The sequence below is a fragment of the Paralichthys olivaceus genome, chromosome 14, assembly GCF_024713975.1.
Source record: "Paralichthys olivaceus isolate ysfri-2021 chromosome 14, ASM2471397v2, whole genome shotgun sequence".
In the NCBI taxonomy this organism is placed as follows: domain Eukaryota; kingdom Metazoa; phylum Chordata; class Actinopteri; order Pleuronectiformes; family Paralichthyidae; genus Paralichthys; species Paralichthys olivaceus.
Genome location: NC_091106.1, coordinates 18,570,929 through 18,672,912, shown reverse-complemented (window position 1 = coordinate 18,672,912; position 101,984 = coordinate 18,570,929). Strand labels below are relative to the sequence as shown.

The 101,984-nt window shown below is 40.7% G+C and overlaps 7 protein-coding genes across 13 annotated transcripts in view; 5 read left to right on the top strand and 2 right to left on the bottom strand.

Annotated features, from left to right (window-relative positions):
* Positions 1–2,793: 2,793 nt before the first annotated feature.
* On the bottom strand, positions 2,794–20,329 carry adss2 (adenylosuccinate synthase 2). The gene is made up of 13 exons (XM_020091011.2): positions 19,306–20,329; positions 12,980–13,082; positions 11,023–11,091; positions 10,890–10,940; positions 10,685–10,751; positions 9,008–9,115; positions 8,482–8,563; positions 8,275–8,401; positions 5,284–5,438; positions 4,565–4,689; positions 4,211–4,308; positions 3,683–3,832; positions 2,794–3,491 (listed from the first exon to the last, which is right to left on the bottom strand). Exons 1-13 carry the CDS (start codon positions 19,486–19,488, stop codon positions 3,439–3,441), a joined length of 1,371 nt encoding a protein of 456 aa, XP_019946570.1. The 5' UTR covers positions 19,489–20,329; the 3' UTR covers positions 2,794–3,438.
* Positions 20,330–22,840: 2,511 nt separating this feature from the next.
* Positions 22,841–26,480, top strand: LOC109631944 (zinc finger protein 37 homolog). 2 transcript variants are annotated; one of them, XM_020091032.2, is made up of 3 exons: positions 22,841–23,108; positions 24,686–24,813; positions 24,890–26,480. In XM_020091032.2, exons 1-3 carry the CDS (start codon positions 22,934–22,936, stop codon positions 24,932–24,934), a joined length of 348 nt encoding a protein of 115 aa, XP_019946591.1. In that variant the 5' UTR covers positions 22,841–22,933; the 3' UTR covers positions 24,935–26,480. The 2 variants fall into 2 exon arrangements, with proteins under 2 accessions (XP_019946591.1, XP_019946582.1); XM_020091023.2 differs by having other exon boundaries at positions 24,686–26,480.
* Positions 26,481–29,960: 3,480 nt separating this feature from the next.
* Positions 29,961–56,775, top strand: LOC109632870 (equilibrative nucleoside transporter 1). 5 transcript variants are annotated; one of them, XM_069538367.1, is made up of 13 exons: positions 29,961–30,082; positions 46,743–46,833; positions 47,038–47,119; positions 47,873–48,054; positions 49,223–49,362; positions 50,341–50,475; positions 50,876–50,973; positions 51,164–51,245; positions 51,378–51,463; positions 51,699–51,807; positions 52,562–52,647; positions 54,715–54,914; positions 55,288–56,775. In XM_069538367.1, the coding sequence occupies exons 2-13, from the start codon at positions 46,805–46,807 to the stop codon at positions 55,397–55,399; spliced, it is 1,341 nt and encodes a 446-aa protein (XP_069394468.1). In that variant the 5' UTR covers positions 29,961–30,082; positions 46,743–46,804; the 3' UTR covers positions 55,400–56,775. The 5 variants fall into 5 exon arrangements, with proteins under 5 accessions (XP_069394468.1, XP_019947951.2, XP_019947975.2 ...); XM_020092392.2 differs by lacking the exon at positions 29,961–30,082 and adding an exon at positions 40,791–40,930; XM_020092416.2 differs by lacking the exon at positions 29,961–30,082 and adding an exon at positions 41,094–41,440.
* A 1,202-nt stretch (positions 56,776–57,977) lies between these two features.
* atl2 (atlastin GTPase 2) lies at positions 57,978–72,726 on the bottom strand. 2 transcript variants are annotated; one of them, XM_020092379.2, is made up of 14 exons: positions 72,568–72,726; positions 68,032–68,195; positions 67,224–67,436; positions 65,167–65,298; positions 64,893–64,997; positions 64,739–64,789; positions 64,579–64,635; positions 64,038–64,130; positions 63,612–63,750; positions 63,199–63,326; positions 62,675–62,731; positions 62,257–62,328; positions 61,660–62,091; positions 57,978–60,030 (listed from the first exon to the last, which is right to left on the bottom strand). In XM_020092379.2, the coding sequence occupies exons 1-14, from the start codon at positions 72,638–72,640 to the stop codon at positions 59,911–59,913; spliced, it is 1,836 nt and encodes a 611-aa protein (XP_019947938.1). In that variant the 5' UTR covers positions 72,641–72,726; the 3' UTR covers positions 57,978–59,910. The 2 variants fall into 2 exon arrangements, with proteins under 2 accessions (XP_019947938.1, XP_069394467.1); XM_069538366.1 differs by lacking the exon at positions 57,978–60,030 and adding an exon at positions 60,313–60,623.
* Positions 72,727–92,272: 19,546 nt separating this feature from the next.
* Positions 92,273–95,469, top strand: LOC109629849 (amine sulfotransferase-like). The gene is made up of 7 exons (XM_069539037.1): positions 92,273–92,479; positions 93,388–93,546; positions 93,708–93,916; positions 94,072–94,198; positions 94,554–94,648; positions 94,868–95,042; positions 95,142–95,469. The coding sequence occupies exons 1-7, from the start codon at positions 92,467–92,469 to the stop codon at positions 95,258–95,260; spliced, it is 897 nt and encodes a 298-aa protein (XP_069395138.1). The 5' UTR covers positions 92,273–92,466; the 3' UTR covers positions 95,261–95,469.
* A 721-nt stretch (positions 95,470–96,190) lies between these two features.
* LOC138413677 (amine sulfotransferase-like) lies at positions 96,191–99,165 on the top strand. Its single transcript, XM_069539038.1, has 6 exons — positions 96,191–96,401; positions 97,084–97,242; positions 97,404–97,894; positions 98,250–98,344; positions 98,564–98,738; positions 98,838–99,165. The coding sequence occupies exons 1-3, from the start codon at positions 96,389–96,391 to the stop codon at positions 97,646–97,648; spliced, it is 417 nt and encodes a 138-aa protein (XP_069395139.1). The 5' UTR covers positions 96,191–96,388; the 3' UTR covers positions 97,649–97,894; positions 98,250–98,344; positions 98,564–98,738; positions 98,838–99,165.
* A 718-nt stretch (positions 99,166–99,883) lies between these two features.
* Positions 99,884–101,984, top strand: part of LOC109629857 (amine sulfotransferase-like) — a 4,002-nt gene continuing 1,901 nt past the window's right edge. The window contains exons 1-4 of the mRNA XM_069539036.1: positions 99,884–100,096; positions 100,779–100,937; positions 101,099–101,307; positions 101,463–101,589. Of these exons, the coding sequence (XP_069395137.1) occupies positions 100,084–100,096; positions 100,779–100,937; positions 101,099–101,307; positions 101,463–101,589 (508 nt within the window). The 5' untranslated portion in view covers positions 99,884–100,083. The remainder of the gene's footprint in view (positions 100,097–100,778; positions 100,938–101,098; positions 101,308–101,462; positions 101,590–101,984) is intronic.

Below are 101,984 nucleotides of genomic sequence, written 5' to 3'. Positions count from 1 at the left end.
AGCTGGGTGACGGCAGGGAAATGAGCTGCAGGTGAGGCTGTGGTCAGAGGGTGTTGATAGTAAACACTGGCAGAGAGGAGGGAGGAGAACAGCCCCTGGTTTCAGATGCTTTGTTCTGTTTTCAGTCAACTAACCTATAAAACCTTTATTTAATCTCCCCGGTGACTTCATGATACTTCCCATAGAAGATCCCCCCCCCCCCCCCCCCCCATGTTCTCAGCTCATTAACGAGTGTGCAGCACAGTCATTTGTAGTCGCATGTCTCCCTCTAGTGCTCATTAACAACAGAGTAAATGATCTGTATTCACACACACATTCATACAAGCATCAACAAAACACAACTGTGTATATAATACTATAATATATAGAACACATGAAACATCCAACAAAATAGTTCATTATGAATATAATAAATATTAACAAGGTAATAATCGATAATACCTGATTATCCAGAGATGTTTCTATGTTTCTCTAATTAATTTGTACGTATATTTTTGGTATTTGTGGGAAAGCAATTTTTTTGTCCTTTATGCATTTTCTTTAAAGTTTTCAAGATTAAAGTCTTTTAAAGTTGTGCAGTGTTTTTGTGTCCTGCACTGTGGATGTGAGCTGGACTCATTTACTCATTAGTGTCTAATTGTGTGATATTTGTAAGCAGCAGTACCTCAAACACAGCAGTACCCTCCTTCAATACCATTGTACAGCTTGTGTTTTATCTGTCCTTAAAATGTATTAATAGGTTCCTGAGTATACGTTTATTCTCTGGGTAAATAAATACATTTCTTCTCCTGTGGCCATTAAACCTGAATTGTCTTGTGAAAAAGATCAAGTGGTCAAAACATGTTTTTTCTGCCTCTTTTGACTGAATTTTTGGTCCAGTCGTGTGTGTTTATGTGTGTGTCCTCTGTTGCTCATTTTCTGATACTGAATTTGGATTTTGTGTTTTGTTGTACGTCTTTAAAAAAACGTACCGATGTCACAAACTCAAACTTTGTTCAAACCCATAGAACTTTTTTTATTGAGATCCCAGAGACACCAACATATAACATCAGGATGAATTGTTTGGAAATAAAACTGCACATAAGAGGGATGAATATAGAACAGAAGAATTATTTGTTGAGTGTTTGCCGACACAGTCTTAAACAGTCAATGAGCTTCGGTGAAAGTTGGCAGTGTGCACAGGTAAAGTAAGAACCTCAGTGTGACCTCACAGGAGATGCAGGGTCACTGTTTTCATCCCTCTTCACCACCAGGGGGCAGACCTGAGCTTCAGCGTATCAATGAACTCACTAAGTCTGTGAATGATTTTCTTTTGTGTCATCAATGGGAGGTTTGTTGTGTCTTCACCTCCACGAGCAGGTTGTGTTTTCACCCCTTATGTCATTTTCTATGTTTGTTTGTAAGATTACACAAAAGCTACAGGACAGATTTCCACTAAACTTGGCAGAAGAATTCAGTTTGGTTCAGGAAAGAATCATTTTCATGTTGGTGCAGATCCAATATCCAGGAATGGTTTTATCACTTTCTTTAACATTTTAAGATTTTACGTTTTTTAGAGTAATTCATGGATCCTGATGAAAAACTTCAGACACATTTAAGGAACTGATGTATGAAATGAACGGGACTGCTGATTATTATTAATGTAGTTTATACTTAATTGTGTATTTGTAAAATTCCTGAACTGTTTTATTGAAGCTCCTGATTTTAAAACAAAACTAAAATCACATCTAGAGAGAATTAATTAAAAAGCCAAAATTGGGAAAATAAATGTTGTGAAACTTTGTCTATGAAATGAGTTGAGAACAGTTATATCTCTACTGCGACTGTTCCAAAGCCACATTCATGTCATGTCAATGTTCATGTCATCTTTTGAAACTTAGAGTCTCTTCTACCGCTGCATCAAACCAAACATGCACAACTCACGTCACGTCCACTGGCAACATCGTGAAAACATGCAATGACTATAGTGTGGTATTATCAATTCATAGTATTTTTTAAAAACTCTCATTAAGAATTCTGCAACCACCATCTTAATTTATATATTTTTTAAATCTTTCCCACCTCTACTGTCCATTTAAATATAGCATGATGAAGGAGCGCATTGTGTTGCATTTTGGGAAATGTAGAAGTTTGACCCACACTGTTATATTCTGCTGCCTGAGTTATGATGATTAAAACAAAAGATCAGTGCTGCACCACTGGAGCATCCCTTCATCACAACAATCCAAACATAAATATACTTTATCAGTCAAACTGTAATGCCGCCTACACATCATTTAGTTAAGACTGTAATTAAGAGGGAGTGAGTCAGAAAGACAGCCGGCTGGTTGAAAGTCGGAGAGATCGAGAAGCTCTGACAGCGTCTTACTTTTCTCACTCTGTGAAAAGAACTTCACAATAGCTGCGAAGATATCAGCCCAAATTTAGATTATTTAACAGACAGGGGAACAATGTGTGATCAACAACGTGATCATCATCATCTTTCTGGTTTTATAACGACGGCTGAAGTACAATCTGTCCAATTTGCACTTTTCTTCTTTCTGTGTAAAAGTTGTCTTCCTCATTCCTTTTAATAAACATTGTCCTGAAAAGTACAAATTATTAAATTCCTGTTATAAGATAAGATAAAGTGATGGTAAATCTGTCCTGCTCGATGGAAACATGAGTCCATGAGTCCTTCCACAGCACTGGGCGACGTTTCAGTTACAAGCTACAGGAAATTTAAAGGCTAACTGTCTTTTTGGTTGAACGACAAGGCAATCGAAGTGTTTGACAAACACCAACACACACATGTAAAATATTAAAGGATCCCTTTATCAAGTCAGGATGTGTCGTACACCTGGCAAAGTCAAACATGAAGCGGATAAAGTCCAAAGCATCTGAAGAGTTAAGAAGTTGAAACCCAATGAAAGTTAGTAACTGATTCACACCGGATATGGCGCAGCGCATTTAAACCACAGCATAGATCAAAAGAAATACACTTCGACTCGACCGAACAAACGTACGTGTGGTCAGGCCCTGCGGGCAGTGATCCCTGTCTGTGAGTGTCCCTCACGTCTCCTCTCTCAGACCTGAGGGCAGCTGGTGTTGCTGAGTGTGAATGTCTTAAAATAAATGGCTGTGACATAAATAGCAACAAATTACAGAGGGGGCCCGACAGTGGAACTGATGTCCTTAAGTTTACAGCGGTTAAAAACACAGATGGAGACGGGGGGAACCACTTTTACAGGGAGGGGAGTCTGATCCAGAGAGGTCCGGTCTGTAACGTGGGACAGTCCGATGATACGCAGGCGTATAGCGTTAAGGACAGACGTGGTGGTCGTTTCTCTGTCGCAGAGTTGAGACAGGTAGGTAGGCTGTGTGTGGGTGTTAGGGCAAGAAGGGAACAGTTGATTCGCTGCAGCGCGTCCTCTTCGCTCGTGTTTGGCCTCCCTCCGTCTAGAACAGCTGGATCATGGACTCCCGAGACTTGCCCACTCCGATCCATTTCACTGAAGGAAACAGAGGAGCAGAGGAAAGTGTTAAAAACCTTATAAGATCATTTGTAAAACGTATTCACTCTGTTCTGTGGTGAAAACCATGGAAGTGTGGATCAAAACTTTAAGTTTGGAAAGGCCGTTATAGCAACAGAGGGTAATAAAGGAACTATAGTATGATTTAAAATCAAATCAAAATACTCTACCAGGCACTCCCACATGCTCCTCAACAAAGTGGACATATTTCTGGGCGTTCTCAGGCAGCTCCTCGAAGCTTCTGGCAGCAGAGGTGTCGCTGTTCCAGCCGGGCAGCGTCTCATACTGGACCTCCACACGCTGCAGTACCTCCTGATTGGCTGGCACAGGATCAGTGAGAAGGTCAGGTTATCAATACGTCTCAACCTTAAAACTGAGCGTTCTGTACGTTATCATAGAGACCAGAGGAAGAGCAAAGGTTGGATGTCGGGGAAACAGAGGTGAGAAAAACTCCACTGACAGTAGAGAAGCACCAGTCGAGACTTGATTTCCAAACTAAATGAGCGGATCCACTGAGAAGGTGGATGATGAATGAAAACAACTTTGAGTCAATCCCATGATTAGACTGAGTGTGTGGGTGGAAGAAAAAATCTGAATCTTCAGCACAAAAACCAGAGCAGAGGAAAACGATTTTTTTAAGCCTCTCAATTTGTCTCTTAGACAAGAAGGAGCTTTCAGACACACACCAGGAAACTCACCTGGGAAGTGAGGTATAGGTTGGTTGTCGACTTTGTACGCTACGCCCACTTTGATCTCGGAGAACACGTCGAGTATGTCGAGCTTGGTGAGCGCTATACTGAAAGAGAAGAGGGACGGCTTTCAACAACACAGAACACTCACACGCAACTATAAATACAGTAAATCATTTGTAATTTTAAAAAATCAATTATCGTTTTTTTAAATTGGATTTCATTGACAGTAGTTATATTCAAATCTCTTTTAATCTTGTTTTTCTTTTTTATCGCACTTTATTTTAAAGTATATATTTTTTTAAATAATAATTATTGAGAAGTACGATTTTACAACAAACTATTTATCCGCTTCATACTCACGCTGTGAAGCCATTAATCATGTGCGCATATTTGATGAGCACCACATCCAGCCAACCACATCGTCTCTTCCTGCCCGTGGTCACGCCCACCTCCTTCCCTCGAGTCTGAAGCAGCTCTCCGACCTCCTGCGGACGAGTGCAGAGAGTCTCAGGTCTCGTTACAGTCTGAAGAACTTTCTGTTTATTCCACATGACTTAAATGACTCAGACACGTCATTAGACATCAGCCTCGCTGCTCAGGCTTCAGTGTGAGTGCTGAGCAGGTGTCACAGGCAGATACATGGAGGTTTACTGAAGCTGAACCTCCTCTGGGTGGTGCTGTCTGAAAACAAAACTCCTCCAGTGAGCAGGAAGCCGAGGTGAAAATCACATGATTGTGTTGAAGTGATGAGGTGAGGAAGAAAAACAAGTTTTCTTTTCCAACACTTCTCTTTTTCATCTTTTTAAACTCGAGCTGCAACAATTAGTCGACAACATGTTTAGGTTTGTTAAGTTTGCAGCTTCTGAACTGTGAGGACTGTAAACTTTTCTGCATGACGCAGATTCTAGACTAAACATGTGAAGATCTTCCCTCGGAGTGTAAGAAATAATCAAAGCCATTCGACCATATCCTTGACATTGTATAGACGAAACGTTCATGTTTGTATCCTGATGGGAGGTGGAAGTCTGTGTGTGTGTGTGTGTGTGTGTGTGTGTGTGTGTGTGGGTGTGTGTCCTTACGTTGCTCTGCTCTGAGGGGAACGCTCCGATGCCCACTCTGGTGGTGTACGCCTTGACCACACCATAAACCTCCCCGACATTCTGAGGTGGCATCCCGAGACCTGTGCACACCCCGCCCACTGTGCAGTTGGACGACGTCACAAATGGGTACGTCCCTGTAAAGACACAAGAAGAAGACGACTGATGAAATGTTCCTTTAAATCGAGGATCTGTAGACGTTGGATGAATAAACATGCATCTGAAAGACAATTGTGTAAAGGTTTGTCCGGAGCACAGGTTTTCAAAGCTTCACTCAAAACATGAAGACGACTGTGGTGCTAAATAAGCGCCCCCTCGAATCAACTGGTTCCAGGACAACTGGTCGCTCACGTCTGTGCTTCAAGGATTTCTGTAGCAGGACATGAAGCAGGCAGACGTCAAGCCCAACAGCTGGGAGCCAGTGTTTGGAGACAGACTGTTGCAGAAGGAAGCCGAAGAAACAGAACAGGAAACTATGTGAAGATGAGCAGCAGCCTTATCAGTAGCAGGATCTTCTTCACTCCTCTGTCCCAGCTGAAAAAGAGGCTGCCGCTCCAGAATGAGGCTTCATGACCCCGACCCCGCTGCAACCGAAGACTGACAGCAGGTCAGACACAATCAATCATCAGGCCTGACGGTGAGTAACCGAACCACCATTTTGACAGATTTATTTGTAACTTGGGGAATTAATGTGCAGTTTCAGTTTGCAACATACCGACGACTGTACAGACAAATGTCACTTTTTATTTAGATACTAAAGAAATCCTGATCCGCAGGTTATGGAGTTATACAAAGGTTTTTCAGGGAGTTTCTCCTTATTTGATTTAAGGATCTGTAAAACCTCCTGAGGTGTGTATGTGATATTTCACTCTTTAGATTACACTATAAATGAAACAGTTTGGAGCAGGAGCAGAGAAAATTGGTGCTATTCTAACTCTGTATAAAAGCCACTTTATCTGCCTCCATGAGCCTCTGCTCACACTGACCTCGTTGGTGAGCAGTCAAATCAGCAGCCAAACCACAATAACTAACTTTCCATTGTTTCTAGAGATACCTGCCTCATGCAGCATCTTTGCCTCACGGCTCTCTCATGCGCCATCACAGTTGGAAATCCCCTGGTCGAGAGGCTGGACGCACATTATCCTCCCAACTAATTGATTTTTTAAATTGAACTGTTTTTTTCCCCCCACCTTTATTGGTGTAGGCTTGGGAAGGTGCGGGCAGTGAAGTGTCTCCAAACAAAGTACGACTTTGACATGGCAGAAATGTTCGTTTTTGTGATGGTCATGATATAGTTGAGCTACTCATCCTGCATGGATTGAGATCTCTGACCTAATTCTTCTATCTGTGACTGGACAGCACTGAGTCTACCAACGGAATGAGTGACAATCTAAAACTTGACACGTCTAGAAAGGCTCTCAGTCGAGCGCAAACTTTCTACCAAGGCCCGACAGTCTCCTTAAATTCAATCACGCCTTTGAGCTGGGCCAATAAAACAATGCAGACCGTAAAATTCTAATCTTCAGTGTGGCTGAATGATGAGTTTTATTCATCATGTGCCATGAAAAAATTCTTGTATCCGACCCTTTGTCCGTATCCTCTATTCAGTGAGTTCTTTCTTGGACCATCTTTCCGATAAGTCTCTATTTACATAATCCTGCTGATAAACAAACCATCCAACCGACCCAACCAGTGAAATACCTCGACTCGAGGAACTGGCCTCTCCATAATTGGGAATCCTTCAAAACAAAGATCCTTGTCCATCTGACAGAGCGAAACACTCAGTTAACTTGGAACCCTTTTGTCTAGTGATACCCAAGGACATGCCTGAGGTGATTCTAATTTTCTAAGACATCCATTGTGCTTTGGAAAATGTATAAATGAGTTTCATTACACCTCGATACTGGAAGGAGAACAGGCTTTAGTCTGCAGCAGCCAGTTTGTCCATCAGCAGCCATGTCTCCTGTCAGAGTGCTCTTCAGTTTCACGTTGATGACCGACGTGCAAGTCTTGATACGAGTGCAGATAAATTTAAGACCCGGTGCTGCTACAATGTTTGATTTCTAATCAAGTTACAGATTGTTTAGTCATCAGTGAGCAGAACATCGTAATAAAAATCAACTGTAGTTTAAAGCAACACCACGTAACTTTTACTGCAACAGCGCCCTCTGTAGCAATCTGTTAACTGAACTGGAACACAATTGAAACTTGGATCCTACCCATGATCCCCAGCTTCCTGAACCAGAAAAGCTGCCGCTGTAATACATTCAATAAACTCTGTTGAAAATTCTTCATATTTTAAAAGTTTCCTGGGTATTTTTAACTGATCAACAATTACTTTTGAACTTGTTGTGCTTGACAGCTGTTACGATGAATCAGTTCCATACTTCTCACAGGAGATCGTACCCACTCACCAGAGTTACATAGACAACAACAGACATTCAGGGTGAGGAGTGGGAATGAGAGAGGAAACATTCTCCCTGCTCCAAGTCAGAGAAACATCAAACTCATTTAGAAGCTGATATTAAAAGGAAAAATACTGTCGTGTTTTCAAACATCAACCTTTTCGTGAACGTTTCTGGATTTAATGTTTACTCTGTCATTCTGACGGACTGCTGATACAGGGTGCCCTCGTGCTCATGCACAGACAGGTGGTGTCGAGTGGTCGTAACTTGTGAGCGTGCACATCAAGCCTGGATGCCATGAGCACGTGAGTAGCCGTTAGAAGACTTACCGTCATTCCTAGTCTGAGCTCCAAGCAGCTTTTTGTAAAGAGCATCACAAAGCTTAAATGTTTCTGGGTAACATCACTGGGTCAGTGTAGATGCACTGAACGGTGCTAATGCAATTAGAAATGACATTTATTGTCAGGTTAGCACAAGGAAGGTGTCTGAGCATCACAAGGATCATTGAAAATTATAAGAAACCAAAGAAGTCAAGAGTAAAAGTGCTAAAGCTCAAACATGTACTGACCAAAGTCTATGTCCAGCAGCGCTGCGTTGGCTCCTTCCACCAGGATCTTCTTGGGTGGACCATGAAGAGCCTCGTACATGTAGTGCACTCCATCTCTCACCATGGGCTTGATCTCCTCCACGTAATCCTAAATAAACACACAAATGTTACTTCACAAAGGAAAATTTCACATTTCCAGAACTATTTTATAAGCTTCATTTATATTACCTTTAATTTGACCAGCTCTCCTTCTATGTCAATCTCCAGAGTGGGGTACATAGACTTGTACTGCCGGGCCAATACTTTATACCTGGAACAGGCATCATTGATCAGTTTAATAACTTCCTCTGACAGCCATTAACCCCATGAGACTCAAACACAGGAGCCACAAAACATATTAGTGTACATGTAGCTTAACAGTGATATTTGGTCTTTGATTTCAAAGTTTAAGGACTGACTAGCCAATGTATTGAGATAGCAAGGGTTTTGTTTGTGCAGCTCTCTCCTTCACCAAATGCTGCGTTGTTTTATTGTCGGGCTGAAAGTAGAGTTGTTCTCATCGATATGTAGCCAAGGAAATGTTTCATCGAGGGTAAGGGTCATAGTAAGTCATGGAATAATCAATTACATCAGATTTAATAAGTGATAAATTAATGAGTGATCTTAACACATTGCCCGAAGGTCTTTGGAGAACCTTCCCACACACACACTTGAATTCACTTAAACCCAGAGATCCTGTAGAATTGACACAGACCTTTCAGAGAACTGAGTGAAGTCAGCCAGCAGGTCACATATCCTGAGACCACTGCGTGCAGCCTTGGCCGAGTAGACTGGACCAATCCCCTTCTTTGTTGTCCCGAGACTGGGCGGGGCCAAGAGAGGAGGAAGGGGAAGAATAGAAATACAAGTAGTGTTAGCGAGTGATCTCAATCTACAACATGCTTCTTTTTTACAGTTTCAAGGTTCATTACGTCTTTTACAGAATTACTGTAAAACACTAAAAATGAGCAGTGGTTTTAATATGTAGGAAAATTACGGGAGGTCATGTTACGACTTTGGAGCTGAGATTTGACTTTAAGATAAAATGCAAAGTGGATATCAGGCTTCAGGCAGACACTAAATATCTTCACACTGATTTATTACTTGAAATTAGACTTTTTTCCACCATTTATGCATGACAGGGTGAAAGATAAGGACATAACCCGTTAAAGCAGTTAACCATTTACATATGACACACTCAACACATCCCTTTTATAACTTGACCTATTCAGAGGAAAAGTCTTGGCACAGCAGAATCTGCACACACCACACGCAAACTACAGAATGGAAAACGGCCAAAGATCCTCTGGGGTTTATTCGGTTTCATCATTAGAAGCAGCAGTGTCCAATCAGCAGTTCATGGTGTGACTGAAGAGTCAACACAGTTTTGACCCAATGCACAAAACACACATGTTTGGAAGTCAGTTAATCCTAACAGCTGTTGACAAACACACAATGAATAGGTGCAAACTGTTTACAAAACTAAGATCACTGCTACAAAAATATACTTTCAAACACATCTCCTTTGACTGATAGAAATCCTGAATGTTCTCTGCACTGAGTTCACCAGCCTCTCCAGCAATAATATGACGATTATAATGACTGTTCCATTAAGACAGACGCACACACACAAACACACACGCACACACACTGGAGCTGGCTGTGTGTTTGGGGCTTTGAACAGAAATACACTCGGGTTCTGTTTAGTTTAATATTCTAAACACTCGTCAGGTTCAGCTTAGAATTCTGCACATGAATTACTGCCTGGGCTCACAACTTATTCAAACTAAATAGTTTTAAACTAGTGTAGATTGAAACATACAACTGACTCCCTGGAATAATTAAGTGAAATGTCTTGGTGTAGTGTGTATGTGACCCCGACAAGGAAACATACTGGTTTATTCAGTCTCTCGGAGACAAAACAGTGCTCGTCTATCTGTCTGTTCGTAACCTCCACCTGCTCGAGGGCTGATACTCTCAGTCTGAGGAGTCTTCAGGCAGAGCAGTGTTTGGATCATAGGTGTGTGTGTGTGTGTGTGTGTGTGTGTGTGTGTGTGTGTGTGTGTGTGTGTGTGTGTGTGTGTGAGTGTGTGTGTGTGTGTGTGTGTGTGTGAGTCACAGTAAACTCATCCACATACAGGAGATGAAGATAAATGTGAGTGCGAATTAATAATGGATGACTTGGATTTATTTTTCCATTATTCATTTAAGATTATCTGTAAAACACATATATACGGTGTGTTATGTATGTATAAAGCAAAACTTGCTGGAATAGATGAAGAATTTAACCATAAAGTGTAAAAAGTGTTTAATCACACTCCGATTATAAGTCCGACGTGTGTGTGTGTGTGTGTGTGTGTTGCGCCCATTTTCAAAGCAACTGGTTTCTTACTTCTTGCCTGCTTGCTCTTGTCTCTGCTGTTCCTGAACACCATCAACCGCTTGGTGGAAGTCAAACACTGCGGAGGAGGGAGAGAGGGGACACACACTCTCACACACCTCAAGAAAAAGCAGGGCTCGCACACACACTTTGTTTGCATGCACACATTCAATCATTCACACAAAGTTAAAAAAAAACAGCGGGGAGGTGGACTCACCAATGTGTGCTCTGTCTGAGATGATCAACCTTTTCTCCCAGCCTTTTAGACCTACACACACAAACACACAGCACTGTCAGGGTGTTCCTGTTGTTATGTTTGAATGTGTGTGTTTAAACAACTGTTCACTCACTTTTCCCTTTGCGTTCGTTCTTTTCTGCCTCTTCAAACAGACCTGGAAGGTGGATCACAACACCATTGCCTAAAAAAAAAACAAAGAAATGGTTTTAAAGTCAGTTTGTCATGATTTGCATAACTTCTTTAGTTGGTTACCCCTCAAAAAACAAACATTGACTTGTGACCTCTCCTTAAGGTTGATTTAAATATATCCATGAGTTGTGAGTGATTTGAAATGATGACGGAGTCTTTTCATTATTCTGAAGCAAAAGTATCAATAACAGTGAGAGTAAGTTTACAAAGATTATGAGGAATATGTATTTTAAAGATAAATATTTCAAGCACATGCATATATATATATAAAGAGTTCATATTTCATTACTTGTCATGGCAGATGCATAAATGCTCTTTACCCCTCAGTCTCTATCTAATCACTACATTTTAGAAACATATCATATGTTTGTGTTCTGATGAGGATGTCCTGTGTCTCTGGAATAACTCCAGTTATTAATACGTTTTTCATCAGTTAGTATTATTTGTCAAACGCTGAAGACAACTCCTGTTCGGCAGGACATGGCCTCTCAGCTGAACATGCATGACAGATACAAATAAACCGCTATCTGCTGCTAGGTTGTGGCAGTGGCAGCAGGCGGTCCACACATTCCTCTCCACAGCAGCCTGCCATATTTTATTAGAATTAAAGTAGCCAGCTGGACTTCATTGAGTAGTTGGAGGGAGCTCTGCCGGTCAATCCCCATTAGTCTTTTATGTGAAAAACTCAAAGGCAGCTAAGAACAAACATTGTGTAGCTACACACCCTCAGCCTATGTGACTGCTAGGGCCTCTCTGCACAACGCTCTGTGTCGTGTCTGGTGCAGGCTCTGCTCACTCAGCTCCGCTCCAGACATGACACAACAGAGGAGTCCAGCAGGAATGTGAAGGAACAGGATATGTAAAGTGGCTCTCAGCAGGATGACCCCTCTCTGGAATCTGACTGCAGGAAATCCATCATAGCAACAGAACACTATAATACCTGTATTTCACTTTGTTGTCTTTGTCTTTAGTGTGTGCCATAACCAGCACCTATTCTTTGACTCTTTGATTATTATTATTATTTATTTACCATAGTCACCATCTCAGTTTGGCACATTAGTAGATTAGCACAACACAAAAAGAATATTTTTTTCAGGAATCTGGTTAATTACCAAAGTACTGGACAGACAGATTTTAATCTGATGATGGAGCGAGATGAAAAGCAAAGGGACTGTGAAACAGTCCTCAGGGGGTCATTAGTGTCTACCTCAAATTTCAAGGCAATCCGTCAGTGGTCACTGAAAACCACAAATATGGCCTCCCCAGAGGAAAATACAGGAAGATACAGAATTTAAAATGTCCAGTTCTGTCTCCAGTGATAGAACAGCTGAGTGCCCCATCTTCCAGCGCAAAACAAACGGTAATAGTTGCATTCTAATGGGAACAGCTCAGAAAATGCTAATTGTAATAAAGAGGAAAAGAACAAATAAGTTACTGATAATTCAGTTCATTAATGTAAGCAAACAAGAAACTTTTTTTCACATTAAAATATGCATGTCATATTTTACACGGAGTGTGTGAGCCTGCAGAGGAACATTAATGTGTAGAAATGGGATTAAGAATCGACAGATCACGCATCTATACATGTTGATATGTGGAGGCTCAGGAGACAGAAAGAAAGAGCAAGACGCCATTAGCTAATGAAGTTACTGCAGATGAGTGGATGTGGCGAAGCCTGCAGTCTGGCTCCGAGTCAAGACCATCACACTCCCTGTAGCAGTCGTCAAAATGGAGTCACCGACAGTTCATCGAGAAAATAGAAAGGAAAGATGGCCTTGGAACTGTGTGTGATTGTGTGAGAGTAAAGGTGTGTGTGAGTGAGTGTGTGTGTGAGTGAGTTTAATTGTTTCTGCGTGCTTGCATCGGTGCACGTTACACACCAATGAAGGCAGTGACCTTGGGGTTGATGATGCCGCTGGGGAGGAGGTGAAAGTCGTACTCCACTGAGCCAACCACCACCGTGTGTCCTGCGTTGTTACCGCCCTGCGAAGGAGAGACAAGCAGAAACACAGAGAGGAATGAGATCAATGGAGGCGCTGCGACTTATGCTCGATGGCACTGGGAGGCAGAGGACGAATAGTTTGGCGAGCAGCAACAAGTAAATATACAAACGGCTGGCCAACTGTCAGTGCTCTGTCTGCTGCTGCTTAGAGAGTCCTGCTCACTGTGCACTCACATCTCAAGGCCTCGCTCTAGTGTAAACTGACACATGTGTCATCAGAGGAGAGGTAAAAGGGAGTTAGTGCTGTGGATTGAACAAGAGGGTGAACAATCCTCTAACCAAGGACATGTCTCATCAAGAATTGCTGCTCCTTCCTCCACATTGAGAATAAACAAAATAATCTAGGACCGTTCTTCATCATTGCCAGTAAACTTTAGCCTCAACGCAGCCAGCGCTCAACAAAAGATATGAAGAAATCATGTGAGGGCTGGGTGATAGGTCAGAAATCATATTCAAATTATAAGTTATCTATATTACTATTGTTATATGTCTTGAGATAGCAACAACAATAGATATATAGTTTAATTGTCCTGCTCTATAGTGTGAAACCACTTGGCTGGAAAAACGAGCAGCTTGCTAGCTAGAATTGGAAGGTCAGTGGTTTGATCCCTGGATCCTCGAGTTTGCAAGTGCCGAGACACTAAAACTCAAACTGTCCTGAACGGCTGCGTCGCGTGTGAATGGGATGATGGAGAACGATTTATATATAGAAGCACTATAAGAATGTGTGCGTGAACTGTGACTCGTGGATTTAATCCCTGTGCAAGATCATTAACTAGAGAACATAATATAAATTCTGTCCTTTTTCTGAAGCGTTGATCATAATCAGACATCTGAAGACGACACATTGAGCAACGTGTGAACTTTGGATTATGAAAGTTAGTTGCATACCAAATCATGCAGTACATCAATTTATTTCAGTGTTTGTCAGAAAAGACTCACATATTCATGCTTGTTAAAGAGTTGGTAAGTTGTCTTAAACACTTTACATCATATATCCTCACGGCCCAATGGCCATCAACAAATTAAATTTGGATGAATAAAGTTGTCTGAGATGACCATGTCCACTGCTCACTGGGAGTTTTTGAACAGGCAAAGACACTGACATGTGTTGGCGGGTGCTGTAATGTGGATGTTTTTCTTCTCTATGACGATAACACAGCTGCAGGTCCATTCATGCCTCTGCAGCTTGCAGCTCAATACCTGTGGTGCAGATTCAACTCAGTCCGTCCTGTGACCAGGATGTGTTCTCAGCCCTGTGGATATAAATGAAGCTCAGCATGTGCTTCGACCACATGGAGTTATTCCTGGCCCCGGCAGTACCCTGAAGGTGGAGAGGGGGAACAGATGGGGAGGGGCACATGCCTCTCCTTTTTAGCTACATTTACGATCTAACCCATCCCCCACAGAACCCAACTCCACTTCTCATCCAGTCCCATGATCTGCTTCTTATCACGAGAAGCACAACTTCTCAGTGGCTTGCTCTTGTGCTGTGGTGTGTTTCACTTGAGGGCCTGATATGAATTCTGAATGACGGACACATGGATGTTTATCTAACACCTCTTTCAGAATAAAGCTATAGAGTTCACTGTTGGCATCGATGGATCAAGACCCGATCTGAGAACGGATCGACTGTCGGATGTGTTTACAGCTCGTTTCCTGAGTTGCACAACAACTGTTCCCAAACGTTTGCTGGTACTCCAGTAAACACCTTTGTGTTTATTGATTGACAGCCAGATTGAATGTCTCTCCGTTGTCCTGTATCAAACGTGTGTATGACACCGTGTCTCCGAGCAGTAGCGTCACCAGGTGAAAACATAAACCGCCTCCTGAATAGGTTCAAGGTCTCAAGTTCAAGCCCTGGTGTTGGCAACACCTTGAATATTGTTTAAAAGAGGAGCTCCAGTTGGTTCATCTGAATGCCTTAACTGAACCTGATACATAATGAGTGACTGACTGATAAAAACGTCGAGACGGTTTTATCAGAACAGTGCAGATATCTGTGTTAACAACAGAACCTGCATGAGCTATAAAAAGCTCCTGTATCAGTCGCCCTCTATATCAGACTATGTTAATGAACCCTGTTCATTAAAATGTCTAATCGACAAAACCAAGGTTTATTTTGCTGACTTATACTTACGTTTTCAAAATGTTGAAAGCTGTTCAAACTCTGACATCTCATTTGGCTCTGCTAGAACTTCAGGGGCAAATGACGTATGACGAAGGAAAACACTGCGTAATGGATCACAATTTTTCATTTATGTTTGCTGTGTACTCTGATACCAAATCTTCCCAAGTTAAGCATAAATGCAAACAAGGCGACAAAATCTTCATGCATACAAACTCTATTTACCATAAGTGTCTCCTGGCGGACAAACACAAAATACTGGCTTAGCTCGTAATGTCAACACAACAGGACTTCTCAGAAAATATCTCCGACAGGCAGCAAATAACTCGATGAGCTTGTTTCACACCTTTTTAGTCGTTATATGCTGAGACTGTTTAATATCATTCTGGATTTAACTTGAGTCACAGAATTGTTTTGAATGTTTTCATTTTGACTTGAATGCTGTTTTATTTTTCTTCATGCTGGTGTCATGTTGTTTTGTTACAGTGCGATTTTCCCCAAAACACATTTAAAAGCAAGTCTGAAGTTTATGCAACTTTATAAAAGTGATATTAACTCCGTAATGAAATCAATGTTTAATTACTTTCAGGTATCCTCTTGATGCTCTAATTTCAGGAGCGTGAACTTTACCTCCCTCTTGTCATTCAGCTCTGAGTAATACCTCAGTAAAAAATAATTCGGTCTTATCAAAGTTTCTGGCTGATTATTCGATTTCACCTGCTGTTGCTTATTTTCTAGATTGATTCATTCATTGTTTTGCCTCTAAAATGTCAGAGGATGTGAAAAAAGAATCCATAATAACTTCCCAGATCCCAACCAACACATTCAAACAGCTTGCTTAGTTTGACCAAGACTCCAACGTATTCAATCTACTGACATATGGCAAAGAAAGGCAGCATTTTTGCATTTTTACCAAAAGATAGGAATATGCACTTTCTCCACTCTGTGAAAAAACATTAGTTATTTTATTTGTGGTGAAGCATATGTATATATATATATATATATGATCCTGCCACCAGTCTCCTGAGACGTGTTTAGCAGCTACACACTGTAACCCCAACTCTAACTTCTAGGAAAATAGACATCTGGGCTGTAAGTAACACCAAGCAAGAATGCTGGCAAAGCCTATTTTATAAAAAGATCAATGCTATCAGCTGCAGCACCTCAGCACACACTCACACATCAACAAGCCCCCAACAAACACACACACACACACTATAACCTAAGGAGATGTGTGGATATTTTTTACATGAGGAAATAAAGAGGTTCAGGAGGAGAATGTTTGTTATGCCAACTTGTTGACACAACTATCAGGCAGAGTTGATTAAATATCGATATCACCTCAAATGTGAACCTATTGGGGGTCACTCAGTTGCGGTCAGTAAATTAACAGGAACAAAAGGTTGTAAATGATACGACTCTGAATGAGTTAACTCAACGAATCGATTAAACTATGATGGAGCACATTTCCAAAGGAGGTTCAAATCCCGTTCCTGCGAATGCTAAATATGAGAGTTCATCTCAAAGGATCAGAATCCAAACTTCAAAGTTGTGGAAATGCTTTAAAACAGAGATTTAATAACTTGGTCACTAAAGTTGGGCGATCTTCTCCAACGTACTCACATCTCTCTGAGAGTCGGGGAGGCTCATAGAAACAGCTGTTTGTGGCTTGCAGTGCTGTCCCTCTATCGCTCACTTGTTGACTGTCCATTCACTTAAAATTATTGCAGAAAGTTTGAATAACACTGAGAACAACCTACTCAACATCAGTAGGTTTAACATAGTTCCTATATTCACTGATTTCATGTTTAGATTTGTCACCGATTTCATATTGTGAGTCTCAGCAAGAGGCAAAGCAGAAAAAAATGCAAAAATTGATCACAAAAAGAATTGGTTGACCCCAATTTAACTGTTTAGGTCACACGTTGTTTCTGAACGCAGCATGTACCAAACAAGATGCACACATTTAGAGACCAGTGAACATTGTGTCACATTTAGCAGCCAGATTCTTCCTTCAGGAGTTGGTAGAGACCGAAATAGAGCAAAAGAGGAGAGAGAGCATGAAGCTTAGATTCAACAGGTGGCAAGAAAAAAAGCTAAACTGCAAATGAACAATAATGTTGCTCTGTGACGGCTGGATGCATAAATAACCAAGCAGCAGTTTTTGAACTAGGTGCACATGAAGGTTGATGCAATATCTGTGTTTTGCTCACAGCTTATATCCGCAGCCCCCCCCCCCCCCTCCCTAAACAAATGAGTTATTTCAGGTTTGAATTTGAATTTCACTCCATGCTGAAATGAAGGGAACCAGTGCTTTCCTACTGACGCAAACTGTTTTGTGAACGCAGTAACACTGAGTATACACAGACGATGCCGTCGTGGGATTTGTTTTAGCTCAGATGAGTCAGGAGAGAATTTCTCTAAAGAACATGTACAGACCCTGCAGCAACAAAAACAGGATGAACTGCATGTTGCTGTCAGCCAAAGTTAACTCAGCTGAGTGGTTCACAAATGTTTTGTTGCCCAGACATGAAGTGATGCCAAAACATAAGGAGGTTTGACCAAACAAAGTTTTACACCACAGACTTCAGATTCTTTAGAGAAGATGTGCTTGGAGCATCGGGAGCATTTCATCAGACGCTCTGTGTCCAAGATGTTTGTGATCCCTTAAAGATGAAGTGTCAATGTGCCAAGGCCTTAAAACTAGTTGTTCCACTTGTTTTTAGCAAGAAGCCTCAGGTCTGTACGTTCTGAGTTTTGTGTTATCAACATATGCACTGTTCTCACTTATCTTGTTTTGCACCACGTCCCCGCCTGGCCTGTTGTACTGCATGAGCGGGCAGAGCAGGACAGTGTGTGTGTGTGGTGCACATATCTACAGTGTATGTGTGTGTGAGGGCAGCTTGCACGATCAGGACCAAACAGTTTTACAGGAAAATAAAAACATCTGAGTATGAAACCTTCGGTGCTTATTAACACACAGTCACGTTATCATTACCAAAATACTTGATTTCAACAGGGCACTTCTGCTTCTGTGTCCATCACTAAACCATTAATATGAGTAATGTTTGGGTTGCCAGGTTGTGGAAAACCCTGCTCCAGCACGACACTTTACTCATCGTGCAAATAGAAAAATAATCTATATTTTCCTCAAGACAATAAAACAACAAACCAACAATAGTTTTTTTCCCCTGTCCTGTCTGTGATATTCATCCAGAATTCTTGACTATTACAAGCTTTTATTTGTATTATCAATCAAATTACTGATTTTATTCATCACAGCTCCTCCTCTCGTTTAAAAGGCTTGAAACTGAAAATCTCTTTCCCATTTTCTCTAGAAGTATTTTGTGGGATTATGCACTGATTAATGTATAATTGTTGGCAGACCAATGAATACATTGCAGGTCCACTTATGACTGATCTAAAAAGCTGTATTAAATGATTTATTACCCATTAATCAACCCTTTTCTTCCAGTTTATAAACCTGTGTATAACTGTGTGATGGAGCTAATGCAGAGTCAGGAAGCTGCAATTACCATCAGCCCGGCTAATGGAGGATATCATCCACTATCATTAATTAAATGTATCACGCAGTGAATGGTTCAGTCAGAATTAATTCAAGCTCAAACTGTTTGCGGGTCCAGAACCAGTTCGCTAGCGAGGTTTCCTGCTGTATCGCCGGGGGAGGGGGGGGCAGTGACCGGACTGGAGCCGCTGTGTGAAGCCGCGGTGTGAGGTGATGCTCTCGGTCACTTCAGTTAGAAACAGCCGCTCTCGGCTTCCTCGTCATGTGCACACGACAGGAGACGATTCCCCGGCAGCGTTGAAGGTGCGAGGCGCTAAAAGCAGCTAGCAGCAATTCAAGGTGACATTAGCAAAACACGGCGGGAGCAGCACACAGACCGGGGGTGGGGGGGGGCTCTGCAGTTTAGCTAGCCGGCTCCTCGTTAGCTGCTCCCCGGGTCTGACACCCCAAACTTGGTGCCCCGGTGCTCCGGGCTGGACGGTTGGGGGGTGGGGGGGTTCCCGGTAACTAGCTTAACAAGTGAAGGCGGCACGGAGGAGCTAACACCAACCTGACATCTGCACACCATGTCCGCGTCCTGTGCCAGCAGATCCACAACTTTCCCCTTCCCCTCGTCGCCCCACTGCGCCCCGAGCACCACGGTCACTTTGTTGCCGACGGACGGTCGAGGTGGCCGCGTCGTCCCGCCGCCGTTCGGGGCCCCGGTGTCTTCCTGGCTCCCGCTTTCCGACATCTCAGCTGGGTCCCTGGCTCGGTGCTTCAGTGGATCGCTGGTTCACTCGTGCGCCTATTTCACCGCGCTGCCGCACCGACGAGAGGAGGGAGCTCGGGCTGAAGTTAGTCTGTGGTTCGACTGTTCACATGTTGACTCAGGTGGTTTTTTATGATTCACTTGTTTCTGGGTCTGAATGAAAACACGTTTTTATTCATGAAGTTACATCAGTGACATTGTTTCCACCGTCAGACCTGAACAACAGGTCTGAAACCACGTTAGACTTGTCAAACCTGGACCAGATTCAAATAATAAACTCTTACACCTAAATGAATACACTGTAATAACAATACACAGCTTTTAAAACACAGCTTTAGATGTGTGGGACCTTTATTTTATACATGATGACACTGTTTTTACCATCCAGACCTGAACAACAGGTAATACCACATGTTAGACTTGTCAAACCTGGAATAGATTAAAATGATAAACACTTATATATATATATTTATTACCAATGCAATTCTGTTTACATCAATGCATCACTGTCTGTCTATATTCTCTTCTGTCTATACTATTCCACCAGTGCAATATTTACCACTACCAGTGCCATTTTTGCAATTTCTTGTAAATACCAGTGCCAATTCTGTTCATTCTTACTTTTACTATTTACTTTTACTATCTTAATACTTATTTTTATACTTGTTTGTTGGTTTTTGTTTCTTTAACTCTAAATGAGTCAAGCACCTTTTAATTTCGTTGTAACTTTTACAGTGACAATGACAATAAAGTCTTATCTTATCTTATCTTACTTGCTTATAAATTAATACATTATAGTTACAATAAATATTTTTTTTAATCTTTCAAATCTTCAGATGTGTGAGACCTTTATTATATATGTGATGAAACTGTTGTTATAATACTGTCTCAGATGACTGAAACTTTTATTTCATTTGTGAAAAACACAACAAGGAGTCATTTCACAGCTTTCACAGAGTCAAACTGTGTTTAACCCAGAGAACCTGGACACTGTTTAAAACAGTCTCAGATGAGTGAAACCTTTATATCGATTGTGGAAACACAACAGTGGATGATTTCACAGGTCTAAAATTAAAAAACATTATGGTGAGACTAGTCTTACCTGGACCAGATTAACCAAAAGAAGCTCGACACAGTTTAAAGCACAGGGTCAAATTTGTGACAAAGTGTATTTTATGTGTTTAAACATTAAAAAATTCAAATATTTACAAGTCTGGATCAAAAACCACGAGTTGTCTTGCCTGGACTAGATTAAACCATACTGTTTAAGACACAGATCAAGATTATTGAGTCTGTTATGTTTTATTTTTTTACTGAGACTTAGAATAGACTCAGTATAACTCAGAGTATTTGAACATTGATTTAAACACAGAGTCACATTTGTAAGAACTTTGTTTTATTATCAATCGAATTACTGATTTTATTCATCACAGCTCAACCGTCTAATGGTAAACTAACTTCAGAGAGGAGCTCACTCCACGGCAACGTTAGACGCGAGGAAGTAACACACCTCGCGCATGCGCACAAGTGTCCGATAACAAAACGCTGCTAAACTCAAATGTGAAAAGGAAATAAAAAATAAAGTGAAAGACACGAGCAGCGGCAGGTTTATATTCCATCGACCAGGAGATCAAACGAGCAATAGACCACATTTATAACGCTGTACTTGGAATTAAGTAGGAGGAGAATCATCTTGATGCTTTTACAATCTTTGAACTCACTCCCACTTTACTGGAGGTGCGTTAAAGTCAAAACTCAAAGAAAAGAAACCAGTGAAACATCCAGTGAAACATCCAGTGAAACATCCAGAGAAACATCCAGTGAAATATTCCAGACAAACATGATTTAATAGCCATTAGATATTAAAGGCTTTTTAACTTACCAGCTTCTTGAGAGCCTTCAACTTTTCTAAACATAAAAAACACAGATAACGATCAGTACAGTAAGAAGTAACCATTACTCAAGTATTTGAAGTTGTCATTTCCAAACACTTGCATGTACAGAACATAAAGCACCTTTACATCAGTGACAATACAATAGATTCAGATCTCAACACTTCTCTGGCTTCCTTCATTGTGCAGCAGTTATTTGATTAAAAACATTTACTGGAGCTAAACACTGGAAATTACATGTGTTGCTTCTTGAATGATTTGGCTCCCTCTGATGGTGATCAATGATACATTCACGTGTCCCTTTGCTCATGTTATGGAGCATTATGCAGAAAATGTTCTGCACCTGAACCTGATATGTTACACTCATTAGGTACCTGCTGCATGAGGAGATAAAGCAACAATAATAGCGTAACCCTTCAGGATACAAACTGTTCACTGTCAAAGCAACAGAAAATCATTATCAGTCATTTTTTGCAGACTTGTTGTTTTTTGTCTTTGCATACCTACTGCAGATGGAGGAGCACAGTGCCAGGTACACCTCACATCACGACTGTCCTCTCCTGTCCTCTGAGCTCAGCGTGGGACAGATGGTCATGTGGGTGTGGACGAGGGTGAGAGCAGGGAGCAGTGGGCCCAGGTCACGACTCAGTCTCCTCCTAACAGAAGCTTTTGTTAATAACAAACTGATGCCACTCACTATCTTCAGCACTTAGAAGAAGAGCTGGGTGTTTGTTCGCTTCTCATCTGGTTGTCACAGAAAGGGAAAAAAAGGAAATTTGAGTATCGGAATCTAATGTTTGCTTTTGCATCATTGTTTTATTAGCTGCCTCTGTCACTCATGAGTCCTTGTAGTTTCCTCAGGTATTTCAGGAGCCACAAGCAGACACAGGCCAGAGGAAGGTCGGAGCAGGGAGCTGATCTGTGTCCCTTTTCTTATGGTTGAACTATAAACTCATATTATCTATCAACAACATGTGATTTTCTTTCTCTTCATAAGAAAACGTACATTTTATTATTGGGAAAAGTTTGTACCATTCACACATACAAATGGACGAACTCCAAATCAAAATTTGAGAATAACTGCATCAATTCTGCAACATGTTTAGACGACTCAAGAATAAGAAGGAAATTAAAACTTTGTGTTTAACAAGTACTTTAATTTTATTTTATTTCCTTTTTTTTTAATTCCCGTGGCACGGACAGTTTTTGTGTTTATAAGTATATAAATTGTTGATATAAAATGAATTACTCGAGTAAACTTTTACATGGGGTACCAATTTATTATTATAATTGTATCACTATCATTATCATTATTATTATTTTATATCTATATATGTGTTTGAATCATTTGTTTTCTCTATAAACAAAGTTATTCCCTATAGTCTATAGTTATTCCACCGCCGCTGTGTTCCTGCAGGGGGCGACAGATCTCTGACATGCGCACTGCGGTTTGTTTATCGCTACTTCCGTAGCCTGTCAGCTAACAGCCCAGAGAAGTGACCCCGTTTCGGAAGTTTCTGTCCGGGGAGATTAAAATGTCCGCCCCGCTGCTCCTCAGGGTTTTCGTGAAGGAAAGACTAACAGCTGCTGCCGAGGAGATTCTGCAGGTGTTTGAACGAACCATCGAGAAATACGAAGTAGAAGCTTCCAGGTCCAAACAGGAGAACGATCGTCTGAGAGATTTGCTGCAGGAGTTCTCCCACCGAAGAGGTCTGTTCATCATCACTATCATTAGAGATTATCTGAGATATTATGAGTACAGGCTGCTCATCTACACCTCGCATTGCTTTTCCCTAACGTCACTTCATGATTGTGTATATTTGTATGTTTTCCACTGTCCTGAATCAGCTGACTGAATCTTCCTGATAGTAATAATTGACGTATTATTGGTTTTATTACGGAGCTCGTCTGGTGACATGCGTGGAATGACTCCATGTCTAACCACACGTGATTTCAGGATATCATTATAATTCAACCCCAGATAAAAATAAAACGGAATCAGATCAAACTTGTCCATGTTTGCGGCTGAAGCTACTGATGCCGGAAAGTGAACAGTCTCACTGATGAAATGACAAAACATTTCTCGAGGCCACGTCTTATTAATTTGTGGCCACCTAATAATCATCTCGTTCCCACGCATTAAACAAGTCGTGGCCACGGGATATTTATCCACCCATGTCACCAGAAGTATTTTATAAACCTTAAACTCGGTGATTTAAATAAACTAGAGTCAATGAAAGTAAGCTAAAGAACCCCTGAAGTCCTGGAAGGTGACATATTTACTCTTGATGTTTATTTTAAGATGTGTGTGTTTTATTCGTTCAGATAAACATCTGCACCACATCTGCACCACCACATGGAGAAAACTCAGCTGATCACGTTTTTAATTTTCATGTGAATGTCACACAGTGAGATTCTTGTCACTCCTGCACAGAGACACAGGACTGTCAGACATGTTTCAATCAGAATACCTGAGAAATTAACAAACTCTTCAAAGCTTGAAACGCAATTTACTGTTGTCTTCATCAGACAGTCATGTGTTTACTGCTCATAAATTAAATCTGTGTTCACAACTTATTTATCTTATTTTGTTCCCACAAGGTAATAACTTAAAAAGATAATTCTCCTAAGACCCATTTTCAACCATTTCAACTGATGTCTTGTTATTATCATGATGTTAAATCGATTGACTTTCTATGTATAAGATAAAAAAATTAATATAATAATGATAATACATCAATAAACACATTATGGTTACAACTAAATCATTGTACATTGTGCACATTTACATTTATTGAATATACATTTAAAAGGTTTCAAATTTTGTCTATAAGAAAAGTATTAACTTGATTGACTCCCTGATTGATAAGAGAGTGATACAGATCTTCATATGATACTTCGATTAAAACATAGGCAGTGATATATTGGCAGATATTCAGTTTCTTATTTAGTTGTGTCACTTCACATTTTCAATAAGGATCACTCATCAAGCCGTTCTGGTGGGAAAACGATGCATTTAAAATTAATTAATGCAAATTATTCAAAATGTTTTCTTATCAAATGAACTGACATTCTTCATTTTGCTCTCAGATGTTTATTACTTCTAACAAGGTGGAAATTACAGGTGTAGGTGTAACAATCAATTGATACATCAGTAAGTTGTCATTGTTTTGAGTAAAGATGTTGATTTTTCTAACTTCTCAAATGTCCAAACTGACAGAAACTGTGTCTACTGTTTGTTGAGCAAAGAGACACATGAGTTTTAAGTTCTTCACCTTTTTTTCTAGATCTCTCTCAGTCTTCCATCTGTAAAGAGGAAACTCCCCCTGAGCGGCACCACTGTGAGCACGAGCCGAATCTCAGCACCAGTCAGACGGAGCCAGAGCCTAGACGCATTAAAGAGGAAGATCAGGAGGTCTGGGCCTGTCAACAAGATGGAGTACAGGTTCAAGAGTTTAGGGATGCTAATGACTTGTATGTACCTCTTTCAGCTGTGTGGGAGGGACATGAACAGGAGGACACAAAACCGTCCTTGAAAACTCAAAATCAAAACAGTGACACTGAGGAGCAGTTGGAGGAGTTAGAAGAAACCAAAGCTCTACAGTTCATGCCACATTTCGCCCCATTCCCACCTTCACAAACTCAGATCCAAGATGGTAGGGAACACGAAAGACCTGCTGCGAGTTTCATGTCAAACCAAACAAAGACAGACAAAAACCAGGATTCAATTATCACCTCCAGAGAGTCCACTGAGGCATCTCATTTTAATTCACTTGCACCTGGCTATCATTGCTATTTGTGCGATAAATCCTTCGCCTCCAAACACCACTTGATAAATCACGCTTTGCGCATGCATTCAACGGATGCAGGTTTTCACTGTGCTGTGTGCGGAAAGGCCTTAGAGTCCACCGAAAGTCTTAATGTGCATCTTAAATCACACAAGGCCTCCAGATGTTGTCACGTGTGTGGTAAACAGTGCAACAGCAGCACGGCCCTGGCTGAACACATGACCAGCCACACAGGGGTGAAGCTGCACCGCTGCCATGTTTGTGGGAAGGAATGCAGCCGGAAAGGAGATTTAAAGATACACATGAGGATCCACACGGGCGAGAAGCCTTTCTGCTGCTCTTTCTGTTGTAAAAGTTTCACCCACAGCGGACATCTGAAGAAGCACCTGAGGAGCCACACGGGGGAGAGACCACACCGCTGTAACGTCTGTGGCAAAGGATATCTACAGAGCGCACACCTCAAATACCACTTAGGGACTCACACGCAGAAATACTGATTTATCTTCATCTTCCAGGGCCCATATTTTTCAAACCTCTAAGATTTACATTAAGAAATGTTCTGAAGAGCCAATTACTACCCCTACCTTTTAATATTCTTTCAAACGGCCGAAATGTGGACAAAAAGAAAATCATAAAATCATACTGGTAAAGGAAATGAAACATTCATCCATTCGCAACACCACACATCATTCACACACTGATGAAACAGTCGTCAAGCGCAATTTGAAGTTCAGTGTCTTGCCCAAGGACACTTTGGCAGGCAGCCTGGAGGAGCCGGGGATCGAACCCCCCCAACCATGTAATTAGTGGACGACCCACTCAGTCTCCTCAGCCTCAATGTACAAGAACTCAATGAAAGAAGTTGGCTAAAGTTACCTAACTGTGGCACCTGACTTATTGCTTCTCCTCACATTATTGACCATGATCAGTTATATCACTTGTATAATTTAGACAGTGAAGATGTGCTCTCACCTTTTTTCCTCTACTGCTCTAACTTAGGATCGTTTGAGGTCTTTTTAATTTAATGCTACTTTAAAATAACATTTATTAAGTTTAGAAAGTTGGTGTTGCTGGGAAGAATTTTTACTTTTTATTTCTCTGCTTCAGAAACACATTTCTCTGTGAGCGGTTTGATAAATACTGGCCCTGATGTTTACAACATGTTCCTCTTTGCTGTTGATATGAACTTTGTTCTGATAGGAAATCATACACAACAAACAGGGATGTGCTTTGTGCAAGTAAGTGTAATAACAATGTTGTTAAGAAAATAAACATTGTCATTATTCTTTTTTAATATGACATCATGTGAGTGATGTTGATCCTGTGTGTTGTTTTGATGATTGAGCTCTTTTTCTGTGAACAGAACTTAACTGAGAACGAACTGCAACAGGAAGCAAACCATCTTTTTAAACCTTTATTTATTATGTAAAGTTTTATTTAGCAGGTTCACTGTTTGCTTCTGCAGCATTTTGTCTAATGCAAATAAAAGAAAACTTTCAAAGCTGGGCAGGTATTAAGAGAAAAACTTGACTTGTAGAAGCTGAAAAAGGATGAAACAATGTGTGACACCAAATATGGTTTATCAAGTCCTTTAATTTCATTCTTTAACCATCACCTGCAGGACAGGCACTAATCCAGGGAGAAGACGAAACGAAAACGAAGCTGAATTTATCTGCGATTCAGTTTTGTTTTAGTTAGTTTTGCATCGTTCATTGTAGTTTTTATTTAGTTTTCATTTCTTTTGTAATTGTCATTTTTATTTTTACACTTATATCACTACAAATGTGTTTTTCTGTCATTTACTATCATATTAGACTTAGCTACTTAATTACCTCATATTTTCTCTCAACTACAGATTATAGATGTCAAAGCTGCGTGTATTAAATATTGATTTATACAAGCAAACTGAAAATCAACCTTTTTCGTCCAGGTTGAATGTATTTATAAATGATTATTCCTTCATATTCCGTCATAGATTTGGTTTTATTCTTACCTTTTGATCTTTTAATGAACAACTTTTATTTCTTATTTGCATCTATTGTCTCTATAGTCATTGGATTTGTAGTAATGTCAGCTTCTCAGACCTCTCTTTCCGAGGTGCCGCACAAATAAAGTTTGTTTGATTGAAATTCAGTCCTGGTCTGAGAGGAACATGATCCACCAGTAGGTGGCACTGCAGGAGTCTCTATGTATCAAACCATTGAACAAGTCAGTGAGTTTTTCTCAGAGTTCACACAGACGTTTCAAGAGAAATATAACAGAGGGACAAGAAGGGAGGTTTTTGCTGTTTGACTGTTTCACGGAAATCAAGTGATTTCAAGAAATCAAAATGTTATTTCATTAAATTCCACTTGGAAGAAGTTGCTCCAGCTCCATGTTTGGTCCGAAGCTCTCATTCCTGAAGCAGCAGCTTCATTGTTATTCCAAGACTTTATTTCATCTCATTTACTTCTCAGTGTCATAGAAAAGCAGCAGCAAAATGAAATTCACACAGTCACCACGTTTGAGTCATTCCACCCTGACTTTGAAGCCTAAAACGCGGAGCTTGGACCGCTCCCAGGTGGCCCCCACATCTCACACAGAAGCTCATTCAGGAATCTCTGTGTTTGAGAAGCTGCTTCGGGCGATTTAGATTCTAGATGTTAAAGCTAAAGGGCTAATCGGGCCCCAGTGACCTCCAAGCCTAAAACCAACTACCATAATCTGGTTATGCAATCGCCCCTATAGACCCAGGATCGCCTGCAAACTCCCCTGGAACCTTTGGGGACATTTTCCCACATGTCTTGTCCATTGACAAAATCCACTCAGAAGATTTCTTTGCAGCATCATGAGCTTGTATCACGTCGAGAATTCAGAATGAGCTAGCCTGAGCTACAGTTTGTGGTTAGACTGAACTGTACATTCTTCAGCATTTGACCCAGACTAGCAAATTGCCCCATACTTTTCTTAAAGAAAAAAAAGAAACAGGGCAAGAGGTTAATCTTCTGTGGAGTTCAGGGAACTGGATGGATTTTCTTTATGTGAGTCAGACTGGGTGTCACAGATTCAAATGACACGGGTGAACATTGGTAATTTTTCTGTGTGTGGGTGTGAGAGAATGTGACATTTTGCACGTAGAGAGATTCCATCGACCTTCTGTTGCATAACTGGGTCATTGAGTCACCCTGCTGCCCAGTAAAGCTTCTGCGCAGGACCGAGCCGGCTTCAAGAATCTGAGGGGAATCCAAAATATACTATACACCCAGGTGGTGATGGAGTGTAATGCAGAGGAGATGAATGGATGGAGGAGGAGATCTGACAGGATAATCCTCATGGGTTTGATGTGGAGGAGGATAGAGAACATCTGGTTGACATCCATTAAACTGCTGACGAGAAAAATTGAGATAAATGTTTGTACATTCAGTGTTTTACTGTTGTTATGTACTTGTTCTCAATCATTTCAAACATCTGGATGTGGGTGTCTGAGGGAGGAGACATTGTCAGACAGGAAAATCAAAGTGATCATTTTTTTCTTTTTATTGGATAAAGACTTAAACATTGATGTGAAAGTGCAGATTTCTGTTTTATTTTCCAATCATGCTGTTGTGTGTATGTTTCAGCTCCACTGTGTAAACTCAAAGATGTTTATTTTGCGAAAAATCCTGAGGGGGGTTCCAGAGAATACACTTCCCCTATTGTTTATTCTCTATTGCTAATCCCAGTGTATATAAATCACATGCTGGAGCTTTCATACAGCGAATAGCTCGGCTATTAAAAGCAGTGAGAGTGAGTGACGCTGCTGCTGCTACAGTTTTTCATTGGAAGATATCAATCACAGTTGTTTCCTCACATACCCCCGACACAGATCTGATTACTGGCTCAAGTGAAGCCTCACCTGTCATCTGCTACTTTCCACAGTCAGATTCACTAAATGCTGCTTTTTCACCCCGAGATGATTGTTCTGTCGCATGTTAGAAACCTCATCAACACACCCACTTCTTGCGATGAATCCTGCAGAGGGTCTCCTGCTATTTTCTCACATCAGCTCCTTTAGACTTTCTGCTGACTTTACAGTAGGGAATTAGTTTAATTCGTCCACTTGTTGTCTTTTCACTACCAGATTTCACTCAATATGTTTTTCATTGATTCCCAGTTATCACAAGTGCACAGGAGATACTGACATTCATCTCACTCACTGTTATTTACTGAGCCCAAAGTAAGGCTGTGTGAGATATAATCAGAACTTTTTAATGAAAACCCTCTATGGTTGTGTTTATGCACCCAAAGTGCTGGTGAAAAGTCAACAACCTTAAACTGAAACCACAACGTTTCTCAAACTTTACCCAGAGTGCTTTATCTTCAGTATGATGCAGAGTCTGGTCATGTAAAGTGTTGAGCTTTGCGCCTTCACAATCTACACTGACCACTTCCCTGTGACTTTGTTCAGTGAGAAGAAATGCTGCCAGCTCCTGTTAGTAGTAGTATGTGATATAGAGCCAGTCACGGATTTGTTGTCTGAGAAAAGACCTTTTGATTGGAACGACTATGTCTCCACTCTCTGATCCAATATCTGGCTTTGGACTCTGACGCATGTTTGAAAAGGGATTATAGTCTGGTGGTTTATTTGTAAAAACCCAATGTAACCAGCTGGCCTGCTATTTGTCGGAATCTGGGCCAGTCATGGTCCACTCTGCCTCCCCTCTGCCTCCCCCTGCCTCCCATCTGCACCCCTGCAGCCTGTCTCTCCCTCTCCCCTCTTTCTCTCTGTGCCAGCTGCACAAATCCATATACAGCACTGAGTTGAGTTTTGCTGCCCAGCGAGAAACAAAAAACAAGACGAATGCACGAATGAGCGTTGTTGCCTGTGCTCCGACGTGCTGCTCAAATGTGAGGGCATCGCAGGCCGGTTATATGAGGGTAAGTGTGTGATTCTCATGCATCATGCGATAGAAAAAGTAGAAGGCGTTGTGCAGCTTGTGCCAGAAATACTGAGCTGATGTGGGAGGTGGGGGGTGGAGGGTAAGTGCACGTTGTTGTTCTGTGCTCAGCTGGTGGAGGAGTACCAGGAACAACGGTGACAAGGTCAAATGGTCATGAAAGCGCAGTGCGCTGCAGCCTGGGCGTGACCGTAACATCGTTTGAACTGTGCCAGCTGATGTGTGACCGAGGGCATTTGCTGATAGCTTTTCTTGATATGTGATATCAGACAGTGTGAATGCATGAGTGCTGCTGCTTTAATGGTCCAACTGTAAATTTCTGTGTCAGTAATTCAGCAGCGGGCAATGTTATTGGGATTGCTGCGGAGGGAGTTGAAAGCTTACCTGACTCAAGGTTACTATGAGCCACACACACACACACACACACTCACACACACACACACACACACACACACACACACACACACACACACACACACACACACACACACACTTACACAGTCAGCTCAATACAATGCTGGTGGAGAGTGTTTGATAACTTTTGAAACTGCTTGCTCACCAGCCTTCCTGTGGCTTTAAGAAAGCTGCTATTCTCACAGTGATAAGCTGGTCTGTCGATGTCTGTTGTTTTCACCTGCAGTGAACAGCGCTGAGCATGTAAACGGGAGAAAGTTCAAGATGCTCAGCTCAGCTTCAGGAAGCTGGAGTTGTGAGGTTAAAAAAATCTGGTCTATAATCAAATAGCAGATTAATGGATGATGATTTTAACAACTAGTCCATTGTTTTTGAGTAAATATTCATTTTAAAATAGCAAACAATTTAAGGTTATATCATTTACCCTTGTAACTCTGTATCCCTCACATCATCAGAGGTTTTTTCCTCTGACTCAATCATAGACTGTAAATAAAGAGGCACAACACGTGTCCACTTTCTCCTTCAAAAAAGGTCACATGCATGAGGTTAGATGTGTCATGTGTGAATGCATTGGAGTAAGACACTGAACCTTCTGTTGCCTTGTAACATCCATTAGTGCTGCCTTAATCTCAACACGGTTGCATTCTCCCTTTTAGCGTCCCTCTCTCTCAAACACCTGATGTCCTAGCAGGACCTTGTGTCCTGAAACAACCAGATGACTATAATTAGAGAGTTGTATCTGAAGACATGCAGGCAGGGGCAGCAGCAGCGTAATATGATGCAGTGGTGTGAAACCAGGTGACCCAGACTGGATCACTAAAAGCGTCATTGTGTCCATATAGCAGATGCCCTGTGGGACACAAGGGTATGAATACTGATGAAGCAGGGAGATTTCCTGAGGGCACATTAAGAACAGGGAGAAGAGCAGCCTTGTTACCTCTACTGCAGTTTTTTTTTTAGGTGTGCATATCTTCCCCTCCGATTTACCCACATGGCATTCGTCAAGTTTACATTAGCAGGTTCAAATGTTCAATTATCCAGTGAAATTTCTCACCGTCTACTGATTTTTTACAGTTAATAATGGCTTAACTTTCAGTATTACTATATTGTATTCGTTCATTTCCATTTTGACCAGATTAACTGAGGGAAGGAAAAAGGAAGGTATTGGTCAAACTGAAAACTCCCCCATACTCATAAACTTTGAAATACTTAAATCATATTTGTTCAGAAAGTGTCTTTCCTCAGGTCAGTTTAGTTTAGCTTAGTAACTTTCCACAAGAAAATAAGCTTGGGTTTGTTTTTACACCTTGAATAAAGCATCACGCACACGCAGACACAAACACGGATATGAGTTTGTTGAGTTTAAAGGAGGCAAACTGGGGAGGGTTGGGTTTTTATTAGCAAATATTCACACAGATTTATATTCGTCACACTGCTGAAATTAATACTATAGCTCAGAGAATGTGGAATAATGTTTCTGCATAAAGAGTAAGAGGGTAAGAAAGAGATTTTTCATTCGGAGATGAGATTATACAAACTCAAAAAATAGTTCAGGGAAACTGGGAATAATCAGAAAGATATGTTTTCTGTTTTAAATTTTCAAAAAGAAAGTTAAATTCATTAAGTGACAGTTACATTAAGCTCTCTGACTTCCTCCCACAGTCTGAAGACATGCAGACTGAGGACGGGTCAATGGGAAATCCTGAATTGACTGTAGGTGTGAATGTGTGTGTGAATGATAGTTTGGCTCTATATGTTGGCCGTGCGATAAACTGGTGACCTGCCCAGCGTGTCCCCCCGCTGCTCGCTCCCTCTGGCCTAATGTCAGCTGGGATTGGCTTCAGCACCCCTGCCCCCTGGGTTGATGGACGATAAGTGGTGTAAATGGATGGATGTTCTGTCTGGGTCCTGCAGCCCATTTGTCCAGCCAGATACTTATCGACTTTTCCACGGGAATTGCGTCATTTTGATCTAATTACATGTTTTTGGAATCTGCAACAGAAAACAGTGAATTGCTTCTGTTTTGTGAGACAAACAATGAGAACGGAATGTCAAGAAAATACAGTGGTTAAAATGTTTTGGTTTCTGAAGCTGTAGTACAGTTAAGGTTAGACTGGAGACACATTCACTTTGACAAAAGTTCTCACACTTGCTGCTAGGCATGCTAGTATTCCACTAGAGGCCACACCACAGAACTCAGACTGTATAAAACTTCCTGATCAGCACTCTGTAAATAAAAACAAATCTGACTGAACGAGGCCTCTGGTTACTTCTGAGATCGCGACAGAAAAAGTAATCGTGGCTCCATCATGGATGGTTTGTGCCGCCCGCTTAAATCAACAACATTGTGACAATAATTTCTATGTGCAAAAAAAACATTGGTGCACACAGCTGACAGCTAAGACGAGTAATGTCAGGACCAGGACTTTATGCCTTCTTGCTACTATGTGCTAAAAACTAATTCTTGGCTGGAATCATTTTCCAAAAGCTAAACAACGATCAAGTTTACTTTGGATTCTAAGATGGGAAATTTGTGTTGTGTGAGAATGAGCCAAGACCACACACAGAGTTTTGGTTGTGAAACTCGAAGGATTAAAGTCATTCAGGATGATTTAATGGTTGTGATAATATTTTCTGTATATGTCGTTAAAATCTAACATGTGTTCTTTAATGTTGGCAAAAAAAACATCATCTGCAGGTCGATGAAAGTTACATCTAGTCCTCCAGTCTAAAAGACCATATGTGTAATATGTCCTGGCCCTCAGATATGAATCATATAGGAGCAAACCAGTGGCAGGCATGTCAGACCTTCATTGTCATGGAAACAATAATAAACACATGGTTAATGTCGTGGAACGGTCAAGGACTGTTTAAGTACATTGTTACAGCTACTCGAGGTCGTCTAACAATATAAAGAAACTGTTGGGTCAGTGTGTGTTCATCCTGTGAGCTCTCTGATTCAGGTCCAAGATGTAGAAACTGTAGAATGATGTTGCTGCACTGTTTGACGGATGAAGCGCTCACTGACGAAGCTCTTTTAAGGAACACAAACTCACAAACAGACACTCATTCTTCTTGAGGTTTTGTTGGCTCTTACATCAATGTGACTCAACTGCTTTATTTTTCTAGACGACCACAGATGAACTCAGCTAAACTGGTTGTTTTTGTCTGCTTCCTGTTCAGTGTTCATGTAATAAAACAATGCACCTGGAGCCCGACCTGGTTTAAGACCTACAACTCTGAAACAACTCGACCTGGACAGTCTCTGTCAAGTTCTGCCGATAGAATCTGTCCATACGTCTGTCTCTGTAAGCCGCTGTTTTCTACAGCTGTTTGTTTCACACTGTTGATACAAGGTAAATATGTTTCAAGCTGTGTTTTATTAGGAACGTGTTTTCTAAAGCTGCAAAGGGACTTTAACAGGACCCTGTGTTTTCATTGTTAGACCCTCCCCAGCTAGTTTGTAACTCAGAGTTTCTGTTGTCTCCAAGATCAAGCTGAGATGTTTTTCAAACACCCCCTCCAGAGCCACAGAATACATCATAAAACTGAGTGTGGGGTGTTCTCCTTTTAACGATTGAATTAATCTTCCCCTGTCATAAAACATTTGCAAAGCATTATTACCATCATTAAATCCGCCTGTTGTCTTTGCTTTTCCTCTTCTATTCCTCTTGCATTCATTCTTTTCACTGCACATCACCATTCACTGGTCTATTGACACAGTGTGCAGTCGGTTGTATAAGTGTTTCACATCATTCCAATGAATGTGGGCTGCATGTGTCTCTTTGTGCTGGATGAACATGAGAGAAACACTATATGTCTGCTCTCCAGCGCCACTAGCGGTCAGAATCTCCACAGTTTACCTTTAATCTGAGCAGGGGCTGAAATGCAGTCATTTGACTTGAACTCAATTTGAGAACTTGAACGTTAAACATCTTTAATAATGACATTAAAATGTAACTATTGGATCTTGCCTGGTAGAAATGTGGAATTGAACCACTCACTGACCCATTTGTTGACACGCAGTGCTTCTCGTGCATGTGGCAGATGCGTCTCACTTAATCATATGGGTGTCATGCTACCATGTGTCCATATACAGCTGAGGGATCTGGTGACAGCCTGTGAAATTACTTTACCCCAGCCTGTAAAATAAACCACATACATAATAAATATGTAGCTGCTTTGCTGAAAATTGGTGAAAGAGAACCGATATAGATAATGCATGGATGGACATCGATCAAAAGAAATCATCAGCAAAAGGTTTTTCTGCAATGAGTGAGATAATCCAGAAAACATATTGTTAACAGTTTTCATTGGAGGAATAGTCCATTTATATATAGTGTTAAAGTCATCAATAATTTATGATCACCTCCCTCAGACTAATTGATCCCCAACAAGCCTTCAGAGATTTCAACGCTAGAAACCACTTTGTGGAGACCTGTAGACATGATAGATTTTAAAAGAGATGCACTGCTCTTGCCCCTTATTAATTTCAGTTGAATTTCAGTTTTCGTCAACAATACTAACAATGAGAATGTCTTGTGGCTCTAATGGCCTCAGCAGATGGCCTCCAGGTTCCAGATAGTTGAGCAAACAAGTGGAGCAGGATGCATAGGTTCAAGGTTCAATGCGTTGGTATTTGTAGGACTGGAAAGTAGGACTGATGGCGTCTCACGCAGCAATCAAGAGAACAATTGGGTGATGGGTTTCCAATTGGTTAACAAGATGTTTAATGGACATGACCACGCCATAAAAAACATGGGAATGGCAACGCTCCAAAATCCTGAAAAAATAACAACTTGCCCTTCGTTAGTTCTGCTTATTTATTTTCCATGTGAGGATGGGCCAACAGGATGGCTGATAACATGTGATAAGATAAAGGAATGGGTCAGGAAGAAGACTGATAAGATAAAACAGAGTGACAAAGAGACAAAAATCACTGAGAAGATGAGAACATCTATAGGTGGATATAAGATTGTTGAAGACGCAGAAGCATGTCAACAGCTGAGACTGTCAGTGGGGAATTCAGATTTCCTGAATTCATCTAACAGGTGATGTTATGTAAATGGGAACATACTGTACAAAGAAAACATCTGAATCCCTACATTCAAGTTACATTCTGCAGATGGTGAATCTGACATATCTTCATGTGTGCAGGACTGAGCTGACACACAAAAAACACCTGAACACCTCACATACTGGTTCAGACTGTGATGACCACAGCAGCATAGCAACTACTAAACTTTAGTTAATAAAAAACACTACCTAAATCATTAGTAATAGACTAGAATTAATTTAATTTAATTCCTCCATATAGTCAAAGCTTCTGCCAATGTACTTAAAATACACTCCTCTGAGCAAATATATGATCAATGTAAACTTTACAGGGGGGACGGAGATTGTGTCATACAGTCTGCATCAAACAATTCCTAGCAACTTGTCCCAAAAACTGTGGGGAAAGTTTTGACCCATTTGTGTTTTGCAAAAAAGGAGGAAACAACCAGTCAGTAACTAAGAGACAAAGCTGCTTTTATTCTTAGTTAACCATAACCATATGTGAGTCAAGACTCAGTTCCAGCTTGATTCTAAGTAAAAGTCCAAAACCCTTTTTTTATCATTAGCAAACAGATAGATTGTCACTTTGCTCTCATGCTTTCTTCTGCTTAAATTGCATCTCATTTGCCATTTGATTGTGAGCAGGAACTTAAATAAACTGTTGTATTACACTGAATTTTAAAGTAAATTTTTGCTTGTGAGCAAAAGCCTAGACTGAGTAAAGATAGATGATGAGTCTTATACTCAAAAAAACCTTTGACTTTCTAGTTTGTTCCACGTCCCACCAACATGGAGGAAGTGTGGATCTGACCCAACAACTGTTGCTGCACGTTCAATTCACAGGAAACTGAGAGGAACACTCGCTCACACAATTCTCCACCTCATATCAGAATTGGGTCCGTTACCGTTGCATCAGTCTGACATTTTTCCGAGCCCTCATAGGAGGAAGATGAAGAAATCACTGTTGGCCAAAAGGACGGATGTGAACTCCTCTGGGTAAACGTTTCAGCTACATGGTCTTAAATCTGACATACATTTGGCAAAGTTGCTTCATTTTTTAGATAAGCTGTAAAGATCGAAGGAGTGAACGAAATACATTTTTTGTGAGGGTTTGGGGCGATTCCACAGACACAGAGAAGAATTTGAGCCACAACCCATCACAGCTGAAGTCATTTTGGGACTAATGCCAATTGGTGAAGTTGCTCTACTTAAACTAAAGAGCAGAATCCTTTAATGGAGCATCTCAAATGTTGCTCTTGTCCCTAAATGCAGCATTGGATTTTTTGAGGGGAACTCATTGTCCATGCAGATGGTCGCAGCTTTGTGCTTCGACCATCGTGACAGGGATTTCATACCAGTGTGTGACCTCTGCAGACCACTCACACTCTACTGGGAATTCGAAGGGGCTCCAAAGGTAAAGATGAGGAGGCATTTCAGACTCGCAGGCCTCCCTGAGGGGTTTTCTGTTCTTTGTTTGCCTGTCTTCGTCGCTTCTCTCCAAAACCTTAATCCTCTAAAACAGAGCTGGGTCTCCAGAGTTTTTAATCTCAAATGGGATTTACTTCACCCCTTCTGTGTCTCCTGAGCCATGTCGGGGTTGAAGAGGCCATCCATTGGAATTCCTCTTTTCTACCTCTGTCCTCTCAAACCTCAGGGTGTGTTTAGAAAGCCACTTCCAGCCCATTCATGCCATGCCTTCGACCTCTCCCCAAGCTCGACTCATATGCCTTTTGACTTCACAAGATATTCTCGATTTAAACATGTACAATGTTTATTTGCTCATAAGCTTGTGTTCTAAAAATGGGGTTAGAGGGAACGGGTTCAGCAGGAAGCGAAGGAGTTGGATTATATACATAGGATTTTTGTCTGACAATAGAAATGCCTACAAACATGCAAGGAAAAGGAGGCAACTGAATGTTCCTCTGTGTTCCTTCTCAAATGCATGTTACATACCATGGGGAAATGTGGGTTTATCAACAGGTTGCTGCATGTAAAATAATGTTACGTAAAATGTAAAGTCATTGTCGCATATGTGTTGCAGAAATTAGATAAACTGCTTTTAGACGTGCACTGAACTTGGGATATTCTCCTGAAATTGGTGCTGTATGATAGAGTCAGAATCTCCAGACAATCTCTGGAGCTTTTCCTGCTCTGGATAATGTGCGAAAGACCCCATGAAACCTTTTTCAGGTCTGAAAAAGGCTTTAGTGGCCAAACTTCATCCACACAAACACCTGTTGAATTATAGCTGAGACTGTTTTAGTTTTGCAGTTCACGTTTGTTTCCCTCTTTCTCATCTTTCTTTCATTTCCACGCAAATTTCACGTCTGCAAAGAAGTTGAGTGTTTGAATGTCTCTTAAAAACAATCCTCTCACTTTTCTCCTATCGTTGCCTCACTCTTTCCCTCTTCTTTTTCTTTTTTTTCTTTCCTCTACTCTCCGTCTCTCTCTTCTCTGTGGAAATACACCGTCAAGGCTGTGCCCTGACACAAGAGTTAACGCTGACTAACTTTCTGCTTTGGCTACACAAGCCAGTAAACAAGTGTGAGGCTCAGACAAAACCGTGGAGAGAGCAGTCAACATATTCAACTGCATCAAATAAAGAAGCTGATGAAATGAAGTGAGGCTTTGTGTCTTCACACCAGCACAGAGACACAGCTGTCCCTCAGTTCTCCGTGGCTCCAGCCTCTTCTCATTGGGGTTTGGGTTCAAGCGAGGAAGCAGACGTACTAAAGTTCTTTCACAGATGATTTGTGTCCCAAGACCGCAGCATGCTTTTTTTAGACGGGGGAGACAGGGTGCGGATGACTGCGTACCTACCACGACTATATGAGCAAACAGAGGAGACCAACACTTAGTGACCAGACTCAGACACGCTGCAAAAACAACGCCTCGGCATGGCCTCACGTGTTATGGTGAAATTATACTTTGGTGTGAGTTCTCACAGACACTTGAGAGAACAACATGTATTCAAAAAGAAGTAAAAGAAATGATTGCAATGTGTTTACTTACTTACACTTGAGATTTCCTGAGGGGCTCTCATGTCATGTCAAGAATTCAGTATTTGTAATTTCTATTTGTACAGGAAACTCCTCTTTTCTCATCAGTTACTCCCTCAGGCAAACTTTCCTCCTTCATTAGCTCTTTGGTTTGTCCTTGACTAAAGGCTTAAGACTGCAAAACACTGTTGACCTTTTGCATGAAATCACGTGCTGCTTTTGAAGAGACACTGTGATAAGAATGAATAATGCAGACTTTTGTTAAAAACAGCTGCCTCCATGCACAGCTACATTTCTTCATTTCTTTGGAACATACTTCCCTTGTGCTTTCAGGGAAATCTGAAGAAACAGCACATGAGGCTTTCCAAATGAATTATTCTGGCCATTTTGGCTTTGTCTGCTGTTTCAACAAGTGATTCCTGTGGATAGCGTCACATTACACTCAGCTGTCTTTTCCAAGAGCATGACTCAGGAGGTCATTAGACAAAAAAAAAAACAATCATATAAAGATCCAGGCAGGCAAACAGAGAATCAAGGGCCAGACAAGGAAAGAAAATGGCACTCAGTAGAGCACATTCCCAACTACAGCTTCATGGTCCATGAATTATTCCTTGGGAAAAATTTCAAAAAACAAACAAACAAGAAAAACCCAACAACAACCGTGCAATGTTAAAGAAAGTGAACAATTCTTCTAGATCCGCCCCCAGATCTGGATGCAAGTTTTGTGTCATCTTCCTCACAAACAACCCAACAACAAATAAATGAACAGAGATGAAGCTATAACCTTCCTGGGAGAGGTTAAAATAAACAATAAATACAATACACAAAAGTCAAACACATGATGAGGATCAAAACTGTGAAGCTATGGCACAAAGACAATCTGGCAGAGAGCACGAGAAAAATAATATATACGATATGTACATGTTTGAAGATTAAAGCCATTGTTAGCCACTGTTAATTAAAGTTTAAAAACTAAAATAACTTTTTACCATGATTTAGTGTTTTATAGAACTCAACTTGGTCACTGCATGTAGTAATATGCAAACATTAAAACATTGCAAACTAAACAAAATCATAAATTACATTTTATTTTTTAAGCACTTTTCACAAAGATTAGTGCTCTTTAAGAAAAATCCAATATTGACTGATGAGTCATAAATAAGACGAACTAATAGAAAGGCTGATAATGAAATTCAGTAAACCAGATTTTTTTTTAAATCAATAACTATATGAAAAAGATAGAAATAATTAAAAGAAAAATTAAATCACATAACATTCTTAACAGAATGATATTTAAAAACATGGATGCAATTAAGCAAAGTAATGTCTATAAAACAAACTTAATATTCATCTGAGCCTATGAGGACTTTCTTTATACTTTGCACATAGTTTTATATCTATGAACTTAATCTCAGCCATGGAATGTTGATGGAAGAATGTCTCCATAATCAGTTAATGTGGAGAAGCTGCCTCTTTGATATTATAACCACATTATCATTGGATATTTCTGCTCATTTATAGACACACAGAGGTTCTTATTCCTCAAAGCTGGTCAGAAACTTTCTAACAGTTGGCGGAGTGTCCCACATAATGGGCTGCAGATGACATTTCAATGTAATCCCACATCAAAATACTGAGAGAGACTCATCATCTGTAAAATTGTGTATCTCTATCGATGCTCTGTTGCTTTGCACCTTGTAGCTGTTGTTTGAAATGTGTTATACAAAGTTCATCATTATTATTATATAAGACAGTATAGTTCATAATAAACAACATCCTCCAAACTGATCATACAGTTGAATCAACGCTTACCTAAAGAAATATTAATAAATGATGAACATTACAGGCTTATTACAAGCATCTGCTTTGTTTTACTTTTAACCAATGCGTGTTTATTTTCTCCTTTGAACAGAAACTAAAGATAACATGTGCTTAAAAAATAATCAAGTGCATAAAACAGATCCAGTGGCACTTATGGGAAATTAACAGCAATCAAGAGGGATCAACAATCATAACAGAAGTGTGATGACAAGTGCTTTAGCTAAATGTTTAGAGGAGACAAGTACCAACATCTGTAACTTGAGAAGTGTAAAATGGAAGTCCTGCATCTCAGTTTTAGCATGTTTCCTTTTTGTATCACTACAAATGTGATTAATTAGCGGTGAGATTAGCAATAAGACTTTTAGTTGACGGACGCCAAGCGTGTGCGACGTGTGGATTTCTGGAGGAGCGTGAACGCATCAGGAGTCGTGAACGCATCACGCAGCGTGAACGCATCACGCAGCATGTAGCGCGGGTTCAGTGAGTCTCAAATCTCAGACCGGACCAGACGCGAGCTGCTCCACCGACCCGGTCCACAGGTAGGACACCTCGGGGTGTGTTAACCAACTCTCCCCGCTGTTATTTAACCAACCACAACTACCCGCGGGTTCGCATCTGACCAACTTTCATTCAACTTTCATTCAGACTCGACCCCGGAAAGACGAATCAACTCTGTACGTAACGTTATCGGTTCCTAATGTCAGGTTCCCGTCCCCGCACGGGTCACGGGCAGCCTTGGTCCTTGTTACCGGTCCGTGCCTGTGTTTCTAACCCGCTCCAGAGGGGCTGAGAGCGGGGGCGGTGTGCCCGCGGTGCGACGCTGGACGGCGACATTCGCGGTTCTTTTGTTGACGGTTTTTTTTTTTGTTGAGGAATTAAAATTAAGCGCCAACGTGACGCGGGATCAGTCCCCCGCCCCGGACCGGTTAGCTTCCCGCTAGCTTGACCGGTAGCTTCAGTCAGCAGGGGGGCTGAGGTTGATGAGGATCCGCCGGCTCACTAATGGATGACTTCAGAGGCCGAAAACAACTTTTATATTTGCATCAACGGTAAACTGATGCTTATAATGTGTCCCTCTAATATTGCTTTAAAGGAAAAAAATAAATAAAATTCACTTAAATAGATTAAATTCAATCTATTCACCAGTATGTCAATGGAGGAGTGGGTCAAGTGTTTGAGTCCTTTAACCACTTTAAAGAGTTTCAGGGTTAAACACTAAATCAAATACAATTAAAGTAACTGGTGAGCGATTCTTAAGACATATGGAGGCATCTTATGTTATCTTCTGTTTTGTTTTGTTTTTTTTAGTTTGAAGAATCGATCCCCAGTTACTTTAAATGTATTGGATTATTGGGCAATGTTGTTTAGACCTGAAACTCCTAAAGTGTTTTGTGGACTGTGAGATGATTTTTTTGAATTTTTTGATTAGGATGCATGAATCATTCCTGAGCAATTCAGTTGTCAAAGTCTTTTATTGTTCAAGAGAAGGATGACACATCCTTCCACCAAGTTTCTTGTTAATCTCACCAGCAGTACGGTAAACGTGTTATCTTGCTCAGAATCAAACAGGCAGACAGGGGTGAAAGCATAACTTCCTTGGCAGAGGTAATAAATGGATTAAAGCAACAAATCCTCACTTTTGCTCCTAATGAATTGGTTATTGTCGTACGTTCAAAGACGTGATTGCTTACATTCTTTAGTCTCAGTGCAGCATGGAGACTGTCGCTTCCTTCAAGTCGATGTGTGCACCAGAATAGCGGCTTTGTTTTGCTCAGACAGCTGATGGGACAGCAACACCGGCCCACCACTGTGAGCGCACAGGAGCATCTGTTTCAGAGGAGTAGGGGTGTGAGTTGTCCCACCTGTTGAGTTGACCACCGTGTGTGTGTGTGTGTGTGAGTCGATGTATTGGTCATTCTAGGAAGGATGTGCAATCGGAAACTTGATTGCCAGGCACAGATGGAAACAGCATGAATCATTACCGTACAGTTTTACGAGTTGTGTGTTGGAAGTTTTTCTAAATGGTGTGACGTCCACATTATGCTTGATGAAGACTGGGCGTCAGTCTTCAGAGGATACAGGGTTGAATGGAGCTAATTCTGATGCAGATTCCGGGTGGTGTCCCTGTTTGACACCATTTAACCTTCCCCAAATTCCCATGGTATTACCAGCTAATTAAAACCGTTAATGACATAAACAGAAATGCCTCAATGTTACTCATTTACCCTGCTTGGTTCTTGGAATGTCATTGCAGTGTCATACTGTGGAGAGAAAATGTTGAGTTTGATAAGTGTCTGCCTTCTATAAGCACTGGGAAATGACTTTGAGGGAAAGAGTACGCCTTCCTTCCCTTGATCATATGACCAGCATGATCAGTCTGCGAATAAAGGCAACCCTGTTAAAAAAAAGGTATGCCAGTGAGTGAAAAATGGGCTCTTGTCCTTTCCTATTAAGATTACAGCCTCTGTCCAAGATATAGGTCCCACTTTTTTCCATTTGTCTTCCTAATTTGTTGTGTGCACTGTTGTCCTCGTCACTGCTGTCTCGACTAGCCTAGTTACCAGCTACCTCTTTTCACCCCCGCCCCCCCAGCTCTACCCCTTGCTGCACCGCTACCAGCCGAGCGTTGTTGCACTAGTAAGAACAAGAAAGGGGATTTTTTGCTGTCTATGTCACACGTTTCTTTTTCAATATAGAAATCCCCCTAACCCCTCATCTACTATACAAGAAGACTTGCTCGTTGTGCTTAAAACCACTGGATTGTCAAGAAAAGGAAAATAGAACCATAAGTCATTCATTCTTAATGGAGTGATAAGCGGACCCAAAAATTCTGTTGGTTAAGCAGAGGTTTCCTATAAAACATGGCGGGTTGGAGCTCTGTAATTTTCTGACCAACAGCAGATATTTTTGGAAAATCCTCTGCTTTGTGGGAAGAGGTCGTAAACGTTTGGGCACAAATGTGACAACTTTACCAATGAGATGGCAAGAAGACCAGTCTAAACATTTCCTGTTTGGCAAGATTTGATGTTTTTGGAGGAAATAATAAATTGTCTCTTTTTCTATTGGAGTGACGATCGTTGGAGTTAGATGTTACAAAGTAGTCGGGCTGTAAAAGTGTCAGACTGATGCCAAACTGGAGTTTTTTGTACCACTCTGTAGCCTACAAAGTGCCCATGTGTGTGGTGGGCACCATGCCAACACCAGGCACCTCATGCCAGTAGGCTCCTTTGGTTGAGAGAGGGATACCATACAGGAATCTGGGACATGACTAAGCGAGTATATTTAAAGTGTGAGTCCTAGTGGTGTCCACTGGAAGAGAGGAACATAGGAGGCAGAGTGTAAAATACTAATCTGGGTATGACTTTCTCAAAACTTGCAAAAGAGTAAGTCGAATACTGACGGGGGTTAGGTTACGCTAGTTACCATTAATTTAAATGACATGTTGTCTGACTGCTCTGGGAAGTGTCTATATAGTTTACGGCCACACTCGAAGAAGGTGGAGTAAAAAGCCTGGCCTGTTCTAGAGAGATATTGCCAGATATTGTGATAATGGGGCCCATTTTCAGACCACATCTCCTTAAAGACTTCATAATGTTCCACTTGTTTAACACTCAATAGTGACATCGGTGCGGTTTACCAGGTTTTTGAGAGCAATACTGAGCTTAGCTTAGGAAATAGATGGTGAACATCAGCTTCAGGTTTTTTCTGTGACTGTTTATTCTAGTAAAGTTACACTTCCCATTATTTATTTTCATGTGACAAACAAATACAGCATTATTTTGCATGCTTACTTATTTAGCACACCAATGACAGATTCAGTAAAGTCTGCTTAAGATGAACAATGTAAAAACTGAATGTAGTGGACAAGTTAACTTTTCACTGTAACACATTACAACACATCAACACAAATTCTCTGAACTCTGAATAAAGACTTTAAGGAGACGTTATGCTTCTTTAAACAGTTGCTCTTAAAATGTAGATGTGACGTTAAATAATATTCACAAACTCCAGCTCAACCAATTTCACATGAGATCGGTGATGGGCCGCATGTTGACCTTTCTGATTTATCTGTCAGCTTCTAGTTTTCATTTAGTTTGTGCCTGGTCTTGTGGTAGATCTCTGTGTAAACAACCACCTATAGACTTGTTGATTAACATACCGTCTCCTGAATGCTGGACTCATACAGATCGTTCTCATAGACAGTGGTTTCTCAGAGTCAGACTCCAGGCTCAGACAAATTGGTATAGTTTGGGTGCATGTTACTTAATGGCCTTTAGCGTGTGTGGCCTCCTTCATATAGGGCTGTCTCTGTCCTCCCTCAGGGTAAACTCATGACCAGCTACATCAACAATTGACTTCCTCGTGTCTGTCAGCAAAATAAACTTGGACAGTGCGTTTTTTTGAAGTGCTGCCAACAACATTCTATTTTGCATGGAATAATTCAAATCACACATGCCAGGCTCATGTTTAAGAAACATTACTCATGTATTTAGTCCGACTGATTCATTGGTTTGCACATAAAATCAGGCTATATAACTCTTTCAACATTTGTGTGCCGATATGGACTGAAATGAAAACTTTTATTCTATAATAAACAATGCAGAAATATTTTCTTTATTCAAATTCTAGCCTCAATTACACGTCTTTGGCATAAGGGTTTGATAATGACAAAAATTTTTATCTAAGTAAATAAATAAATATTAGTATCAGAACTTTTTTTAACGTCCTAATATAGTTATCGACATCTTAGATATTGGTCAAGCTCCAGTTTGTGTTCGGCTCTTTTCAGTAGTTTAGTCTTCGCCCTCCCTTCTCTGTGAGTAACCATTGGCAGGAAATTGTCACGTTAACCCAACATGTCCTCAAGCAATAGAGCAAATAAAACATCTCTTCATAGCTCTGCTTGTAGTCAAAAGCTTTTGTTAGCTTATTATAAAGAGTGATGATCCATCAGTGTGTTTCCTTGAGAGCTGTTGTATTTAAGAAGTCGCGATCTATGTATTTAATGAGTGAACCTTATCTTTGCTTTGAGTTATTTAGCTTGATTTGATGCCAAATTGGTCTGTATATGTTTTCTTTTCGAAGGAAGTGTGTTGAGGAAAATTTTTTCTGTTTAGAGACAGTGTCACACAGCTATCTGAGCACATGTCTTCCTTCACATCCAAGGGAAAAGATGCTCGGAAGGAGGGGAGCAAGAGCATGAATACAGAGTGGAGATGAGAGCAGAACAACATAGGGAAAAAAAATGGATGGGGAGTGATAGATGAAGGCCAGGGGAGCAACAGACTTGAAAGTAATGAAAAAGGTTTAGAGGAGAAATGGTCGATGCAGCGAGGCGAGAAATTAGCAGACAGAGGAAATGGAGGGAGAAATTAAGAAGACCTGGGAGCGTAGATTGAAAATTGAAATCGTATGTAGAGCAGAACAGATGAGAACGTAAAGGCAAGTTACTCAAGAACCTTGTGGACTAATACAATTTGAAAAACACCCTTCACTTTCTCTGCTCCTTCCAAGCCTCCAAGCCTTTAGTTTCCATTTCACGATTGTTCGACTCTCACAGCATTCTTTTCTAGGAAAGGTCTCACCCCTCTGATCTGTTCAACTTTTTTATTGGAATGTTAATGTGAAAATGTGTAGGGTGAGGTTGGTCTGAGGAGAGAGGGGTGTTTTGAGGTAAAGGGGAGGTGGGATGCACTCTGAGATACAGAGGGGCAGGTCTAATGTGCAGTGGACAGTGGGGAGTCAACCTACAAAACCTCTGGATGGTATAAAACAAAGTGTGTGCAGCTTGTTCAGCCTTTGTTGCATCTGACCAGAGGAAAAAGGAGGTTTCTCTCCCCCAACTGACTGTCGTGAGTAGAATTGTAGAAAGTGACTTTAATGTGAGTAAAAGCTTTCCCACATGTTTGGTACTGGGATGTTTGCCTTGTGAGTTTCATAACTTTAGTACAACTTCACCACAAGCCAGGAAGAATTCTTTGCCTCATGTTGTGTGTTTTAACCCATTGTGGCTACTTTTTTATCACGGTAAAAACTAAAGCACAATTTAGAAAGTTGAGTTGCTATGTTCTGTGTCGTGTTGTAAAGTTTGAGGTTATTTACCACTGCAGCTGGCATGCAGCCACCAAACTGGGGGTATACTGATTCTGATACAGTTTTTGCATGAATTGGTTTACTGTATCTGTTCAAATTACATTATCAAATTTACCATTATTAAATTGCTGTTACGGTCCGTAGATAAAAGTGGTGCTTTAAAATAGAATCTAAATCTAAATGACAGAGGGGAGGGACAGATTGCATCGGCAGTATGTTTTAAATACTGAAAACATGTTGGTTATCTCTGCGTTTCAGACCTGGTGTTACGCTGATCCCACTTGAACTGAACACGGGCCTCCGCCTCACCAACATCAACCATGACGGCCATTAACGCTCCTCGAGACAAGTAAGAGAAACTCTTAAAGGAAGAACATTCCTTTGTCAAATCTTGGATGGACAACTTGATTTGTTTTCATTATCGTGTCATTGTGTACAAAGGGGTTTTGAATGGGACCCAATGACTGCGACGTTCTAAATTGTTGATAAGAAGTTGAATGACTTCATTGATTGTACTTTTCTTCCTGTGAACCTTGTTTTGTCTCTTTCCCAGATACAATGCAGTATGGATCATTTTCTTCATCCTGGGTCTGGGAACCCTGTTACCATGGAATTTCTTCATGACAGCAACAATGGTGAGTTAAACAACATTTTAGGACAGCTTCAACTCCTCTCGAGAATATTTTGAGGAACAACAGACAGATAGGTAAAAGGAGGAACCCTGTTGGTGACCTCGCAGTGACTAGTTAATTAAAAAGTTGGCCTCCATTTAGACAAAGGTCAGCTAACTTAGAGAAAATAAAGTTGTTTGTTTACCTTTCCCCCCAAATCCACCTGGTTTCACTCAGGAAGTCTGACCTGACCCCAACCAGGTGGATTTACATGGAAGCCCCTCTAATCCCCCACCATTGTTTTTGAGCCTTAAAGGGTTAACTTCTCAAAATGTGGAATTTCAGTTTAATTTTCCTGGCAGAATTCATTTGGTTTCACCCTGAGGGGAGGTTTTTGTTGAAGCTCAAATAGCTTGTATCAGTCAAGCCACATAAATACAACTATACTGTGCCAGTAAATATCTATAAATGAAGGTTTCACATCAGTTTCAACAACACATGCACATTTGTAGACTGTGAATTTTTTGTATTGTGTCACTCACACTTTTATTTTGTGCACTATTTAAGATCATGCACTTTCTCATCCAAGCAACCTCCCACTTTTTACATTTACACCCAGTTGGCTGTTTATTAGGTACACCTTGCTGAATCTAATGATAAAACAGTCCTGCAATAGATCATACCTCCATGACGACTCAGTTTAATTTACTGTGTGCTTGGGTTGAATTATGTGACCATGGTTATATAAATGTACATCCTTCTGTCGTTTCTCTCCAGTACTTTACCAGTCGGTTGAAGGACCCACCCGTTGATCTACCTACCAATGTCACGGCTAACAGCACAATGGAGGGCGTAGACACCCGCAATGTGCTGGAGTCCAAGTTCAACAACGTGATGACTCTTTGTGCCATGGTGCCTCTGCTCATCTTCACCTGCCTCAACTCCTTCATACACCAGAGGTATTCACCCTGCTGCATTATTGGCATGTTCACACTAAGGAAAGAAATTGCAACGGATAATTATATAACTTATAAACGGCCTTGTGTCAAATATCTGATTGAAACCAAACATATCGGACAAATGAAAACTTACTAAAATGACAGAAATCATCTTTGGATAAAAAAAGTTTTTAATGTGCACTTATGGGGAGGTTCATGATCTGTACTCCACCTAGCCACCAGGGGGTGATCACGATGATTTGGCTTCATTCTTATACCTTCTGTTTCTCCACTTATTGGGAAAAATGAGTTAAACCTGAAGGCCAAAACATCTGTTCCAACATCAGTAGCATCTCTGTTCTGTCCTGTTGAGACAATTATCCCATTCCACCATCTATGCTTCAGTATTTCAGTTTATAACAGCGACAGATTTAGTCAAACAAGACGTTTTTATAGGAAAACTCTACAACTTTATTTTTCCTGTTCCACCACACTGCTTATCTTTTGCCCCCCTCGACCCACTGTAGGTAACACGATCCTGTTATGTGAATGAAGGTCTTGGTGCCTCCAGTATGTTTGCTTTAATTAACTTGGATTGAGAGAGATCTGGGGTGGACCCCGACCATGGCTGACTCTTCCCCTGCACAAACACACCCAGGAATGCTATTTATGTTCTCAGCTTCACTCCATCATCTTCTTCTTCATCTCCTCCAAACTTTGTCTCCGTTCTTTTTCTCCTGCTGTCCCTCTCTCCATCAATATTCTCACTTCTGCTTACAGTTTTTTTTTTCTCATGACACAGGCCTTTGTAAACAGACACAGCTTCTCTATTTCCCTTTTTCTCACGCTTTCTATCAGAGTGATATCAACACTTTTCAGATGAATAAAAACTCTGTTCCTATTATAATATTTTTGATTCCTGTTTTACAAGGAATCATAACCCAGTTTTCCACATTCTCATTACTTAGCAGTCTTTTTCTCTTGGTTTAGTTCTCCATTATATAACAAATAGTTAAATTGAAATTAAACATCCTATATTTTTATTTAAAGGACATTTATTTTATAAAGAACTCCTAAAGCATCCTAAAATGGTTATGGGTAATGTTTTTGACCAGTGGTTTAGGATTGTTGTGTTTTGCTGGGTATTTTTTAATTTATTTGTCTCTTGTTTCCAACTTGTGCATCTCAGGATTCCTCAGAAGCTGCGGATCTCTGGCAGCCTGACGGTCATCCTGGTGGTTTTCCTGCTGACGGCTATATTCGTCAAGGTGGACATGGCCCCGCTGTCCTTCTTCACCGTCACTATGATCAAAATTATCTGCATCAACTGTGAGTTTCTGAATTTATGATGATTATGTGATTCTTCTGTTGTCACTGCAGAGACCCTTGTATCAAACTGTTCAACAGCAGACACATTTCTAACCCTTTCTAAACTAGAGTTTGATGGCTAGCTTCAAATCTTTCAATGCAGCATGATGCTCATTTTGCCAATGGGTGAAGGTTGACGGTGTAGGTGAGTGTACAGTGCCCTCAAGCTCTCTGTTAGTTCCCACTAGTTTTAAAACTGCACATCTCATACAGCCTGACAACAGAAGCCATTAACATGTGAGGGTAGAATAAAAAAAATATATAATATAGTTTAATTCAAAGCAGCACAGCCTCCAAAACCTTCACGACATGAGGTTGCCTTAATTTTCCTTGACGTAATTTCCATGTTGAACTCGAGCAAATGATAAGTTCCACGTGTCTTCCTCTTCTTTGATCAAAATCTTCTGCATCCACTGTGTTGGGAAAATCCCTCTCATATGGACGCACACACACGCTGTTGTTCGATGCTGAGCTTCAGAACACAATCTGAAAATCTCACTGTGTTTGTATATTTACTATGAGTCCTTGAGCAGCAGGGATAAGCTCACCCCCCTCCCTGTCCCCTGTTGGGACGGCCCTGACCCCCAGATCCTCAGGAGGATCAGCCCATCATGTTTCATTTAGAGGGGAGCACGTTGTGACCTTGAAGCTTTGATATCAGCAGTGGCACATTCCTCTTTGTGGACACATGTTAGAAGATTTCTGCAGCTAATTAAAATCCAAACCTTGTCCTTGTACAAGCTGCAGTAGTCTACTGGTGTGAAGTAATAATTACTTAAGAGTTGAGTAAAACATCTGCTGCACGTTGTGTTTAGAAATCATTTCACTGCTTAATTTTTTATGTTTTTCTGATGCTGTAGGACAATGAGTTTACTTTTGGTTTCACAGTGACTGTCATTCTTATAAATGCTTCGCCTTGTTCTCTCTGTCCCTGCTCAGCGTTTGGGGCGATTCTTCAGGGCAGCCTGTTCGGGCTGGCGGGGATGCTGCCCGCCTCCTACACCACTCCCATCATGAGCGGACAGGGGCTGGCTGGTGCCTTCGCCGCCTTCTCCATGATCTGCGCACTGGCCTGTAAGTGTCTCACATGTTCATGTAAATTTTAGGAGGTAGCAATGGTGCTTTATATAACCAAACTGCTGCATGCCCTGCTGTCTATTATAATGATTTTTGTAGCAACTGCTAAATGATTTAGAAACACTCGTTCATACAAATATTTTTGAAGATTAAATGTGTTTAATTATGAATGTAGTTTAGTGAGAAGGCCAGACAAAGGCTAAGAATTAGTTCCTCAGAATTCCCTCTGACTTTTGGGATTTCCTCCCCGAGCTGCTTCCGCACACTGCACTGAAAATGACACGTTTGAGGGAGATATTTTCCTGAAGCACAAGAAGAACTTAAATCAGTAAAATCAATAATTTACGATTGTTTTAAAAACACTTATGATTCTATGTGCCTTGTCTTTTTCGTGCAGCTGGATCGGCCCTGCAGGACAGTGCTTTTGGTTACTTCATCACTGCCTGTGTTGTTATTCTCCTGGCCATCATGTCTTACCTCGCCCTGCCCAGGATGGTAAGACTTCATTTCTTTTCTCACTAACTTTGCACCCTTTTGGACAGAACTCTGTAAACCCTCGATAAGAGTTGAATTCCTCTGCAGCCTTTGAGGCTGTTGAAAGTCTGCAGCATCTCAGCAAACACGCTGTCCTCCTTAAACTGGATCAGTGAACTCGACTCATCATCGTTGTTGGTTTTGTCGACAGGAGTTTTTCCAGTACTACACAGAGAGTAATGGCTCCAGACCATCTGAAGATGAAGAGAACAAGATGGACTTTCTCAAAAATGGTGCATATTATGTTATGTATATGAAAACTGAGATCTATTGCATGCACCAAATGAAACTTAACTCCATTTGTCACTTGGGCAAAGCAATGATAGCGAGATGTTTTTTTTTTCTTTTGGTGGTTTCTCAATCAGAAAGTCCAGGAGAGAAGCGACCGGTGGTGAGTCTGGTGGAGGACGAGGCCAAACCCAGCGTGTCAGTGTTAAACATCTTCAAACAGGTGAAACTACGACTTTCTCACAATGATCCGAATTGATATACATAAAATACTGATTGTGTTACTTTCCAAACTGTTTAATAATGACTACATCTTATAGTAACAGTCCACAGTCTTTGTTTCAGTTAGAAATGCTGTGCTGCTACAGAAGCAAGCCTTCATTTACCACTGTCCACCTGTGACAGCAATTAAACTGGTTGCATCATATTGATAACGTGCTCCGATGCTCTCTCATCAGATCTGGGTGATGGCTCTGTCAGTTTGCTTCATCTTCACTGTCACCATTGGAACATTCCCAGCTGTGACTGTTGAGGTCCAGTCTACAGTGGCAAACGGAGGCGGCTGGGGTGAGTCTCTGTTTCCTCCCTCTGCACAAAGACTAGTGAGTCTGACAACCTGACATTTAAGAGGAATGACCGCCACGTTTTTTTTTTTTTGGGTCCTTTTTTCCCAAATGTTTATGCTCAAACTTAATTTGTCTGATTCTAGACTGGAAAATTGTTGAATCCGTGTCTCACACAGAAAGTTTGGGCACTGTGGTGCAAGGCAGGTGTCTATTATAATGTTATTAAATTAAATTAAAATGTAATTACTTCTACTCGTATTATTTATCATTAAAGGCAATGATGATTTATATGAGGCACAAAGGTGTTAGAAAGCTTCAAAGTATTTTTCCTTCTCTGCCTCTGCTTTATTTATGAATATGAAAGCTTCCCATAAATATACAGATATAAGTTTTCTATATAAATCTTATCTATAATAACGGAAACTGTCATATCCTCCTGTAATGTTGTGTAGCTCTGTGAAGTTAGCAGCTTTCTCCCTCGAGGAATTCAGAAGCTATTGTTAGCCCTGATTCACACGATCTGGAGTCACAGTGGAAACGAATGAAAAATAACAAAGTAGAAAGAAAAGTTCATCCGGATCTTTTGATACTTCAGCATCGTGACTCTGGGTCACAGCTGGAATCCTTAGTAACAGCTGTGAATCCAAACCGAACAGCAGCGAAGGACAAAGCTGAGAACTTTCAGCTCAAGTGCTCATGTGAGATATTTGCAGTCTTGGTTTTTAACAACAGATTTTGTTTTGCTCCTTCGTCAGAAACGTACTTCATCCCGGTGTCGTGTTTCCTCCTCTTCAACCTGATGGACTGGGCCGGCAGGAGTCTGACGGCCGTCTGTATGTGGGTGGGTTAAACACAAATGAGATGTTTTATTATCCAGCTCGGGGGACGAGCCGTGCTGCAAAAGCGAGGTCACGTCGTAAAAAGCCAAGAAACGAAACCTTCAGTTGGTTCATTGGCTCATTGGTCAGGCTTCATGACACAAGCCCTCGTCTGCAGATTTAGCATATTGAACGTTTCCAGTGATGTATATCTTTTATAAACACATTAATCTCATAGAGTCCATTTGAAATGACCACATCAAAATATTTAGAGGGATCTTCTGTTTTCTGGATGGAGACAACAAGAGACCTGGTAGTTGATGTTTTAATGAAAGACTAAGCCTGCATAAATGTTTACACATGAATAAATCACACAGCCATGAATGGAATGGAATTAAGGAATGAAAATAGAGAAGACAAATATAACTGTTGAGATCAGAGGTTTGTTTTAGAGAGAGCAGATCAAGATCATTTTCAATTTTAGGAATTCTTTGGAAGGTTTTTTGAGCTTGAACCAGAACCAGAGATGCTTTTGCTGCTGCGCTTAGTCTTATACTGGATGACTCCCAATTCCTCATCAAACCCTGCCACCTAAACTACCCACAGTGCACTGCGGCCGCCCACGGTTTGGTTACAGATGAGGGTGTGTTCCTATGAGTCAACTGCCAAAGTTAGCGTACGTGTGTGAGTGAGTGTAAAGGAAGTGGTTTTGGGGATTTTTATGGTTGTTCTCTGACACACTGACACACACACACACACACACACACACACACACACACACACACACACGTGTTTATAAAAGCTGGCAGCTCAGATGTTATTGAACAACTGAAAAGCCCGGAGCTCTTCTACACATCTCTACATCATCATACCTATGGTTGTGAATGTTGAGAACGTTTTTAGCTGATACTTCACCTCCTATAATCTCTAGGAACAGAATCTGTGGAAGAGGGACACGATTTTAAAGCGTCCTGGTTTCTGTTTCTGTTGACCTTTCGTGTTTGAGCAGGCGTTTTGTTGAATATTAATGTAGCTTGAGGTTAGCCAAAATGTTTTCCGGATCTAAAACACCTACAAAAAGCATCGCTGTTTGTGTCATGAGGAGAAACGTTTGACTCGTGTGATTAAAGGAAACTTGTCCGTTGCCCCCAGAAGCGCTGAGATTTCTCCTCCTACTATTCACTCGCCTCCTTTAGATTTTTTTTTTTTTAAATCTAAACTCTCCTTTGGTGTCTTTATATATTCATTCAATGAAAAGTACGTCAGGCAGATTTCCTTTTTGCGAACACAATCATCATGCCAATGTTTTTTTTTACTCATGTTTTTCTGGTCTCAGCACAAGTTCAGCTCACTGAACAACTTAATCCAGAAACAAATCAACAATCAAGTCTCAGTTTCCTGTAATCCACAGGAAATAATCAAATTGAATTAAGTCACTCAGTTAAAATGTAGTATGGTTACCACAGTGTGACCTACGCTGGAATGCAGCCTCTTGAGGACAGAAGGCAGGAGTCAGCTGCTCCACGACCATGTGGGAATATTTATCACCGTCCTCAGGAAACCAGACTGATCCAGACTGTTTCTTGGCAGAAGATGTTAAAATATGAGTTTGTTATTGAGCTCAGCTTTAACAACTCCAGATTCAATACAATACATTTACAGTTCATGTGTTTTAAAACAACGTTCATGTTAAATCTCACACACACACACACACACATTGGTTTTTAGTGCATCCACATTACCACTGTTAACATTCTTCAACTAACGATAAGTGACATTTCTGATTATTGTGGCGATTTCATTTATCTATTAAAGGTCATAAAATTGTGAAAATGTGCTTCATGTTCCCAGAAAACCGAGCTGATGATTTGTCTAACCTGCGTTTCACAACCACAGAATATTCATCGTGACACGTGAGAAGCTGAAATCAGATTGTTGCAGTTTATCTGGATAAATAACTTGATGATAATAAATAGAGTATTGTACAACTCTGACCATTATTTAGATTCCCCCTCACACACACAAAGTAGAAACACCTAAATGTAAGTCTCTGATGATGATGATGATGTTTTGTTTCTCTCTCTCTTCAGCCGGGTAAAGACAGTATGTGGCTTCCCATCCTCGTGGTTCTGCGCGTCGTCTTCATCCCTCTCTTCATGCTGTGTAACGTTCAGCCTCGTCACTACCTCCCCGTGCTGTTCAGCCACGACGCCTGGTACATCATCTTCATGATCTTCTTCTCGTTCTCCAACGGATACCTGGCCAGTCTCTGCATGTGCTTCGGACCCAAGTAAATAACACACACACACACAGAAACAGTTTAACCTGACTCTCATCATTGCTCCTCTAAATTTAAAAACCTGTTTCTTTGGTCGGAGTTGTGCCTGAATTAAACAAAGGGGTCAGAATTAAGCTGTAGTTTTCAGATAACGCAAAGACTTGACACTAAAACATTAAAGTATGAAGTTTATGTTATGAAATGTGAGTTAAAGTTAAAACCCTCCACACTCACACAACCTCACACGTAACTCCTAAAAACAAAGTGAAGATATTTCCCGTAGTGTCGAACTGTGAGTGACACAGAGTTCTACTTTCCAACAAACATCATTAATGGTGAACCACACGTTCTTAATGAGTTGTCTCCCTCTGTTGTCTGCGTACAGGAAGGTGCCGCAGCACGAGGCAGAGACGGCGGGGGCCATCATGGCCTTCTTCCTGTCGCTCGGCTTGGCGTTGGGCGCCGCAGTCTCGTTTGCTTTCCGGGCCATGATCTAAAACCTCCGGTGGAACGTTGAGCAGACGAAGAGTAGACGACCCCCGTCCTCCATCAATTTTCCCCGTCATGAACCTTTCAACATCCGGACTAACTGAGCTCCTCCGACTGAGAGGAGGCAGCACAGACGACCAGAGAATCTCTGACTTCTGACGTGTACAGTCACCATGGCAACTAAATAAGCTGAAAAGTTACTGAATAGTTTTTATTTAGTTTTAATTTGCTCCAAAAACTTAACTGTTCTGGGTTTTTTGTTGTTTTTGTATTTTTTTTATCAATGCTACTGATCAAAGTGTTTATTATTTTTTTTAAGATGAAACCAAAAGATTTAAAAGAAAAAAAAAAAAAGAAAAAGGTTTTAGTGAGCTCATCATCTGGAAGACGACTAAACGAAATCAGACAACGGCCGAATGTGGAGCCGGACAGTGAACGGAGACGTTCTGCACAGTGACCCTCAGAGCCCTCGTTCAAAAACCTTTTGCACAAAAAAAATTGAAAATTGTGTTAATGAAGTTGAAAGTAATTTTTTTTTATTCTCAGAATTCACATGAAGTTCGGGGCTCTGCGATGCAGGTGTTCGGCTCGTCTCCGTTAACTGAACACTCAAGACTTGTTCATCAGTGAACTGAGATGTCAATGATTTTATACATCGAGCACGAAACAACAAACAGGACGTCGCTCTGTTGTGACTGTTGCAGCTTTTAACTCTGATCAAGCCAAATACACAAAGACGTGGGAAAACGAGAAACTCTGAACGGAGGTCAAGACCCACAAACCTGCTCCCTCCGTCTGCTTCAGTGTCGACTCGGGCCACTTCTACTAAAAAAACAAAAAAACTGATGAATGTAAGGACGGACTGAATCCTGCAGAAGTTTAGTGTTGACCTTCGGAAAGTTACTCCCCTGTAGTTTTATATGAAGTTTGACATCTCTGTCTGGTTATATGAAAACATCCTCTGTGCCGCCCTCTGAGGTCTTCATCTACATTTTCAGGACACTGTTAAAACACCAGTATTTTGAACGCAGTGAAAAGTTGTCAGTGACACAAAATGTGCCATAGTGAGTGAGAGAGACTGTTTAAACCTCACTGCTTTCTTTTGTTCTATCTGTGCCATTTTCCTTCAAACGTGTTCTCTTGTAGAATGAGAATTTATACCAGAATTAGTTATTAGTACTGAAGGTGGATAAAGAGCCGTCGTCTGCTTGCATGTGATATTTTTGGATTTTTGTTGCTTTTTTTAAAAAAAACTTCTGCTTTAGTTCTGCACAATATTCACAAAACCAGCTGCGTGCATCATGATGTTGGTCGAACCATGGAAATGTTACTTTGATTGCAGCTTCAAACAGTTCAGTGCTAAAATAAAACTGTATTTTTAAAACTCTGGCTCGTCCTGGTGGTCATTAGTGGAAACAAACTGCTCATCAGGACACATCGGTTCCTGTGAGATTATCGCTGCTGATACCAACTGTTCTGTATCTAGTTCCCGTAGTGGAGCAAGTGAATGTATGTAACGATCAGATAACGGAAAATCATCAAGTGACACCTTCAACGTCTTAACCTTTTGTACTTGTACTTAGTAAAAACTCTTAATATAAAACCAGTGCCAGATTGTAGTGAGGTAAAAATTTGTGGTATTTGAATTTTTTTGGGGTAGAGGAAGGAATTGACTCTAAAAGAAAATATCAGAGTTAAGTAAAAGTACTTCAGATTTATATTTATACTGTTTGACTCAGCTGATGACGTGTGTGCTGCTGCATGTGACTGAATAATGAAGTTTAACTGTGTCCAGGGCACAGGAAGAGAGAAAGCTTTCAGCCTCTCCCCCTCCCCCTCCCCCTCTGCCTCCTCTCTAACGAGCAAACCACTGTCACCTTCTCAGTATTTAGAGCGATGAAATCTACAAAATCAACATTGTGACAAATATATAACGAAGTCAGAAATCCCTTACAACAGATTTTGATGTAGTTATGAATGATTATGAATATTTAATTATTATTTGTCTACATTTCTTTGCATTATTATCTGTTCAGCTGAGCCTCCGCACTCTACAGTTGTTACAACATATATGAATACACGTATCTTCTACTTGAATCCATTAAAAAACATTTATTACATATTTGTATACCACGTATTTTACGGTTTTGCACGCAAATATAAAACGTATATAACATGGTGGTTATTCTCCTTTGATTAAATACAAAAATATATAAGATATCAAATGCAATAGACGCCTCAATCTTACACACAAAGACAAAAATGGAAAAATTAAGTAAAAAAATTCTCAAAACTAGAGTTAAGAACTTTTTACACTTCACTTCTATTCTTAAAATCCCAACATGGTGGACGTAGTCGTCAGTTGCATCAGTTTCCTTCAGAAAACTAACTGCAGAGAAACGTGATGCATCATGTTTGACAAAAAGAGTTTGATTCCTGCAGCGAACGTATGAAATGTGCAAATCTATTTTAGAGATACAACTATTTTTGAGAGTTGAGGTCATGATAAAACTGAAATGTGATAAACTGCTTTGTGTCCCTTTGAATAAATTCTCTCCGAAAAGAAACGAAAAGGAGCCAGAAGAGTTGCATTGATGTTTTATTCTTTAGGTAAAACATTTTATTCAAAAATAAATTACCACAGATCTTTAAAAGTCGGACAGACGTCTTCTCTAACCCACTCGTCACAATCTATCGGTTTCCGATCAGAATCCAAATATTCACACTTGTTCTATGAACGTTCGTCCTCAGAAAAATTAACGAGAACCCTAAAGCAGCAACTTGTCTCTAACAAACCACAAACTGTTAAATGGAGAAGAAAATAAAAACAGCCACTGTCAAGTGATTCACTATAAAACGTATTCAAAGTTTATTTAAATATTTAATCCAACATACATGCCCGCTCTGTGACACGTCAACACAGACAGAGAGACCGAACAGGACGAGACTGAAACACTGTGGATGGAATCAATGTCAAGAGCTCAGACAGATGTGATGCAGCTGTGTTAACTTAAAGAAACAGAAGGGAGCAGTACATTTCTACGCTTCATTAAATTACATCAAGTCAGGACACCAATGGAAAAGTATTAAAGATTTAGATTTGAGGAAAAGAAAAGATTTAGATTCAGATTTTTTAGAGAAAAGAAAAAAAGAAATAAGAGACAATATGTTGACAGTTAAAGGAAAAGGTCAAAGTTTTAGAAAACGAGTTTAGCAGTTAAATACAAAGCTATAGCCAGCCGACAATTAGCTTAGCTTAGCATAAAGACTGGGGGGGTCTGTGCTAAGCTGCTTCCGCTTCATATTTCTCCAACAGATTTCAGTGTGAATCATCTCTCAGCAAATAAATGTATTTTTTCACAATGACCAAACTTTCCTGTAACAGTGATTTGGGCTAAAAAAAAATCCCAAAGGCAAAAATCAAACTTGCAGCCTGCGTGTCGTCAGATGAGAGAACGCAGTCGGAGCTGTGGTGGATTGAATGAAAGGCAGTGGAGGATACCTGGGCTCTAAAAGCTCTTAGCTTAGCGCTAATGCTACAACACAGCACCATGCAGAGGATCTGCTACAAGACACTAGAGGCCAAATAAAACACGTCAGTTCTAAAATAAAGCCTGCTACAGTCGTCTTCAGTATTACCGTCAGAGTATTTAAGGATGAGACAGATGTGTACAGAGGTTCTGTCAAGAAGAAACATGAGGCCAGCTTGATTTTACGAATTAACCCGGTGAACACACCTTCTAGATTTAGAGTTAAAAAGCTGAATGAATGGAGGTGAGCAGGTGAGTTATTAATATGTCAGAGCAGAAATAAAATGTTTCAGCTCCTGTTCATTTCAAATATGAAACAAAAATCGATTTACCAGAACAGGACAGACTGGAAATGTAACTGTTAAGACAACCTCCAACACGAGAACATGTGATCTGCGTTAACTTTAAATCTTAAAAATCTGTTTTCTGGTTTTACTGAAATAACGAAAAAGAGAGAAAAACAATCACCTCAGTTATTGTTCTCAGCTGATTAGTCACTTGTGCTTGTAGGAAATGTTCTTGAACTGTGTGTCCTGTAACACTGAACTGTTAAATGCACAGGTAAGTGTTTGCATCTATTGTTGATAACAGCTGCACAGCCCTGACAGATTTCCCTGAATTACAGCTCCATCGCAAAGTCGCTACCAGCAAAACTGTGTGTGTGTGTGTGTGTGTGTCTACAGTGTACATTACAACTATCCCAGCGTGGCACACAGGAGGAGATGCTTTTCCTTCAGGTTTTGGCGAGAGGTTGAAACTGCCGGCTCCTCTCCTCGGTCCTTCAATAAACATGCAGTTTCTGCTCTGAGGCACAGGGGGGCGATGAAGAGCAGCACAGACGGTAAACAGGTCAACGATGTCATGATGGGTGTTTGTGGGAGGAAAAGCTTTGGTGTTGAACTAGTTCCACAGTTCTAGGACTGAAGACGTTGAGTGAGTGGGCGGGGGGAGGATAAACATGATGAGGAAGAGGAGGAGGAGGAGGAGTGTCAATGAGTCTTTAACTTGGTGTGCTGCGAGCCCTGTTCTGTCAAGCTGGCTTTGAGAGAGTTAACCACCGTCTGTCTGACGTTGTCTTCCATATAATGTTCACTTAACGGCTTCAAAACCTGCAGCAGAGCAAAGAGGAGAGAAAAAGATTTTATTTCAGAAGAAATTAAGTTAACTTGTTTAAAAATTGATGAATGGACAAGGAAACTGAAAGAAAAAAGGTTAGGGAAGAAAAACCTTAAAGGTGAAAATCAATGGAACAAAAAGTGGATGTGGAACAACATGCTGAGCACAGACGAGCCAAACGAGTCACAACAAAACCGAACAAAACCTCTTCAACTGAAAAGAACTTCAAATCAGAATCATCCTTTAACATTCATCAGAATAAGATGAATAAAAACCGTCAGGGGCGAGTTCCACTTCCTTGAGATCCTGAGAAGATTCACTCCTGTCAGTGTTCAGGGGCCAAAGTGTCAGAGTCCAGCACCAATCAAGTGAAAATGAACCAATGGAAGCAAACAAGCTGCAGCAGCTTCAGCACGAGAGAAAGTTTGACACCGTGAATCCAGCGGTCACTGAGCAACTAGTAATTCTTCTTGTAGTTATTGTTGAGAGGAGTCAGAACGCTGAGTCCCAGCGCCGCTCCCGAAGGGAGGAGAGAGGCAGGCCACGCCAGGCGGCTCCTGACGGGCTCCAAAAGTTTGGAAAACACCTGAGAGGGAACGGGAGAGTTAAACAAGGGAACAGACAGACGAGCACAAAGATGAGATGGACAGATCCAGAAAGAGGAAGTTAAGAAAGTTGGAATCAGGAGGAGACAGAGTAAGTCCACATTAATACGATTACATTTATATTTAAATCTTATTTAAAGAGGTCTTTGGAAAAATCACCTGGAAATGCTGATAGAGATTATGAATATTTTTACACACGACTCTGCATTTTAAAAGTTAAACAGCTTAATGTTGTCAGAGTGAGAACCATACAAATAATACAAGGAGAGTGGCAGCAGGAGGTGGAGGAGAGAGTCAACAGGAAGGGATGTAAAATCAGGATGTAGAGAACAGCAGGCAGACGTTCAGAAGAACAGGAAGCGACACGTCTCACTTTTCTGACCGTCTGCTGCAAAGCATGTGGGGGGGGAGAGACACAGAGGGGGAGGAAGGGTCAGACGGAGACGTCAGAGGAGACAGGAGTTTGTGGTGGACCACGAACACTGAAGAAACATTTGCAAACAAGGAATGAAGAGAGTGAGGAAAATAAAAGTAGGTGCTGAAAGAGTGTCAGTGTCGAGCTGACACGTGAAATGACTCAATGGTTATGAAGTGAAGTGGATGATGGGATGCGGACAGAAGAACAACTGATGGGAGGATTCTGCAACATGAAGAACTTCAAGTTAACTAGAACAGAAAATTACAGCAGAAACAAGAAAACTCTTATTATTGTTCCATCCCTGGAGAAAGATGATATAAAACTTGATTTGACTCTAAATTTAAAACTTTGACTTCAACCTCTGTTTTTTCTTTTTAAACTCTTCCTCAGGTCAGATTATGTTTATGTGACACAACAGGAACACATTTCAGAAAAGAACTGAAGAAAACAAAACGTTTCTAATTTCCAGATCTAATATGATCCTAACACCCAAAGACCACGACAAGAACCATTAGAAGACATTTGACTTCTGACAATGTTACATTCAAACAAATCAAAACTGAACGAACCTGGACAAACACACACACACGTCGACCCACCTGTTCCCAGAGTGTATCGGCCACCAGGTCTATCATCGTTCCCACCTCCCGAAACTCTCCAGAATACTTCACGTACGCCCAGGCGCAGAGGGACAGCAGCGCTATGCCCATTACAAAGTTAGCCAGCGCTGCTAAGGTGGTCAGACCAATGAAGCCGGTCACCCCAGACACCACGTAGGTGACAAACATGACTGCAAACAGCGTGGCGGGTGTGCGTGCTGTGTAGAAGATGTTTTTGCCGTCGTTGTGTTTGGAGAAGTTGCTGTAGGCCTCGTTCAGCTCGGACTCCAGCTGGTTCTGGTAGCGCTGGCAGAACTCCTCGCCACCCATTTTCTTCACTGAGCGGAAGTGATGCACAGAGTGCTCGCGAAACTCCTCATGGCAGCGCTCCAGGTCAGCTGGGGCGATGTATGGCTTGTCCCCACCACAGATCTGAGGGGGGGAAGACGTGTGATTAAAGGTGACAGAGGAAACTAATTTGAATGACTAAACTGATGAAGACAAAGATGCTTTCAAATATTACCCATTTAGCAGGATTTTTATTATATTGAATGATTTGAGCTGTTGTGGACTCCTTTAAAACAAACACGTCCTTACCTGCTCCATGTTCTTGCCGTACAAGTCTTTGGCTCCTGCCACAGCAGTCAAGTTATTGGCTTCTGCCGTCGCCTGAGAAATGGGAGACAACAAAAAACAATGAAATTGTTCATGACAATAGAAGATGTAAATTAGAACCATAAAAATGTGAGTATTGAGATCCAGTGTGCAGGATTTATGTTTTCGTTTGTCACATGACACAAGACACTAATCGTCATTGTACTTCCAAGAATGAGCCCTTTATATCTTCACAGGAATCTGATCTTCTTCCATGAATCCGCTGAGTTTCTACAGTCAACCAAGCAGTGGGTGAGGCCATGGGGATTCAGTTGGTTGCAATATTCAACTTGGCCACAAGATGTCACTAAACCCTGCACACTGAACTCAGGATAAGATCTTTCAGGTTGGAGACACTAACCTGCAGCATGGACTTTGGGTGAGGCAGCTCTTCACCTTGGTAGATCTTTATGTAAGCCTGCAGGAAAATGAAAACAGATAATCTAACCAGTGTTTCCAGTCAAATGTAAATATATTGGCAGCAAACACTGGAACAAGCTGGTAAGTATGAGTGAGAGTATCCTGACAATGTTTAAAAAAACAACATAGAATTTAACACGGACCAACCGTGAAACAAAATTTACTGCAACTATAATTGAGCAGACGTGTTCCCTTCTCTTGTGTATCTTTGTCAAACCGGAAAGTTTTAAATTAAATTTGCAAACCACAAATTTTTACACGACTTCATTAATGCGGTTTTCAAGTTTTCTCCTTTTCTCTACAAGGATGTCACTGTTTACAGTCGACTGCGGCTAATTATCAGAACCAATTTTATGCTGTTTATTTAGACAAGGCAGCAGAGTGTATGCTTTGGGGCTTTGGATTTATATTATTGTGACATACAAACTGTGAAAACCAATGGACTTATGTGAAATCCTGCAGGACCTTGAAATACTCCAGGAGATCTCTGCAGGTGACTTTGTTGCCTCCGATCTCCTTCACTACCAGTCGCTCTGGGGCCAGGAGCAGAGGCACCAGCTGGGTAAGCTCCCTTTTAAAATCACCATCGATGTCTGAAACACAAAAGCATATATCCTCATTCTCCCGTCGGAGCACGACACTTCAGTCAAGCAGGCTTTAGCGAAACCTTTTTTTTTTTTTTTTTTTTTTTTTTTTTAAACAGCCATGTTTAGGAGACTGATATTAATGAATGTGTTTAATTTGGTGGAGCTTCAAATAAAAATCTGGATCTAGTGAATTTAAATGTGATTTCATAAGGGGCCTGTTGGGCCTTGGTGGCAGTACATGTTGTGTTCTGAGCTGTACTTCAGTAAATGTGTATGTTCCTGTTATCTCACCTTTAAGCCTGCCGTCAAAGTAGGGGTTGGTGGCCACCTTGAGGCCAGGATGTGGCAGCAGGAAGCAGTTGATGCTTGAGAAGCAGGAGTGGATGTGCTTCCTCACGTTCTGCAGCTCTTCATGTTGGTTGCATTTAACCTGTGTCAGCAGACAACAATGTGCTCATTCAGTGAAACTTGTCTTTGACATTTCCTGGTGTGTGAATTTGTGTGCACATGCTGGAGTAAGCAAACATTTGAACAGGCAATGAAATGATGTGTGTATGTGCTTTTCAAAAGGAGGCGTGGTGTCTGACAGCAAAAGTGAGAGTGAACCGCTGCATTAATATCAAGGTGAACAGATATCAGGACAGAAAAATATTTCACCTGTCCAACCAACAATCCAACAAAAACAAATGTGCAGTTTTCCAAAGAAGAAATTCTCACCTGTAGTCTTTTGTCCAAGAAGGCGTTGCCACCTTTCAGACCATAGTCATGTTCATAAGGATAACTCCAGTCACGAATCAGGAACATCAGGGACTGAAACACACAACCAACGAGAGACACAATGAGACACATGACATGTAATCTTTTTTTAAAAAACATTTTTTATCTGTTGACTTATCTGGTGTTTGAAGTTATGTGGTCCAATCTACTAGAAATTACATCTCCTAATTCTGACATTTACTAATCTCCTAATATTTTCCTTTGAAAATAAATGACACATATTTAATTGAGCAGCTAAAATTCATGGAAAGGACATTCAATGATACAAAGCATTTATTAATTAAGACTTTCAGGATGTCCTGATATTGAAAATAATTGTAATATCTAAAATATAAATCATTGACACTGTTAAAATTACCCATGCAAATATATTGAGTAAAAAAATTCAATGAATTGTTTTGAGCACAATAATTATGAAAATCTGATTTTGTGACAATATTTTGTACAACTACATGCATGTACACACAGAAGCAGTCAGTACCTGGAAAGGTTTCAGGTAGATCTCTTCCATTGCCAGTCGACCATATTCTGTGAAAAGCTACATATGAGAGAAAAATGAATTATGATCAGAAAACAGGAAAGGAGGATAGAACAGAGTTTGGTTCTGCTCTTTTCGGAGGGAGAGATGAAATGCCACAAACCTGCAGATGCTGCAAATCATCCTCCTGGATGTTCTGGGTGAGATTGTAAACCTGAAAACACAAAGTAATAAACACAACATGAAACAAATGTTGATTTTTCTAAGAGAGAACAGGAAGAACATATTTTCCAAACTAAACACGCTTTAAGTTTCACCTGTACAGAGCTGGTCATTGTGCTGAGGGCGAACACGGTAGCACAGTCCTTTATGGTGGACTGGCTGTCAAATGCTCCCTGAGTGTCAACAAGGAGGACAGCTACCTGTTGGGACAAGATGCAACAAATGTAAAATGCTGCCAGCTTCAGTTCGTACCAAATATGGCATTTGTGCATTTGTGTCAATGGGAACACAAATCTGAGGGTCTTTCATTTTAACCATTTCTCATTTAGCTCATTTAAGGACGAGGTGTACTGTGTGAAAACTGTGTACCTTGCTGCCGTCCGGCTTGTCGATCACAAACACTTCGCTCCAGATCTGAATTCCTGTGGTCTCCCTCTCGCAGCCTCCTCTCCAGGTGAAACCTGTCAGAGGCTCATCATCACCTCCAATCCACGACTCACTCTGCAGCAAACGGGAAAGAGACAGAAGAAAATACAGGTTATTATTCTTTTAAATGCACTAGTATCTGATCAGTATTGGTCTTCAACCACAACATCTCGAAACCCTGAGTACAATGTTTCCTGCACATTCACAGAAAATTATTTTGTTTCACCCCCATCAGATCACAATGTAAAAGCCTTAACATAACCACCCTGTCATCGACCAGTGTTGAATGGGTATGTAGCTACTAAATGGGAAGATATTAGGCCTGAGTAATGGTTTGTGATTCTAATCTCTCTTGTTTAGCTAACAGGGAACTATATGATTTTACAGCGTAGAGTCCACAGGAACAGATCACTCGAGACACAGTAACATGAGAATCGAAGCTTGGTCCAAGGCTATTTAGTATTGTATGAGTATAATGAGTATTTATATAAGACCAAAAGTTTAAATATTAAATCGACCACCTCTTGTCACTCTTTCCAAAAACCAAATAGTAAAGTGACAATAAAAAGCGACACACGGAGACCTATTCTGTCTCTCCTGTTGATAAGTGAGGACAGTTTCTGACCACAAACAGGAAATGTAAACGCAAAAGCACAATATCTCATTTGTAAGTCAAAGCACGGGAACTGATTCTGAGTGATGACAAGTTAAGATTAGAGTGGATCTCTCCTGCACGACTAAACACAATCTTAAGACAGAACAAGAGTGTTAGAGTATCAGAAATATGATGTGTAACATCACCAACACCAACTGCTGGATTTAACTAAATATAAAGAACAACAGAATAAATAGCATCAGTGTTTGGGGGAAAATGTATTTTTCTTTGCATTTTGTTGCTTTGTACTTGTGACATGTGCAATGACAATAAAGTTGAATCTAAATCTAAAATGTGAACATGTGCAGATGCAGCACACAATGCTCATGTTCATGTTGCCCAACAGCTGTGAGAAAGGGTCAGAACACTCATTCCTCCTTTCCTGTGTGTGTGTCTGTGTGTGTGTGTCTGTGTCTGTGTGTGTGTTAGAGAGCGTACGTGCGAATGTAAGGTGATCCTGACTTCATCTGTGTTTCAAGCTGCTGCTAGAAGGTCTGGCGAAATAGCTGTTGATACTTGAGTGGGACAAAGTTTTAAGATACCCGCAATAGAGTGCGTCTGTGTCTCTGTGTGTGTGTGTGTGTGTGTGTGTGTGTGTGTGTGTGTGTGTGTGTGTGTGTGTGTGTGTGTGTGTGTGTGTGTGTGTGTGTGTGTGTGTATGAACTGTGACGGTATGTTACATACCACTGTGTCATTCAAAAGTATTTAAGTATAAGACCCAACAGTAAGAACTTGTCTTTGCTTGTCACATTGAACAGATGTGAAAACTGGTTCCATGTTTATGTCTTCATCTGCCTTGTTTGTTCATCTAGCTCTAGGTCTTGTAAATTTTCTCGTCACGTATAAACACTTTTATCATTGATATCATGGTTTGTTGTGTTGTACACGGAAGTGCAATATATTGAGGTCCTGCTAATATTCTGCCAAACATGTTTTTAAGGGCATGTATAACACAAGTCAGAACTGTTGAATAGAAATGTTACAGAGAGTTAAACCGCAAAAAGTCAAAAGAAAAAAAAAATAATCTCAGTTTTACATTTCTGCCAAAAAATACGCAACAGTGCAACATTGATAATCAAACAAGATCCAATCACAATGTCACCATATATTCAAAGTTTGATCAGAAACAGATCCCAAATCCCTGGTTTCAGCTAGTGCAAGGACCCATACATCTTTTGGCATCAATTAACTGACAGCACTAAATGTTTCAAACAGTCTTAAATTCTTAGTGGAATTGACTGTATTGTTTCCTATATAACAAACATCTGACAATGTCAATGTGTGGACTTTTGTTTATATACCCTTGTATGCCCAGAGGCAGTGTTAAAATCCCACACCATCTCACCTGACTGTGCATGTATCGCAGCATAAAGTCCAGCAGGAAGGACTTGCCCTTGCGGAAGGCCCCTGCCACAGACACCACCACCACATTCAGGTCCTTCACGTGATCTTGCAGCAGGATTTTCTCCAGCGCTGCCGCGTCCAGCTCGAAGCTGTGCTCATCCTCGTTGGCCAGGACAATCTGGATGGGCTTGGCTTTTTCTTCCTCTATCACTGCCTGCAGACAAGAGGTTTCAATCGATCAGGGCTTTCAAAGGCTTGAGAGAAGTTCAAGTGAAAACACTGTGATGACAAGGCAGGTTACTTGGAAGAGACAGGGAATTGAAAATTACAATAAAAATGTCAGCCTCCCAAGTGACTTCAGGAGTCCGACATAAACAAAAAGTTTGACCAAGCAAAATGTATTAATTATAATAAATTACACAAAATGGCAGAATATTTATATTTGTTTCCTCATATGCATCAATAAAACATTCAGAACATTAATCTTGAAAGTATATAGTACATGTAACAGTAGCTTGTTCATAAAAAGTTCATGTGCATGACCCATGGAGGAGCCCACTACAATTGGGAGCTGATCTAGATAAACAGAACCAGGAATTTATTTTCCACCTTCTCTAACATGACGTGTTCGGGCATTAGCAATGGTAGAGGTATGCACTCTACATTTGTTTTGGCTGGTGCCACTCAACCCAAAAAAATGTGAAGACATCACCAGGCTCTGGGAAAATATTATGTTCAGATCTGGTTAGATCTGGTAACCATGCTCGTTAATAGACAGTAACGTGTCAGCAAACACATTAACACTTTACCTCTTCGTGAATCCCTTCATCAGGTGAGGGGGTGATGCTGGCATTTTTGCCAGAGTTTGAGGCCTTGGTCCTGGGAAGGAAATCATCCTCCAGATCTTCGGTCTTGGCTAAAGGAGGCCTGTTCTTATGCTGAAAAATAGGGGCCTCGTCCATGCCACTCAAGCCTTTGGATAACAAAACAAAGTAGAGATAAAAAGATCGAACTACAATTGGCAAGATAACTCCCTGCTGCATGTTAGTGTGCAGACGATGGGCGGAAAGTAAGACGGAATAGAATGTGGAGGCAGGTTATGTGGCGAGTTTCATTGTAATAAGCTTGTTCAAATGAGAAACAAGCCACTCTGAGTTACAGTAAAAGTGAAATGTCCTATATGGGTCAAATTCCTAATTGTACCAGCATTCTGTGCTGGGCTAAATACTGTGATCCACTCTGGTCTACCCATCTAGGTCAAGCTTGAAAATAGCCTTGCACTGAAAATCACAAAGGACCAACAGAAAGGTCACAAGAGAAGGAGGTAAAAGGACGGCACTTAGGCACTTTTCTTCTCTGTTATTTTGAAGCTTCTGTGACACTTGTTCTCCTAAATCTAACACGTGTTTCCTCTAAAACCATCAGCCTTCCTCCCTGTCACACTGCCACATCAGCAGTTTACAAATAAGCCTGTCTGCCTGAGATCACAACTGTTCATTTCAATGCACTGTCCATGTCAAATAGAGCAAAAAAAATAAGTATAAATAATAAATATTTTCTTTATCAATATGCATTAATCTTTTATTGATTTATCAGTCAGAAAATGGTGAAACTGTCAATCACAATAAAAATGTTTTATCCAAACATAATTCCAAAACCAAAAAATTAAGTTTATAAAGATAAGAGTTTTTGGAAATCCAATAAAATACATTCGAAAAGCTGAAATCCTCTCAAACATACAACAAAATGAGTCACAGGTTTGGTTTGGATTAAGATGACACTCCCAGTACGCAGTACGCCCTGAAAGTGGTAAATCACTTGATCAACGAACAGGTACAACAACAAGTATTGTGCACTGCTCATCCAAATACTTAAGTGGTTAGACATACAACTGCACTAAAACGTGGGAATATATTGTCTGTCACAACATTCATCACAGTCCATGATGATCATGGGAAACACTGTGGTAAACACATGGTTAGCAGAGTCTGCCTAATGCTAACAGCGCTAACATGAGCATGATTTCTTGTCTTGCTTTTAAATGCCCGTGTTAACGCTGAATGTGTCAGGTGTTTATTCCCACCTTGATTGATTACAGCATCCTGGCATTAGCGCAGGGAGAGTGGGTCTAAGATGGGACTGAAATGATTAGTTGATTTAGTTGATTCACTGAAAGAAGAGGAAGAAAATGGCAGAAAAGGTTTTACTCAATGGAATAGATGTTTTGCTGCAGACACGTGGTTCAACCAATCATCTGCAAAGTATTTGTTTGCTCCTTTATGAACTCTTACCAGATGGTTATAACAACAAACCCTATGTATGGTATGTCAGGTTAAATTTGGACAGCTGTTTAAACTAAAAGATTAATAGTTAAACATATTTGAAAACTAGAACAAGGACATTCGACGATCAAGCTTCCAGAGGGCAGCAGCAATGCTGTGCTGTGCTAGAGTCTGAGATGCTACTGTAAGCGCTGGGATGTTACAGTAATCTGCTGCCCAGCAAACAAATGAGCCCTGCACATTTCTTAAATCTGTTGCAGTGCATCTCCCCAATAAACCCAGAGCAGCACTCAGCAGGATGAAGTGGCACAGACTGCAGCCTCAGAGGAGACCCGCACAAAGACACTATTCTGCTGGGACTGCAAGGAGTCTGTGCTGCAGCAGAATGTGAGAGGAAAAAAACACAAGCATGCAAGGGAGCATAACAACAGCCAGTCAAAAACCATGAGCTTTGCTGATATGTACTACACTCACACATCATGATAACCTGGCTAATGCACTGTCCTACTCAGCTTGCAGAAAACGAGGGCAGAACTAAAATTAGCCACCTTACTCTTTATCTTATGGAGGCAGCTAGCAGATGTTAACTGGCCTACATGTTTTCCTGATCACACTCAAAGTTACCTAGGTTTGCGCAGTGCATGATGCAGACAAAGTGTCAGTCGTTCTAGTTCTGATGGGAGTCTATCTTTAACATGCATGGTAAGAATAGTGCGTGTCTATCTCAGCACAGCGTCCCAAATCAGGTCTGCGTTCCCTGGACTCCAGCACTATATCTGAGGCAGACTCTGATAAGGCCACGGTTCACTAAACTCAAACAGCTGTCTAAATATGGGAGGTTTCACACTTTAAAGTGGACATTTCTCTAGCATTTTTAAATGATTTTGTATAGGAATGAAGAAATTAACAAACATTTGGGATTAAAGCGGCAGAAAATACACTGCAATTAACTTGTATTTGCTGATGCCCTGTTGGTTACGCCATTTCTTGTTATGATTTGGATTGTAAGACAACAATATGAAAGAGAGCGAGGAATGCATTGTAACTTATTGAAATGCAGGTACACTGACTTCTCTGCAAACCAGCACCAAGGGACAACCTGACTCTGCTTCTCTGGACCTGATTCAACGAGGGCAAATGTTCAATTGCAGCAAAGCAGACCAATCTGGAGTCTGTGAGGACAAAGTGCAGATTAAGAGCAGCCTCAGTTAGTGAAAGCTGTTGCCACAGAGTAAGCTGGCCTGAAGGGAAGTAGACATAAGGGTTATGATGATAACGGACTCTGTGTATCAGTGATGAGCCTTGAAGACATATTATTTTCTATTTGCTAACCGGTCTTGACAATGCTAAGTGAATGGCAACAATAACAAACTAAAGCAGAGAGTGGACATTTCTTTTCACACTCTATGCCAGGCATACTAGTGAAAAACTGGTTAGTGGAAATAATCTTTACTCCATTTGTAAAAGCTATTAACAATTATCTTTATTGATTAACCTCGGATGATAAAAAAATTAAATTAAAAAACCTGTTTGCGATCCCATAACAAATTAAGGACAAACTGTTTCATAATTTCAGAGAATAGCTTATTTCACACTTTCCCACTTAATATTCAGTCAACTGATAAACAAATTAATCGATCCAGTCATTCAAGTTATTTAAAGCTTAAAAACATATTTAATGTCAGCATCATGATGAGAAGATGGAGCCAAATACAAGGTTCTCATTCAGAAACCACCAAGTTAACATTAGGGGGGGTTAAAAACAACAACAACAACACCTTAAACCCAAGGCCTAAGAGCCATCGTCAAAGAACAGTTAGTTACTCACAGTTACGTAGAATTATTTCAAATCATTAGTTTACTGAAGATATTCGCATTAGAGATCAATACTGAGTTGGCACTAAACTGCAAAGTACAAATACCTCAAGACAAGAAAAGCTGCAGGCATCAAGACTGATTTGTCAAGTCTCTTTTAAAACAGTAGTCAGGCTCCCAATTCAATTTAAGTGCAGCAGTGCAAATAAAATCCAGTGCCCTCAAAGTTTAAGTTGAACTTTAATTAAAGTTAATGAAGCTTCAGCAGTTTGACTCAAGTCACGCTGATATTATATTATACAGTTACAATCTATCAGCTCAACCATCATACATACACAAGAAACATATACGCCTCGTATCTCAGGAAGTGGAAACAGAAAATGTGTGATATTCTTGCTTTGAAGAAATTCTAACATTATTCTAGACTTCAACAAACCCAATCAATTTAACTGTATTGTGATCTTTACGGGCCAGAGTCAACATGATGAATGGTTAGAGCAAATAACACGAGCCCACTGTTATCTGACTTCTGTTCATAAGACACGTCCATTAACAATGAATCTACTTTTAATGACAGTGAAGTTCACACGGTGTAAACTTGTGTTCTGTCCAGAGGGTCCGGACGAGCCTGGGTTAGTCTGCTGGCAAACTGAACACACTAATTATAGCTTATTTAAAAATATCCCCCTCATTAGTGGGATGAGGAGATTAACGTGTGTGTGTGTGTGGACTGAAAACCAGTGAACACACAGCGGTGCAGTTTGAGCTGATCCCGGCTGCAGAGGCTGGGTTTGGAGTAAAGACACCCCGGACACCGGTGGTCCTCTGCGGGCCAGGTGAGAGTGACGGCCCGGACACATGAGCCGACAGGTGTCGCGGTTGAATTCTGTATCCGGGTCAGTGGCCGTTTTTCCAGCTCGAGTTACGGAGGGAAAACACGTCTCCGGACACATGAAGCGAATCATGACCACAACACGAGTCTCTCTGGGGGTTAATTCTCTCGGTTTTCACCGGGTAGGCTGTGTTAGCTTGGCGGAGAGGACGCTTGCTCCGGTGGGGGGAGTCTCACCCAGTCAGCACCAGAACACCGCGGGTCTCCAACTGAAAACACTCCGCGGACTAACGGGGGGGGGGGGGGAAGTGAGAGTTTAACCGGCGACAAATAAAAAAACAAAAACAACTCCACATCTTAACGGAACCAACTTTAACTTCTCCCTCCCGACGCGGATTCAAACAACAGCGGTTTACCTTCGTCGGCGACGCGGCTCTTGTGCCCGGGCTTGAAGTGATTTCTGCCCCTCAGCCCGCTCACCTCCGCCATCTTGGACGACTGGGCTCTGACGCGCGTGACGTCACGGCAGCTCCTCTCTTGTCACGCTGTCCCTGAAGCTCGCGCAGCTGCCGCAAACTAGTTCTATTGAAACGCATCGCTTTAAAACTGTTCACGTTTCTCTGCGTTCAATTTAAAATCTTAAAAAAAAAAAATATATATATATATATATATATATATATATATATATATAATAATAAGCTTCCTGCAGCCTGAGGTCAGGGCTGCAACCAAGAATGTGGCTCTCCCTGCAAGAATAAATAAATAAATAAATAAATATATATATTACAGGAAATCAAGCTCATGTCTTCAGTTGGGCTTCTGGAGATTTGTGCAAAAGAAAATACTTTGCATGCCTGAAAGAGTTTTCTTACTGCTCCACTGTCATGATCCATTTAATTACAAAATATGGTCATCATGATGTCGTTTATACAATATGATGACACTAAAGGTTATTGTCCACAGTCATGTAGGATGCAGAGATGCCTCCAAAGATGAGATATACTTTGGTAAAGATAACTTTTCTGATCACTATAACTTTCAGATTCTTTTTCCAGTTCAAATATTTGTAGAGATGTTTTGGAAAATGTGTTTTTGGACCATGTTTTTCTCCCCCTCCACTGCAATAATATTGGTCTGCGCAGGAAACCAATGTCCATGTCTTCAGTTATGTGTCTGGAAAATCAGGGGTTTTGTGCAAGGGAAGATGCTGATAAGAGATTCTCTTACTGCCCTAAGCTCACGATCAGGAACTAATGTAAACAAATAAGAATTATCTGAGAATCAATGCTTGTATGCACATTTCAGGTGCATAGAAGTAATTTTGCATACTTAATTTTCAAAATGTAATTTTCTCATAACAAGGAGATCCCCTGAAGTAATTAAAAAATGAGTCAAACGTGTTTATGCATCCCTGACAACCTGATATTAATCCATAGTCAGGGTCATTTTTATGAACGTGAAACTTATTCTGACCATTGCATCACGTCTTTCTCTGCTTTTAATGCAGCTGAGCTGTCATGCTTCTTTTTTTTTTTTTATCTGCAGGGAAACTCAACCACTAATGTTATCCTCATCAACTCTGGTTTCCATCCCAAGAATGTGAGATATGAATCTGGGAGGAAATTGATCCATTTCCTGTGTCTCTGAGTCTCACTCTCTTCTCTTTTCCAGGAGGAACTTGGAGGAGTGATGTGCGCCTGAATCTGTTTTTTTTTATGTTGTCATTATGCCATTTAAAAAAACATGGTCATCATGCTGTCATTTATACAATGTAATGACACTAAAGGTTATGTCCACAGTCATGTAGAATGCATCTTTGAGCTATGCTTGATGTTATTTTCTGACTTCTTTCAAGACGTCACTTACCATATGAGTATAACTATAAGTTTCAAATTTTCCCTCAGCTTTAATATTTTTGTGTAGATATCCTAAATACTGATATCTTAGATATTGTGTAGATATCTTAGATATCTTTTTTGTTGACCTTGACCTTTGACCCATCACACACAGTAGCAAATACAACAACTTCAGTGCCACACAGGATAATTAACTCAAAAATAATCACCGACTCACAGAGCTGCTACAGTTTGTTTAAACCTCACAAGTATACATTCATATTTTCACTTGACTCTTACAAGTACTCCCCACCTTGAAGGTTAACACTGCGTACACAGGCCCCACAACACAGATAAGACTTATCTCTTGTGTTTAAATCTTTGACGCAGTAAAGATATGTCGTCCTCCACTAGCTAACCTTACAATCTCTAACTGCTCTGGGTGATTATGTTTGCCAAACATAAAGTCCCATAAAAACCCTTCACTCCAGTAGAAACACTGGCGTCCTGTGTTTACCAGCTGTTCACATCCTGCATTACGTACTGACATTGTGGAGAGACTATCCGCTGTCAGAGATTCAGAAATAGAAGAGCAGCTTTCCTTCAGACCGTCTAATCCTTATGTGAAATTCCACCTGGCTGCGGAGACCTGGGTTTTAGTGGTTTGGAGGATGTGGCTCGAAATGCTTTGCACAAAACCAACAGTGACAATAAAGGATGTGGTGATTCTGATTTGCTTCTGATTTTCATGTCAAAAGTTTTGCTTAAGTGACAATTTTCTTCCAATTAAATCTTGTGGTGAATGCAGCTATAATGAAAAGTGCTCAGAAGAATGTAAATCTAAACATCCACGGTTCATTGACTCCATCTGCTGAGGATGATCACGTGATGCAGACGCTTTTGCCAAGTTGCTGATTCATTATTTTTACCCCGGCAAGACAGAGGAAAAATAAAAACAGACGGGCAAACTGAAGATGGACTCATAGCTCGCCCTAGATAACACTGCACATGAGCCAATCAGCTTTCAGTTGGCTGTGTGTGATGGTGCGTCTGTTGTGTGCTGGATCAACACGCTCTCTCTCTGAGGAACAACCCCACATATCCAGGGGATCCTTCTCCAGCCTGGGATTAGATGTGACATTTAGGGGTCACTAGCGGACACTCTTGTTTGTCCTGTGCTACTACACATTCACAGTTTTCAGGGCAGGGGGATTTCCTTGTTCTTAATTTGGCTGCCCAGTGTTGACAGCTGAAAACAGACAGAAAACATATTTTTTTCATCTGCTCAAGGAATTAATCACGACTATACTGTAGATCAGAACCTGCTGTCATTATTGTGGCCCTTGGTGTTTATCTGGACTGCAAGTTCCTCTCCTTTCTCAACCTTCTTCCAAACAGTGTAATCGACGAGGTCAGTGTGGTTAAACGTAGGGACCTGTCACATAGAAAGAGGAAGTTCATGGTCGTAAAAGAAAAATAATTGTTTTTTTGAAAGAGTCTGGGTGTGTGAGAGAGAGAGAGACGAGCCATGTTAATCTGTGTCAGTGCTCTTCTATTCTTAGCCGGTCCCATCGGACGGCAGAAATATGAGAGACACACGTGTTAACAGGCCCTGATACATTTAGAGAGAGGGTCAGAGAACAGTGACAGAACCCTGAGACCTGTATTAACCTCCAGATGTGTGCACTGGACATCTGTTTATACAGTAATTGTGTGTGTTGTGTGTCGGAGCTGTCCAGGAGCTTTCTCCCAGCATGGAAGCTTTTTTTTAATCTTACTGTATATAAACAGAGCCATTCCAAAAATGTGGAGGAGTTAGGAAGAAATGAGAAACACAGGAGAAAAAATTAAATAAAATAATTAAATAGAATAATGAAAAAGTAAAAATCTTTTTTTGCCCATAGGTGCTCAGTTTCGCACAATACATAGAAGAATGTTTTAAGATTGTAACAATATTAGACATATCAAACAGAACAGTGAAAAATAAAATAGGAATACATTAAGACAAAAGACGGGAAGAGACAAAAGAAAATGTTTTCAGAGACGTATTGTATGGCACCATGATGTATTTACATATATTCACAAACATCATAATGTCAAAACATAGATTTAGAATTTAAATTATTTCATTAAGTACTTTAATTTATTTTTATATAGATATATTTCATATGTGTTTCCTGCCTCTTTAATGTGGTGTTTCTGGGGAAAATAAATAGGCTATTTTATGTCGTAAATTGTCACAAACCGACAGTTTGTGATTTGACAATTAAAACTGACTGGAGACCACAACACAGATGGATCTTTACCTTTTATTTTACCCTATAAGTCAATCCTTTATTATTGGTTTCTTAAATGAGCCTCAACTTGCATGTGAGAGTTATAAAATGCAGAGGGAGGAAATGTAAAACAATCTAAAAAACGTTCCACTGCTTCCACATGGTGGCAGTGTAGGCCTGATTGAGTTCACAACAAGTGGATAGAACATATGTGTTTGTTTCTCCATCTTTCACTTCAGCTGACCCTTCAAGGCAGTAACTACATTACGTCATAATTTTTGTCTCATCAAACAAATAGAAATAACCAGATACGTCAGGTCAAGATTCAGAGAAAGTTATTCACACATTTATTGCAACAGTCTGGTCTCCTTTTAGAAGAGATGCAGGTTGAACCTCGGGACAAAATTCATTTCTGGTCTGTGAGAAGCAGAGCTGCAAACAGATTGAACTGACTTCCTGGTGATTTTTTAATGTGATTCATCTTTAGTATCTGAATAATAGAAATAAAATATCTCCTCCATGTGACTTTGATGCTTTTGGACTAAAACTGGATTTCTTTCTTGTAGAGAAATGTACAACTACAGCGTTGTAATTAATTATATTTATAATCTATTATCATCTTTTTCAATTTGTATTTTTTGTAGTTTATAAATTCTTAAAATCAGAATTTATTGCATTTGTTTTCCTTTTTATTGTTTAAAAAATCTTTTCCTTGATGAGTGAGGGTGCTTTGAAAAGCCTTGTGTTTAAAAGATGCTGCATAACTCCTTACCCTAAAAAAGATAACAGAATAAACTAAAATGAGTAATTGAACTACATTCATGTCTAAAATAATCATGTATCATTTTTAATTTAAAAAAATGTAACCACAAATTTATCTTTAATAATTCATCTTTCTATCTTATTGTTGATCGGAAAAGTTCCCAGTAATAACATTTTTGAAAAATAAATGTCGGTAGCTATTTTGCAGAATAAAAACAATAAAAACAAATACATTTACATTTTGCAAACAATTTTTTTTATAATTCAAGTTGTATATATTTGGTTATTGTGTGTTTTATTTTTACCTGTAGGTATGTAGTATTTATAGTTATATCAAGCCACAATCACGTTTCTTTGTCATCAGAGTTTAACAACAACTTTGGAATCATTTCCATTTTTTAATATACATATTTTGTTCAATATATCTGAATCAGAAATTCTTTATACCCTAATATCTGTCTTTGTATCGGCCCACAAATATCGATATTGGTTGACCTAAATAATTCCCACGATACTGTAGTGGAGTATAAAGTGGTATAAAATAGTAATTCTCAAGTAAAGCACAAGTTTGTCATCTTGTATTCAAGTACAGTACTTGTGTACAAATGAGTATACATACAAACTCATGCAGACAAGAGCTGAAATTAGTTGGGAAAATATTTTTCACCATGAAGCTCCTGTTATTCCTCTGCAGGTAATAATTTAAGATACATCCTGATCCAGCCCAGGCACATTGAACCTAGCACCTCAGTGTGCTGCCTCCACTCTGCAACAGGTTTATTGTCCCCTGTGTCCAGCTCCTCATACAGTTCGGTCGTGCTGCTGAATCAACAGCATTGTTGCCAGGTTGTCATGGCGTCTGATTGTTGAGTATCATGTCACGCGCCCCGTCACAGCTGGGCATCCATCCCTCCGAGCCTGAGGCAGATCCCATGGTCGCCGTGACGTTTACCTTGGCAACCGCGAGAGACTGGCACAGACAGGGGAGGCAGGAGAAGTTGGTGGTGTTGGGGGGTCAACTCATGTTGTGGTCGTAGTGTTGAGCAGAAACGGGGTTGAAGCTCCAGTGTGAAACATCTCAACATTAAAATACACACATTTTCACTGAGGCTCTGAGTTGCAGTTGACAAATGTTCCAATGCGAGTTTAAACAAATATCTCACTGTCAGTTTTCTGATTAGAGTCAACTTTAGGTCAACTTTACTCAGGCATAGAGCAGGAAAAGTCTTTGGCCCTGACCACTGAACAGGCTAAAAAACAAGCGTTTCATGGGATATAATTTGATTCACAACTACATTTTGAAGCACCATTGGTATTGACCGTTGACCATTGGTTAACCACAGCCGCGGGCCCCTCTGGGATCCTGGTGTCTCCAGGGCTGCAGGTTCTCAGGGGCAGGAGTGTGAAAAGGGAAAGCCAGAGAGGAGACGCCGAGGCCAGGCCAGCAAACACGCCAGCAGGGGGTCTCATCACTCTCTCCACACTTCTGCTGTCAGGGCTTTTGTTTCACTGACATTACTCACTCACAACGCTCTGCATCCCAGGTAACTAAGTACACAACTTCAGCACAGCCCTTGCAAAACATGGATTAACCACATGATGGTCACAGAGGAGGAGAAGTGAGAGTAAACTTTAGTACTGTCAGAAAACTCTGAGAAGCAGATTGTATGAAAAGAGACAAGCCTGTATCAGGTTCTTGTGGTGAAATGAAAAAAAGTAAGTACTGTAGAGAAAAGCAGTTTTAACTGTCCACTACTTAAATATTTCCATGTTGTGCTACTCCACTACATTCAAGAGGAAGATGTATTACTTTCTACTCCACTACATGTACCTGAAAGTTACATTACAAGCAGAGATGTGAGATACAATACAAACTTTACGATCAGTCTATAGAACATGTTCATTATTACACATTAAACTGTCCAATAGTCCATAAAACAGAACTAAATTTGAATACTGTTTATACATTATTATAAATATGAATATTAAACTCTGAAAGGGGGAAAATGTCACTGATGTATTCATATGATTTGATTCTTGATGTGAACCAGTAACATTAAATAAAAATACTACATTTCTTCTGGTTGCACAATGAAACAATATTGTGTAAAGTGCACATTATATGTACTGTAAACATGTTTCCCAGCTATGGACAACTTGAAAAAATGTAATAACAATAATAAGTACATTATCTCTTCATACAGAAATGTAGTATATTGTACTTTTAGGTGCACTGCAGTAATGTGAAGGCAAGAGTTGCCAGTCAATTAAAACAGATTTTACACAAAATAATCATATTAAAACCACCTAAAAGTACTTCAAACACACCAACAACATCATCTGTTGTTGTCATCATTCATAATAATATTTAAATAATATATAACAGGGTACTTGGGACCATTCTGCACAACAAGTACTTCTAATTTTATGTACATTTAATTAACACCAGAGAGGTAAGTTCGACTTTCCAAGTATGATTCTTATTCTAATCTAACAGTGGGATATTCTATAGAAATATTTTGCATCATTTTGTTTTGTGTTTTTTAGTAAAAAATTTTGTTTTTCTCGTGACCATCTCTGGTTTAAAGATAACAGGATGCAGTTGTTTTTCCACAATGTTAGAGCTACGCTTGTCTTCTGTTTTTCATCACATCTTATTTAAACTGGCTTTCAAGTTTAAGGTTTATACCTGGTGTCAAAACAAATAAGCAAGACTTAACATGTTGAACATTCTTGCAGGAATCAAGCTGTGTTTTTTAAACGTCCCTTTTTGTTTTTAATGTTTCCGCATTCACTCAGTAATTATCTTCGCTTTAATTCTCATCCACCAAATTTGAAATACACAGAGAAAATATGATTGATGCTGTTTCAAGTCTCTTGTCAATCATTTCCAAACAATTTTCTCTTCTTGGATTAAAAGCAGAATTTTTCTTATTTTACAGCTCTGACCAAGGAAGCTGTAAATATAAAAACACTGTCCCCTCGTAATGTGTGATATTATCACACTATATAAACCCAGTCGTTATTGATGCCTTGTTTGACATGTCAGACGGAGAACCTTAGAATCAAAGTTCATTTAACCTTTATTTTACCAGGAAGCCTCTTGAGATGCATCATCTCTTTTTTACGAGAAATATGAAGCACATAAATAATTTACAACATTCACATACAATATAAAGCACGATAACATGGGCCCTGAGGAAGAGAGTGAGACAATTTACAACAGATATGTGGAGTTTGAATGCCGGACATAAAGCTGACGTGTATACATGAAAAAGTCCAGGGTGCACAGTGTAAAAGCTACATTTCAAAAAGTTCAGAATAGGCTGGGTGTTCTGGAGATCCATCGAGAGGATCTGAAATAAGAGAAGAGGTCAACAGGGAGTTTCATGTCTATGAAATAAAAAATAAAAACTTGTTTGAGTCTTGAATGTTTAAAACTATACATTATCACCCCCACCTCTGAGAAGATGCCTGGCCTATAGGAACAGTGGCAGTGATGATAGGACCACAGCAGCTACTGGGTGTGACTGGATTCCATTGATGGCCTCTATGTGTTGTTAATATTCTATAATGTTGTAATTAATATTATTAGTATTATTTATGATTATTTTCTCCTGTTTTACATTGTCCCCGTAAAAGTTAACAATAATAAAAAAGAAAATTGCTATATAATTTGAACTCTTCTAAAATCTACTCACTAAACGTTCCAGTACACAACAGGTAAACACAAGTGAAATGCAAATGAAAGAATAAACAATTGTATTTGTTCAACAATGTTTTTGTTGAACACATAAAACATGTGTGTATGAGAGAGAGAGATAGAGGGAGAGAGAGAGAGAGAGAGAGCTGTCTGCTAACATGAGTACAGCTCCACCACCTCGCCCTCTTTCTGCGTGCAGCTTTGTGCACCATCAAAGGCCCTGAGCAAAGAGACATGGGCCTTAATTGTTGTGCTTTATCAGGGGAATAAAGGCAGGATGGGCATCAATTTAGAACGCCTTTATTAGACTACAAAGTGTGACAAACTGACAGAGAGATAATTGGCAGAGAGGGGAAAGGAGGATGGGATGAAAGAGGGAAAAGACGGAGGGAGACGAGGAGGATAGTGGACGTGAATGGAAACGTATTTGATCAGGCAGTTACAGAGCAAATAGAGGAGCGCAGGATTCAGACTTGAAAAATAACTGAACCAGATGAACTCACTTTACTGGTTGAAGCTATGCAGCTTGTTCTGCAAGACGGAAAAGATATTCCTTCATCTATAACTTCACAGGTTTCAACTGAGCATGAGAAGTTAATGAAAAATCCAAAGTATTCAAGTATTTTGTGGAAAGAAGTTTTAAAAATTGCTGGAGTCAGTCTGTAGAGCCTGTGATGACTTTACTTTAATCCTCAAGTTCTTCCTTGTAGCTCATTTACCAGAGAATTATCCCAATCAATCCTCTCACCTTCACTCTTTGAAGGATTTTATTGAGGTAAGACTCAGTTGTACCATCGGGATGCACTGTCTGCTCGGCTTCCACAGCTTGTTAATGTGGCGGGATAATGTTGGCCTCCTTCTATTACATCTGAACTAATGTGTTTGTCTGATTGTACTGTGGCAAAACGAGGACTGTAAAACAAAAGCTGCGGCACAATTTCCAATCTGTCCTCTACACAACACGCTAATCACATCGTTTAGGTTCGATTCGTGGGGAAGTGAGGAGAAATTTGATTCTTTTCCTGTTCTGCTCTGCGTAAGAGGCATTAGATCAGTTTTGCATTGTTGGGTTCACACTCTCTATGTAACACTGTCATTCCCACAAATCTCTCTCTCTCTCTCACTCACACACTCTCTGTTCGTGAGTTCACACACTGACTGAGCAGCCCCGAGCCCCCGTCCCTCTCCTCTGCTCTCCACCCCTGACATGAATATATGAGTGTTTTTATGTGCACAGTGAAAAGGCGTCGCTGAGTTAAGTGGCCTTGTTGTATTCTGCTCCGGCTCTAACGGCCTCCAGTGGGGGGTGTGGATGTGAGGGTGGTGTTGGTGGTGGTGGGGGTGGATGAAGGAGAGGCCTGCAGCACCATGCCTAATCAGGCTTTCTCGCCAGGGTCAAGACTTTCTGTCTGGGTCCGTGGTGCTCCCTGCCACCGCGGACTCGTCCATTCAGGCGCACAATGTCCCTGTCAGTCCCGACAACACTTCCTGCCTCTGCTGGCTCCAGCCCTCGCAGGGATACACAATATTTCACAGCTCCCAACAATGGCCTGTCTGCCTGCACCCACCATATGGTTACTATGGGCCACAATATTGACACACATCACTAATTATTCAAAGAGCTGAGCGAGGGAGAGAGGGAGCTGAGGAGAAGGGGAGCAAGGGAGGCGTCTGTCAGTCGGTTTTCTCCCTGTAATGCAATGTGAGGTGACTTCCATATATGAATAATGACACAATATAGAAATCTTTAATCATTTTCAACATATTATCACAAAACAAGGTTGAAAAAGTGATTTTATTTCAACTTTTCATTTTGTTTTGTGTATTTTTCCTTCAGTGTCTGTGTTCACTTGTTACATTAATATTTGTCTACAAAAGTATTTGTTATTGTGAAATCCCCACATTGTAACAACTCTCCTCAGCTTGTCTCAACACGACCTGGTGATTAACTGCTTTTAGTTAGCCACAGAGATTTTTAATGACTCAAAGAAGCATCTTTTAAAGTTTGGTAAGTTTAGTTTTGAAGTGAGAGTGAGAAGATGTGATCCATATTGACATGGCTCTGTGTGAACAGGAGAACATCTGGTCTACAGTCTATGGTGCAGCCTGCACACCTCTGTCCAACATATGTCTGCTCTTATTCCCACAGGAGCCTCCTTACAAGGCGGGAACTAATACAAGACCGTCGGATGATGTGACCCTTGACCTCTGCCCGGATGCCGGAGTTCCTCGTACTGAGACTGTTCAGACAGTATTGTTATAACATTTTATATAATATCCAGAACATGTTCATTTATTACAGTCATTTTATTCAAATGACTGTAATAGACAAAGAGAACAACATGAGGGATTTTACTTGTATGAACACACTTATTTCTGTGACCCTGTAACTCTGCTGTCCAATGTCCTGTATGTTACAACATAAAAAAATAAATATAAAGTTGTTTTCCTCATCCTCAGGAGGATAATTACTTGTTGTCTCCTCTACTGTGAAATCATCTGATTGTTTAATTGAGCTTTGGAGTGTTTATTGATTTTAATGTGTTTATTGATTTTCATTTCATTTTATTTAAAAAAAAAAATTTCTCAAGTGTACTTTAGCCAACAGCACAGAATGTGCAGATAAAATGATGGTGAGATATTCCACTGAATAAGTGAAACCTGTGACCTGCTGGTGACAGTTAGGGATTCCTGGGGACCATGAATATCTGCACAACATTTAAAAACAGTGTTTTGTGTGTAATGATACAAGGTGTGTAATGGTTTATATTTTGGGGTATTTTTGTAATATTTGTTAATAATGTTTATTTGTGATCACATTAAATCGGCAGGTCACAAAGCGGGGATGAGCACGTGTCCATCTTTGTGGGGTTAGTTGGAAAAAGGATGAGTGGGGATGCTGTATTGTGACGTGACTGCTACACTACTTCTCTGCTCACTGTGATTGCTTAATTTTATGAGTTTGTGCAGGACAGTTGATATTTTACCTGCTAGAATAAAGGGCTAAACGCACATTTTTGGATCTCAATTTCTTTTGGCTTTAGATCTGAAGAAAAGAGGTATGGACACCTCATAGTGTCTTCCCAGTAAGTCCTATTTACAACACTCCATCCTGTCTCCATCAGTCTCTCTCCTGTCCGGCTCTGGCCCACCTCTCATCACCCCCGGCCCTCATAGAAGCCCCAGTCTGTCCCAGCCAGGCTGCCCCCTGAGTGGTGGGAATGTTCTCCTGTGCAACAGGCCATGACAGGCCCATGTTGGGACAGGCCTCAGCGCTCCACTCCACAGAGCAAGTGATTGACAGCCCTCACTGAGGAGGTCGGATTTCTCATCTGTCAGTCAAAATGCCGCTGGAGATGAAGACGCGATGCGAGGGACCGGGGGGACTTGTGACACGTTACGAACCTCTCCTCTCCTCCCAGGTCCACGGCAGCTAGGTAAAGTTAGCTTGTTGGCTGAGGGTGAAGGTTGCCACAGGTCCAGATGTTCCAGAGGTTTCTGATCCCTCTCGTGGCTCACTGTGATGTGCTGTGCCACATCTGTCTGGGCAGAGGTGTGCCATATTGCCTCCCATCTGCCACATGGCACACCCACACTCACACACGGAAATGGAGGCACACACATGCAGCTTGCCCAGAAACTGCCCATTTTAACCAGGGCCATAAATAGTGTAATTCATGGGTGTGAAACAGCGGGTTTTTAAGAGCGCTCAGAGGAACGGAGAGGAGCTGGACCCTTTGGCAGCTGATGGACAGATTTTCTGTTCCTGGTAGCCACATGAAACTCTGTGAACTGCACACTGAACGCACTGAGACAGCGAGGCAATGAGGACCTTCTGGTGCAAGAAAATTTTAGTCGAACCATCTTTGTCGTCTTCTTTCTTTTCTGTTTTTCTGTCCTTGTGCGTCTCACCATCTGTCTCCTCTCACTCTGCAGCTCGGGCTAAGTCTCACTTTCTTTCTTCCTGTTGGAGCCAGGGGGGCAGTACAGAAGCGAATGTCACCCCTGTCCCAATGTTACATAGGGGAAATTGACTCCTTAGCCTCAGTGCTGTCAGCAGCCATATGCTGATGTTTTCATATTCCAGAGAAATGAGGAGAGGGAGTCATAAAGGCTGCTAAAGTCAAAATTACAACCCTGGCTATCAGTGGCGAGGAGAGGGAGAGGCCCCTTCTGTCGCACCACGAGCGCTCGATCCCATAGTCCTGGAGAGTACCACAAGCTCCAGAAGCATTAACACCAGCTTTTCATCGAAAGTTAGACGTCTTTTTCTCACATTGCTCCGCTGGCAGGTCATTCAGTCTTATTCATGGCATCTGTGGTGGCTTCACTTTCTTATCAAACATTCACAGCGGAGGACAAGGCGCAGTTCACTCGCTCGGCTGATTGTGGCTTTAGGAGACATCGCCGCGTTCCTCTGCACGGACCGTGCAGCGTTTCCAGCTTATCTATATTTCATGCCTTTATTTGCACTCAGCGTTTAATTAGGCAGTTAGCGGCTCATTAAATTCTGTTGAGAGCAAACTTTTGCCTCGTTGCAAAGTTGTGCTGATGTCGAGCTTTTCCAGGATTTTGATTACCTTGCATCCAGAGTGTCATAAGTTATTATTGAGTTATGTTGTCTTTGTGGTTTAGCACCTCGTCTTTTCAGGGAGAATATTCTCTTCAGACGTTTTATTCTTCTTATTGAGACAGATGGAGGAATAAATAGTTGTTAAAGAAACTAGTCTCTTAAAACCACTGATCATATTTAAAAGGAATTCATGTTTTAGCTTCATTGCTGTGTGAATATGTTTGGACAAGTTTGGACTTGAATTTTATAACGGCGTGTGGTATTTATTGTCACAGCACCCACAGAGCAAGAATTAAGCAATTATTAATTATGTCACTGAAAACGTCTGCCTGCTGTTCATGCTGAAAACATCTCAGATAAGAGCGGAGAGTCAATCTCAGCATTATATTTTCTGGGAAACAAAACAATGAGATGAAAGATGCTAAAATGCTCTATAGGTATGATGGACACTGTGGAGTCGAATGATAATTCTCAGTGAGAGAGACTCATTAGATCCGTGGTTATTATAAAATATTGATTATCATCGATCATCCCAGTTCCAGTCCCAGTTCAGCCGGAGTCTGGAGTTTGCATGTTCTGCTCTTGCTTAGGTTGGTTTACTCCAGGTACTTTGGTCTCCTCTCACAGACATGCAGATTAAGTTAAATGGAGACTATATTTAAACATACGTGTGATGGTTGTTGGTGAACTGGCGACCTGTTCAGGTTGTACCTGCCTCTCGCCCAATTTCTTGGATTGGCTCCAGCTCCCCCCACAACCCTCAAAAGATGAGCAGTAATTAAATTGATGGTCAGATTATAGTCACTTTAAAGACATGTATGCATATCTGTTTTGCATTAGTGTGCAATTAAAAATGGGACTTTCAGATACTTTCTAAACTTAGAGTTTATGGAACTGGCTCCATAAAGGTCTGAAATGTTTATGTCTTTTGGTTTTTCAAGGAAGGAATTAAACACATGATCCATTGGAAAACGCTCAGTCATATGTTCCATACGTTTGTGGTTTTGCCTGGAGCTGACCTCAAGCCCTGGGAGCATGTTGTCTTTGTGGGTGTGCTGTCCTTTCTTTACTTTGTTAGCAAACAGCCTTCTAAACAAACTGTCAACCTGCTGCTCATATAAGGAAATGACTGAAAGACGTGTGTTGACCTCTGGTTGAGCAGCCCTGCTACTCTCCACGACACTGCTTGCAACAATTTTCCAACATGAAGCCCGTCAGCGGACCTTCGGGTCCCATGTGGGCCAATCAGGGCGGTTATGTAAGTGTGGGGTGTTTGAAAATGGCGGTGGCCGGCCACTAGGATATGGCTTGTTGCTGATAATCGGTGGCGCGGCGTGGTGCGGCGTGCGGCTGACAGATGCCTGCTCCAGCTGGTACAGGGGGGGTTTATCGCCCGGTTGGAACGCGGGTCCTCACACCCCTCCACTGTGCTGGCCACCGTCGCAGTGTTTAATGAGTCACGAATTGCCTGTTTGTCTTCTGCTCCCTGCTGTTTCTGCACTCCCTCTTCCAGAACAATCCCTGAAACACATGCTGCTGCGGTCCGCAGAGCAGCCAGACAGGCAGGCTCAGCCAAACTGTTGTAAAGAACAAAGTTGTCATGTTTTTTCATTTCTTCCTATTTTTGTCTTTTTTTCTTCTTGGTCGCTCATCTAACAGAGGGATGGGTTGTTCTGTAATAAAGCTGCCTTTTCAGATGCTGCGCCTGACCTCGCCAATATGGCTACCCTGAGAAACCAGTGCCCATTTGAAGCCCCTGACAAACACATAAATGGCTCTATAATTGGGCCGCTTTGTTGTGCGAGGCGCTGGCTCGTCTGAAAGTGCCGTTCAACACTTTGTGGTAAATGGAATTGCATTATGACAACACATGGCAGTTGCTAAAGGAGCAGAAACTGGCACAGTGATAAGACACAAGCAGGTGGTGTTGACACAGAAATGGTTTGTTTTAAGTCACTAGAAAACCACAATTTGAAAAAAGAAAGTTTTCTGCAACAACAACAATGACGCAGATCACAAATCCGTCTTCAGGCCAGCGACAGAACTGTGTGATTCAGCGAGAGAGTGTGGATCTGCCTCCCAGCCCAAGTGAACACACAGAGATGCTTGGATGACCATCAAATGGACCATGCACACACACAGACACACACACAGAAACACATTTACACACTCACAGAAGGGGTGTTTGTAGCCTGTGTTACAGGATGTTGTGCAAGCTGCCCAGAGCTTTGCCTTAATCTCACCTGTTTAATCTGCAAGGTTGGGCAACAGTGTCTGTAACAGGAACAGGTGGCTCATGCAACTGCTGCTGGATAAACTGAGAAGAGCATTCTGTCAATTAAAGCCCCAATCCAATTTCTAATTCATGAATTGGAAATTTAGACTTTCTTTGTTTTTTAAGGAGGAAACTTTGATGGGAAAGAAACTTCAAACGTCTTAGTAAGACAGAAGGACATTTTTGAAGGAAGTTTGTTTAGTTGACGTTGTCACTTGGTAAAACTGTGGTTCAAAAATAGCAACTGTGGCCACAATAAAGATGAATGGTTCGACCACATGGCTGAGTTCACATGTGTGTGATCACATAACAGTCTTTTGTGTAGCTACTTTTAACTGGGGCAGTTTTGTTATCACGCCAGGGAACTGGTCTTGCTAGTTTGTGGCTGTGTTGTTGTGAAACTACTGGTGAGACCTTGTGGCATGGTACATCTCTCCTGCAGGATAAGTGATAAGAAAGAGAAGTGGTTTTATTGGCCTGGGGACCTCATGGATCCTGAGGAACACAGTCATTAATAATGATTAAAAGTTGGGTCCAGGAATAGGTTTTACACCTAGGTATGAAGAAGTGAAGGATCCTGGGATACTGAGTTCTGGACATGTGGTCAGGCTTTGGATACGCATGTAGGCCCAACTTTTGTTCACCAATAGTAGGTCCCAACACATCCAATGTGGACATCCAAACCGAAACCTTATCCAAACCCTTAGCCATGACCAGTTCATACCTAACTCTGAACTTAAACTAACCAGAGTTCACATTTTAACTCTAACCATGACCAGGACCTCAGAAATGACTTGTTGCTTCATTAGAACTGGGCTTTCTTCCCCATCAGGTCTACTGGTCGTGGCTATCTCAGTGTTTATACTGGAAAAGGTCCAAATAACATAATACCATAACACAAATATGTGTACACACACACACACACACACACACACACACACACACACACACACACACACAAACACACACACACACAAACACACAGGGTGGCTCTGGGTGTCTGATGATCTGAAGAAGTGAGAAGTATCTTTGGAATCCTGGCAGTGTCCGGATTCGGCCCAGTGCCGTGAAATCTGCGTTCCGCGGGGGCTGCTCTTTGTGGCCGGCCCTGGGTTCTCAGAGTGGCATTCTTCTCATTGTACAGGTCACAGAGACAGAGGCGGCTGGCCTGAAAAGATCCTTGGTGGGGGGAAACAATGGCTTAAGGCAGCTCATAAATGTCTCCTGTTCAGCTTCGGCCCATTGACTCTTTGCCTCCCTGCCAAGCAGGGTCCTGTCAGACCAGCCCCTCGCTCTAACAGCTTAATTAGCAGAAAGAAAAACAATGTCCAAACCTGTTTTGACTGAAATAAAAACAAGGACAGACTCTGAAGCTGTTCACTCCGCCTCTCATTGTTCCGGTGCAGCCTGAGATTACAGAGCTCTGACTTTTCTGTTCAGCTCACTACAAATAAAACGACATTCCAACACTGTTCCACGAGGAGCATGACGACGGCTTATCGACCAGTTAGGGGAGTTCTCAGCTCTGATCATGAGGGTTTAAAAAGGAGATTCTGATTTATTACTCTGCTCTTCTGATAATTTTAACATCTTCCTTTCACACTGTGTGTTTGTTAGTTCAAATGTGTTTTCTTTGAATTTACAACTCTTGACAACCAGAGATACAGAACGATGGATCCTCCATATTCCTCGATGTAGTGACTCCTTTATCAAAAGCTGCCCGACTGAAGGCTTTGCAAACTCAATATAATTTTTTCATTTTTCATGATAATGGTGATAATGATAATGCAGTTTGCATTGTGATGCTAATGTTGGTTCCTGGCGAACCACACTGGTTGTTTTGAACCTTCTTTTCGACTTCGACATCTGACTGACTGATGGGTCGTGTCCGTCTGACTGAAAGACTATGTCTCTTTTTCAGTTTGTCCTCCTACTGACATGTTTCTGTCAATCACTTGGATTTAGTTGATTTTTTTGTCTCCAGCATCTGCATACCTCACTTCTCTGTACCTGAATACGTGCTTGATGCTTGTCCCATCTCATTCATGCACCGTATCCTTGTCCTTTGGTAAACGTGGCCCTCTGGCCCCTCTTCATACCACCACATTTTTTATCTGCTCGTCCCATTAATCTCCTTGTCTGTATGTGCCCCATCTTTCCATATCCCCGCTGTCATCCTTTGTTTCGTCCCTTTTATCTGTGGTTCACATCAAACACTGGCACCAGATTGATTCTCATGTGAACAAGGCTGCAGTAGGGGGCCAGGGACCTCTTCCCCGGGCTTTGAAGCTCCTTCTCATCCCGTTCACAGCTTTGGGTCCCCTGCCCCATCTCACACACCCACAAGGAGGTGAATATATTTTCATCTGCTTTCATTTGTTTATTCATCACCTTAACGAAAACTAGCTAAACTAAAACCAAAGTTACAGGATGGAATAGCACAAACCCTGGTGGAAGGATACGGTATCAATCAGGGAAGAAGCGATTAAGTTTCGGTGTAAGTCCCAATCAGGAGACTGATCCAGGAATTTCTTTAACAGTTAAATTTTTCATTGTCACGGCTTTCCATGGGCTCTGATAACCATGGGTTTTGTGTAGCTTGATTGAATTTGAGGGGACTGTTGAGCCTTGGTGGAGAATGCATTTACTGAGTATCATCCCAGCGTACACGACTGTGATTCAGGTGGACGAGCAGGTCTTCCACTAATTGTAAGGTTGGAGGTGCAATTCTTGGCTCATTTAGTCTGTATAAACGTGTGTGTGAATGTGCTCTGTGATATACAGTGCTCTTTTACACATCTCAGTGCTTAATATATGTCGCATGATGTTGGTTAACAACTCACAAAGTCAACCCAGGTTTTCCCACTTTTGTTATGAGCATGTGCACCTTAAAGGGCCAGTGTTTACTGTGTGTGACCAATCGCAGATATAGACAAATTTGACTGACAGCTGAGCCGCATATTTCAAAAATGAGAATTAGAAAAATATGAGTCCAGACTGAGAGCCACACAGTGACAGCTGCTAAATGCAGGAAGGACAGCTAATGAAAAGTCTCTAATTCTATGAATATAGTAAAACTGTTGTATCATTCGAGCTAAAGTAGATCTGACTATAATTTTCTTTGTGGTTACATTAATGTGTTATTTACCTGAATTATCAGTGTGTGTATGCCATTTTTAGCCCTATTCTTTCAGGTTCAAGCAAATTAAAGATAATCATAAAAATATAGTCCAAAGGGGGAAGTAAGCTGATTCTCATATCTTTAAAAATCAACAGGTAGAACACTTTTGTTCAGTTTCTATTGTTTATTGACATCAGCATACAAGATGCACAGTGATGGTTGTAAACAAGTCAGACACGAAAAAATCAGTAGAATACCAAAAAGTTGATTCATCCATATGGGTTCAATCCAATTCAATTCAATTTTATTTATATAGCGCCAATTCATAATTTACATTATCTCAAGGCACTTTACATTTAAAGGTCAAGACCTTAAAACAATATTAACATAGAGAAACCCAACAGTTCCCACAATGAGCAAGCACAGGCGACTGTGGAGAGGAAAAACTCCCTCATTAACAGGGAGAAACCTCTGGCAGAACCAGGCTCAATGTGGGCGGTCATCTGCCTCGACCGGTTGGGGTGAGGAAAGAAAAGTAAGGGGGGAGAAAAGGAGAGATGGGTGGAAAGCAGGGGAGAGAAGAGAGAGATGAGGTGGAGAGAGAGAGACCGGGAACAATTGGGCACCAATCACTATCAGGGCTGACTAGAACAATAACAATGTAGTGATCTACAACAGGATTAGATATATTAATGAATTACTGAGTTATTTTAATTAATGCTAACAATGTCGATGGTAGTCGTTGTTGTCCTGCAGTCCCAGTGCCGGAGTTATCTGAAACGAGATAGAGAGAAGAGCCAGAGCGACTATGGGAGGACAAAGTGACACTTTGACATGATGACATGTTAAAACTAATAAATAAATAAATAAACAGGTGTGGGGGGGCAGAGAGACAGACATATATGAGGGGGCGTGATTGTTGAGGGCTTTAAAAGCACTCGTGCTGCAGCATTTTGGACCAACTGGAGACTTTTAACAGTCTTCATGGAGCATCCTGCTAATAGAGAGTTACAGTAATCTAATCTAGAGGTTACAAACGCGTGGACTAGTTTTTCAGCATCCTGCTTAGACAGGATGTTTCTAATTTTGTTAATATTGCGCAGATGGAAGAAAGCCGTCCTAGACACTAGTTTAATATGGGGGTCAAATGACATGTCTTGGTCGAACAACACTCCAAGGTTCCTCACAGTGGAGCTGGAAGCCAGACTGACACCATCCAAGGTGACTATCTGGTCAGACAGTGTTCCTCTGAGATGTTTAGGGCCAATTACAACAACCTCAGTTTTGTCTGAGTTTAAAAGTAGAAAATTTTGGGTCATCCAGGCCTTGATATCTTTGAGACATTCCTGAAGTTGAACTAGGCGATTAGATTGATCTCTTATCTTGAATTCAACCTGCTTTGGAGAAGGTTTGTTGTTCAGCATTAGTTACCATGGTGATTTACTGCGATAAGAAGTGAACGAGCTTTGTAGTACAGGCCCAGAGGAAGTGGCTCTTTCTGACTCATGCCTGCTCAGAACTCCCCCTGACAGGTTAGTCAGGTCTTTTACATGTTCTAATGTTCAAGCACCTGACAACTCAAAAAGAATCTGAAGTACCAGTTGAGCTGTGAAAAAACTGAAACCAGGACTTGTATAATCATGCAAGATTACCTTGAGGCAACGAACATATACAGTAACTGGAGGAACTCTGAGGATTTCTGAGTGTCTTTGCTCAGAGTTGGGTTTTCTTACAGCACAGAAGAGCTTTGACGATTTCTTTCATACAGTCATGGATGAAAAAGGTGGGTTCTGAGAGATTTGCTTCTGAAATGAACGGTACCTCGTTCACAAAATGTTTTTGTTTTCATTATGTGTAGGATCACCTTCTTTTATATGTGTCCATTCACTCATCTTGCTGCAGAAACATCCTTAACATTTACTAATGCACGTTTAAGTTGAGGCAGAAGGTTTCTACAAGGGGATATAACATTGTAAAACTTATTTTTTTATGTTTGTCTAGGTTATTATCTCTTAATGTGAAAAATATGTTTGTGAATCTAATATTTGTGTAAGGGTGATAGCATGTGCAGTAACTTTCCTCACTGGCAACCCGAGCTGCAGACCAGAGTCCTGCATGGGTCCATTTTTGCAAACCAGCACCAGACCAGACCTGGCACCCGCAATTATCTCCAAGTAAAATCTGGACCGGCCCGAACCTGTGAAGACATGTCCCGCAACCAGACATGAAACCTGTGATTAAACACATGTGCTCCGTACAGTCATTCTCTTCAACTGGGTTATGTCCTCCTTGTCCTCTCATTCTGGTGGCTGAGTTGTGTTTTTAACTCCCTCTATCAAGAGCTAATACTTTTTGCTATGACTTGTGTCAAATGATTTTTTTTTTCTCAAAGATTGTTTCTGTCATTTTGGGTAGTTGTGTCCACATTAAATATATGTTCAAGTGTTTGTTTAAGATCAGTTTTGCTTAAGTTCGTTATTTGGTGGAATGAAAACGAGATGAAAAATCACGATTGAGATACAGAATCCGTGCAGCTGCCATCTCATAGCAGTGAAAGTAAGAGGTGTCAGCAGGTTATAACTTTGTTTGACTCATAGTTACAGGTAGCTTTGATATCTTTGATGAAGCAGGTAAAACCAAGTGACTTCACGAAACATGCTTCATGAATCTCTTTCCTTTGTGTTATTTAAGGATCTGTGGATTCTCTGGACTTAGTGAGCCCTTACCTGTTCACATACAAAAAGAGGAACTTTCTGGTCAAGGACATATTCCGACCCAAGGACTTTGACACGCTCCAGCATTTTGAGCTCCGTCCAACTGATGTCCTCCTCATCACGTACCCCAAGTCAGGTAATAAATCCAACCTACGACCAGGAAGTGAACAAACGTCTGCTAAAGATTCAAAATCCTATGAATGCTTAGTAACAGAAACTTCTCTCAGGTAGATGCTACCTGGGCTCATTTGGATCAATCTGTATGTTCCTACATATTTGACTTATTTGACTCTGCAGGCACAGTGTGGATGCAACAGATCATTGTCCAGATCATGGATCAGGCACACCCTGAACAGGCAGAGGATGCCAGCAACAGGACCCGAGTTCCTTGGCTGGAGGAAAGATCTGCGGATGACCCTAACCGAGAAAGGCCAGATCCTCGGATCTTTGGCACACATCTCCCCCCTGACATGTTGCCCCTCGCAGTGAAAGAACAGCAAATCAAGGTAATATGCACTTTGCCGTATTAATGTACTGAGTAAATTAATATACTCTTGGCCTTCATGTGTGAATGAATTCAGAAAGAAAAGTCCATGTCTGTTGTGCTGTGAAAACAACATTGAAGCCAAGATTGTATTTACATTTATATTTTTGTTATTAGCTTATTTATGTTTGGAGGAACCCGAAGGATATCCTGGTGTCCCTGTATCACTTTGCTCAGAGTTGGGTTTTACTGGAAACTCCAAAGAGCTTTGAGGATTTTTTCCAGCAGTTCCTGGATGGGAAAGGTAGATTCACAGCAAATAGTTATCTATCTACTAATTTCAAAATGTCTGTCTGTAAGTGGAAAGCATATCTCGCAAACTATTCATCGTACATGCATTTTCTTCCTTTATTCAGGTTTACTTGTACACTCAGTGGGAAAAGAAGAAGCTAAATTCAGTTCGCTTGCTGCAGAGACATTTTAAAAATGTGTTGACTCTAGTTTAAGTTAAGAAACCAGTATTCATGTAGAAAATCTGTATTAATGAATCCTAATTTACAAAGTTGGTAGATTATTTATGAAACAGCCTAGAATAGCAGCAAGATTCACTGACTTCTACAGTTTTTTTCTCAGCTCTGACACATGTTTTTCTTCAACAGTTTACATGGGGTCATGGTTTGATCATCTTAATGAGTATTCCGCAGCACGGAACCAACTGAACATCCATTTTGTGCAGTATGAGAACATGTTGAAGGTTGGTGACATTCTTTTATCTATTGCAACAACTAATAGTCAACAAAGCAGCATTTAATAAGTTTATAAAAGTCCTAACCATGCACGTGTTTGTCAGAAAGATTTTGACAGATTTACAGCTCTTGAATGTGTCCTGCAGATTTTGGATTCAGGTCATTCTGCGTTATAAATGCAGCAAAATAATGACATGAAATTATTCTCAAACATCTGCAACTGACAGGACCTCAGAGGGGAAGTTGTGAAGCTTTGTGCTTTCCTTGAACAAGACTTGACAGACGAAGCAATCGATCGTGTTGTGGAGATGTCCACCTTCAAAAACATGAAGACCAACCCCAATGCAAACTATAAGGACTTTCTCGAAAGAGAACGCTACAAGAAGGAAACCATGCGCAAAGGTTTGTTTCCAAAGTGATGTTGCATTGGTTAAACACTTTATTTACATTATATACACAGAGAAAACATGTATTCTTATTGTTTTCTGTGTTTATGAACAGGGGTGGCAGGTGACTGGAAGAATCACTTCACAGTGGCCCAGAATCAGCGTTTTGACAAAGTCTTCAAAGAAAAGATGAAGAACTTTCCTCTGACCTGCATCTGGGAGATGAGTCAGTAGCTGCTCTCCAATTCAGCTCAGCTCTTTACTGCAGAGATTGATTTTCTCCCTCAGTGATCCACACTGCAACTGCTTTTCACCAGCGTCAGAACTCATCTCTTTTTGCTGCTCAGGTTAAAAGTTTGGCTCATCTGTTTTCATCCTTCCGGGTTTTTTATCTGCTTCTGAGATTTTTGCTGCCGCCTCAATAAAAGATGTGAAGATGAAAAGTTTGTATTGTGATGCTAATGCTAGTTCCTGGCATCACCACCATTTGGTCTTTGCGACCAGAAATGATGCGTTTGTTCATTTGCATATAGAGTGAGATCCAATCACAAGTGGTCACTGTAGCTACATTCAGGACGCATTCTACTATCAGGTGTGAGAAAAAGACGAACCTAAAGCTGATAACTTGTGATCGGATCTCTCTGGACAGATGTTGACACCAGGGGCCTATACTACGAATAGAGTCAACATACCCAGGATATCTTTTATTTACCTGAATTATCAGTGTGTGTATGCCATTTTTAGCCCTATTCTTTCAGGTTGAAGCAAATTAAAGATAAACATAAAAATATAGTCCAAAGAGGGAAGTAAGCTTATTCTCATATCTTTAAAAATTAACAGGTAGAACACTTTTGTTCAGTTTCTATTGTTTATTGACATCAGCATACAAGATGCACAGTGACGGTTGTAAACAAGTCAGACACTATATAAAAATCAGTAGAATACCAAAAAGGTGATTCATCCATATGGCTTGATCTCTTATCTTGAATTCAACCTACTTCGGAGAAGGTTTGTTGTTCAGTATTAGTTACCATGGTGATTTACTGCGATAAGAAGTGAGAGATGATCTTTCTGACTCGCACCTGCTAAGAACTCCCCCTGACAGGTAAGTCAGGTAATTCAGGTATTTTACATGTCCTAATGTTCAAGCACCTGACAACTGAAAAAGTACCTGAAGTACCAGTTGAGCTGTGAAAACACTGAAACCAGGACTTGTATAATCATGCAAGATTACCTTGAGGCAACAAAAAAAAAGAAAAAAATACAGTAACTGGAGGGTCTCTGAGGATTTCTGAGTGTCTTTGCTCAGAGTTGGGTTTTCTTACAGCACAGAAGAGCTTTGACGATCTCTTTCATACAGTCATGGATGAAAAAGGTGAGTTCTGAGAGATTTGCTTCTGAAATGAATGGTACCTGGTTCACAAAATGTTTTTGTTTTCATTATGTGTAGGATCACCTTCTTTTATATGTGTCCATTCACTCATCTTGCTGCAGAAACATCCTTAACATTTACTAATGCACGTTTAAGTTGAGGCAGAAGGTTTCTACAAGGGGATATAACATTGTAAAACTTATTTTTTTATGTTTGTCTAGGTTATTATCTCTTAATGTGAAAAATATGTTTGTGAATCTAATATTTGTGTAAGGGTGATAGCATGTGCAGTAACTGTGCAGTGGCTGAGTTGTGTTTTTAACTCCCTCTATCAAGAGCTAATACTTTTTGCTATGACTTGTGTCAAATGATTTTTTTTCTCAAAGATGGTTTCTGTCATTTTAGGTAGTTGTGTCCACATTAAATATATGTTCAAGTGTTTGTTTAAGATCAGTTTTGCTTAAGTTCGTTATTTGGTGGAATGAAAACGAGATGAAAAATCACGATTGAGATACAGAATCCGTGCAGCTGCCATCTCATAGCAGTGAAAGTAAGAAGTGTCAGCAGGTTATAACTTTGTTTGACTCATAGTTACAGGTAGCTTTGATATCTTTGATGAAGCAGGTAAAACCAAGTGACTTCACGAAACATGCTTCATGAATCTCTTTCCTTTGTGTTATTTAAGGATCCGTGGATTCTCTGGACTTAGTGAGCCCTTACCTGTTCACATACAAAAAGAGGAACTTTCTGGTCAAGGACATATTCCGACCCAAGGACTTTGACACGCTCCAGCATTTTGAGCTCCGTCCAACTGATGTCCTCCTCATCACGTACCCCAAGTCAGGTAATAAATCCAACCTACGACCAGGAAGTGAACAAACGTCTGCTAAAGATTCAAAATCCTATGAATGCTTAGTAACAGAAACTTCTCTCAGGTAGATGCTACCTGGGCTCATTTGGATCAATCTGTATGTTCCTACATATTTGACTTATTTGACTCTGCAGGCACAGTGTGGATGCAACAGATCATTGTCCAGATCATGGATCAGGCACACCCTGAACAGGCAGAGGATGCCAGCAACAGGACCCGAGTTCCTTGGCTGGAGGAAAGATCTGCGGATGACCCTAACCGAGAAAGGCCAGATCCTCGGATCTTTGGCACACATCTCCCCCCTGACATGTTGCCCCTCGCAGTGAAAGAACAGCAAATCAAGGTAATATGCACTTTGCCGTATAAATGTACTGAGTAAATTAATATACTCTTGGCCTTCATGTGTGAATGAATTCAGAAAGAAAAGTCCATGTCTGTTGTGCTGTGAAAACAACATTGAAGCCAAGATTGTATTTTCATATATATTTTTGTTATTATCTTATTTATGTTTGGAGGAACCCGAAGGATATCCTGGTGTCCCTGTATCACTTTGCTCAGAGTTGGGTTTTACTGGAAACTCCAAAGAGCTTTGAGGATTTTTTCCAGCAGTTCCTGGATGGGAAAGGTAGATTCACAGCAAATAGTTATCTATCTACTAATTTCAAAATGTCTGTCTGTAAGTGGAAAGCATATCTCGCAAACTATTCATCGTACATGCATTTTCTTCCTTTATTCAGGTTTACTTGTACACTCAGTGGGAAAAGAAGAAGCTAAATTCAGTTCGCTTGCTGCAGAGACATTTTAAAAATGTGTTGACTCTAGTTTAAGTTAAGAAACCAGTATTCATGTAGAAAATCTGTATTAATGAATCTTAATTTACAAAGTCGGTAGATTATTTATGAAACAGCCTAGAATAGCAGCAAGATTCACTGACTTCTACAGTTTTTTTCTCAGCTCTGACACATGTTTTTCTTCAACAGTTTACATGGGGTCATGGTTTGATCATCTTAATGAGTATTCCGCAGCACGGAACCAACTGAACATCCATTTTGTGCAGTATGAGAACATGTTGAAGGTTGGTGACATTCTTTTATCTATTGCAACAACTAATAGTCAACAAAGCAGCATTTAATAAGTTTATAAAAGTCCTAACCATGCACGTGTTTGTCAGAAAGATTTTGACAGATTTACAGCTCTTGAATGTGTCCTGCAGATTTTGGATTCAGGTCATTCTGCGTTATAAATGCAGCAAAATAATGACATGAAATTATTCTCAAACATCTGCAACTGACAGGACCTCAGAGGGGAAGTTGTGAAGCTTTGTGCTTTCCTTGAACAAGACTTGACAGACGAAGCAATCGATCGTGTTGTGGAGATGTCCACCTTCAAAAACATGAAGACCAACCCCAATGCAAACTATAAGGACTTTCTCGAAAGAGAACGCTACAAGAAGGAAACCATGCGCAAAGGTTTGTTTCCAAAGTGATGTTGCATTGGTTAAACACTTTATTTACATTATATACACAGAGAAAACATGTAGTCTTATTGTTTTCTGTGTTTATGAACAGGGGTGGCAGGTGACTGGAAGAATCACTTCACAGTGGCCCAGAATCAGCGTTTTGACAAAGTCTTCAAAGAAAAGATGAAGAACTTTCCTCTGACCTGCATCTGGGAGATGAGTCAGTAGCTGCTCTCCAATTCAGCTCAGCTCTTTACTGCAGAGATTGATTTTCTCCCTCAGTGATCCACACTGCAACTGCTTTTCACCAGCGTCAGAACTCATCTCTTTTTGCTGCTCAGGTTAAAAGTTTGGCTCATCTGTTTTCATCCTTCCGGGTTTTTTATCTGCTTCTGAGATTTTTGCTGCCGCCTCAATAAAAGATGTGAAGATGAAAAGTTTGTATTGTGATGCTAATGCTAGTTCCTGGCGTCACCACCATTTGGTCTTTGCGACCAGAAATGATGCGTTTGTTCATTTGCATATAGAGTGAGATCCAATCACAAGTGGTCACTGTAGCTACATTCAGGACGCATTCTACTATCAGGTGTGAGAAAAAGACGAACCTAAAGCTGATAACTTGTGATCGGATCTCTCTGGACAGATGTTGACACCAGGGGCCTATACTACGAATAGAGTCAACATACCCAGGATATCTTTTATTTACCTGAATTATCAGTGTGTGTATGCCATTTTTAGCCCTATTCTTTCAGGTTGAAGCAAATTAAAGATAAACATAAAAATATAGTCCAAAGGGGGAAGTAAGCTTATTCTCATATCTTTAAAAATTAACAGGTAGAACACTTTTGTTCAGTTTCTATTGTTTATTGACATCAGCATACAAGATGCACAGTGACGGTTGTAAACAAGTCAGACACTATATAAAAATCAGTAGAATACCAAAAAGGTGATTCATCCATATGGGTTGATCTCTTATCTTGAATTCAACCTACTTCGGAGAAGGTTTGTTGTTCAGTATTAGTTACCATGGTGATTTACTGCTAAAAGAAGTGAGAGATGATCTTTCTGACTCGCACCTGCTAAGAACTCCCCCTGACAGGTAAGTCAGGTAATTCAGGTATTTTACATGTCCTAATGTTCAAGCACCTGACAACTCAAAAAGTACCTGAAGTACCAGTTGAGCTGTGAAAACACTGAAACCAGGACTTGTATAATCATGCAAGATTACCTTGAGGCAACAAAAAAAAGAAAAAAATACAGTAACTGGAGGGTCTCTGAGGATTTCTGAGTGTCTTTGCTCAGAGTTGGGTTTTCTTACAGCACAGAAGAGCTTTGACGATCTCTTTCATACAGTCATGGATGAAAAAGGTGAGTTCTGAGAGATTTGCTTCTGAAATGAATGGTACCTGGTTCACAAAATGTTTTTGTTTTCATTATGTGTAGGATCACCTTCTTTTATATGTGTCCATTCACTCATCTTGCTGCAGAAACATCCTTAACATTTACTAATGCACGTTTAAGTTGAGGCAGAAGGTTTCTACAAGGGGATATAACATTGTAAAACTTCTTTTTTTATGTTTGTCTAGGTTATTATCTCTTAATGTGAAAAATATGTTTGTGAATCTAATATTTGTGTAAGGGTGATAGCATGTGCAGTAACTGTGCAGTGGCTGAGTTGTGTTTTTAACTCCCTCTATCAAGAGCTAATACTTTTTGCTATGACTTGTGTCAAATGATTTTTTTTCTCAAAGATGGTTTCTGTCATTTTAGGTAGTTGTGTCCACATTAAATATATGTTCAAGTGTTTGTTTAAGATCAGTTTTGCTTAAGTTCGTTATTTGGTGGAATGAAAACGAGATGAAAAATCACGATTGAGATACAGAATCCGTGCAGCTGCCATCTCATAGCAGTGAAAGTAAGAAGTGTCAGCAGGTTATAACTTTGTTTGACTCATAGTTACAGGTAGCTTTGATATCTTTGATGAAGCAGGTAAAACCAAGTGACTTCACGAAACATGCTTCATGAATCTCTTTCCTTTGTGTTATTTAAGGATCTGTGGATTCTCTGGACTTAGTGAGCCCTTACCTGTTCACATACAAAAAGAGGAACTTTCTGGTCAAGGACATATTCCGACCCAAGGACTTTGACACGCTCCAGCATTTTGAGCTCCGTCCAACTGATGTCCTCCTCATCACGTACCCCAAGTCAGGTAATAAATCCAACCTACGACCAGGAAGTGAACAAACGTCTGCTAAAGATTCAAAATCCTATGAATGCTTAGTAACAGAAACTTCTCTCAGGTAGATGCTACCTGGGCTCATTTGGATCAATCTGTATGTTCCTACATATTTGTCTCATTTGACTCTGCAGGTTCAGTGTGGATGCAACAGATCATTGTCCAGATCATGGATCAGGCACACCCTGAACAGGCAGAGGATGCCAGCAACAGGACCCGAGTTCCTTGGCTGGAGGAAATATCTGTGCATTACCCTAACCGAGAAAGGCCAGATCCTCGGATCTTTGGCACACATCTCCCCCCTGACATGTTGCCCCTCGCAGTGAAAGAACAGCAAATCAAGGTAATATGCACTTTGCCGTATTAATGTACTGAGTAAATTAATATACTCTTGGCCTTCATGTGTGAATGAATTCAGAAAGAAAAGTCCATGTCTGTTGTGCTGTGAAAACAACATTGAAGCCAAGATTGTATTTACATTTATATTTTTGTTATTAGCTTATTTATGTTTGGAGGAACCCGAAGGATATCCTGGTGTCCCTGTATCACTTTGCTCAGAGTCTGGTTTCACTGGAAACTCCAAAGAGCTTTGAGGATTTTTTCCAGCAGTTCCTGGATGGGAAAGGTAGATTCACAGCAAATAGTTATCTATCTACTAATTTCAAAATGTCTGTCTGTAAGTGGAAAGTGTTGAGGAATTTTTGACCACCCTCACAAATTACTGTACATTCCACATTATGTAATGAATATAGTGTATATTACTTCTGTAAACCATTAAGATAATAGTGCTTGTCTAGTTCCACAGATACTCCCTTCTCTCTCTAGGCTGTATCCAAGCCATAGACTGTATATAAAGAGATCCAAGCTCAGGTTATAGATAAAGGACCAACCAACAGTACATTGTAGTGTCTACGCTTTGGGACTTTCATATCTAACTCAGATGCCCCAGACAGAGCCACCATTGCCAAGACGCAGGGACAGCGTGATTTAGGTATGCAGGCTTTAGGCTTAACTTTCCAA

Coding starts and splice junctions, on each gene's coding strand:
- adss2 (XM_020091011.2), bottom strand. CDS start 19,488: ATGTCGGAAAGCGGGAGCCAGGAAGACACCGGGGCCCCGAACGGCGGC. Junction 4,309..4,564: donor ATGATTAATGGCTTCACAGC/GTGAGTATGAAG, acceptor CTTCTCTTTCAG/TATAGCGCTCACCAAGCTCG. Junction 3,833..4,210: donor ACCTATACCTCACTTCCCAG/GTGAGTTTCCTG, acceptor ATCCTGTGCCAG/CCAATCAGGAGGTACTGCAG.
- LOC109631944 (XM_020091023.2), top strand. CDS start 22,934: ATGTCCGCCCCGCTGCTCCTCAGGGTTTTCGTGAAGGAAAGACTAACA. Junction 23,109..24,685: donor GGAGTTCTCCCACCGAAGAG/GTCTGTTCATCA, acceptor CTTTTTTTCTAG/ATCTCTCTCAGTCTTCCATC.
- LOC109632870 (XM_069538367.1), top strand. CDS start 46,805: ATGACGGCCATTAACGCTCCTCGAGACAA. Junction 49,363..50,340: donor CAAAATTATCTGCATCAACT/GTGAGTTTCTGA, acceptor GTCCCTGCTCAG/CGTTTGGGGCGATTCTTCAG. Junction 50,974..51,163: donor ACCTCGCCCTGCCCAGGATG/GTAAGACTTCAT, acceptor TTTTGTCGACAG/GAGTTTTTCCAGTACTACAC.
- atl2 (XM_069538366.1), bottom strand. CDS start 72,640: ATGGCGGAGGTGAGCGGGCTGAGGGGCAGAAATCACTTCAAGCCCGGG. Junction 68,196..72,567: donor GAGCCGCGTCGCCGACGAAG/GTAAACCGCTGT, acceptor TGTTATCCAAAG/GCTTGAGTGGCATGGACGAG. Junction 64,636..64,738: donor ATGATTTGCAGCATCTGCAG/GTTTGTGGCATT, acceptor TCTCATATGTAG/CTTTTCACAGAATATGGTCG.
- LOC109629849 (XM_069539037.1), top strand. Junction 94,199..94,553: donor GCAGTTCCTGGATGGGAAAG/GTAGATTCACAG, acceptor TTTCTTCAACAG/TTTACATGGGGTCATGGTTT. Junction 95,043..95,141: donor GAAGGAAACCATGCGCAAAG/GTTTGTTTCCAA, acceptor GTTTATGAACAG/GGGTGGCAGGTGACTGGAAG.
- LOC138413677 (XM_069539038.1), top strand. Junction 97,243..97,403: donor CATCACGTACCCCAAGTCAG/GTAATAAATCCA, acceptor TTGACTCTGCAG/GCACAGTGTGGATGCAACAG.